Source organism: Populus nigra, chromosome 8 (genome assembly GCF_951802175.1).
Source record: "Populus nigra chromosome 8, ddPopNigr1.1, whole genome shotgun sequence".
In the NCBI taxonomy this organism is placed as follows: Eukaryota; Viridiplantae; Streptophyta; class Magnoliopsida; order Malpighiales; family Salicaceae; genus Populus; species Populus nigra.
Genome location: NC_084859.1, coordinates 16644907 through 16783402, shown reverse-complemented (window position 1 = coordinate 16783402; position 138496 = coordinate 16644907). Strand labels below are relative to the sequence as shown.

The 138496-nt window shown below is 33.0% G+C and overlaps 17 protein-coding genes and 1 long non-coding RNA gene across 32 annotated transcripts; 12 read left to right on the top strand and 6 right to left on the bottom strand.

The window, feature by feature from the left end:
- Positions 1–1518: 1518 nt before the first annotated feature.
- LOC133702316 (DNA polymerase eta) lies at positions 1519–9365 on the top strand. 7 transcript variants are annotated; one of them, XM_062126632.1, is made up of 16 exons: positions 1523–1768; positions 2072–2192; positions 2286–2397; positions 2486–2656; positions 3111–3275; positions 3404–3507; positions 3618–3737; positions 4154–4277; positions 4715–4828; positions 4921–5136; positions 6111–6209; positions 6286–6392; positions 7209–7294; positions 7368–7480; positions 8608–8686; positions 8763–9365. In XM_062126632.1, the coding sequence occupies exons 1-16, from the start codon at positions 1687–1689 to the stop codon at positions 9059–9061; spliced, it is 2112 nt and encodes a 703-aa protein (XP_061982616.1). In that variant the 5' UTR covers positions 1523–1686; the 3' UTR covers positions 9062–9365. The 7 variants fall into 7 exon arrangements, 4 of the variants coding, with proteins under 4 accessions (XP_061982618.1, XP_061982616.1, XP_061982619.1 ...); XM_062126633.1 differs by having other exon boundaries at positions 1528–1768; positions 6104–6209; positions 7209–7281; XM_062126634.1 differs by lacking the exons at positions 8608–8686; positions 8763–9365 and adding an exon at positions 8364–8553 and having other exon boundaries at positions 1519–1768.
- Positions 9366–14333: 4968 nt separating this feature from the next.
- Positions 14334–15424, top strand: LOC133702339 (uncharacterized). Its single transcript, XM_062126663.1, has 3 exons — positions 14334–14489; positions 14606–14874; positions 15230–15424. The coding sequence occupies exons 1-3, from the start codon at positions 14421–14423 to the stop codon at positions 15246–15248; spliced, it is 357 nt and encodes a 118-aa protein (XP_061982647.1). The 5' UTR covers positions 14334–14420; the 3' UTR covers positions 15249–15424.
- A 6321-nt stretch (positions 15425–21745) lies between these two features.
- Positions 21746–23068, top strand: LOC133700374 (uncharacterized). 4 transcript variants are annotated; one of them, XR_009843386.1, is made up of 3 exons: positions 21746–21831; positions 22277–22560; positions 22744–23068. XR_009843386.1 is itself a non-coding variant. In XM_062123878.1 (3 exons), exons 1-3 carry the CDS (start codon positions 22010–22012, stop codon positions 22805–22807), a joined length of 411 nt encoding a protein of 136 aa, XP_061979862.1. In that variant the 5' UTR covers positions 21864–22009; the 3' UTR covers positions 22808–23068. The 4 variants fall into 4 exon arrangements, 2 of the variants coding, with proteins under 2 accessions (XP_061979862.1, XP_061979863.1); XR_009843387.1 differs by having other exon boundaries at positions 21759–21831; positions 22274–22560; XM_062123878.1 differs by lacking the exon at positions 21746–21831 and adding an exon at positions 21864–22069 and having other exon boundaries at positions 22274–22560.
- Positions 23069–26324: 3256 nt separating this feature from the next.
- Positions 26325–27601, top strand: LOC133702378 (uncharacterized). The gene is made up of 3 exons (XM_062126715.1): positions 26325–26774; positions 26923–27206; positions 27407–27601. The coding sequence occupies exons 1-3, from the start codon at positions 26685–26687 to the stop codon at positions 27471–27473; spliced, it is 441 nt and encodes a 146-aa protein (XP_061982699.1). The 5' UTR covers positions 26325–26684; the 3' UTR covers positions 27474–27601.
- Positions 27602–31923: 4322 nt separating this feature from the next.
- On the top strand, positions 31924–34284 carry LOC133700966 (uncharacterized). Its single transcript, XM_062124710.1, has 2 exons — positions 31924–32267; positions 34045–34284. Exons 1-2 carry the CDS (start codon positions 32041–32043, stop codon positions 34148–34150), a joined length of 333 nt encoding a protein of 110 aa, XP_061980694.1. The 5' UTR covers positions 31924–32040; the 3' UTR covers positions 34151–34284.
- Positions 34285–35530: 1246 nt separating this feature from the next.
- LOC133700965 (uncharacterized) lies at positions 35531–41072 on the top strand. The gene is made up of 5 exons (XM_062124709.1): positions 35531–35822; positions 36752–36801; positions 36918–37133; positions 38949–39122; positions 40861–41072. Exons 1-4 carry the CDS (start codon positions 35780–35782, stop codon positions 39108–39110), a joined length of 471 nt encoding a protein of 156 aa, XP_061980693.1. The 5' UTR covers positions 35531–35779; the 3' UTR covers positions 39111–39122; positions 40861–41072.
- Positions 41073–48724: 7652 nt separating this feature from the next.
- On the top strand, positions 48725–49716 carry LOC133702416 (uncharacterized). Its single transcript, XM_062126768.1, has 3 exons — positions 48725–48879; positions 49045–49328; positions 49494–49716. Exons 1-3 carry the CDS (start codon positions 48769–48771, stop codon positions 49555–49557), a joined length of 459 nt encoding a protein of 152 aa, XP_061982752.1. The 5' UTR covers positions 48725–48768; the 3' UTR covers positions 49558–49716.
- Positions 49717–58057: 8341 nt separating this feature from the next.
- On the top strand, positions 58058–59023 carry LOC133700584 (uncharacterized). The gene is made up of 3 exons (XM_062124153.1): positions 58058–58190; positions 58353–58636; positions 58802–59023. The coding sequence occupies exons 1-3, from the start codon at positions 58137–58139 to the stop codon at positions 58863–58865; spliced, it is 402 nt and encodes a 133-aa protein (XP_061980137.1). The 5' UTR covers positions 58058–58136; the 3' UTR covers positions 58866–59023.
- Positions 59024–65901: 6878 nt separating this feature from the next.
- On the top strand, positions 65902–68937 carry LOC133700583 (uncharacterized). The gene is made up of 6 exons (XM_062124152.1): positions 65902–66259; positions 66742–66845; positions 67175–67426; positions 67703–67939; positions 68038–68255; positions 68389–68937. The coding sequence occupies exons 3-6, from the start codon at positions 67175–67177 to the stop codon at positions 68651–68653; spliced, it is 972 nt and encodes a 323-aa protein (XP_061980136.1). The 5' UTR covers positions 65902–66259; positions 66742–66845; the 3' UTR covers positions 68654–68937.
- A 736-nt stretch (positions 68938–69673) lies between these two features.
- On the bottom strand, positions 69674–71642 carry LOC133700585 (uncharacterized). The gene is made up of 3 exons (XR_009843440.1): positions 71420–71642; positions 71174–71317; positions 69674–70279 (listed from the first exon to the last, which is right to left on the bottom strand). It is a non-coding gene; the product is annotated as an uncharacterized LOC133700585 (long non-coding RNA).
- A 1139-nt stretch (positions 71643–72781) lies between these two features.
- Positions 72782–77312, bottom strand: LOC133702050 (endoglucanase 25-like). The gene is made up of 6 exons (XM_062126224.1): positions 76631–77312; positions 75854–76164; positions 74954–75415; positions 73895–74030; positions 73628–73800; positions 72782–73533 (listed from the first exon to the last, which is right to left on the bottom strand). Exons 1-6 carry the CDS (start codon positions 77004–77006, stop codon positions 73132–73134), a joined length of 1860 nt encoding a protein of 619 aa, XP_061982208.1. The 5' UTR covers positions 77007–77312; the 3' UTR covers positions 72782–73131.
- A 2737-nt stretch (positions 77313–80049) lies between these two features.
- Positions 80050–85252, bottom strand: LOC133701763 (uncharacterized). Its single transcript, XM_062125841.1, has 7 exons — positions 84950–85252; positions 84433–84646; positions 84161–84327; positions 83541–83665; positions 82450–82510; positions 81135–81183; positions 80050–80433 (listed from the first exon to the last, which is right to left on the bottom strand). Exons 1-7 carry the CDS (start codon positions 85133–85135, stop codon positions 80360–80362), a joined length of 876 nt encoding a protein of 291 aa, XP_061981825.1. The 5' UTR covers positions 85136–85252; the 3' UTR covers positions 80050–80359.
- A 1121-nt stretch (positions 85253–86373) lies between these two features.
- On the bottom strand, positions 86374–106302 carry LOC133701762 (uncharacterized protein At3g06530). Its single transcript, XM_062125840.1, has 39 exons — positions 105972–106302; positions 104501–104714; positions 104317–104412; positions 104085–104202; positions 103825–103998; positions 103540–103710; positions 103000–103055; positions 102745–102834; positions 102508–102656; positions 102195–102277; positions 101973–102098; positions 101796–101870; positions 100813–100981; positions 100460–100599; positions 100272–100364; positions 99613–99793; positions 98342–98433; positions 98117–98248; positions 97825–97984; positions 96455–96588; positions 96225–96306; positions 95977–96139; positions 95176–95251; positions 94832–95005; positions 94674–94739; positions 94469–94573; positions 93523–93612; positions 92681–92892; positions 92358–92559; positions 92071–92253; positions 91718–91813; positions 91547–91614; positions 91128–91467; positions 90463–90678; positions 89410–90051; positions 88919–89325; positions 88018–88276; positions 87506–87676; positions 86374–86893 (listed from the first exon to the last, which is right to left on the bottom strand). The coding sequence occupies exons 1-39, from the start codon at positions 106129–106131 to the stop codon at positions 86663–86665; spliced, it is 6396 nt and encodes a 2131-aa protein (XP_061981824.1). The 5' UTR covers positions 106132–106302; the 3' UTR covers positions 86374–86662.
- A 323-nt stretch (positions 106303–106625) lies between these two features.
- LOC133700670 (uncharacterized) lies at positions 106626–110823 on the top strand. 2 transcript variants are annotated; one of them, XM_062124266.1, is made up of 6 exons: positions 106626–106933; positions 108643–109131; positions 109467–109688; positions 109779–109851; positions 110019–110117; positions 110260–110823. In XM_062124266.1, the coding sequence occupies exons 1-6, from the start codon at positions 106817–106819 to the stop codon at positions 110625–110627; spliced, it is 1368 nt and encodes a 455-aa protein (XP_061980250.1). In that variant the 5' UTR covers positions 106626–106816; the 3' UTR covers positions 110628–110823. The 2 variants fall into 2 exon arrangements, with proteins under 2 accessions (XP_061980250.1, XP_061980249.1); XM_062124265.1 differs by having other exon boundaries at positions 110010–110117.
- Positions 110824–117600: 6777 nt separating this feature from the next.
- Positions 117601–121322, top strand: LOC133701851 (lipid droplet phospholipase 1). 3 transcript variants are annotated; one of them, XM_062125988.1, is made up of 11 exons: positions 117601–117980; positions 118381–118448; positions 118613–118683; positions 118782–119024; positions 119785–119948; positions 120066–120121; positions 120219–120271; positions 120358–120478; positions 120647–120744; positions 120860–120887; positions 120980–121099. In XM_062125988.1, exons 1-11 carry the CDS (start codon positions 117844–117846, stop codon positions 120982–120984), a joined length of 1044 nt encoding a protein of 347 aa, XP_061981972.1. In that variant the 5' UTR covers positions 117601–117843; the 3' UTR covers positions 120985–121099. The 3 variants fall into 3 exon arrangements, with proteins under 3 accessions (XP_061981972.1, XP_061981973.1, XP_061981971.1); XM_062125987.1 differs by lacking the exon at positions 120860–120887 and adding an exon at positions 121174–121322 and having other exon boundaries at positions 117602–117980; positions 120980–121105; XM_062125989.1 differs by lacking the exons at positions 120066–120121; positions 120860–120887 and adding an exon at positions 121174–121322 and having other exon boundaries at positions 119785–119860; positions 120980–121105.
- A 379-nt stretch (positions 121323–121701) lies between these two features.
- Positions 121702–129232, top strand: LOC133701850 (ATP-dependent 6-phosphofructokinase 4, chloroplastic-like). Of its 3 annotated transcripts, none has more exons than XR_009843628.1 (14): positions 121702–122135; positions 122221–122267; positions 122344–122383; positions 122466–122528; positions 122745–122882; positions 122986–123144; positions 123236–123289; positions 123431–123499; positions 123662–123791; positions 123896–123936; positions 124601–124825; positions 125241–125289; positions 126426–126802; positions 127694–127826. XR_009843628.1 is itself a non-coding variant. In XM_062125985.1 (14 exons), exons 1-14 carry the CDS (start codon positions 121908–121910, stop codon positions 129018–129020), a joined length of 1512 nt encoding a protein of 503 aa, XP_061981969.1. In that variant the 5' UTR covers positions 121707–121907; the 3' UTR covers positions 129021–129232. The 3 variants fall into 3 exon arrangements, 2 of the variants coding, with proteins under 2 accessions (XP_061981970.1, XP_061981969.1); XM_062125985.1 differs by lacking the exon at positions 126426–126802 and adding an exon at positions 128907–129232 and having other exon boundaries at positions 121707–122135; positions 127694–127848; XM_062125986.1 differs by lacking the exons at positions 125241–125289; positions 126426–126802; positions 127694–127826 and adding an exon at positions 124956–125079.
- Positions 129233–130577: 1345 nt separating this feature from the next.
- On the bottom strand, positions 130578–131696 carry LOC133701123 (ethylene-responsive transcription factor ERF106-like). The gene has a single exon (XM_062124939.1). It carries the CDS (start codon positions 131532–131534, stop codon positions 130806–130808), a length of 729 nt encoding a protein of 242 aa, XP_061980923.1. The 5' UTR covers positions 131535–131696; the 3' UTR covers positions 130578–130805.
- Positions 131697–134873: 3177 nt separating this feature from the next.
- LOC133702334 (ethylene-responsive transcription factor ERF105-like) lies at positions 134874–136268 on the bottom strand. Its single transcript, XM_062126657.1, has one exon. The coding sequence runs from the start codon at positions 135973–135975 to the stop codon at positions 135109–135111; it is 867 nt and encodes a 288-aa protein (XP_061982641.1). The 5' UTR covers positions 135976–136268; the 3' UTR covers positions 134874–135108.
- Between the last annotated feature and the right edge of the window lie 2228 nt (positions 136269–138496).

Here is a 138496-nt window from a genome sequence, read left to right as displayed (position 1 = left end):
AGTTGTTTTTTTTTTCTAAAATCAAGGACTAATTTGCACAAGTAAGGGAAGAGTTTATGTTTTTTTTTTCCAGTCACTCAACTATTTTTTTATTTAATCCTTTCACGTTATTTTTATTTGGAATTTGAATTTATAATTTATTCTGGTTGCCTAAATATGAGGATCCTGTAATACTGAAAAAAAATTACAATTCTCAGTTAATGCTCAGTTTGGCAAAAAATATTGTTGACGTAAAATAATTAAGGTTTAAAGGATCAAAATTAAAACTAAAACAAATATGGTGGTCTCAAGTCAACAATCAGGGCAATTTGATTGGCGTGTACATTACATGGGTCAACATGAAGAGGACCAGTGCTTGCGGTTCCGTCTAGTAGTAAAACATTAGCTTATTCTTTGGTGGAGCAATGATAGGGCTTTAGTGATATATTTTTTTCTCTTTCCTCTTTTCTCTCTTCTTTCCTCAAGATTCGTGCTAGCCTGATCAAAATTAAAAGGTGTCTTGTCATTTTTTTTTATGTCAAAGTTAATCATTGTTATTTTAATTATTATTTTTTGCTTTGGGTGCTTTTTAAAAATTGATTTTTTTTTAATTTCAACCTTTGACATTAGGTTGCTAAGGAATTAAGCTTTGTGATTTTTTTTATCGGGTGATTTCAATCTCATGACTTGAGTCCTGAGTTTAAAAGGTTAGCCCAGATTGATATTAATATTTCTTAGATCCTATTTTACATTGATTTTTTTTTCAATTTCATCATTTAACATTGAGTTTGTTGAAAATTGGACTTTGTCTTTTCTTCACTTTTCTTTGTATGTGATTTTCATGATCTTATGATCTAGATTGCAGGTTTGGTAAGTTAACACAAATTGATCTGAGTCTATTTTTTATGTCATTTTTGTAAGAATGAATATTTTTTTCAATTTCAACTTTTAATATTGTTTGGTTTGAGAATTAGACTTAATAATTTTACATATTTTTTCTTCTATTAGGTTATCATGTCTGCATAATCTAGGTCACGAAGTTCGATAGACTTATCCAGATGTGTTGGGTTTTATGGTCCTTTTTGTTAATTTTTATTTTTTAGCTTCGCCCTTTTATGTTTGTATTTGGCTATCTTATTTTTTTTATTTGTTTTTTATAGAATTATTTCAGTTTCATAACTTGATCTACGAGTTTGACATGTTAATTCATGTATCTTTTTTTTTATTATTTTTTTTATTTAATCATTTAACATCGAGTTGTTCAACCTTACAATTTTTGTTGGCAAGTTGTTTTTAATTTTACACGTGGTTTGATTTTTATTAGAAAATAACTCAAGTTAATTAATTCATAATTACTGAATTAATTCACATTAATTATTTTTATTAAAATAATAATATTTTTTAAATTTCTTGAAATTGATTTAATGAAACTTGAATAGAGTAATCAAATTACAAGTCCACCCAACCAAGTTAATTGAAATTGTATTTGTTTGAGCCAATGTCAGGTTTAAAGACTGAGGCGACCCCTCGCGAGTAGCGATATCGTCACAGACGGTGTAAGGCAGAGGGTCTCACGTAGCAACAGAGACAGGTACCAAAATCCAAATACATTATAAATCCCCTTTTATTATAAGTTGCGCCAAAAAGGAAAAAAAAAAAAAAAACTTTTCCTCTAGAGGGAAACCCAGAGAAAGAGGCAGCGAGAAAATGCCAGTGGCTAGACCAGAGTCATCCGATTCAAGGACAAGGATCATCGCTCACGTTGACTTGGATTGCTTCTACGTTCAAGGTTTTCTATTCGTTTATTTATTAAAATAGACTCTCTCTCTCTCTCTCACTCACTTTCTGCATTTGTATTCATTGAATTATGTGATGTTTGTGCCTACCTGTGATTTGCCATTGTTTTTTTTTTTTAATGTTTTGGAAACTGGGTCATGCTTAGAATTTCCGAAATGAACCCTTGCAATGCGCAATTGGATTTTGTTTTTACTTTGTATAGGGTATCATGTTGCTAAATGGAGATGGTTTTGTTTTTTTTTGGAAATGCATCCCCTTTTTGTTTAATTTTTTCTCTTTTTTTTTTTAAATTTAGTGGAGCAGCGTAAGCAGCCCGAGTTGAGGGGCTTACCTACAGCTGTGGTGCAGTACAATGAGTGGAAAGGTGGGGCTTTGATTGCAGTTAGTTACGAGGCTCGTAAACTTGGAGTCAATCGGTAATTATAATCTTCCAGTTTTACTGTTTTCGTTGATGACTAGTCATTTCGAGGATGGCTGCATAAGAATCTGATATAATGGATTGATTTTAGTCACATGAGAGGTGACGATGCAAAAGAAGTTTGCCCACAAATTCACCTGGTTCAAGTACCTGTAGCTAGAGGTAAAGCTGACCTGAACACTTACCGCAATGCAGGTTCTGAGGTAATGTGGGATTTTGCTTTCTTATTTGTGCGAAGATTGAAGTTAATAACATGCATTCATGATGTGGGATTTTTATTGAATCCTGCAGGTGGTGTCTATTCTGGCAAGAAAGGGTCGATGTGAGAGGGCTTCAATTGATGAAGTTTATCTTGACCTTACTGATTCAGCGGAGGCTATGCTGAGAGAAACTCCTCCAGAGAGCTTGGAATCAATAAATGAGGAATCTCGCAAATCACACATTTTGGGGCTTAAAAGTGAGGTATGCGTCAATCCTTTTGTATCTTTTGCCATTATGTTATGGTAGGTAATTTACATGTAAGTTTGAAAGTTGATTTATGAGGCAAGTACCAATTCTTACTGTTTGGGATAAAAATAAATTTTGGAAATTTGAAGATGGCATACTGGGTCTTCTGTTAGCTTTATCTTCTTCAAAAAGCTTAAAATTGCCGTTCTCCAATGCCTTTTTAACATCAATTCTGCACTCTAGCTTACAATGTTTTGTACTTCTGAATGACTGAATCTCTGTGTTTGTTTGAATGGGTTGCCACCCTCTATTTGATATATAAAAACCTCAATCTTTTAAGTCTGGAAAAGAATATTTAACTAAGAACTCTGTTTTGGCTTAGTATTCTTGTATTTTTAAGTCTCTCTCTCTCTGCCATCTTCTCATTTTCGATGATTAACTGTTATGCTGGATTTGAGATTGAGATCAGGATGCAAATGATGCCCAAGAAAATGTGAGCAAGTGGTTACGTAGGAGTGATGCCAATCACCAAGACAAGTTACTAGCTTGTGGGGCCCTCATCGTGGCAGAACTTAGGATGGAAGTCTTAAAGGAAACCCAATTTACATGTTCTGCTGGCATTGCTCATAACAAGGTTGAAAAATGCTGATTTTATATTGTTATTTTTGATTTCTTGTATATTGAATATGATCTTGCATTCATTCATTATATTTATGAATGAGTGGAATGTGATGTCTATGGTTTATATATAAATTTTTGTAGATGCTAGCCAAACTTGTAAGTGGCATGAATAAACCTGCGCAACAAACTGTTGTTCCCTCCTCATCTGTAAAAGGTTTGCTCGAATCATTGCCAATAAAGAAAATGTAAGGCTTTTTTGTTCCATTTATTTTCAAATTATGACAGGCTTCCTATTTGTGTTCTATTATTCTTCTTGAACTTCTTAAATTAAATATAATATTTTTGTTTGCTATAGGAAACAGCTTGGAGGGAAGCTGGGGACTTCATTACAGACTGACCTGGGTGTGAACACTGTTGGAGACCTCCTGCAGTTTTCAGAGGAAAAGCTACAGGAACGTTTTGGCATAAATACAGGGTAAATAAAGATTAAAATACAAGGAATACAGAAGCTTTAATTTCTTAGATTGAAGAACTATTCTTGTGAAAAGCTTTCTATGGTATTTGCACACAAATTTGAAAATGGTTAAAATCCTGCAATGATTGTTGCTTCCAGAAGGCTTAAAATGTGTTTCTATTCCCAAATTTATACTGTATCATTTTTTAGCTTCAAACATGTAATTTTCAAATATTGTTGTACTCCCAGTGTTCTAAACCTGTTTGTTTTTTTGGGCCATACATGTCTTATATGGTTTGTTATTCTTAATGTTGGATGAATCTTGTGGAAATATCCTTAAGCTTTATATATAACAGCTTGTTCCCATTAACATTTTTTTCAAACAATTGCAAGACACTGCTGCTAATTCTTTTTTTTTTTGTTCACATGAACACCAGTACATGGTTGTGGAGCATTGCGAGAGGAATCAATGGGGAAGAAGTTCAGGGCCGCCTTCTCCCTAAGAGCCATGGTGCTGGGAAGTCATTTCCTGGTCCTCGTGCTTTGAAGACAATTGCTTCCGTATGAGTTTATTCTTAACCAAATGAAACAATTTTGTGCATGATGCTGCATTTTGTTGATCATCTCTGTGAGCTCATTGGCCCAGTGTCTCACATATATTTCATGAAGATTTCTCTGTTCTACGAAGAGAAGACAGGATAACAGGAAAAGTTGTTTCCCACTCATGTTTCTCTAATGAGACATACTTTTTCAACAAAGTGCACAAAATTTCTGGTGCTATGAAATCATAATTGTGTCAAACAATAACACTTATTTAGAAAGGAAGCTTATTCTCTTCATTTGATTTTTTTAAATACTGATTCTTTGGGATCTGCATAATCTAATTCTAATTGATAGTTGTTTGTTTTTATTCCAGTCAAGTATTTTTCAACGCACTAAGCTTAACAAAGAAGGTAATCCAATTAAATATCTATCATTTCCTTGCTTGAATATCTCAGGTTCAACACTGGCTGAATCAACTTTGTGATGAGCTTAATGAACGTATTTGCTGTGATTTGGACCAAAACAAGCGAATTGCACACACTTTTACTGTTTATGCTAGCGCATACAAGGTGCTTATTTCCTTTCTGATCTGTTTGCCAACTATCTTGTCTATTATGTGCAAACATTACCATGTTTTTGTCCTTAATGTGATTACATGCAGTCTTGCGACTCGGAATCATATAAAAAGTTCCCTTCAAAATCTTGTCCATTGAGATATGGGACTGCTAAGATTCAAGAGGATGCATTTAATCTATTTCAAGCTGGATTACGTGAATATATAGGTTCACACGGAGTCAAAACACTAGGTCATCATCACAACGGATGGGGAATAACTTCTCTTTCTGTTTCAGCAAGTAAAATTGTTGCTATACCATCTGTAAGTTTGATGTTTATTTGTCTCTAAGCTTGATCTCATGTGTTTTCTGTGCATCTAAAAGTGATTTTTGGTTTTTCTTTTTAAAAATCCATTCAAGGAATTTATCTTCTTCAAATCAAATCATGCAAAGAGGCTTCCTATGCTAGGAAAAGAATCTTTTCTGGAGTTTTCATATAATGGTTCCATGTTCTGTTTCTCCCTTCATTTTTATCTGTGCAATGCAATATGTATCCTTTGTGCATCTACTATAATTTGCTGCTAGATGATCATTAATCAGAGAGTGAGTTAGAGACGTTGTTTAAGAAAAAAAGAGAATATTTGAAGCATCTGTTTAGATAAGAAAATTGAGATCTTTGAAATTCTGTAGGATCCAGTCAGTTTTCTTTATTTGGATGACTTTGCAAACAGTTTAATTTAATCAAGCAACATTATGGTTGAGACTCATAGAACTATCTAGTGGAAAAGGCATGATAAAAATAAAGTCTGTGCTGTAATGGACATGGTGGTGGTGGAAGGAATGGCTGTAGCAGGGGTGATTCAGTATCAATTAATGGGGCTGGCTGGTTGCGCAATGGGTAGTAAAACCGATGTGTAAAGTTATCGTTGGTGCTGCATTGATAGTGGTAACTGTCGTTGTCGTTGGTGGTGTAATGTTTCAATATGGTGGTAGAAAATACTGAAGACGTTAATGACTGTATAAATATAATAAATTCAGCATTACTGGAGGAAAGTGCTTCATAATTATATGCTTGGCAACTTTTAAATGAACTTTTAAGTCTCATCCTTACAAGGAATTTAAGGAAGAGAGTTGGTTACACTTCTCTTAAATTCATTAGTTAATCTAATAGAGAAATTTTTGTTGGGAATTCCCAACCTCATCCTTGCTTCTCTGTTGTTCCTTCAACTATGTCATCCAAAAGCAACCTTAAGTAAATGGATTAACTCATTAATACTCTTCATCTTTTAGGGAACAGGTTCGATCACAAAATACTTTCATGGACAGTATACATCACCCTCTTCAAAGGAAACACAGGATAGCTTTGTCAAAGAAGCCATGCCATTATCACCATCAGGTGATTTCAGCTTGACACATTTCAGTTGTGCCTCTTTTATATTCTTTCATTTTCTAATATTTCCCAAACAACTCAGGCAGTGAAAGCTATTCGGAGCTGGAACCAACTGATCAGCTGCAACCTGAGAATAATGTACCGTGTTTGGGTCTACAAGAACAGAAAAGAATTCCATGGAAAGATCAGGTTTTAGTGAAATTTATTTCTTTATGTAAAGAAAATAACTTTTAGAATTGCAATTGTAGATTTCTTATACACAAGAATAATAATTTGATTTAGATATTTTTTTTAGCAAATACTCTATTGTAAACTTTTGGTCTTTCTTGATTGTGATGAAGTTTAAAGTGGAAATGATTAACCCAGGAACCAATTTTGTACCGTTCATTTCCATGAAAGCTTTTGAATCCAATTTTGGTGTCTTCTATTTAATATTGATGTGAACTTCTTACTTATTGTGGCTCTTTAAATAGAAATTTATTATTTCCCTTTTATTTTAATGCTTTAGACTTGGAATAAAAAGCATGTATTTACACATTTAATTTTGTAAATCTCTTTTCTTTGGCCTTAAATTTAACTATAGCTAGTGCAAAGTGAAGCCTTTCTGTTTTTTTGGTATATTTCCAATGTTACTTTTCAAAATGCAACCCTTTGTTGTCTGGAATTGAACATCATGAAATATGGTTCGAACACCAATTCTATCCTTGAGAGAAGCTCCAGAGCCATCTACTATTTGACCAATTTAATTGAGATTGAAATGAGATATCAAAGAATAGATAAGTTTTTGTATTGCTTATGTTGTTATTCTCTATGTTTATTTTTTGGCAGTATGATATTCTTCACATGGAATGCACTTACTATATGTGCTTGAGAGCTTATAATTGGGCTAAGATGTTAATTCCTTGCATGCTCATTTTGTAATTTGTTTCCCATGTATTATCCGAGTGTCTTCAATTACCATGATTCATACTGTGCTTCAATTATACATGATTCATCTCTTTGCAGGATTCATCTTGTTCTTCAACAGTGCAGACAAAGGATCGTAGTGGCAAGGGAGCCTCACCACCATTACCCTCAGGTGTTGTATTCAAGTGTTGCTCTTCCTAGTATACTAATGCTTTTGAATTTCCTTTTCCCGTTGTGATCAATCTGGTGTTTGTCTAGGAAGTGGATGTTGCTCACTTGTAAACCAAACCGGCTGTCAGGGAGCCTCCAGGGTTGATTCTACCATGCCTACTTTGGAACGACATAAAAGGAAAATAAAACCTTCTGATAAGGTACATGTTTTCACTTTTCCTATCTCCTCACTGATTATTACCTATGAAAACATACAAAAAATTCACTGAAGTGATTATTGCTTTTTCATTGTTCCTCAAAACCACCACTAGCTTTTGCTGGTTGGAACTTTTTGTTTGTGGACAAAATGATCATTATCAATTTATTACAACAACAAAGCTTCAATCCCCAACTAGTTGGCATTGATTATATGATCATTTGCACCATTCAGCTCAATCGTAAACCAAATCTGCCTCAATATTGAAAGGTTTCAGATTCTTTGATGCCACTTCCATCCATGTTATCTTAGGTGTTTCACTTCCCTGTTTCCCATTACTATCAATTTATTCCCACAAAAAATTGATTGGATGTTATGGAAGCATGCAGATGTCAAATTTGTTTGTCTTTAATAAACTATTTTTTTTTAAATGAACAAGCCTTTAATTTCAGCCCTTTGCTTGGTGCAGTGTTAAAAGTTATCAGCTTACAACTAGAAAGTTGTGGTCTGCTTTTCACCTTATGCCTAAATGCTGAAGGGTAGGGTAGATAATCCCCTTTTAGTTGGCCAGGATGTAAAGTCCAAATTGTAAAATAAGTTTCTGAAAGTGATGGACAGTTTCTTTTAGTGTTATCCTTTACTTCCGTGATTGGTTTTGTTTAAAAATTCTTTGTTTCTGAATTTAAAACAGAGTAAATAATTATAGTCAAAGTGGAATTAAGTCACAAAAAAGAAAGAAGGAAAGAAAAGATTAATTTTGATCTTATTAATAGGGTGCTAAATAACAATCTTGTGGAGAAAAGGAAGTTTGGTGCTGCTAATAATAATCTCATCTGACGCCATCTCATTCTGCTGTGAATTTTCGTTACATTTGATTTGTTTTTTAGAGTTGCTTGGATGACTTGGTGGGATACGAATATGTTATTATAGCCTTGCTGCTCAAGTGCATACTGTAAGAATTGGCAGTTGGATCTGGGCCATATGATTCACTCTATAGTTAAACTTGCACAAGACTAGCCTGTGCTTGCAAAATAGGTGCATATGCATTTTCTCTGGGGTTTTTTTTTGCCTGGCATATCTCCCAGTCAGGGTTTCCCCCCTTTAGCTTGCCTTTTTATTGTTTTGGAGCAGGGAACAATTTTGAAATTCTTGAAGAGCTACAATCTCTCGTGCTCCACACCGATGCAGGAGAATGTTGAAATGGTTAAAGGTACTAAAACGTGATCTTGGTGTCCTACTTTTACTTTCTATATTAAGGCACTCTTATCGATAGTTCCATTTTCTAGGCTCTCAATCTCCAAGTTGCAGCAGCTTGGAAGTGAATCAAGCTGAGCTGCCAAGACGGAGTCTTGCAGAATGTAGTACGAATGATGGCAGCAATAATTTGGATCAAAATGCACAAAGGGCATGGAATTACAAGATCGACGAGATTGATCACTCTATTGTTAATGAGTTGCCATCAGAAATCCAAGATGAAATTCGGGTCTGGCTCCAGGCTCGTCAGCAACATAGTATGGTTAAACGTCCTAGTATAATTAAACGAGGTTCTATTGCCCATTATTTCTCCCCAGACAGAAATACATAGCACAATCTCAGGCGACATCGTCCTGTATATAGGTGTTATGTATGATTTACGCATTATATTATAATTAAAAAAAAAAGCATCATTAACCCTGATTCAAAGCATGTGTAATCGCAATCACATTGATTTGAGATTAATTGCAAGATAGCCTTGAGTTAGAGCTGACGCTTAAGTTTCTGGACGTAAATTATCCCGATTTAGATCAAGTGGTTTTTGTATTTGCCCACTTGCTTGGAAGACTTGTGGATTATGTAGCTTGTATGTATTTATCTAGAAAAGAAATAAAATCTCTTTTAGTTGTTAAATATAGGTGGCGTTTGGTATGAAATTAAAAGGTGAGAATGAATTATTACATGAGTAATTATTGTAATAATAATCTTTGAGAGTAAACATTGGTTTTTAAATATATTTGTTGTGTTAATAAATTGGAAGGTAAATTGGTAGTGAAAATAGGAGAAAAATAGTTAAAATATTAGTGATGATTGTAGAAAACAATAAAAAGTTATTTTAGTGTATATTCGAGCTAAAAGTAATAGAGAGAATAAAAATAAATTAAAATAATTTAAGGGTTAAATTTTTGCCATTTTAAGGGTAAAGTTCAGACTCAGTATACTTCCTATAATTTATTTTATGCGTTTTTTCTATAGAGAACAAATTACACTTACTATAATTTACTGAAACTTCGCCTTTACTTTCTGTCAAAATAATAATAATAATAATAATTATTATTATTATTGCCCATTTCTAAGTGCACTTTTCTAATTGGACTTTAAAAAAATATTTTTTAATTTTAGAAAAACACTAAAACACCTACTAATGAGTCAATATTTTTTATGCCTTTTTTAAAAAGATATAATCTAGACTCAAGCGAACATGTTTCTAGCAAGTTGTTAAATCTAATATATTTGGGCTTGTCCATGTTCTGAACCCAAGTTAATGTGGGTCTAGCAAATTTCTAAATGTAGTATACTTGGATTCACTTATAAGCTAAGCCCAATATAGTATAGGTCTTGTAAGTTGTTAGACTCAGTATACTTGGATGCAACCATATACCGAGCTCAAGGTAACGTAAGTCTGGTAACTATACTTAGGATAAGTCAAGTGCTGAGCCCAACACAATGTTGGTATGACAAGTTGCTAGTCCCGGTATACTTGGATCCAACCATGTGTCGAGCCCAAGGCGACATGAATTTGACAATTTATCAAACCTCACATACTTGTTTTCAGTCATATGCTGAGCCCAAGATAGCACAGTTCTAGTAAATTACTAGACTCGTCTCTCCTAGACTTGGCTACACGTCAAACCTAATTGGTTTAAAGGTAGTTAAAGATCCATATTAGGATCTTAAGATTATGTATTAAGACTATTAAGATGACTATTCATGTTAGAAATAATTATATCCATATATCTATAGATGTGTAAAAGTCTTTTAAGAGTCTAATATATTTTCATCTCATTAATGATTTTGTAAGGGATATTTGTTCCTCTTTAATAATATGTAAGAAATCTTTATCTCTCATTAATTCTATTCGGACCATCTAACTCACTAGTCCATCCACTCTATCAAAATAACAAGTTCTAGGGATTATAAATACTCCCTGAACCATCCAAGTAAAGGATTCAGAATTTATATTCTTCAAACATTCATAGTTTAACTCTTGGAACATTTATCATATCAATACATGAACAAACATCCTTGCTCTTGAAATTTAAAGTTCTTTTCTTCATTTATTATATTTTATTATTTAAAAATTATTGAATTTATCATTGAATCCATAAACCCAACCAAAATAAACTATTTTACAGGTATCAGAACTTTTACCACCAATTATATACTTCCTAGGCTATATACTTCCTGGGCTACGTAGAAGGTTAAATATGAAATGAATATGAACATATAATTAACCATTATCTAAACACCGAATAAACTCATTCTTAAGCATATCAGATTTTAAAATAACATCAACTACAATTGTAAAACTAGTATTACTGCAAATCTGTTGAGCGATAGCCAAGTTTGTGAAATTGTTAACACGGTATTGTATGCACTACTATACAACGACCACTTCATGGATGATATGTGATGATAAGCTTTTGGTCTTTTGATAAAGACAATTAAATTACAAAATATAACAAATTAATTACAACTCAGAAGACAGCATATGGTAAAGCAAAAATACCCCTCATCCTCTGGTGTGACTGGCAAGTGGTATATGATCCTTATGTCGTGTATCATCCAAGTTTCAAAAACAGTCTGATGAATGCCTCAGAAGTCGAATGCCATATTTAATAACAGTGGACCCAACAATATCCAAGAACAGAAACAGAAACACTGCATGAAGAAGAAATTGGGGACAAGGCAGAAAAGCCATATCCTGCTTAAAAGCTTCCCATTTAATACTATGATCAAACTAAATAGACTATACCAAGAGCTGGAAGGAAATGAAACCAATTGCATTGAACTTAGAGATTGATTAATTATAACAACTACTATTAATCCATGAATAGTTTATGCAGCGATTGGCTCTGGAGCAACAGCCACCTTCGTCCGTTTCGAAATCTCTTCGAACAGACGAAAGGAGCATATAAAAGCAACTAGGAAAAAATATGTTGTTGCTAAGCCAATTATGACCATCAGCACCACATTAACGACCTCTGTTGCTCTCAAATGCTTAATCATGCAAATCAGGAAGGTTAAGCAGAAACCCCCGAAGGGCCCCGTGATGCAAGCTCCAATTGTATGTTCAAGCATTAACGAATCACTCTCCGATTCATTGCGGTTCATTTTGTGGTCCAAATCCTGTTCAAAAAACACATCAGAAGATATAAAGGTATACATTATTAAAGTTGAGAAAAATGGCACTTTGAAATTATTATTTTTCATGTATTTGCAAATTTCTGATTTTGGTATTGTTGGTATTTGTTTCAATGGCCCGAGATGAATTGACAGGTTGCATCTTTGACAGAGATAATATTGATTCATACGACATGTTTTGTAATAACTCTCCTGATTTTTGGCGTTTGGCATACATAATCTAGAGAACAACGCAGACTCATGCAAGTTAAATAAATCCTTCCTGATAAATTTTCTTCATTTCTTGCAGTATTCATTCCAAGAAGCTAACAATACGTCTCCATAGAAACTAAAAAAGAAGAACAAGGGATTACAAGTACTAACCTGAGGTGCTTGTGCTGGGAAAGTTCCTCACAATGGATTCTCTCTTGAACTTTTATCTTCAGATTCTACATGGATATTTACTTATTTTCAGACTGTAAGTAACAGATTTCTTTTTTAACATTTATATTTGCCTCAATCAGGAGCAAGAGCGCATAGTAGTTAGCGGAAAAGGAATTAAAAGCTCAAGTGAGTCCTCTCTACTATCTGTTTTAGCTGTCAAAAGTTACTATATGACAACTAAGAAGCGGTCAAGTTAGTTAGATCATGTATCAGATCGAAACACCATTTTAGCTTAAATTGTTAGTGTTTATCACCTTGTTTGGATTGTGTATAAAAGCACCGGCACCACCTTATGATCACAATTTTCTTTTACCACAAGTTTCATTCAAATATGTGGGGTTCACTGCAAATTCATGTCAATGGGTATTTGGCTCCTTGGAAGTGGCAATCAAGGGTTCAATTTTCTATTTTTGTTTGAAATTGAGTTTGTTCATGCAAGAGACCGTCCTAATTAGATCCTCATATTTATTGGAGTGCTCCTATCAATTACATGCGATGACAGATATTAAGCCAGATTTTTATTTATTTTTTTAACACTATCAACTAACCACTAATAATTATCTACTTGTAAAAAAAAAAAAAAACTACAAATTCATAAAAGAAAAATGTATGGCTAGCACACAAGTCGCAGCGACATTGGCACCTTTATTTTCAAATAAACATTCTGTTGCCTGTAACATAAAGCAAGGCGCATGCGCATGCGCAGGCCTGAATTTAATAGTATTTATTTTATTTTATTTTATTTTATCTTGACATGGTTCTTCAGTATTATAAATTTTTATTTGATTTTTATTTGATTTTTTTTAATCTGATATAAAAATAACAATTCTAATAATAAATTATTCATAAAAATTTAATTCAAATTATTTTTTATTCTTAAAACTTTTAATTTTAATATATTTATAAATTTTTTAAATTTCAATCACATCTAAATTATGAACATATTATATTGATTTTTTTATTAATTTGCTTTGACAATCATAAATTTTGTTTTAAGTGTGGCGCGCGCACTGATAAAAAAAATTTTAAAATAATTATATTTTTGTGTTTAATAACAATGTCAAAGAATTTTTTGAGATTATAATATTTTTTTTATATTTAATTTTTTTTATATTTCCCATAAGGTTTACCATAACATACTACGTACATACAAACTAATATAAACTTAAATAATGGGTACCGAGTTAAGCATCTCCGAGGAATTTTAAAGTTTTTGAGATGGAAATCATGTTTTACAAAATTTTAAAATTTTTATTTTACTTAAAATTAATTATTTTTAATATTTTTAGATTATTTTGATATATTAATATAAAAAAATAAAAAATATGTATTTATACATCTCAAAAAAATATTGTAAAAAATAATTTTTACCATAATATTAAATACTGCAGTTATATTTTATATATTGCAAAAGGAGCCGCAACACGCTCTGAGATTTGCTTGTGGGCCGGTTCTAAAAAAAGGGAAGAAGATTTCAATATATTCTTGAACAGTATGCAATTCTACAAATAAAATAAACACTAAAAGAGGGGTGAGCACAGTTAGAATTTTCGAATTAGTCTAATTATCTGAACTAATTTGGATAAAAAAATTTGAAACTTTTCAGAAAAGGAAAAAGGTAGACAATTCATTGAAATAATTTCAAAGAATTTCGGGAAAAAAAATTGGAAAGATTGATTAGATATATACAAGTCGATACAAAACTTTAAAATGTTTTCTTAAATAAAAAAAATAATTTATAGAAAGATTGATTAGATGCTAGACAAAACGCATTATGTTTTTTCACAGTACTTTCGTTATACCTAGGTGAAAAATTATGATCCGACCAGAAGGATATTCTTATCTAGAATCGGATGTTGCAAGTGCTAAATTAATTTGAAACGATCAAATCGCGTAATCTTGTCGTTCAAATATTGAAATGAATCGAGGGATACCCGGCGATGCCCAAAAGCTTAATATTGACAAATCGTGCGAAATTGATTATAACTTGCACTCACCATCAAACTTGTGCCCGAAGACTACTCTTCTTAATCAGCACTTCAAGTCTTTGTCCAATTGGAACTTGTCAGCAGCAAAAGATTATCACTTGTTCTCGGTATATAAAATGCTAGTCCTTACAAGAGATGATTATCATGGCATCAAGCAAGTACTGGCAGCGAAAATCAATTATGAGGCGTTCTGGAAGTTGTGAGGTATTAGTACTTTTATAATAATTATGTATTCGTTGTTGCAATCTTTGTTCTTGAGATTCCAATTAATATTGATTTTTTCCCCTCTTATGATTAATATATCTATTTGTAATTCCCAGCAAAGAAGGGTAGATAGAAAAATAAACAGACTGAAAGCAGAGATGGCAGGGATTAGGAAGCAGCAACAATGCATCAGACAAGGGCAAAGGGAAACAAGAGAAAGATTTGAAGAGATAGAATCAGAATGTGATCAGCTCAAAAAGGAGACTGAACTTGTATCTCAGGCAAGCGACAACATTCAACTTCGCCTCGATATCATGCTCAAAATCTTGAAAGCAAGACAAGAGAATGACTTCGCTACAGCTGCTGATCTTACTTGCTCTCTCAGGTTGGTTTTTCGAATCTTCTTCTCTTTTTTAATTTTTTTTATGTGCAATTAGTTTTTGCGTTGATCGGCTGAATGTTCTATGATTTATAGGTTTCAAGTCCTTCGCCCGTCTATGTTAGAATGGCATTGCTTGTGCTTTTTTAATTTGTTGTTGATATAGAAGAGTGATGGGTGTATGTTTGGACATTTCATGGTTATATTGGTAATCTTCAATTTGGAACCTTTGGTAGATTGAGCTAGAAACAGTGTGTGTTTTTCGTAGCTTTTGAGAATTGTGTGGTTGATCCGAACAGGAGATAATACATATACTCTTACTGTCATGGAAAATTTGTAACCTCTTAAATGTTGTTTGCAGGAAAAGTCTGCTTCCTTGAGGATGATAACTACGTAGACAAGTTGCTATTGTGGTCTTCAAAGATTGCCATATTATACTTTCCGAATAGATGCTTGTTTTCGGATATGAATTAATTATCCACCATGTTTATGGACATAAGTTGCTTGTTCGAGGACTTTGTCGTTTATACAATCAACTATGGTTCGATTTATTTAATTGATATGAGTTGATACTGTTAGATGAAGCTATATCATTTCTAGTTGATATTGATTACATCATAAAAAGAATTATATATGTAATTCATAACACGATTATTTTTACCTATTATATCTAAAACATCTGAAAACATTATAGTATTTCACTGTTCATATAAAAAATTGAAGCACTATCTTTTCTTTTCTTTTTTAATTTCTAAACTTTGTTTTCATCCAATGAGACCATTATATAACCTAATTTGACTTCTTCTTTTTTAAATTCCCCCCCCCCCTCCCCTTTTTTCCCCCTTCCTTCCTTTCCATTCCTCCTTTTTTTTATTGGAGTTTCTTCCTTTTCTTCTCCATTTTATCCTCAGATTATTTTTAACAGTTGCTTAATTGTTTTTAGACCAATCAATTTGGCTAAATCATGTTAAGGTAATTTCCTCACGGTTTAATTTTAAATTCAGGTTAAATAAGGAGTTGGATTGAGATTTTTTTCTTTTAATTTCATTATTTTTTTAATTTTATCCTCAATTTTTTTTCCTAATCTATTGGGTTATTTTTAAACCTGCCAAGTCGACTGAGTCGTGTCAAGAAAACTCTTACAAAGTTTAATTTTAAACCTGAGTTAGACAAAAAAATTAAGTCAAGATTCTTTTTTCCTGTTAATTTTATTATTTTTCTCTCAATTTCTTTTTCAATAATGTTTTCACCGGTCGATTTGGTTGTTTGTGAATCGATCAGATCAACTGGGTAAAGTCAAGACAACTTCTAAATGATTTAATTTTAAATTTTGATTAGAAAAAAAATTAAATCATGAGATTTTAATGTTGATATGTTGAGCTTAGTTTAATAACAATATTAAATATTTTCTATAATCTTGATATTCTTTTGTTACGTTCAAAAACCTTTTGATATGATATGCAATGTTGCGGAGGCATGTAAACTCTTATCCAAGGATTTTGACAATAATTCAAAAAAAAAAATAGCTAAACAAATTAAAATTAAGCAATGATAGCAAAAGCACTAGGATAACCAAATTTGAAAGTATCACCGGACCAAATGCCATCAAGTTAGTGTGTTTTAGGTAGTATAATATATAATGTTTTTTAAAAATATTTTTTAATTGAAAATATATTAAATTGAAGTTTTTCATAATTGTTATTATTATTTTTTATATTAATACATCAAAATCATAAAAAAAATATATATAAAAAATTAATTTTAATTTTTTTTACAATTTAAAAAGCAAAACTTACTATAATTTCAAACTAACATTTCAACCTTCAACATCATGTAATATCTTAAATAAAAAAATATAGTACAATAAAAAACAACCAGTAGCAAGCTAGGTTGGTAATTATAATATTATCACCACCTCCTTATCATACAATAATTTCTCACAAAACATTGCAACAACTTTGACATAAAGCAATAAAATTTATGTTGACAATAATCCCTAAACTTGCAGAATTTAATAAAAGTCATATTGTGTGAGATATATTAATGTCCAATATCGCTAACGCGGGACATTTAATTGATTGGCGCATGGACTAGATTGATAGATGGAATTTCAAGAAATCATTTTAAAAAGATAAATGGGTATAATATGAAGACAAAATTATATGTAGCAGTATACAAGATAAAATAATTGTTTTTGTATCATATTTGATTGTGGTGAATAAAATATAAAAAAAATTATTTTACATTTAATATATATTACTATCAAACTTATATATTTTAAAAATAATAATTAGATTTTTTTCACTCTAGTTTATATTAAATATTAAAATTAATGATATTATAATAACTTTGATTATAAAACTCGGATTGATCTAATGAGTCAACTTGGATTGGCATGATGAGTCGATTTAGGACCCAAACCGGTCTGAGTCTAGGAAAAGAAGAGAAAGAATTGATGTGACCTGAACCGATCAAAAACTCAGGTTGACCCAGACCGAGATAAAACATAAGTTAAAAACTCATTGATTTTTTTAAAAAAAATGATCAAAATGAGGTTGCTTTTGTTTTTTAAGAAAAAATTAAGTCAACTCAAGTTGACCGTCCTAACCTGTAACCCGAGCCTTGTCCTGAATTGAATTTCAAGTCAAATTTTAAAAATACAATAATAATTATTTTTTTATATATATATTGACTCATATCAACCAAAATTAATCATTTCAATCCATGACTTAAGAACAATCGAAGTTAACTCTTAATATCATGGTCATTGTTTCTTTGAAAGAAAAAAAAAGCTTATATTATCGTGGTGTATAGTAAAATATATCTATAGCGATAATGTTGTCTTCCTTTTGTTTTAGCTTTTTATATATATATTCCAGCTTTTTTTAGATACCTTGAAAACTAATCCAAGAGGCGAAAAAAAAAAGCCTGATCATGAAGAAAGAAAGTAGGTTGCCAAAGAGTTTGCCCAAAAAAAAACATGCAAGACCAAGAAAACGGCAAGCATCGCGATAGAGTTGTAAGCAAGACAGCCCATAAAACACCATAAGAATTAGCCAGCCACTGAAGGATGAAGCAGAACGAGATGCCAAGTTATTGACCAGCATAGGATAATTAGCTCACAAAGAGAATGAAAATGAGGCCAACCACGCGAGTCCTTAACTGCATTAATTTATCACAAGGGAATGCGGAACTAATCTAAACTTGCATCCTGACCAGCATAGGATAACTAATGATTGAATCTGGACGAAGGATGCGGAACTAATCTAAACTTGCATCCTGACCAGCATAGGATAATTACTAATGATTGAATCTGGACGAAGGAGCACGACGACACAGCCAAAAATATGGTTTGGAAAAACACTCCAGAATTTACAAACAAGACTTAAACCCAGGAATAAGTAGAGGACGAGTAGATGTACTTGTATTTATATTTTTTATCTTTTTTTATTACTTTATTAGATTTTAACAAAAAAAATAGCTGCTATCAAAGAAAATAGCTAGCTGATATATAATTCTCTAACCTACTCAAATCTTGCTTTACAAACTGATCTGCAACACTACTAGTTTCTCTAAATACAAGAGTATATTTAACACTCTTTAACCTTTTCTCCAGCTCTGCAATTTTATTGAGATTTCACTGCGCTCTCCAAGATCTATCCTAGTTGGAGTGTGTCGGCCAAATAGGAGCACTTGTGGAGTCTGTTTCTACTTTCTATAACCCCGTCGACCTGATCAGAGCGTACTCATGAGTAGAAGAGCTAATATCCAACGCCCGCCTTCATAACTCCATGTTGAGGCTTGTTCCAGCATAATTTTGATGTACCAACGTCAACAACTTTAAAAAGTTTTAAATTAATTTTTTTTATATTTTTAAATAGTTTTTATGGATTATATAAAAAAAATTAAATGTTTGAAAAATGTTTGAGTGGGTTGGATGCTAAGCTAGCAGTGCTGATCGCGCGACATGATTTAATTTTCGGACAGTGGGGAAAGCCTTTTTTGAAGGGAAAAGGCAAATTCGCGCGATTCGCAGGGCGATCGCGCGATGTCTGTAGGTTACTGGTCGTTTTTTCGCGATACAGACCACATGAGCCTTGTGGGAGACGTCACAGTCGGATAAATTAAGTACAAGATCGGCAATGCAATAAATTAAGAACCGGTGATTGTATCCGAAGCAAAATCACTCAGGTACTGAAAATTCGACATTGACGGCGACGCATAAATCTGTAAAATAAGAGGACGGTGGAGAGTAGTTCGTCAAAATTTGACATTGACAGCGACGCTACAATGGCTATTATGGAAAAAATGGCCTCTCCGTAAACATTAGAGTGCAATCTAACCATCAAATTAAAAAGAAAAATTATGATCTTTTATAAAAAATCTAATTATAAAAAATTAAAAAATTATGATCTTTATTATTTTGTTTTGATATGACCGGATCTCATTTTAGATATGTATTTATTTTATTGATTTATAAATGTATTTGTTAAATTTTTCATATAATTTATTTAAGTACTTTGAGGTGTGTATTCTCAAAAATTTTAATTTTTTATTTAAAATGAAACTATTTTATTTTTTTAATTGTTTTAATGTACTAAAATAAAAAATAATTTTTAAAAATAAAATAATTTTATTTTAATACATTTTTAAATTAAAAACATTTTAAACTGTCATCTTAACCACAGTCCTGTAGAGTCTTTTAAATGTTAAAAAGCAAGATGACAAAACTAGCATAACTCGAATGAAGCGGTGCGTTTCAGTGTTCCCACCGCCTTACTCGTGTTCAGAAAGCGTAAAAATTAAAATGCCTCGACTTATAATCTACCGTACAAAGGTGGGGAGCATTCACTCAACGAACATGGCGATTTTATTTTTTTTATATTTTTTTACATTTTTTGCTTCAGATGTTTGAAACCAGAGGCCCATTTGAGAGGAAGTTCTTTTCGACATTTCTCTGTCCTTTCTCAAATTGAAGCTCACCAATCTCAGGTATGATCCATGGTTAAGATAGATTTCCTTCTACTATTAGCAAATTTAATTAGCTCGCACCGCTCATCTTGATTCTTCATGTTTTTCTTAGTTGGCTTTTAGAGGATCACGGGGAAGAAATATAAGATTTAAGCTAAGCTGAGAGAGCGCTAAGAGCGGTCGATCTCACGGTCGCCGGCCTTGTTCTTGTGATTGATTAGCTTTGCCATATTCATCCACGTCTGACCCAAATAGCCTTCTACAACCTTCAAGTCTTCATTTATTTTGCAGAGTTTAAAGAAGATGAATGTAGAGAGAAATATATCCGGTACAACGATAAAATAAAAATAAAAATAGAGCCAATTTGCCCTGGGTTCATATATTGTCTTGAACCCATTTGAATATGTCCACACGAGAGATAAGTGATCAATGTTAAATGGAGACATAAATTTAGATTTAAAACGTGTTTTCTGCAAAAGCTGTCTAAATTGTAGGTTTCATGGGTTGTGCGTTGTTGAAGATGATAAAAAAAAAAAATCAATTTGTAAGAGACAATTAGCTAATACCGTGCCTTCATTAAATACATGTAATTTCTATCTCTATGATCGGTGATGAGTAGATTTGACTCTCAAGTGGAATGCACACGGTGTCGACATGTGTTTGTCGGTTCTCTATCATAACTTGCCTTTTGTTTGTGTTTTTTTTATTTATTAATTAAGATACGCGGTTAGATTATATATACTTCGATTAATTTTATCAATTAATAATTATATAAATCCTGGTATTTGAGGTCTTGCTTGTGGGGGTTACGTGGACACCTTGGATCCGATCTAGAGATGAGTGTTGTGTGAATCGGTGTTTTTACAGAGTTGAACTATCATCATTCCCGAGTCTGTAAAGAAGAAATTTGACCGCATGATTTGTCCTGGCTTGAAAAAAATGATAACAAAAAAAAATTATTAGTGGTTGTATGATGCAGTGATATTTTTTACTTTTTAAATTGTTTTTTTATATTAAACGATGATTTTAAGTGTTTTTTTTTAAATTTTGGTATATTAATGTTAAAAATATAAAAATATAAAAAAATATTATTTTAATATATTTTTAAATAAAAAATAATTTTAAAAAGTATCTATATGTAAAATTATAATCATGAGGGATAGTTTAATTGGTCAAGTATTGGATTTTCTCTCTAATATTTACAAGTCTGAGTTATTTCAGAGTCATTAAAGGATTGTATAGTCGTTAATTTCAGAGCATGTGGGATTAGTCGAGGTATATGTAAGCTAATTCAGACATTCATATTAATAAAAAAAAATATGAATGGCTCTTAATCCAACTTAAAAAAAATTATTTTATAAAAACATCTAAAATAACTTACAATTTTTTTTTTAGTTTAATGTGGATGTCCGGGCTAACTTGCGCACACCTCGACTAATCTCACGGATCCTGAAATTAATGACCATGTAAACTTTCAGTGGCTATCATATGAGCAATTACAGGGATCGAACCTGAGACCACAGAGAAAACAAACCTTTTAGTCCGAAATTCTTACCACTGAACCACCACCTAAATGTTATCTTACAATTTATTACTTCATAGAGAAGGTTTTTATTTTCTTAATAAGCGTAACAAAACTAAAACTAAAGACCTACTCGCAGTGTCTAGAAGACACTCCAATACTGTATGTTATTCGGGGTATCATGGAATAATTTCATAAATTTTTAATATTTTTTATTTAAAATATTTTTAAATAAAAAATACAATTAACAGATTTTAACAGGAAGTTCCTCGTCGAATCATGTAAAGCAATCGCGCGAAAGTTCCGAGTATCGAACCGCTTTCTCCACGATATCGTGCGATTTGATTTCATATTGTACTTAGGAAAATTTCCTCCTTATAAATTAAGGAGAACTAAAATGAGGAACAGCATGGATGCAAAACAAGTAGCGGAAAGGCCCTCTCTCGGAACGAACTCAAAGGAAGAGTCTGGTATGCATTATATATATATATATATATAAACCAGGCTGCCACCTCATATAATTGAACCGCTTTCTCCACGATATCGTGCGATTTCAATAAGACGTCTTTGACTTCATATCGTACTTAGGAAAATTTCCTCCTTATAAATTAAGGAGAACTAAAATGATTAACAGCATGGAGGAACAGCATGGATGCAAAACAAGTAGCGGAAAGGCCCTCTATCGGAACAACTCAAAGGAAGAGTCTGGTATGCATATATATATATATATATATATAAACCATGCTGCCACCTCATATATATACTTTGGTCATGATTCCTCTGATCGTTGTTAATTGTTTTCTAGGCTCCCTTCTCATCAGTTCCTTGTTCATATATAGATAATCAGTCGTCCATGCTTTTTCTTTTTTCTTTATTGAAATTCTAACGTATATAATTTGTTAACAATCCTAGCAGAAAAGGAAAAAAAGTGACGAACAAATAAGTAGAAGCATCAAAAGGATAAGGGCTGATATGGTTGAGATTAGCGAGGGGCAAAAGCGCATAAGGGAGGGGCAAAAGGAAGTGAGGGAACAATTTCAGGAGATAAATAAAGAGGCCGCCAAACTAAAAGAGGAAACTAATCTAATCACCAAGCAGAGTGCTGCAAATCAACTCCGGATTGATCTTATGTTTCAAATCCTCAGAGCAAGAGCTGAGAATGATTCTGCCAAGGATGCCTTTCTCACTCAAGCCTTGCGGTTTGTGATCCTCTCCACATCTTTGTACCTTCAGTTTAATTTGATTACCGGTCGTCACGACCAACTTGAATAATGTATATAGCAGTAGAAGACTTGGAACTGCAGATATATGCATGTTAATGGAATCTTAAGAGATCAATATGATTTACTAACGTTATCTTTTGTTTGAATGTTATGTTTCAGGGAGCTAATGACAAAGCAGGAGGGCAAAACCAGTGTTTGTGAACAGAAGCAAGGCCAAGATTAATGACTAACCGTGTTTCTCATTACTTGTACTTTTCTTTTTTCTTGTCGAGAAGCGAGAACAATCAAATTTACGTTGTTTCTTCCTGATATGCTCTTTTTTTTTTTAAATGAAATACACCCATGTAATAAAGAGTATTCGCCATAAATAATCGCTACAAGGCTTTCTATGGACCCTACCGATGATATCCTATATACTGAAGCTGTAATTTGATTTTAAAGCCAGATTTTAAAGGTATCATATATGTTTTGCATGTTTAAGTAATTGCCAGATTACCATGCATTGTCTTCTATGTTATAACTTATAATTCTTAAGAATCACAATAAGAATTCTTGAGAGAGAAAAGAAAAGACATTATCACAAGAAGAAGCATCATATTCTGCTAAAAATCTAAAAATTGCTTTTACATGTCAAACAAATCCTAAAATATGGATGGTAGGATTGGCATAAAGAAAAATCTTCGAAGCTATTGGAAAAAAGATATATATATGCTTAAAGCTTATCGAGAGAGAGAGAGAGAGAGAGATTTAAGATCACATTAAATTTTTATTGTTTTGGATATTAATTAATATCGTCGAGTATATATGACTTGTTCTTAGATCCAAGAACATAGGGATTAATTTACTTTCCTTTTGACGTGATCTGACCCAGCATGCATTAGAGCTATGCTATATATTTGATCTTACATTTCTTTTACTAACAGAGTATTTATTTAAAGACTACTGTCGTGAGAATTGGTTATACTTGAGATTAAGCTATAGATCAGTTCTCCAAGTGAAACTTTATTTTCTTTTCTTTTCCCGTAAACATGGGGATAGCTGTGCGGTGTTCTTTTCCATTATGCTGTGATCATTCTTTTTATTAGGTTATGTGATCTTAGCAAACTAGTAATTAAACTCAAGTTTATTATTTACGGTTGATATAAAATCACCTTGTTTTCAAATACATTAATTCCATATCAAAAAGTTTTGTCGGCTCAATAGTTCTAACATATAAGAGGTCAGATTAAGAGCAGTTTTTTTTTTTTTTTCTAAATGTGGTTAAATAAAGTTTTCGAAAGTAAAGAGAAAAAAAGGCTGGATCCATTCTAATGCATGATCAAGTCAATAAATAAGCTCTGCATGGAAGATCAAAGAGACTCAATAGTTTTAACACACAAGAGGTTATGAAAATAGCAGGGTTTTTTTTTTTCTTTCAAATATGTGGTCAGCGAAATTTTTCGAATGTAGAGAAAAAAAATCGTCTTAGATGGGAAGACGTGTTTGGGAGAGCATGAAGACGATTCAAGTTGATTTGTTCAATAGAGTTTTGGGAGGGGTGATGGCTAAAAGGGACGTGGAAAAGCTTGAATTCTCGTGCATGATCGAACGAGCACTTTATATATAGGAGAGAAGATAAAATTGATGAGTGTAATTTTATTATTATAAAATTAATGGTAAGGATTAGGCCTTCTATTGTCTCTTGTATATTATAAACTTAGAAAAAACTTTTATATTTAGTACAAATTCTCGTTTTAGAAAAGTTAAGATTTTCTTGTTCTTCGTAGATATTATGAAAAACCGCTTGAGAGGCAACTCTGATGGGGATTAAGGAAGATACGCATGTAGCAAGTGATAGATACGGAGAGCAGTGTTCGGTTAAAATATCAGTGGTCGTCGTCGTCATGGAAAATTGCAGCGATAACAATGAGAAAAATATTAAAGCTAATGTTGTCGAAGATAATGTACGTTAACGGTATAGAATATTTTCTCACTAATACCAATGATTTCACAATGAGGTAATGGATATAGGTTCTGTGTTTTACAGCACTCCATGTAGAAGCTGGTTCTCATTTAGCAGACGTACGTCGGGTTGTTTAAATAGATGATATTTCTCCCATCAATCTTCTTGGAATCAGGATAATTTGTACAAATTCCATCACCGATTTAACAATTTTGTCGATATAATTTTTTGTCGGTATTTATATTTATAATTCATTGGTAAATATTTTATTTATGGATTTATAAACAGAAACCGTCCATTGAATTCTCATTATAGAAGGTGGAACTGTGTTAAGATTAGAAGGAAGGAATAACTGTTTGTTACAGAAAAAAATATAGAAGAAAAAAAGAAAAAATAATGAAGAGAAAAGAAGGATCAATTGTCATATTATAAATTAAATATTAATAATATCTAAATATTTTTTACTTACAATAAAAAATATATGAATGATATAGTACATCTTAAAGGATCAGGATCGTGTGAGAACGTAGTCCTATCTATATTCTTAAAAAATTTAAATTATTTTTATTTAAAATTAATAATTTTTTATATTTTTGAATTATTTTAATGTATTGATATCAAAAATAATTTTTTAAAAATAAAAAAATATTATTTTAATATATTTTTAACTGGAAAATACTTTAAAAAACAACAACAACTATATTTTCAAACACACTATAAATAATAAATAACTAATTTCTTTTTTTGTGCGTTTTTTTTTTAATTATGAATATAACTAATCCTACGTTATAAGCTATGAATCACCGTAGATTTATAAAACAAAATATGGAAGACAACATCGTCGTGGTGCGAACAAAGAAATGCGTGGAAGAAATCGAAGAAGTGGGTCCTTAATTGTTTGTCGTGCACGGAATATAGGAAACAGCCATGACTTGTTGGCAATCTTTAAACAAAATTATTAATTAGTTCTAGTAATTTCATAAACTATATCTGGTAATCTTTATATATTTTTAAATCTGTTTTTAAGACAATCCTACGATCCTTCTCGATTTATTTTATTTTTGGATAGCATGAGAAAATAACTATATATTTTAAATGAAAATTTAAGAAATTGAAGATGGTCAACATTTTAATTAGGTGGATTATTTAAAGATTTTGATGATAAGACGATGAATTAATTAATTAGTTTTAATAAATCACAGGAGGAATTAAGTTATAATTATCGAAATGTCTGAGTCGAGCGAGAACGTTAAAAATCACGCGACCTAATCTTGAGTCGTGCGAGGAATCAGGCCTAGTCGAACGATTTCTGGCAGTATGATGTTGTCCGTGGGCGCAGTGTTTTTTTTCTTTAAGTGATCTCACGATTTATTTATTTGACTTGCTGCCATAGAGCGACATCGTGCGAAGTCAGGTAGTTTGGAAAGCATGAAGTTCCAGGAACCGCTCAAATCCGATTGTAAAAAAATTGACATCAATGTGTCTTTTATTATTATTATTATTATTATTATTATTATTATTAGTATATAATGAGAGGAGGTGTGGGACGGCAGTTTCGAGGAAAGTTGCTAGTCAAAAAAAGTCTAGTTGCTTCGAATGGATGCCGCCTCTCTCTCTGTCTCTCTCTTTTGTTGAAAATTTTTCCTTTTGAATATCAACTTCTCTATCTCGTCTGTCTCAGGTGTGATCGAAGTTTAAGAGGATGCATGGGTTACCTCCTAATATTTGCAAATCTAACTGACGGAGATATCACAATTAATGCTTCCGAGAAGAACGAATACAGATGACTTGCATTTTCCAAATCCTTAAATTATATGGATTCCCAATTAATTCAGACTTATCTGCATCACAAGTACAGATGTCAAAACAAAGTTCGGTTTCGCTCTTCACAAGGCCATCATCGTGCGAAAGCTTGAGATCGGGCAGCATCCTTCGCGTGGTATCGCACGATCAAAGATAAGACACAATACTACTGTCTTCTTCTTTTTTTAATGCCAACCATTATAGCGAGGGGCCCAGAGGAAAAGAGTGGGCAACTTGCTTACGATATCCACGGACCGACCTTCGTTTCCTTCGCAGGTTTATTTATATATTTTGCGATCTAAGTGAACACTTAGCTCGCGAAGTTATCCCCATCACTGTAGCAAAACTCTCATGCATGTGCAGGTTGATCATGAAGAGCTGCATTTATACAAAATTAGTTGGCGAGAGGACTTCTCTCGGAGCAACTCGAAGAAAACTTCCGCAGGTATAATTTAGAATTGCATGCCCTTCCTCATTTTATTGTTTTTGGACTTGTGTGTTTTATAATTAGATTGTACGTCTCAAATTGTGACTGTCATTTTCTTTTTCTTTTTTGTTTTAATTTCTAACAATCTAAAGATTACTTGAAACAGAAACGAGAAAATAATGACAGGAAATTAAGCAGGAGCGTCAAAAGGATAAGAGCTGACATGGTTGAGATCAGCGAGGGACAAAAACGCATAAGAGAGGGACAGAAGGAAATCAGGAAAAGATTTCAAGAAATAAGCGAAGAGGCTGCCAAACTGAGAGAGGAAACTAACGTAATCTCCAAGCAGAGCTCTGAAAATCAGCTCAGGATTGATCTAATGCTTCAAATAGTCAAAGCAAGAGCAGAGAATGATCATGCCAAAGACGCCTTGCTCACTCAAACCTTACGGTCAGTCATCCTCCAAATCTTTGTGCCTTGTGTTTAATTGTATTCCTGGTCTGCAAGATAAAGTTCTATTAGAAACCGAGAAATTAGAAGAGTTCCAGGCGCTGCAGTTATCTGCACGTTAATTTTCTTTTCTTAGTGGTTTTATGCATGTGATAGGGTTTACTGACGGTCTCTTAATTTGTTTCAATATTTTGTTTTAGGGATTTGATGGGAAAACGGAACTTGAGCAAAAGCAATCCTTCCGAGGAGAAACAAGAAGAACAATGAGTTGTATACAAACCATGTTAATAAAGTGCTATCCCCATGTTTCTTTTGAGTTGTAGTTGTGATCTATTCAAACCATGAGAACGATATTAATGCTACAGTTTAATGATATTTACGTTATTGTTTGTTTACTTTGTACTGAAATATTTTTTTCTAGTTTTATTATCGCAATTATCACAATGACTCTAGTCCTTATATTAATATATATTATCATGATTATAAAAAAAAAAAATTATTATTTTATGGTGTAAATTATATTCTCAAAAAATTTAATTTTTAAATATTTTAAATTATTTTAATGTGATAATTTAAAAAAAAATTAAAAAATATTATTTTAATAAATTTTAATATAAAAAATTATTTAAAAAATAACACAATCACATTCCCAAACAAACTATCTCATACAAAAATTTACAATAAAAAAGTACAAGGGCTTATTGGGACCTTTCTCCAACTTCATGTACGTACCCAAATGGAAGGCGTTAAAGAAATTAAATCATAATTAAAAAGTTAATAGTTAATAAAGTGTTAATATATAATATTGAATTATGCCAGAAGAAAGGATTAGCTAGCTCACATGCATTCCTACAATCAACTTTTTTATGGAGGAAAATGTGAAAATAAAAATAAAAATGAAGAGGTTAAAAATTAACATTTAGAAAAACAATACACGAGGTTTCGGTACTGATTGGAATTATTACAAGAAACAAATTGATTTATTTTTTGTTTATGATGAGAAGAAATTAAGAATTTCTTTTTTTATTTGATAATGAACAAATTACGAATTTGAACTTTACCAAAAAAAAAAAAACAATTAACAACGTCATAGCGAGTTTATCTTTTTCTTCTCTTCGGTTGTTTATTTATATACTAACGTAGTTCATGACGCACACACTTGGTCATTTTTCTTAAGAGAAAAGTAGAACAAAGAATCGTGGGCTGCATGGCTGTAAGTGATGGAATATTGACCGAAGCCTTGGGCTGCCGAAGCCGTTTCAACGCGAAAACAAAAGGCCTTCAAGAAAACCATCAGCTAAAAAACTAAACTATGTGAATGTTTTACTGTAGTTCAATTCATATTAAAATATTAAAATGTATTTTCAGTTATAAATTATTATTTTACTCTTCATTTTTTTTATAGGCGTTGTTTGAGGGGTAAAATAGCTATATAATTTTCATTCTTTACTTGTTTGGAGGCAAGAATGTTTTTTTTATCTTTTATAACAATACAATTATTATATTGTTTTTAAAAAGTCAATAATAACCTTTGATCCAGAAGTTTTATAATAAATTTTATTATTTTAATTAATAGTTGAATTATTCTATTACCCTTACCATTAGGATTTGTTAGCCTTACTTCAGGGGTTTGATTGTAGTTTCATAATAGTTTTTTATTATTATTCTTGTTGTTTAGTCCTAGGGACATTTTTGTTTTCCTACAAATTAGTGAACAGTGTGATTACTCTATTACCCTTGACATTTAGATTTTTTAGCCTTGGCTTCAAGGGTTTGGTTGTAATTTCATAATGATTTTTTTGTTATTATTGTTTAGTATTATGGGCATTTTTGTTTTTGTACAAATGAGAGAGAGAGAGAGAGAAAGAGAGAGAGAGAGAGAGAGAGTTGTTGACGCGTGCCTCACACGACCGCCGCCTTCATTTTGATCATGATTATGCCACATCATTTGATTCATCTCATCGTCCTTTTCCTTCTTGGGTAGCACATGCATGGTAGTTGGGTATGATTTGATTCCAATTCACTTTTATTTTTTTCTTTCTTTCTTTTCCTTCCTTTTCTTCTTCAGATTACGTGTTGGCCATGTAAAACATTATACTTGCCCTTCAACTTCCTTTTCTTTTGATTCATTCCTTTTTCTCTTAATTGAAATTGTTTTATTAACAATGATTATTTTTAATTGGATTTTATTTTTGATTTCATTTCTGGTGGTTTGATTTTTTTATTTTTTTTTTATCAAATTTGATCCTTATTTTTTTAATTGTTAATTTTTTTTGTTTTAATCATTTTCTTGATGGATTTCTTTTGAATTCCATCCTTAAGAATTTATTTTTATTTAATTTTTATGTCAAATTTGGTTCCAATTCTTTTAATTGCTATTTTTTAAATCATTTTCTTAATTGATTTTTTTTTCCAATTTCATCCCTAAATATTAAATTTCATTTATTTTTTATGTCAAATTTAGTCATGTATAATTCTTTTAATTATTATTTGTTTTGTTTTGCATTGTTTTTTTATTGATTTTTTTCCTTCTCAATTCCATCCTTTAATATTTGCTTGATTAAGAATCTTGCTTCTTGGTTCTTTCGGATTTACTTCTAATGGGGTTACTTGAGTCTCATGACTCGGGTCAGAGATCTAAAAGATTAGCCTAAGTTGATTTTGATATTTTATAATTATTTTTTTCAAATATTATTTTGCTATAATTTTTTTTGGTTTCCGATTTATAGGGTCATCCCAATTAAATGTTTTAGATCATGTGTTTGATTTGTTGACTTGGGTTGGCTATGAGGTTCACTCGAGACTTTTTTTTATGTTTTTTTATATATTTTTATCATATCTTTTGATGTTTCTTTTATCGGTCTACGGTTTTTTAAAAAAAAACCCTACAAATGAATGGCTATTTCCCTCAACATGGCCAAAATTATTCCACCTTTTCTTCGCATATGATTTGATTTCTTTCTCCGGAAAGGATCTAATAGAGGTGCAAATGACGGTAGATGTCTTGATTCCTTCTCCTTTTCCTTTGTGATGGCTTAGTTCGAAGAATTAGCAAGCAAAAGCACTTCATTTGTTGATCTATTGAATGAACTTAAGGGTTTTGATTGATTTATGTTACTCGCATTGAATAATATTGTATATGATATGACTCAAGTTTTTGCCTCTAGCTTTTTGAAAAACTAATATATAAAAATCCAATTATCCTATTTGAGCATATATTTTTAGGTTTGGTCTAAGCATAAATGCTACAGAGGTTCTTCTAGAAGAGTGAGTATAAAAAAATAATGCTTTAACTATATAAAAATAAATAAAACTAAGAATGCATGGTGGAGCAAGATTCATTGTAGCGTGTAAAGATTTTTTTTTGACATTCAAAATGCAAGTAAACGAATAACAAATTAAGGGGCAATTTTTATTTTCATGGAGTTTAACTGGTATTATCCAATTAAATAAGGATAAATTGGTTTTTTTATATATATATTTTATACGGTAAAATTATTAATTTACCCTTTAAATAAAAAAATATATTGGAGGCAAGAAGTGTTTTTTACTTTTTATTTTTTTTTCACAATATAATTACTTAATTACTCTTTACATTTTATTTACTTGAACTTGCTTTGAAGGGTGTTTTTATTATTTTATTATGAGTTTTTTTTGTAATTATCCAATACACTCAAGGATAATTAAGTATTTTAACATACATAAAAGATACTTAGAAATAAAAATTGGTTTGTGCGTGTAACAAATGAACTAGAAAATAGGAGTAGCCTGTGCCTTTCATGCGGGTTCCTCCGCTGACCAGACACCACCTTTCATGGTGGAGTTTCAACTTCTCTCTCTCGTCTGTCTCAGGTGTGATTGATGTTAAAGAGCGTGTTTGACAGTATGGTTGTGGGTGCTTTTCAAATAGTTTTTCGTATTGAAATGCTTGTCAATGATTTTTTTTATTTTTTAAAAATTATTTTTGATATCAGCATATCAAAACGATCTAAAAAGTATAAACTACACGTAATTTTAATAAAAAAAAAATTTATATTTTAATGAAATGTAATTACAAACACAATATAAAACGGTGAAAAAGAGGATGCATGGGTTCCCTCCTAATATTTGCAAATCTAACTGGCGGAGATATCACAATTAATGCTTCCGAGAAGAACGAATACAGATGACTTGCATTTTCCAAATCCTTAAATTATATGGATTCCCAATTAATTCAGACTTATCTGCATCACAAGTACAGATGTCAAAACAAAGTTCGGTTTCGCTCTTCACAAGGCCATCATCGTGCGAAAGCTTGAGATCGGGCAGCATCCTTCGCGTGGTATCGCACGATCAAAGATAAGACACAATACTATTGTCTTCTTCTTTTTTTAATGCCGACTTATAGCGAGGGGCCCAGAGGAAAAGAGTTGGCAACTTGCTTTCGACTATCCACGGACCGACCTACGTTTCCCTCACAGGTTTATTTATTTTGCGATCATTAAATACTTGGCTCCCGAAGTTATCACCATCACCGTAGCAAAACTCTCATGCATGTGCAGGTTGATCACGAAGAGCTGCATTTATAAAAAATTAGTTGGCGAGAGGACTTCTCTCGGAGCAACTCGAAGAAAACTTCCGCAGTTATAATTTAGAAGTGCATGCCCTTCTTCATTTTATTGTTTTTGGACTTGTGTGTTTTATAATTAGATTGTACGTCTCAAATTGTGACTGTCATTTTCATTTTCTTTTTCTTTTTTGTTTTAATTTCTAACAATCTAAAGATTACTTGAAACAGAAACGAGAAAATAATGACAGGAAATTAAGCAGGAGCGTCAAAAGGATAAGAGCTGACATGGTTGAGATCAGCGAGGGACAAAAACGCATAAGAGAGGGACAGAAGGAAATCAGGAAAAGATTTCAAGAAATAAGCGAAGAGGCTGCCAAACTGAGAGAGGAAACTAACGTAATCTCCAAGCAGAGCTCTGAAAATCAACTCAGGCTTGATCTAATGCTTCAAATAGTCAAAGCAAGAGCAGAGAATGATCATGCCAAAGACGCCTTGCTCACTCAAACTTTACGGTCAGTCATCCTCCAAATCTTTGTGCCTTGTGTTTAATTGTATTCCTGGTCTGCAAGATAAAGTTCTACCATGTAGGAGATGAGGAATATATCGTATTAGAAACAGAGAAATTAGAAGATAATTTTTCTGATTGAATTTTAATTTTAATTTAATCCTTGGCATTTGATTTTAATTTATTTTATGTCAAAATTGATCTATTTTATTATTATTATTTATTTTGTTTTTATTACTTTTTTTCCCTCAATTTTATCCCTTATTATTTTATGATTGTGGGGTTAGTCTTGAACTCATGATCAGGATCACAAGTTTTGAATATTAATATAGATTGACTTTAGTTTTTTTTAAGAGTCTTTATTAAATTTAATTTTTTCCAGTCTCATTATTTAATATTTGATTTATTATAAATTAGTTTTTGTTTTTTTTTATAGAGTTATCTTAATCTTATACCTATAATTAATCATAAGGTCAATGAGATAACATGTGTTAACTCAGATTTTTTTCACCTTTTTGTTTAGTTTTTTTTATATTATTTAAATTATATGAATTTATTAAACTCAATTAAATCAATAACCGGAATCTCATATTTATTTTTGTATATTTGAACATTTTTATGTTACCTTAACATTCATTTATACGATGAAAAAAAATTGAGTTATCCTAATGAGACACCTATCTTGCATTAAACAATACAAGACACGCGCCAAATATGTGGATTATATCAAGTAAAAATATCATTGGGATTAACAGCAGATTCATCACTAATTTATCAACCACTTCTCAATTCGATTCCCAGATCATATTTTACTCTTCTGTTAGATCCCCCATTAAATTTATGAATGTTTCACATTGAAATCACCTACCTCAAGCAATAAAACAATAATTTTTTAAGATAACTTGAAGTTTTTTTTAAAAAAAAATTACCATGATTTTAGACTAAAGTACTTTTATTGAGTATCTTTTAAAAGATTAGAAATCCAACTGATTAAAAATATAATTTAAGGATTCAAATGAAAAAAAAGAAGCAATAAGTAAGTTAGGAGTGGTATGAATCATAGTTTAGAGTTTATTTGACTTTGATAACTAACTAGTAAACTTCTACGTGCATTACCATTTAGAGTTTATTTGACTTTTGTTGTGTTGTAAAATTAAACTTATCGGATTATTTTTAATGAATTGTTATGATATACTATTAGTAAAATAATTAAACACTCATCTATAAGCATCACTTTCTGGCTTTTGAAATGAAAAACTAATATATTTTTAAATTGTTTTTTTAAATACTCTTTTATCATAAAAATCACATTTATTCTAATTTTTAAAATTTTAATCAAATATATCTTTAATGTTCTTCTTTAAAGCAAAGCAATTAGCAAAGTAGTAAACAAATTCAAGGAGTCAAACAAACTCTAATTATTCTACACACGCAATGAAAAGTGGGGGCCAAATTGTTTACAATATTCCAGAAAGAAATCCAGGCTCGTGTCTTTTGATATTTAGATATTGTAGTAGTATTTATATTTTAAAGTGTTTTTTATTTAAAAATATATTAAAATATTTTTATTTTTTAAAAATATATTTTTAATATTAATATATCAAAATAATTTGAATATATATATATATATATATATAAACTTCTAGATTTTTTCATAAAAAAACACGAAAATAAATGCACTAGAAAATAGGAGTAGCCTGTGCCTTTCATACGGGTACTTCCTCCGCTGACCAGACACCACCGTTCATGATGAAGTTTCAACTTCTCTTTCTCGTCTGTCTCAGGTGTGATCGAAGTTTAAGAGGATGCATGGGTTACCTCCTAATATTTGCAAATCTAACTGGCGGAGATATCATAATTAATGCTTCCGAGAAGAACAAATACCTATGACCATGGGTCAATGAGATAACCTGTGTTAACTCAAATTTTTTTATTTTTGTTTTTTTAATTAGATTTTTTATATTATTGAAATTATATGACTCTATTAAACTCAATTAAATCAATAGCCTGAATCTCTTTTTTTATATTTGAAAATTTTTTCGTCACCTTAACATTCATTTTATACCATGAAAAAAAATTAAGTTATTCTATACATAGCATGTGACACCTATCTTGCACTAAACTATACAACACACACACCAAATATGTGGATTATATCAAGTAAAAAAAATCACTGGGATTAAGAGCAGATTAATCACTAATTTAATTATAAACCACTTCTCAATTCGATTTACAGATTATATTTTACTCTTTTGTTAGATCCCCCATTAAATTTAGAAATGTTTCACGTTGAAATGACCTACCTCAGGCAATAAAACAATAATTTTTAAAGATAACTTAAAGTTTTTTTCTTAAAAAAATTATCATGATTTTAGACTAAAGTACTTTTATTGAGTATCTTTTAAAAGATTAGAAATCCAACTGATAAAAATTATAATTTAAAGATTCAAATGAAAAAGAAGAAGCAATAAATAACTTAGGATTGGTATAAATTATAATTATTAAACTTGGTCTAATTAATAGAATGATTTAGCTCTTGAAACGAGCTTGACACTAAAAATAAAATATCTTGAAGTTAATTTGATTTAACCAGATCCTTTAAGTTAAAATTCTAGATTTAAAATAAAAAATTAAAAACTTCTAGATTTTTTCATAAAAAAACACGAAAATAAATATCCTCAATAGAAGAAGAAAAAGAAGAAGTCGTCTGGGAGAGATTTTTTTGTCAACCAAAATCTATGGTGGGTCGTGGCTTTATCATAAATACCCTAAAGGGCAAAAGAGTGTTAGCCATGTTATGACGTCCATTCAAGTGTGCTATAATATAATCTTTAACGAAGTGGCGCTATCATTTTATCAGCGCCTGGTCTGATTAATTGACTAGAGTTGCAACGTGGACCAATAAAAGCAGATAGAGTCCAGCAATAGCTAGCTAAAAGCCAAGAGAAAGAGATTGGAAAAAATATACCAGACTCGAATATGGATGGCTTCACGATATTAAAATTCACCTAAATTCTTTTTTTTTAAAAAAAACTCAATTATTTATTCAATTCAGATCAAATCTCGACCTATAAATAGAAAATTATAAACTAAATAGAAAAAATAAAAACATTATAATTTTTTTTATTAAAAAAAACACATTTTCTCCTGAAAGTCCTGTATCATCACATATTTTTGAAAAGTGCAATTTCGACCTATAAATAGAATTATCTTTCTCCGTACAAATTATTAACTTAACAATGAGTAGTGGCTTACTTTGATTCTCAACAGTCAAAAGCCGAAACAAGACGTATAGTGGTCGTGTTCAACGGTAAAGCCAAAAAGGGAAACTTGACTACAGAAGTATCCATGGGGCTCCTTTCGCTCCCTAGCAATCGCGCAGGATAACGAAGGTTTCGCGCGATTTGCAGACATCAGTACCTTTATAAATATTTTCAGATTCTCGAAAATGATATTTCTTCCACAAGACTTGTTCTTTACTGCTACAAATCTCCTTGTTTCTTCATCAACTGATCGTCGATGGAGCGTAAAACTTTCTCTGCGAACTTGAAGGATGCTAATAGTAAGTCTATTGAAGATTAATATTGTTGCTTATTTTCTCCTTTTTTTTCCGGTTGGTACATGTTGTTTCTTGTTCAGTCCAGATCTGAGATATTTCAAGCTCAACTTCGGCCTGCAATTTCAAACTACGTCTGGTTTATTGAGATTATTCCCAACTTTATGCCCTAGTTCTTACCTGTCTCTTCGTAGCAAAGTGATATTTTTAGTGCAAAGAGGATCGAAGGGTTTGTCATAATTAGATTCTTCTTTTTCTTTCTCTCTCTCTCTCTCTCTTTTCCGGGAAAAGGTCCTAAATTTTTATTACAATTGAAGAGTTTGATGTGAAGATAAAACTTGGCGATTGATCAAATATGGAAATACGATTAACGTAGTAAAACATCATTCAATTCTTCTTTCTCTTTCCATAGAAATACAAGTTAGTAGTTGGCTGACAAAAAAAGGATGTTGGGTCTGTACAATTACAACATGGATTAAGCTGATCACTATTGTAAGATTGAAGAATTAACTTGGCCTCCTTCTTTATGGGCAAATAGAGGTTGAATCCCTTGAAGGGATTTGAACCCCTAGCCTTCTCCTTGATGGGAGGTTGATATAATTAGTCCACCTGAAAGCCTATTGGTTGAGAGGTGGATAATTGCATTATTATGCTTAATGTCTTACGCTATTTATTTGTTTATTTATTTTTATTAATATTCTAGTTAATTTTCAAGGCATTCAACCCGTCACTCTTTTATGCGTTGAGATTAGTTTTGTTTCTCTGTGGCTTTTTGATGGTAGCTATTGAAGTCCATGGCATTCAAGTTCCTCATATATTGTCTTGATGCTCTGTTCGTTCAAGTTCCTCTCATGCATCTATCTATTATTATTGTTACTGTTATTATTATTTGTCTTTGTTCTTCTTTTCTGTTTCTTACTCAAATCGTTTTCCAGATCAGAAAGTGAAAAAGAGAAAAAACAGAGAGTGTACGAAATATGCAAAGGTAAACAACAAATGTTCATATTAATCAAAGCTCTTGATTGAGGAGCAAAAGCACCTCATTTTTTCTCCTTTTTTTCCCCTCTCCTTGCTTTCATGATACTGTCTTTGATTTGACAGAAAACGAAGATGATTCAGCATTCCTTACGTGCTATTGGTGAGGAAATTGAGGAGAACGAGGAGGAAAATGGTTCCATTCTTCAGATGCTGCAACGAAAGCAGCTTGACATCAAACAGCAGAAAGCTGACTTCTGTGATTCGCAGAACAAAATAATCACTGCACATGAAAACTGTGTAGGTGCGTTGTTGCAAAAGCCATTAGTCCAATACCTCATGGTGAGTTTCTCTCCGTCTTCCTTTTAATTTCTCAACTTGTTTTGTTAAATAGAGAACAATGTGCTTTAGAATATGTGGAGTAAATGGAATTTTAGACAGATGAAGTTTAATTGTGGTGAAAATGTGCTTTAGCACTTGCTTTATCTTCATCGTAATCTAGTTATAATTAAGATGCTTCCTGGTTTTGAAGATATAATGGATTATTTTTGTACAGTGGAAGGATTTTCATTGGTGCATAGTGTTAGAAAATAACATAAATCATATTTTGGGACTTTATGTAATAGCTTAAGCCTTTAGATTGAAATGATTCTTTAACATGATATCAGAACCTTGTTTACCAAGTAGTCATGAGTTCGAATCTCACCACCCCCATTCTATTTGATAAAAATTAAACACAAGATAATGTGAGTTTGTGTAAGTTTTAAGCCCAAAAGGCTGTCATCTGAGGGGGTGTGTTAGAAAACAATATAAATCATATCTTAGAACCTCATCTAATAATTTAAGTTTTTAGATTGAGATGGTTTTTTGATACATAATAGAAAGTCGGTTGTTTTCCAAACATATTGAGATTGACAAGTTAATTATTATTAGGATTATAATCATTTATTTGAATTCAATAACCATGATTTATCATGTGAAAACACTCTCCCATTCCGTGCTTCTTTTAAGAAGCTAGAAAAAAAGCTTGCGTTGATAATGTAGAAGAGCCTTTTCACATTGGTGTTGTACTGTCATTGATTTGGAATATTAATTCTTTACAAATTCGATGAAAGTGGGATGATTACCTTATAAAAAAGGTGATTTGACTAATATCATGACCAAGTATTTAATCCTTTATATTAATCATAATAAATCACTTCCGATAATTCCTTGTATGATCATGTTGTAAGATTTGTAATTGATTTGTGATATTTAGTTAATTGAGGATTTATGAATGGTTTTTATTGGTTTTTTTTACTTCCATTGTTATAATTGTAACATTATGGCATTTTAAATTTATTTTTTAGGGCGTTACGCTAAATTGAAGCACATTGAGTTCTTGAGCTACGATAAAAATATATATAAAACAAATTGTCAAAGCATGCATGATGAATATGTTAGATATTAGTTGAAATTTTAGTCTAAGTAGGAATTTTTGATAAAAAATGATCAAAAAGAATTTGTGTCTATAATCCTTGTTGAACTAGTCTATTATAATTTTTATTAGATTATGATAGCTAAATGCTGTAATCGCTCTATGTATTCAGAATTTAAAAAGTGTTAAACCAATTAATAAAAGATTGGGAGATTAAATATTTGTGTGCATAATGTTTTTAATAATTGGTATTAGAGTTTTTCAGCAATTGATATCAAAGCTGGGAAGAAAATAAGAAAAGCCTAAAGGGTTTAGTGTTTTAAACCATCGGTATAAGAGCTTTTCAACAGGAAATTCCCATCATTTTTAAGTTATATGTTAATTTTCTCAAGTTAATTTTTTTTTAACAGTGAGGAAAACTGTACAAAAAGAGTCAAAGAATCTGCTTAAAAAAAGGCAGGAGATGGAGAACTGAGCCAAATCTAATGAGTTTTCTTATATAAAAAAAAAGAGTTGACCAATTATAAAGGGATAATTTCTTATTTAAAGGGTATTTTAATAACTATAAAGGAAAACAAAATAAAACAAAATCTCAAAAGATGAACTTACTGGTCAGTGAGAATTAGACAAAACTCATTGTTTATTACCATTTATGTTAGGATATATGTATATTATTGAATTTAGTTCCAACTTCTTTTAATTTCTTGTACTTATGGATAATGCTATGATCTCTCTTACAGGCGGGATCTAACCAGCTAGAAATTGCGCAATGTGTTATGTTTTCTCCAAATGCCAATTCGGATGATAGGATTCCATCCGAGGATGGCATTGTTGAATTGAAACATCGTTCTAAGATGTCGGATAAGCAGATTGAAGTTTTATGCAAAATCTTGACAGGATGACAAGCTTGAAAGGTACCATCCATTGTTTTTTCGCTTAAAACTATTATGGTGCGTGCATTTTATTCCAAAAGTTGAACTTGCGTGATGTCATTCATGCATGCGAGTATATTTAAATGTTTTTAGTGGTGATTTAAGTTCAAAATTGTTTAGCAGTAAATTGCAGAGTGAGAGAAATTGTAGTCTTCAATCTGTGAAGATCATAAAAAAACGAATTTAATGCTCAGAACCAATCTCCCAACTATATATTGTAGACCTTCCGAATCCGTAGAACCTCCTCTCATATTTTGTATCTTGGTGACTTTGGATCAACATTCCAGGTCCCATTCCGTGTCTCTCATTCTTGATCTTGACAAGCTAATTCATTTTTGTCCAACGAATCTTAGTCCACTATTGGTTTATCAAGTTGGATTCAAATCCTCCCAGGTCATGTTCTTTGAATATAAACGTTGATTTTCAGTTAGAATTTCTATTCATGCTAGGTAATTGGTTTTTAATATGTTTAGTTTTGTATCGTTGTATAAAATCCTAACTATTGAATTGTTGATTTTGAATTCTAAAATCTAGATTAATAAACATGTTATATCCTTTTTGTTCTCATTTTTTTTTATATTCTAGATCCTTAATTTTTGATATCGTATTAGAGCAAAATGGTTGTTTTTAACAATTGATCGTGTTGAAAGCAAACCAGATTTTGATTTTAAAAAACAGAGGAATTGGTCTATCGGTTGTGAACCGGTCAACTGGCTAGAATAAGTTGAATCGGTTGACTGGTTCAGTTGGCAGAATATTTTTTCTCTTCAGGTTAGGATTTTTTTATATTAGTTTAATTCCTTAATTGTCCAGGACTTTATGCCTATAAAAGGCTTGCAATTCTACATTATTGATAAGTACAAAGAGAGAGAAAGAATGACAATTCAACATTATAGATAAGTACAAAAAGAGAGAATGACTAAGAGGAGCTTAAAAAGATATACTTAATAAAAGTATATCTTCCTCTTAATTTTCTTCTTGTTCTTGAGTTTTTAACTTTGCAATATTGTTACCGATGTAAGAATTATGCTCCTACGTATTAGAGTTGTCCTACATTGGTCATTCCTTCAAGATGTATATTTTTTTTCTAGAAAACAATAGGCTTTCCTGCTGTTACTTGAAGCTATACGGTTTTTGTCGATGTTATAAATTTCTTCACTTATCATTCATTGCAATTAACCATACCAAAACAACTTAATCCTAAATTTTCAGGGAACATAATGATGGGTTTTATATGTTGAGTAACACAACTCGGAGTGATAGTTATCTGACATTAAATACCATGCATCAAGTCCAACTTTGTTAGAAATTTAATATAAAAATATTCTTGAAATCTTGTCTCCTAACTTAAATTTTTTAATATGATATTAATTAAAACTTTAAAAACTAAACTGTTACGAGTCAATCCCAACTGCTGTCTTTTTTCTACCTGTACTAAAAATCCCTACCTTGTATTAAAATCAATTTGTAAATTAATTTTATTATATCCTTTACTATTTTAAAAAGCCCTTAAACTTAAATAACCCAAATTAATAGATCATGAAGATCAAAACTAAACTTCTTTTATTGCAACAAATTTTAGTGAATGATATGCTACATTACTTAACGTGAGTCAAAGCGTAAATCTTTTTTCATGCTTCCATCTTTCCTTCGTTTTGCTTGTGAAATTAAAATCTGTTTAAGGGTTTCCTACTTAATAACGGTGCTTATGATCATGCAGGAGATTCGCAGAGGATCTGGAATCAAGATGTCGGTTGTGTGCTGCCCGGATAGATGCTATTTTTCATGTCTTTCCCCTGATTCCATCTGGATTCATACCATGTGATGAAACATAACATCCCAAATAATGAATTTTCCATTCTGTTTCTGAATCTTGTCGCTCTGTGGAGGACAGAATGCTTTTAAACTTTGAGTGCATTTACATTTGCGTAACTTATTATTATGTTTGTATTGGTTTTTATCCTTTTTTACTTGCAGGTCAATTGTTTTAGGAAAAATTATGCGTATGATGTGCATGAAAATGAAGAAGGAAACATGATAATCAACTCATATAAACATCAACACACTATAGAATGTTACTTTCAGTTATTGAAATGGAATAAATATTTGCAGGCTTCAGCTAATAGTATTTACGTATGACTGTATTAAGGTTGTCGGTGTTTGACAAGTGCACTTTATACACGACAGTGGTTACAAGACTCATTTTATTTGTATCGGTGTCCTCTTCCTTTCTAGATGATGCATGTATGATGGTTCAACGAGGTTTGATCAAAAATAGCAGATTTGATAAAAAATAGCTTCATTTTTTTCCTTTTTTTTCTTTTTGGGATTGTGTGTTGAACATACAAAAATTATACCGACCCTTCAATTTTATTTTTTTTGGATTCAGTTTCTCTTCTGTTATTTGTAATTTTTTTATTTACATTGATTATTTCTAAGTAGATTTTATTTTTTATTTCATTCCTAGTCATTTGATTTTCAAAATTTGTTTTCAAATTTGATTCTCATTCTTTTAATTGATATTTGTTTTGTTTTGAATCATTTTCTTGATTGATTTGTTTTTTTACAATTCCACCCCTAGGAATTTATTTTCATTTAATCTTTGTGTCAAATTTAGTTATGCTTCTTTTAATTGCTATTTTTTAATCATTTTCTTAATGGATTGGTTTTTTACAATTCCATCCCTGAATATTTAATTTCATTTGATTTTTATGTCGAATTTAGTTCTAATTTTTTTAATTGTTTTTTTTTTGTTTTACATTGTTTTTTTATTGATTTGTTTTCTCAATTTCATCCCTCGATGTTTGTTTGGTTAAGAATCTAGCTATTTTGTTTTTCCAGGTTTGCTTTTGATGAGGTCATACTAGTCTCATGATCTAGGTCATAAATCTAAAATATTAGCCTAAGTCAACTTTTGTTTTTTTTTTAATATTTTTTACTGGTATTTTTTAAGCATTTCTATTTATAGCATCATCTTAGTCTCATGTCTTAAATCATGTGTTTGATTTGTTGGTCTGGGTTGGTTGCTGGGCTCATTTGAGGTTTTTTTTATATTTTTTTTTTACTTTGACAAGTTTTTCAAATTTACATTTTAAGAAATGAGATTTTTTAGTATTTGGATAATGGGTTATCATAAGTTCATTTTAATTTTCTTTTTTCTATAATTCACGAAGCTGATGGTTGATGAAAGAAAATCTGACACCTGCAAGGGTGATGGATTTGACACATTTTCAGACCCACGTGCATTTGGGCTCAGAGTGTAGCTGGAACTTGAGGATGTTGAGTCTAACACATTGTTAAACCCACGTGTAATTAGGCTCAGCGCGTAACTGAACCCAATGATGTTTGGTTCTGGCACCTTAGTAAAATCACATGTACTTGAACTCAACACGCAACTGAACTTAAGGATGTTAGGTATGACGTCTTGTCAGACTCACATGTACTTGAGCTTAGTATATAGCTAAACCCAGGGGTGTTGGGTCTAGTACTTTGCGGACCTATATGCACTTGGACTCATCGCCTAGCTGAATTCAAAGATGTTAAGCTTGATATTTTGTCAGACACACATGTATTTGAGCTTAGCATGTAGCTGAACTTAAAAATATTGGGTATGATATTTTACTAGACCCATATACATTTAGACTTAGCACATAGCTGAACTCAAAAATATTAGATCTGACACCTCGTTAGGATCTTGTGTACTTAAGTTTAGCGTGTAACGAAATAAGTTTTTAAGGGGTGTAGCGTGATGGCAAATGACTTAAGATCTGCACAGCAGGTCTCGAGTTCGAGTCAGGGCGTGCACCTCTTGTAAGAGCCTAAGACAACAAGAGTTTTACTCGCTCACCTGGGCCCATAAAGTGCGCTTTCCGAGGGGTGAGATTTCCTCGAATCCAAAAAAAAAAGTGTAACGGAATAAAAAAATTATTAGGCTTTGAAATAAGCCAAGCCTAAATACATTATATTATAACCCTTTATTCAACCCTTTTAATCATAGCTTTTTAAGCAAAGATATCAAAAATAAATTGACCCGTCAATAATAATATATACATAAACTTTTTTCGAATAATTATGTATGAAACTAATCTTAGTTTGTTGGTTTTTTTTCCTTCCCTTTTGTTGATAGTGAATTAATGAATAATAGTAGAGCACCTGTTAAAGGAATACAAACAAATAGAGTCGACTATGCAGCGGTGACGATAATTATTTTATAATTAATGCTAATTATTAAAAGAAAATGATCACTAAGAGTAAACATCATTAGTACTATTTTACTTTTAATCTTGTATATTTTGCTTACTTTCTTAGTTAGTTTAATATCAAAATCCTCAAAAGTGGATTTAATATATGAAAGTATCTATTTCTAAAATGGTAATACGGAACATTAAATGATCCCATTAAGAGACATTTTTGGATCCATCATTTTAATTGGTATTTAATTAATTAGAAAAAAATATTCTATATGAGTAAAAAAATCAACAAATTATAGGTGGAAGTTTTTAATTTCATGTTTTGATTGATATAAGATAGGTACTTGGTCCCTATTCTCAACACATATACGTATGTAAGCAGATAATTTAGGTTTCGTGATTTTATAATGTGATGTGGTGTAGTTTATATTTGTTTCAATTATTGATTTAAAAATATCTGATTAATTAACATACAATACAATTGTGTATAAATCTTGCTAAAAGATTTTTAAAAAAATCTCTATTAAAAAAAACTATAATTTATAAAAAAATTTAAATTTATTTTTTCAAACCAAGAAAATCCAAAACAATGTTAAACACACAATTAAGGTCAAATACATTTGTTTATTTTCTTTTTATTTGAACTGATAGGATCTACAGCTAATAATAATTTATTCACATAAAAAATAAACGGTTTCCTTACGTCACCGTGGAAGACACATAACCTGTGGAACTGGTCCCATGAGGTGCCCTTTTATGACATCATCTCGTTCCAAAGTAATGGGAGCGTCTTAAAATTTAGAACCGCGACGGAAGTCTCCGTGGTTTTTTGTTTTACCTTTTCTTTTCCGGATCAACCGAGTATTGTTTTTATATCCGACAACAATAATAGAGAATTGCACATCCATCTCCTTGTAGGCCCAACTCGTGTGATTGTCATCCATAATTCCTCTTGAAAGTTCCTGGAGGCCATGTGGAAACATATGCTCAAGTAAGCAAATGATTTCTCTAAGCAATTGTGCATGTCTCCTGTCTCATTGACATCTATAATTTCTCTGGTGAGTTCTTGGAGTCAATGTGTGAAAACATGCCAGATAAACAATAATTTCTCTGAGAAATTGTACATGTCTCTACGACACGCCAAGGAAAAAAAAAACCCATGATAGTGCAAGCTGTGATTATGATATTGCCATTGACTATGTTATTTCTCGTGCTATTAATTGTTGGGGCTTAAATTAAAAAAAAATGAATGTAAAAAAATAATAACTTGAACCTAAAAATTTGCACACACACATATAATGAATCTCCTTTATCATTACATATTTACATGCATGTATGGACTTTGATTTAGTTGATAATTTAAAAGACAAAGAAATCTTTATTGGTGTATATACAGTTTATTTTGATTATAATTTTGTTTCTTGGAGTTCCATTAAACAAAACAAAATAAACAGTCATTGACAATTTTTTTTTTTAAAAAAAACATCACTCCTCATACTTCCTCGAAGTGAAGGCTAATATATCTTTAATCGTTTTTTTATAAAAAGGATCATACACTCTGGAAAGTTAAAGAAATGTTAAAAAAAATTGTATTTTTATACTTTTAGTTATTATGTTTTCAAATAAGATAGTAAAAAATAAAAAGTCACGGAACCAGCGTGTCTTTGTCCAACGTCTTATTGAAGTACCAAGGCGGGCAGGCTCAGCCTTCTTTACAAGTCGATTGGAGAAGGCAAATCGAGCGACATCGTGCTATGGTCGGACGATGTCTTTCGTTTCCGTGTGTTGTCTTCGAGCGATGTCGATCAGCAAGCGTCAAGATCTGACAAACACATCCATGAAAATGCACGCAGCATGAGCCCACCAATACTTTCAAATAATTAAAAAAGGAAGCAGATTTCAAGAATCGGAAACCCTGCTCGGTTAGCAGTGGAATAAACCATCGCTTCTGCGTCTTGGTGACCACAAAAGGAAATCGAATCTGTACCTTAAAGAAAGGATCCAAACTCGACGAGTGCTCCTGCCTCGTAAATGTTCAGAAATGAACCCCTTGGTTCCCTTGAAAATCTAGTCTTATTCAGAAATTACGAGTTAAAGTGGAGGGAAAGAAAGAAAGAAGAAGAAGACGATGAAAGTGCACAGGAAAGACCATAATAATAGGGTCAATTTTAATTTTAACTTGCCTCGGAAGTTTACAGGTTGTTGAACTTGAACGGCTTTCTTTCTATTTTTTTATGTAATCAATTCCTCTGCGTGTTATTTGGTTTGTTTTTGATCATGTGATACATTGATATTTTAATTTTAACTTGCCTCGGAAGGTTGCAAGTAGCTCAACGGCTTTCTTTCTATTTTTTTTTTATTCAATTAGTTTCTCCGAATGTTATTTGATTTGTGTGTGGTCATGTGATTATGATATTTTAAAAAATATTTTATATATTTTTTTTATGTTACTTTAAAATCATTAGAAAACACTAAAATAGATATAAGTTTGATATATTTTAAAAATATATTTTTAAAACTCATTTAAAAATAGTTGAAAACACAATACCAAATAAGCACTCAACTTTTTTTCACGTCACCGTCATGGATTTAAATAAAGTTTTTTCAAATCTTAAACTTTTAGAATTTTGTTGACTAAACTCCTCTAGAAATATTCTGATAAAAATAAAATTTTCACTTTCTATTAAAATGCATAAATAATGTCACATTAAATTTAAAAATAAAAGTGACAAATATAAAAATTTACCCCGTTGGTTATGGTTTAGATTAAAAACAAATAAAAATATTATAATGTTAAAAATAAATAAGACTAAACTGCTAATTATATAGTAAAATTAGAATTTTTTTTATTAGAACATTAACCAATTTTATGATTGATTACTTTAACTAATTTCAAATACAGAAATTGCATTTTCATCTCGTAGAAATATGGGAATAAGAATATGGACATAATAATAAGAGTTTGTATCCATGGAACTCACTAATTAAACATGGTTACTAGTTTTCTTTCAATTTACTTTGTAGCTTTGAGGTTCTAATATGTTGTGGTTTTTCTCATTTTTAATTTTCTTTTTCACTACATAAAAAAACATTTCTGTTTATTGAATTGAGTTATTATATATTGGAAAATTCAATAACAATTATTATATTATTATTATTCCAGTTTTGTTTTATTTATAACTATTTAGTTCTATTACTTGTTTAATTATTAAATATTTTTTCTTTATTTTAATCCAAATAATAAATTTAACCTGATTTAGATAACAGGATAAGATAATTTTTATACGTTTTAATCTTAAATCTGGTTTAAACAAAAAGTTTAATTAAAAAATTTTAAAACTAACCTTTTAAGTTAAATTTAATAATAATTTCAATTAATAACCTAAATATTTTTTTATATTAAAAAAAATCTGCCTGCAACTAGTTTACGTGTCTATTGTGTCAACCTTCCCTGATTGAATACATTGAATACCAAAGCATTGTCTTTGACATAAATAAAAGTACAACACAAAAAAAGAGGAGGAAAAACATAAATAAAACGACAAGCCGGTGGTGCAGATAACTTTCTCTATTTCTTTTCTTCCTTCTCCTTGTCAGCTGTCACTCATCAACTGCTACGTATTATCTTCAGAGGTTTATTTGGTGATCTGATTTGAACTTCCAGCCACCGGACAAGGCTCTTCACCCTTTTTTTACCAACCCTTCTTTATTTCCGTCATGTCTTAAACTTTCCAGCACACCAACTATAAACTCTTTTATTTCCTCCATATCTTTATTTCATTCATACCTTAAATCGAAGGACCCGGTGTTCCTAAAGCACTAAAGTGAACAAGATTGCTTTTGCAAGTCATTTTTATTTTATCAGGAGTCAAAATCATTGTGAAAGGCTGTAAAAAAATGTTGGCTAGAGTTATTTTATTGACTGATTTAATAAATTGTTATAATATAATAAATAATTTTTTATAGTTCATGATTTGAAAGTAGTAGAATTATAAGGCCTCTTGAATTAACTTTTCTTAATGTAAGGACATTTTAGGTTTCCGATATAGATAAACGAGAAGGCTGTCGCCTGTCCCTATACGCTAATGCCAACATCATTTCCCAACGACAACAACATTTTCATACATGCATTAGTTGCTCGGGAAATTACATCTCTTCTGTCACAATAGATTCGTGATGCTGTCTTCATTATGAAACCTTCTCCAGACTCCAGTGAGAACTCAAGAATTCATCGAGGAGAGAGAGAGAGAGAGAGAGAGAGAGAGGTCTTCCTCGCGCGTGATGGAAGGAAATCGCGAGAAAGTGAGCGATTTTAACATCGGAACGCTCGTTGAATGAATGATTGTTAGAAACGTTAAAACCAAGTTAGGGGTCTGGAGAATAGAAAAGGGACAGAGGAGTATTGGCAGCGATTAAGTGATTTCATTTCTTTAATTATTGCAGTTCATCTTGAACTGTTGTTAGTTTTCCTTTTCAGTTTAAAACTATTTATTTGCATCGCATGTTGCTAAGTATTAGATAATTGTTTTTTTTTGGCAAAAATAAATAAATATGCAAGTTTTACAAATACGTGTTTTGTTTTTTTTTTTAAATCTAAAAGTATATGCATACATTGAAATAACTGCATTGATAAATATAAAAAACAAAATACTAATGTATTTATTCAACTCGTTTTGTTGCAGGTCGAATAATTTTTTTCTAATGCAAAAAAATTAATATATAAGTGTTATTAGCGTGTTTTTTGATATCGGATAAAAAATAAAACCATAAATAAAAAAATCGATACTTATATATAATAAAATATAGTAAATAGTGTATACATGCGTCAATAAACAAATGCAAGATCTCAAACTAATTTTTAACATAACAAAAAAATAAAACAGTGTTGCAATTATTACAGTTTTATACCATTCCTTTAGTTTTTGTATAATAATTTTTCAAAAAAATGTGTAAAGAAAAAAATAAAAAAACAAACTATAAAAGAATAAAAATAAGAATAAAAAAATGCATGGTATAAATAGACCAAATATAGAGTGATAAATATTTTTAATGTAAAAAATAAAAAAATAATTTTTTTTTCAAAAACAATATGTAAAGAAAAAAAAAGAAAAACTAAAAAAAATTAAAAAATAAAGATAAGAAATAAATGGCTGCAAATAAACTAAATGTAAAATAATAAAAATAACAAGTACAAAAATATATATATATAAGAAAAACTAGTTTTCTAAAATAAAACAAAAAATCACAATTACATCATCTCGACATGAAACCACCATTTCCTTTTAGCATTTATATAATACAAATAAAAAGAGACTAAAAATTATGATTTTACCGCCACTACGATATAATAATATCATTTTCAATTTGAAATCCTCACGAACAAAAGAGAACAATTGTCGGTGTTCTAACGTCGGCGTCTTTTTGATACGTGTATATATATGCTGAATTGGTCGTTAAGCAAGCTACACAGCCGCGACGAGCCAAAAGCTGCACGTATGGATACAAAGATAGTTGCGCTGAGGAATGGCACAGGAGCAACTCAAAGAAAGGTCTGGAATAAATTACAATGTCATTCCTCACTTCTAAGTTTTCTGTGCTTGTTTGATAAATGGATACTGTATAGTAATTGGCTTATATTAATTAGCTTTCAGTACTGTTATAATCAATGCATGTCTAACATATGTATTGTTCCTCAACGATATTATTGTCGGCAGGAAAGAAAATCAAGGGACAGAAAACTATCCAGGAGCATCAAAAGGATAAGAGCTGACATGGTGGAGATTAGCAAGGGGCATAAACGTATTAAAGAGGGGCAAGAAGAAGTGAGGGGAAGATTTGAAGAAATAAGCAAAGAGGCTGCCAAGCTGAAGGAGGAAACTAATCTAATCTCCAAGCAGAGCGCTGCGAATCAAGTCAGGCTTGATCTTATGTTTCAGATTGTCAAAGCAAGATCAGAGAACGATACTGCCAGGGACGCCGTACTGACGCAAACTTTGCGGTTTGTGATTCTCCAAATCTTTGTACCCTCCTCCGTTTAGTTTTTAGAATCTGTTATCACGATATGATCACTTCTAAAACATGAGCGGTAGTATTATGCTTCTTCTTCTTTTTCCAGAATGATTTGATTTACTAACGTTTTCGTTTGTTAAATATTATGTTTCAGGGAACTAATGGCGAGCAAGAGCAAGCTCCCCGACGAGATAAAAGAACAAGATTTAGCAAGTTAACCCTGTTTCCTGGCTCCTATGCCGCTTGCTTTTATGTATTGCTTTTTTAGTACGTACGCAGTAGCATCCCAGCGTTATTTTCAAGCACTCTTTCTGTATTGTGATACTATATATAACGAAGTTAAATTTTTTCCCCCCATGACGAGGGGTTACCGACCATGCAAGGATTATTATTCCTCCGTTGATCCATATAATTGATGAAAAACGATTCAAGATTTGTTTTATTATTATTTGTTTCTTTACTTATTTTTATTTAGGGTTTTTTTTTTTAAATCTCCTTTATAGATTTTTTCCCTATTTAATCTTGATAATTTTATTTCTTCTATTTAGTTTAGAATTTTTATTTTTTCTTATTTAGTTTAGGCTTATTAATATAAATAGGGTTGTTTAACTTTTATTTGAAGATAAATATATCCCGTAATAAAATCTTAAATTAGTGGTTTTGTGTGATGATTTATTTGATAGAATTTTGTGTTGTTTATATTTACTATTTTTTATATATTTTTTTCTATTTACATCAATTGTTATCATATATAGTTTAATGATTCTTGATGGTTATGAAATAATCAAGGCTAGAAGAGAATGCAGCATGTGATGTGCTTGTGTATTGGGAGATAAGAAGATTCAACTTTGAAAAATAGACATGCATGTACAGATTGTAAATTTAACTCGTCAATTGGTAAAGATAAGCAACTTGAAGGATCATGATGAAAGTAATCACAAATTTATAGCCAACTTTAAGAATTCGTTTTAAGGGTGTGAGCAGATGAGGTAACCTTTTAATTGAGATGAATATGTTATTAAAATTGATATTTTTGATGATTTTAGTTTTTTGATTATTGGAATGAACCATGTATTATGTTTATTTTAAGGATAATCATGTATGATATTTATTTTAAGGATGATTATGATGTTAATCATGACATAATCAATGATAGTAATGGAAGCAATGATGTCATCGATGATTTCTTCATGGACAAGGTAGAGGTTGAGTGCAAAGAAAACATGAAATATGCTCAACCAAAAAAAAGTTATTGATTTAGATGATATTGGTTTTTTTTTTATTACAAGTTTACTGTTATTGAAAACATAGATTTATTCAAGAATTATATTGATACAACTTATGTTGACGAAACAAGTTTGGGATTTTCAATTCAATAATTTATAAGCTAATGAAAAATAAATAACTTGTCAATTGATATTTTTTATATAAAATTTAACATAAAGATACTAAAGCTGAAATTTAAAACTGCAATACACCTAAAAAAAGTGATTGGAGAGGTTTGTTTTGGGCTCAATTTATTTGTTGGAAAGTAATTTTTTTTTTGTAAAATGGATTCCTGAAAAGTGAATTATTTTTCGATGTTTGGTAGTGTTAAGAAAAATAAGTTGGAAAACACTTTTCAGTGTTTGGTTATATCATAGAAAATGAACTGGAAAATAACTTATTAATATTTTTTCAAGTTTATTAAAATAATGAGGAACAAATATTATAAATTAAAAAGTTGAATGAGAATGAAATTGAAAAAAAAATCTAATTTCATAAATTATCTCAAATAAAATAAATAACAATCAAAATAATGAAGATCAAATCTAAAAGATAAAAAAAATAAAAGATGATGAAATTAAAATAATAATAATAATTATAATTTCATAAATTATTTCTAATAAAATAAGTAACAATTAAAAGAATGAAAACCAAATTTGATAGATAAAAAATTTTAATTTAAAAAATAATAAGAGAAAAGAAAGTAATAATCATAAAAATGAGGATCAAAGTTAATATAACAATCAAATTCCATGGAGTGAAATTGAAAAAAAAAGATTCAAAATAAAATATATAGCAGTCAAAAGTTTGAGGATCAAATTTGTTATAATTAGCAAATAATATGATATTTCTAATTTTTTTCACAACTTCTGGAAAGTATTTTCCGCCCAAAATAAAAAAAAAAAAATTTCTGGAAACCAAGTCAAATTTTTCTTTGACTAAAAAATATTTTTTATTAACTAATTTTTCTAATAACAAACAAACACATAAAAATTCAAAAAAATCATTATCAAAAAATCATTTTTCGTCAAATAAACAATTCCTAAGTTTCAGTCCCAGGTCAGGTCATGAGAGAGGATTTAAACTGTGATCTTTCATATAAATATCTATGGAAACAAGAAAAAAACTGTATAAAAATAGATTTAAAAAAACTTTTACGCGATAACCTGCATTGATGCCGAATGCCATTTGAGTGTTTACTTGGCCAAGTCGATATTCTTAACAGATTGTGCTCATGGTAGACCATTATCATTTATAATTGACCCGGTAACACCATTGATGTTTTTGTTTCTCATGGTCCTATCTGTGACCTGCCTTAATGGTGGGCATGACCTCAAATTGTCTGCATGGGAGGGAGTTGGATGATACAACTTCCGCAAGATGTTTGAAGGCATCACCATTTTTTTCTTCACTTTCTAGACTGGGCACCATGGTCGTTGTTAAAACTGTCTACCAATGATATCTGCTGGCTGGCTGTTCACTTGAGATGCTAATTTTATCAGCATTGTGCAGAGACCATCCGACTTAGAAAAAGCCATTTGTAGCATGGTTTCCATACGCAACGGTAGAGCGCCTATGGTGCGAGCTTGAGGAATTGATTAATTTGGGTCACAAGGTTGATCAATATAGCATGGTTTCCATATTGCGTGGAGCTTTGCAGAACCACCTCAAGCAGGTAATCAATATTTCTTTCTTTCTCTTAAATAAATGATTTACTTATTAGTAGAAAGTCAAGGTAGCAGAAAGGTGTGAAATGGCTGCACCCAAACAAGGAACAAAGATGGAAAGTAAAACCTTATACGGATAGAGAAGTGCAGGTATATATCAGAGCACTGCCTCGTAAAAAAGAAACTTGTGAATCTTTTGATCATCAACCAACTAAAGAAAGAGAACCAAATTTAGCAGAAACTCCTTACTGTCTAGGATAAGATTTTGTAACCGCTGTTTCGTGTGAACTGCATTGGTTTTCAATCATTTATATTGTGTCCAGGTGAAGATTGACTCTGAAGATTCATTATCAGCTGCTACCTGTTAAGAAGCTTTTGGAACGGTTGAAGTAATGGTCAATAGAGCATAGGAAACGTAAGGATCTTTGAACAGATTATGAGCTGCATTCAACACTTGGATATAAGGTGCATAATAGTTCTACCATGGAAAGAAGTGACGGTAGGTTCTGGAAGTCCAATTTTTTGTACATATGCGCATAGGTGGTCTCTGATAGAATCAATAATCTGGGGGGGGATGGCATCCCATTTGTATCAGTAGTAAAATCATGGCATGTGCTGGCAAACCCTAAATTCTGAGCACAATATATTTATCGGTTTGGCTTGCCCACTGGCTGGATTGTGTTTGGGGAAGAGATGGATGCTTTTTATCTGCACATGCATACACACACCACTTGGCTGGCCAGTTCTATAAGCCGTTGAGAAAATAGAGTTAGATGAGATTTAGTTTGTCAGGGCCTAGACACTTCGTGGGGGTATTTTGGGATTTGTCTTTTCCATGATGTTGTAATTTGCAACTCTGGTTTTGCTTACATGTAAACTGGAACAGGTTCCTGGATTTTGTTTTTCCTGTCATTCATGGTTGTATATGTTTTTCTGCTTTTGTTCGTGGGGACTGTAAAAATCATGAGGTTCCAAAAAGAAATGAATAATTGTAAGTTTACCTTGTTGATCTCGATAACTTTGTTGGAAAAATTGATTTCGTGGGCTAGAACTTGTAAGTTTCTTCTCTGTATGGGTTGAGTTGTAAAAAAATTTGCTAAGGTGACACAAGCATTTCTAAAAATTTAAATCATTGATTTGATTGTGTTTATAAGTTTGATTAATTCAAATAATATGATAAAAAAATACATTGATAATAAATAAACTAAAAAAAATTGATTGTGTAAAAAGGTAGAAAAAAACCTCATTTGAGCTTACTTGGATTAGCATGTCAAATTTATGATTTAATTGTGATATTGAGGTAGCCTCGACGAAAACAAACTATATGAACTATGAAACTCAATTATCAAATAACATAATGTTGAAAGATCAAATTGAAATTTTTTTAATAAAAAGCAACAAAAAAAATCTGATCAATCAATCCAGGTTAACTTGTTAATCATGTGATCATGGACATATGATTGAGATAACTATATAGAAATAAGATTGAAAAAAAATGAAGATTAATTCTTAATAAATTAAAAATTTTTGAAATGAAATTAAAAAAAAAAAATTTTAAAAAAAAACTTAAAAAAGACCAAAGTCAATCCATGTTTATCTTTAAAACTCGGATCCATAATCACTAGCCCCAGACTTACCCCATGAAAGATAAACTTTAAAAATTAAGGAAGTAAAATTTTAAAATTCTAAGAGATGAAATTGAAAAAAAATATAATTAAAAAAAATAAAAAAATAAAAATTAAATTTAATATAAAAATAATTTGAAATTAAATATTAAAAAATGTAGCGGGCTTGCTTGTAAATTTGTTCATACCCTCCTCTCTACTTGCACTTCTATAATTTCAGGTGATTTGCTGACAGATGACGCATTATATTATCAAACAATTGGAGCTTTTCAGCATGTTGTTTTAACTAGATCAGATGGCTAGTATATCTTTAATTCGTTTTTATAAAAAAGGATCATACACTCAAAAAAGTTAAAGAAACGTATTTTTATACTTTTAATTATTATGATTTAAAATAAGATAGTAAAAATTAAAAAAGTGACGGAACCAGGGTGTCTTTGTCCAACGTCTTGTTGATGTTCCAAGGGGGGCCGGCACGGCTTTTTTAACGCGTCAAGTGGAGGAGGACAAATCGAGCGATACGTGCTATGGTCGGAAGATGTATAATTTTGTGTATATACAGTTTATTTTGATTATAATTTTGTTTCTTAGAGTTACATTAAACAAAACGAAAAAAACACAAACAAACAGTATTGATAATTATTTTTTTTAAAAAGTCATGGACCGCGGACATCAACATGTAACACATTAGCTAGTTTGATATTATGTTAATATTATTTTTTAAAATATTTTTTATTTAAAAACATATTAAAATAATATTTTTATTTATTTTTAACATTAATCCATCAAACTATCTGAAAATATATATAAAAAAATAAACAAACTTTAATTTATTTTTAAAAAAAAATCACTCCTCGTACTTCCTTGAAGTGAAGGCTAATATATCTTTAATCGGGTTTTATAAAAAGGATCATACACTCTAAAAAAATTAAAGAAATGTTTTATGATGTCCAACGTCTTATTGAAGTACCAAGGTGGCCTTCTTTACAAGTTAATTGGAGAAGACAAATCGAGCGAATTCGTGCTATGGTCGGACGACGTCTTTCGTTTCCGTGTTGTCTTTGAGCGATATCGATTAGCAAGCGTCCAGATCTGACAACCACCTCCATGAAAATGCTCGAAGCATGTGCCCACCAACTCTTTTAAATAATTAAAAAAGGAAGCAGATTTCAAGAATCGGAAACCCTGCCCGGTTAGCAGTTGAATAAACCATCGCTTCTCTGTCTTGGTGACCACAAAAGTAAACCAGGTAGAATCTATTCCTTAAAGAAAGGACCCAAACTCGACGACTCTGCTCCTGCCTCGTTAAAGAACCCCTAGGCTGGGGAATCCAGTCTTATTCAGAATTACAAGGAAAAGTATAGGGAAAAAAAGAAGAAGAAAGAAGACGAAGACGAAGAAAGAGCACCGGAAAGACCATAATAGATTGGGTCAATTTAAATTTTAATTTGCCTCCGGAAGTTTACAGGTAGCTCAACGGCTTTCTTTCTATTTTTTTTATTAAATCAGTATCTCCACGTAATGGTATTGTTTAGTTTTACGTTTTAAAAAGTATTTTTTATTTTATAATGTGTTAAAATATTTTTTATATTATTATTTTAAAATTATTAAAAAATATTAAAAAAATATAAATTTGATATTTTTTCAAGACAAATACAAAATTAATTAAAAAACAATTGAAAACATGATGTCAAAACAAACAGGCACAAAACACTTGTGTGCGTCACTGTTAGAGATTTGAATAATTTTTTTTTATTTTTAAACTTTTAAAATTTCATTTAATAAACTCCTCTCAAAATAATATGATAAAAAATTTTTTTTTTACTTTCTATTAAAATGCATAAATAGTGTCATGTTAAATTTAAAAATAAAAGTGGGAAATTTAAACCATGGCTAAATAAAAATTTACCCCGTTGGTTATGGTTTAGATTAAAAACAAATAAAAATATTATAATGTTAAAAATAAATAAGACTAAACTGCTAATTATGATAGATTACTTTAACCAATTTCAAATACAGAAGTGCATTTTTATCTCGTAGAAATATGGAAATAAGATTTTATATATAATACTCAATAGATTGCTAATCTTGGTAGCTTTGAGGTTCCAATATGTTGTGGTTTTCCTCATTTCTCATTTTTAATTTTCTTTTTTACTACATAAAAAACATTTGTATTCTATATTTGATTGAATTGAGTTAGTTTATATTGGAAAATTCAATAAAAATTATTATTATATTATTTAAGTATTGTTTTATTTATAATTATTTAGTTTCTATTACTTATTAACTATTAAATATTTTTTTCTTTATTTTAATCTAAACCATATATTTAATCGGGTTTAAATAACAAGGTCACGTCAAGACAACTTTAATATGTTTTAATCCTAAATCTGGTTTAGACAAAAATTTTGATTGAGAGATTCAAGGTTAACCTGTTAGATTAAGTTTAATAACAATACTAAATAATATTTCATGGTCTAAATATTTTTTTATTAAAAAAAATAATATGAGTCATAATATAGCATCACCCAAGAAACTAATTTATGTGTCTATTGAACCCTGAGAGGTGTAGCTTAACTGATCAACCTCTAGGTTTGCTTCCTAAAAATCACTAGTTTAAGTCTCACAAACCTCATGGTCACTGAAGATGCTTACATGATCGTTAATTTCAGGGCCCGTGGGATTAATTTAGGTGCACGCAAGCTAACTCGGACATCTACGTTTATATATATATATATATATATATATATATATATATATATATATATATTGTCTCAACCTTCTCTGCTTTTAATACATTGAATACCAAAATTGTCTTTGTATTTTAAAAACTAAAGCATTGTCTTTAACATAAATTTAAAGTACATTACCAAAAAAGGAGGAAAAACATATATAAAACGACAGCCGGCCGATATAACTCTCTCTATTTCTTTTCTTCCCTCTCCTCGTCGGCTATCACTTTATCAACTGCTACGTATTATTTTCAGAGTTTCTTTCTTGATCTGATTTGAACTTCCAGCCATCCGACATAAGTTTCTCTTCACTTTTTTTTTCTTTCCAACACGTCTTTATTCCCTTCATGTCTAAACTTCCCTACACATCAACTTAAAAGTGAAGTCTATTCATTTTAAGATTAAAACTTTGATGAAATTTAATATTTAATATAGATTTTTTAATATATAATATTAATATAATTTAAACAAATAATGAATGAATAAATAATTAGTTTCAAAAAACTTAATTTTTTTTCCAACTCAGCCCATTGTTTTGTTCACCCCTTGAATGTAAGAAACTATTCAATATTTTCATAACCTAAATAATTTTGTGGGGTGTCATCAAAGCTTATAGTGGAGGAATTTTATCCCTTTTTTATTCCTAAAATTATCTATAAAAAGGGTTAAAAAAAGTGTTTTATGGTTGATTTTTTCTGCACAAATTATGCTGATTTTGAAACTAAAAGTACCAATTTAGCTCCTCTACTTTTAAAGTTCTAATTTTATTTTTTGTTTACCTCCTAATCTAGAGCATAAGTTAAATCTTTATAGAGAGATTTCCAAGTTTATTTCTCCATTATAAAATTTTAGAAGGGAGAACTTGTAAGCAAAGTAGATTTCAAGTTTAAACCCACACACACGCTCAGCTCAACTCATGCTTGGGTTGGATCTGTGTTTGTTTGTAAAATAATATCTCAACTTCTTAAGTTTAGATTTATCTTCTCAAGTAATTAAAAGAAAAAAAAAATACCTAGGCGAAACTCTTATAATTGAATGGAACCTATTAATATTAAAATCAACTTTTTTTCATTCCAGCGATGTCAATTAAGATTTTCTCTTTTTTCCATCAGATTTCAACCCTCTCTCTCCCCTTTCTCAAACGAAGAATTGAAAAATAAAAAAATAAAGTTTTGGATCAAAATTGATTTTTAAAAAACCTAGAAAGACTGAAAGTTTATCATTTGAAAAGTAGAAGGATCAAAGTGAATGTTTTGCTCTAATTCCAAAATTGCCATCTATTTTCACCGCTTTTCTCACTTTGGTCCCTTTTCTTTAAATCTTACAATTTCTTAACAAATTTAAAACACCTATGAAAGTTTATCGTTAGTTTCTCGGGAAATTACAATTATACTATTTCTACGAAAAAGACCTATGTGGCGTCTTTTTGATACATATATATATGCATACATGCTGAATCGGGTCGTTAAGCAAGCTACACGGCCGCGACAAGCCAAAAGCTGCACGTATGGATACAAAGATAGTTGCGCTGAGGAATGGCACAGGAGCAACTCAAAGAAAGGTCTGGAATAAATTACAATGGCATTCCTCACTTCTAAGTTTTCTGTGCTTGTTTGATAAATGGATACTGTATAGTAATTGGCTTATATTAATTAGCTTTCAGTACTGTTATAATCAATGCATGTCTAACATATGTAATGTTCCTCAACTTTATTGTCGGCAGGAAAGAAAATCAAGGGACAAAAAACTATCCAGGAGCATCAAAAGGATAAGAGCTGACATGGTGGAGATTAGCAGAGAGCATAAACGTATTAAAGAGGGGCAAGAGGAAGTGAGGGAAAGATTTGAAGAAATAAGCAAAGAGGCTGCCAAGCTGAAGGAGGAAACTAATCTAATCTCCAAGCAGAGCGCTGCGAATCAAGTCAGGCTTGATCTTATGTTTCAGATTGTCAAAGCAAGATCAGAGAACGATACTGCCAGGGACGCCGTACTGACGCAAACTTTGCGGTTTGTGATTCTCCAAATCTTTGTACCCTCCTCCGTTTAGTTTTTAGAATCTGTTATCACGATATGATCACTTCTAAAACATGAGCGGTAGTATTATGCTTCTTCTTCTTTTTCCAGAATGATTTGATTTACTAACGTTTTCGTTTGTTAAATATTATGTTTCAGGGAACTAATGGCGAGCAAGAGCAAGCTCCCCGACGAGATAAAAGAACAAGATTTAGCAAGTTAACCCTGTTTCCTGGCTCCTATGCCGCTTGCTTTTATGTATTGCTTTTTTAGTACGGACGCAGTAGCATCCCAGCGTTATTTTCAAGCACTCTTTCTGTATTGTGATACTATATATAACGAAGTTAAATTTTTTCCCCCATGACGAGGGGTTACCGACCATGCAAGGATTATTATTCCTCCGTTGATCCATATAATTGATGAAAAACGATTCAAGATTTGTTTTATTATTATTTGTTTCTTTACTTATTTTTATTTAGGTTTTTTTTTTAAATCTCCTTTATAGATTTTTTTTCCCTATTTAATCTTGATAATTTTATTTCTTCTATTTAGTTTAGAATTTTTATTTTTTCTTATTTAGTTTAGGCTTATTAATATAAATAGGGTTGTTTAACTTTTATTTGAAAATAAATATATCCCGTAATAAAATCTTAAATTAGTGGTTTTGTGTGATGATCTTATTTGATAGAATTTTATGTTGTTTATATTTACTATTTTTTATATATTTTTTTCTATTTACATCAATTGGTATCATATATAGTTTAATGATTCTTGATGGTTATTGTTGTGCAATGAAACAATCAAGGTTAGAAGAGAATGCAGCATGTGATGTGCTTGTGTATTGGGAGATAAGAAGATTCAACTTTGAAAAATAGACATGCATGGACAGATTGTAAATTTAACTCGTCAATTGGTAAAGATAAGCAACTTGAAGGATCATGATGAAAGTAATCACAAATTTATAGCCAACTTTAAGAATTCGTTTCAAGGGTGTGAGCACATGAGGTAACCTTTTAATTGAGATGAATATGTTATTAAAATTGATATTTTTGATGATTTTAGTTTTTTGATTATTGGAATCAACCATGTATTATGTTTATTTTGAGGATAATCATGTATGATATTTATTTTAAGGATGATTATGATGTTAATCATGACATAATCAATGACAGTAATTGAAGCAATGATGTCATCGATGATTTCTTCATGGACAAGGTAGAGGTTGAGTGCAAAGAAAACATGAAATATGCTCAACCAAAAAAAAGTTATTGATTTAGATGATATTAGTTTTTTTTTATTACAAGTTTACTGTTATTGAAAACATAGATTTATTCAAGAATTATATTGATACAACTTATGTTGACGAAACAAGTTTGGGATTTTCAATTCAATACTTTATAAGCTAATGAAAAATAAATAACTTGTCAATTGATATTTCTTATATAAAATTTAACATAAAGATACTAAAGCTGAAATTTAAAACTGCAATACACCTAAAAAAAGTGATTGAAGAGGTTTGTTTTAGGCCTAATTTGTTTGTTGGAAAGTAGTTTTCTTTTGTAAAGTGGATTCCTAAAAAGTGAATTATTTTCCGATGTTTGATAGTGTTAAAAAAAATAAGTTGGAAAACATTCTTCAGTGTTTGGTTATATCATAGAAAATGAACTGGAAAATAACTTATTAATATTTTTTTTCAAGTTTATTAAAATAATGAGGAATAAATCTTATAATAAATTAAAAAGTTGGATGAGAATGAAATTGAAAAAAAAAATCTAGTTTCATAAATTATCTCAAATAAAATAAATAACAATTAAAATAATGGATATCAAATCTAACAGATAAAAAAAAATTAAAAGAAGATGAAATTAAAATAATAATTATAATTATAATTTCATAAATTATCTCAAATAAAATAAATAACAATCAAAATAATGGATATCAAATCTAACAGATAAAAAAATTTAATTTAAAAAATAATAAGAGAAAAGAAAATAATAATCATAAAAATAAGGATCAAAGTTAATATAACAATCAAATTCTAAGGAGTGAAATTGAAAAAAAAAAGCTTCAAAATAAAATATATAGCAATCAAAAGTTTGAGGACCAAATTTGTTATAATCAGAAAATAATATGATATTTTTAAATTTTTCACAACTTCTGGAAAGTGTTTTTCACCCAAAATAAAAGAAAAATATTTTTCTGAAAACCAAGTCAAATTTTTCTTTAACTAAAAAGTATTTTTTATTAATAAATTTTTTTAATGACAAACAAACACATAAAAAATTAAAAAATTATTTTTCGTCAAATAAACAATTCATAAGTCTCAGTCCCAGGTCATGAGAGAGGATTTAAACTGTGATCTTTCATATAAATATCTATGGAAACAAGAAAAAAACTGTATAAAAATAGATTTAAAAAAACTTTTACGCGATGCCCTGCATTGATGCCGAATGCCATTTGAGCGTTTACTTGGCCACATCGATATTCTTAACAGATTGTGCTCTGATCTATCACTCCGTAGGAGAATAAAATAAACATATCAAAGATGTACATCACTAAAAACAAACAAAAAACTAAAATATATAAGAAAAAAAAATCAATTTTACGTCCATTTCCAAAGTTAAAATATTTTAATTATTTAACGCAAAAGTCTTATACTTTAATTTTTTTTAAAAAAAATTCAGTTTAAATGTCACAAATAGTCTAGATTTTAAATTTAAATATTGTTGCACATATGACATCACTAATATTTTTTTAAAAGCATGAACAACAAAAGGATGGTTTTATTCCCCATAAATTGTTGATTTCACTGTGTTTTTTATGAAACAAATAAATTACAAATCTGTTGCTCGAGTATACTGAATCATTTACATCAGTGGTAAGCTGCAACCATTTCAAAAGCATTTACATAAGTTCTGAATTCTCTGTTTGTTCAAGGTTATCTCATTCTCAGCATCTCATAACATTTCCCCTGCACTCGAGATCAACTGGTAAATGTTGTAGAACGGGTATGGTCCCTGATTTGGTGTTTAGCAAGAATCTCGTGGCGTACATTATGAATGCACAAGCCTAAGGATTCTTTGGGTGAGCAAACGGTTTGTTCAGATTGGTTTTTGTTTTATTCGGCTCTGTTTTTTAAAAAACAAAGCAACAATTTGTGAAATACCAAATTGTGGGAACCACCATATCTCAGTTCGGTTTCTGCTTTTCAATTTTCTCTTCATATAAAATTTTATTATTTTTGAAAATTAAAAATGGAAGTGAAAAGAAAGAATTTCCCTTTTCCTTTTTTGTGGTTTTCAAACTGTACCAAAATGAAAATCGAATTATTGAACCAAACAGCAAGCCGAATCATGGAGGTTCAGTTTGGTTTTCCAGTTCGAACCAGTCAGTGCACAGCCTTAATATTAGGAACTGTAACTGTTATTAAAATGTCCCAAACCTTACTCTGCAGGCGCTCATAGGAAAAATTGGAAACTATAAGGTGTGGCTAGTAAGAGAGCCCCCCCCCCCCCCCCCCCCCCCACCCCCTGTTCCTGTATTTAATCCATGTCGGATATGCCAGGATACATCAACATTTCTGAAGGCAATGGTAGACCATTATCATTTATAATTGACCCGGTAACACCATTGATGTTTTTGTTTCTCATGGTCCTATCTGTGACCTGCCTTAATGGTGGGCATGACCTCAAATTGTCTGCATGGGAGGGAGTTGGATGATACAACTTCCGCAAGATGTTTGAAGGCATCACCATTTTTTTCTTCTCTTTCTAGACTGGGCACCATGGTCGTTGTTAAAACTGTCTACCAATTATATCTGCTGGCTGGCTGTTCACTTGAGATGCTAATTTTATCAGCATTGTGCAGAGACCATCCGACTTAGAAAAAGCCATTTGCAGCATGGTTTTCATACGCAACGGTAGAGCGCCTATGGTGCCAGCTTGAGGAATTGATTAATTTGGGTCACAAGGTTGATCAATAAAGCATGGTTTCCATATTGCGTGGAGCTTTGCAGAACCACCTCAAGCAGGTAATCAATATTTCTTTCTTTCTCTTAAATAAATGATTTACTTATTAGTAGAAAGTCAAGGTAGCAGAAAGGTGTGAAATGGCTGCACCCAAACAAGGAACAAAGATGGAAAATAAAACCTTATACGGATTGAGAAGTGCAGGTATATATCAGAGCACTGCCTCGTAAAAAAGAAACTTGTGAATCTTTTGATCATCAACCAACTAAAGAAAGAGAACCAAATTTAGCAGAAACTCCTTACTGTCTAGGATAAGATTTTGTAACCGCTGTTTCGTGTGAACTGCATTGGTTTTCAATCATTTATATTGTGTCCAGGTGAAGATTGACTCTGAAGATTCATTATCAGCTGCTACCTGTTAAGAAGCTTTTGGAACGGTTGAAGTAATGGTCAATAGAGCATAGGAAACGTAAGGATCTTTGAACAGATTATGAGCTGCATTCAACACTTGGATATAAGGTGCATAATAGTTCTACCATGGAAAGAAGTGACGGTAGGTTCTTGAAGTCCAATTTTTTGTACATATGCGCATAGGTGGTCTCTGATAGAATCAATAATCTGGGGGGGGATGGCATCCCATTTGTATCAGTAGTAAAATCATGGCATGTGCTGGCAAACCCTAAATTCTGAGCACAATATATTTATCGGTTTGGCTTGCCCACTGGCTGGATTGTGTTTGGGGAAGAGATGGATGCTTTTTATCTGCACATGCATACACACACCACTTGGCTGGCCAGTTCTATAAGCCGTTGAGAAAATAGAGTTAGATGAGATTTAGTTTGTCAGGGCCTAGACACTTCGTGGGGGTATTTTGGGATTTGTCTTTTCCATGATGTTGTAATTTGCAACTCTGGTTTTGCTTACATGTAAACTGGAACAGGTTCCTGGATTTTGTTTTTCCTGTCATTCATGGTTGTATATGTTTTTCTGCTTTTGTTCGTGGGGACTGTAAAAATCACGAGGTTCCAAAAAGAAATGAATAATTGTAAGTTTACCTTGTTGATCTCGATAACTTTGTTGGAAAAATTGATTTCGTGGGCTAGAACTTGTAAGTTTCTTCTCTGTATGGGTTGAGTTGATATATCTATATGGTCCTGAGTCCTGACTTAAATTTTTTTCAATGTAAAAAAATTTGCTAAGCTGACACAAGTATTTCTAAAAATTTAAATCATTGATTTGATTGTATTTATAAGTTTGATTAATTCAAATAATATGATAAAAAAATGCATCGATAATAAATAAACTAAAAAAAATTGATTGTGTAAAAAGGTAGAAAAAAACCTGATTTGAGCTTACTTGGATTAGCATGTCAAATTTGTGATTTAATTGTGATATTGAGGTAACCTCGGCGAAAACAAACTATATGAACTATGAAAATCAATTATCAAATAACATAATGTTGAAAGATCAAATTGAATTTTTTTTTAATAAAAAGCAACAAAAAAAGATCTGATCAGTCAATTTAGGTTAACTTGTTAATCATGTGATCATGAACGTATGATTGAGATAACTGCATAGAAATAAGATTGAAAAAAAAAAAAGATCAATTCTCAACAAATTAAAATTTTAAAGAATGAAATTGAGAAAAAAATAATTTTAAAAAAGAATTTAAAAAAGACCAAAGTCAACTCATGTTTATCTTTAAAACTCGTATCCATAATCATTAGCCCGAGACTTACCCCATGAAAGATAAACTCTAAAAATTAAGGAAGTAAAATTTCAAAATTTTAAGAGATGAAATTGAAAAAAAAATACAATTAAAAAAGATCCAAAAGAAAATAAATAAAAAGAATGAGGATTGAATTTGATATAAAAATAATTTGAAATCAAATGTTGAAAGATAAAATTAAAAAAGAAAATCAACTAGGAAAAGAATTAAAAAATAAACAACAATTAAAAGAATGATGACCAAATTTAATATGAAAATTAAATGAAACCAAATAATGATGGGTGAAAATAAAGAAAAAAATTAATAAAAAAAAATTAAACAATTAACAATAAAAAAATAAGAATTAAATTAAAAAAATAAAAATAAATTAAATAACACCTTTATATTTTGACATGAAAAAAAGAGATAGGAAAAAAAAAAAAAAAAAAGATAGCAAAATACTTCAAACACTGTCTTAAAAGAAGTGTTTAGAGGTAGAATGACACCATATGTATCTTTCAAAGAGCACGAGTATCACCAATAATTTTTTTAAATAATATTTATATTAATTAAAAGACATGTTCCGCTATTATTAAAAAAAAAAAATTCATTTGTGAAAAGATGAAATAGCTCTCTTATACAAGTTTAATAATAATTTTTTTTTTACCTTTAAAGGTAATATATAATCTTTATAAGGGGTGTAATCATAAATTTAGTATCGGGGCTGGCAATTGGAAGGTATATGATTTTTGGGAGTTTGGGAGAATCTAGCATTTGTGTCCTTTTGAACTTCCACATGCAGGTTTGGACATCAAGACTGTATAAATCTCCAAGAGCTCTCGCCATTGTAATAATTCGAATAATTTAGACTCATATGATGCCACCATTGAGTGAGAATGACGAGCGCATGGTCGCTCGCCATAACAGAGACCTCTTTCCAGTGTTAAGAACATGGGACGATGATAAGATTGTATCATTCTCAAGTCCACCAAATACATATATGTTTGAGCCAGATGCTCTTGCTGCCTGCCATTGCCTGTGAAACATACACAAGGCATGCACAAAATCAACAATTGTTCTGCTAGCTGACTCCCTGTTTTGCTTCTTTGACGAATATTTTCATCAAACTCAGAGTCATTATATATAGCAAAAGTAAAAAAACGAAAATAATCTAATATAAATGTGCTCAAACTTCACCTAGGAAGGAAAACGTGCATTGCAAAAAACGTTTTAAGCTTTGGGTGCCACAACCCGTGTCATAGGTTGGCCATGGTCTTTATACTGTAGTTTTAAAATGTAAGGGGGGGAAAAAAAGAGGAAGACGAATTGCTCTTAATCTCTTAAATTTTTTTGCTTTTTAGGTTATTACATTGTATAATTAAAAGATAAAAAAACTGAAATATTCTTGATCGTGATGACTGATGGACACTTGGGAAAAAAACATTCTACCCCACCACTAAGATTATTGATTTTTTTAAAAGAATAAAATGATAATTAAATTATTATGGTGAACAATAGTGTATATCCAAATACACAATGAATTCTCCATTCGCTTGAAGGTTTTCTTTTTTTGGTAATATATACACGCGCGCGCACTTAGTTGCCCAAAGAATCCGCTTAATTTTGTTGTTTAGGACAAACGGACGGCCAGTGGCTCTAACTAAGATTTGTTAGTTGTGGGCAATCATGGAAATTGCAAGCTCCAGTCCGTTTGTCCAATTGGAAAGGAAGATATCCTGAAACGTTAGAATGAGGGGATAAAAAGAGGATTAGGTGCGTGCTTTTTTGGCGTGAGTGGGAAGCATATTCTGTACGCACAAATAATTCTTGCAAAATTAGTGTGTTTCAACACAGACGTGGTGGTGGGCAGGGCAGGGCAGGGTCGAGCCGTCGAGGTGGTGGTCAATATAAGAAAGGGTGGCGTTGGTCCCTGTGGTGGTGGTGCGTGATCCATTTATGACTGTTTTCCATTGCTCAGGAGGAATTGATGCTCTCTCTCTCTCTCTCTCTCTCTCTCTCTCTCTCTCTCTCTACGCACGAAAACGAAAACGAAAAGAAATGGAAAGGGAAGGGAAAGAAAAGGTTAGGTTAGGTTCGGTTCGGTTGGGTGGATCAAGGAAGGAAGAGGAAGAAGCTTCTGTTTCTAAAACACGCAAGCAGGCATTTTTTAATATTTTGTTTTAAGCATGGCCCAGGCACTCCTCTATTGTTACTCGCAACTAGTGGCTTGGCTAAACAATCGTTTAACCATTAAGCCTTTGAATTTTCACTATACAACTCTTTCTTCTCTTCTCCTCCCCCCCTAAAAAAAATAAAAATAAACAAGTAACAAGAACAAATACCAACAACATAGAAAGATCAAGCTGAGATTTTGTTTTTTTTAAAAAAAATCCTCAGTTTTGTTCTTGTTCTTGTTTTGTCAGTTTTCTTTCTCTCTTCCAACGATAAAAACAATCAAAGTATACGAGGTTGTCCGCCACATTTCGGACCGGCGTCCAAAATTGCTCAGATTACCTTTCAACCCAAGGTAAAGTAGCTTATCATTTCCGTGTTTCATCTCTCGTTGAAAAAAAAAAGAAATTTTTTTTTTTTGTTTTTACTCTCTCTCTCTCTCTCTCTCTCTCTCTCTGTATCATTGTTAGCAAAAGAGGAAATCAATTTACTTTCTTCTCTTGATTAAAATAAGAAGAGAAGAAGATTCTTCCGATTCCATTTTCAGCGCAGCTTATTATCATCCCCTGAACAATTCCATGGATGAATTCTTAAATCTAGAAACAATCTAACTCGGCTTAATCCTTTCACCTCTCCTTGCCTTTGATGGGTTTTTGTTTTGTTTTTTCAAAATTATGAATGAAGATGGCAGAGACAGCGGTGGAGTCGCGAAAAGACAGTGGAAAGTTGGAGCACAATGTTAGGGAAGATAGCGAATATGTTAGGCTTGTTATATCTGACGAACCAAGAGTTGGTGACTTCGACATTTCACAAGTTCAATCGAGAGCGAGGATTAAAGCTTTCATACGGTGGATCAAAGCTTTAATTTGGTGCCTTGTTATTGCCACATTAGTTCTTGTTTTCTTGAAATGGGGTGTTTCATTTCTTTTTGACAAGGTACTTCCTCATTTCTCTCCTCTCCTCTTGTTTTTACCCCTTTGCCTTCCCTGCATTGGTGCTTTCTCTGCACTTTTAATCAACAACTATTGCATAAACCGCATCCTGTTACTTTTTGTTTTTGGGCTGATTTGTTCGAGATGGTTCTTCTTTGGTATCAAATTAGATTCATGAATACAGCGTTGTGGTTGATAAGCTTGATCGAGTTTGGCTAACTTAAGGATCAACTTGGTATTTTAGTTTGGTTATGCCAAAGGTTAATCAATTTTGTTGTAGGTTCTCTTGCCAATGATGGAATGGGAAGCAACTGCCTTTGGCCGTCCGGTCCTCTCCCTTGTGCTTACTGCTTCTCTTGCCTTGTTCCCAGTGTTCCTAATTCCTTCCGGTCCTTCCATGTGGTTGGCTGGGATGATCTTTGGATATGGTATTGGTTTCGTGATAATCATGGTTGGAACCACTATTGGGATGGTCCTGCCCTATTTGATCGGGCTAGTTTTCCGTGATCGCATCCATGTAAGGCAAATGATTTTTCACTGATATAACTTGGTGTTTATATTGGATCTTACTTCTGCATCTCCATCTGTGCGAATTATCTCCTGTTGAATGTGTAGCAATGGTTGAAGAGATGGCCCCAGAAAGCTTCTATGATTAGACTTGCTGGGGAGGGAAGCTGGTTCCATCAATTTAAAGTGGTTGCCATCTTTAGGGTTTCACCATTTCCCTACACAATTTTCAACTATGCAATAGTGGTAACAAGTATGAGATTTTGGCCCTACTTATGGGGTTCAGTTTCCGGAATGGTACCAGAAGCTTTTATCTACATATACAGGTCTGTTCCTTGGTTATACTATTTTTGGTCACTATTGGTTCTTATTCCAAATTTCCAATGAAATATACAAGGAAAATAGATATCTGGGAATATTTTTGGCCCATCTCAACCTCATGTTTGTGCTTCGGTGCAGTGGTAGGTTAATAAGGACATTTGCTGATGTGAAGTATGGGAACTATCACTTGACTACTGTGGAAATAATATACAACATCATCTCCTTCATCATTGCAATTGTTACTACTGTTGCCTTTACTATTTATGCGAAACGAGCTCTGAAGGAGCTTGAAAGGGCAGAGGCTACTGAAGAAGTTCCACCCTCCCACCAAGAAAGTCATGAGATGGGAAAGCTTCCACTTGAAAGACCTAAGCGTGCAGGTTTGTCATCTTTTTCATTATAGTCTGAATAAGTAGGAGGAAAATATATGTACCTGTTGAAATTGACATGTTAGATGGCATTTGTAGGCTAGGTGATCGTTGTAACTTCCTTGTTCATTTTTTTTTTTTTTTTGAGGGGGGTTTATGTTTGTAACTACAAAAATAGAATTCAGAAGGAAAATTAGGGGACGTAAAAGGTGAAACTTCCTAGCATATTTTTCCGTGCTTGTTTTCTTTCTTACCATTCAAGAAACAACTTTTTTGTTTATTATCTTCTGAATGATATTAATCTTATATTTTTAGTAAATACAGGGAAATAAACATCTCCTGGGTATGGAATAAGGCAATCATTAGCTTCTCTTCCTCAAATTGTTGAGAATATGAGCTTTAACCTTCTAGAGTCATTCTTCAATGATGCTTGAGCTTTTCACCATGCATTGATGCATACTTGCAAAACTATTAAGAAAGCTTGCCATTCGGTAGCGTGAGAGACTAGATTCAGTTTTCAACTAGCAAATTTATGTGACAATAAAAAGAATAACAACAATGATCATGAAAGCAACATAGACATTATGTACCGTATGTGATCCAGAGTATAGCAAAAAATAGGGTCTCTCAAGCTTTAAGATTACAATCCTTTACTATCGAGAAAATTTTGTTCGATATATTTTGAAATTCAATAATTGTTAAATTGTTTTGTTTAAATAAGTGCCAAATCGACCTAGCTATTAAAACTAAATTAAATTAAAATTCTAAAACTTAACTAGGAAAGGAATATGAAAATAACTAAGAAAATAAAGTAAAATCTAAAACATTAATGTGGACTTGTTCCTAGCATGCTAGTGGATCAATCCTATACGGAATGAGGCTTGTAGAAAGCTCTAAATTAGTCTAATCCAATAATCAAATCAAAAGTTATACTTTTTTGTTTTTTGTCATAAAGCATGTTTGATCTGTCTAGGTCTTTTTTTAGCTTGACTTTGGCCATCCGAGATGTATCCACTAAATGTCTCACATATGTTACAAGAAAGAAGAAATAAGGCTGCAAAATCACCTGCATCTGATTGAGGCATTGGTTTTCTTTTATTTACCATAAATGCATTCGGTTCGGTAGGTTGTGGGGGATTTTAGGTGCTATGAAAAGAGCAGCAATGAATGGCAAATTACCTGAAACAAAATGAAAATAATATTCACAGAAAAGGTGAAGTTATGAACATTGGTTTGGTTGAATGATGAATCTGCTCATATTAAGGCTTTAGGAGATGTAAGTGGGCGTCCTTTTTTTTCTTATTGCCGAACAACCAAATTTCAAGATGCAGGCGCTTGGGTTGCAGAAGAAAGCTTGCCCGGCACTGTGAGCCGATTCTGTGGCTATATGCTCCGTGATGGTCGTTTGGGTCCCTCGCAGTCCATCCTGAACTTCCCAACCAAATGCTAACTGCACTTCCTCAACAAACATGCCTTCTTGAACCTGGTGCCCATCTCCACTCACTCAGATACCATCAGCAAAAGGGAAGAAGATGAGTTTCTGAAACATTTCAATCATTAAAGAGCTCAACGTGAAACTTGGTGTGTACGTTCACCAACCTGGGATACTACAGCATACAAAGGCAAGGTGGGGGTAACTGCATAGAACTTGAAAAATCAAACTGCATCCACCAAATAAAGTAATGAGAAGGCTCGTTTTCTTGGAATATTAGGGAAGAAACAGAAAAAATAAAATCATAGAAAATTCTCAAATATGTAGTAATCTCCCTTTTGGAATTACTACATAATAAGCCTGGCACAGTGTAGCCCGCTCTTTCCATGATGTATGATCTAGACGCCACTTTACGACTCCTATTGCGACCTCAGACTTCATGAGAAATTTGTTTCAGAAAATAACATCCAAAAAACATTATTCTTTGGGACACATTTTAGATAATCTAAAAATAGTAACATGCTTGATTTACAAAAGAGCATATTTTAGTGTTGTACTGCAACACCCTCAATTATGTCTCACAAGCAGTGATACAGTTGTTTCAAAGTAATCCTCTGCAACCCTGCGCACTGTATCTATATTTTCTGGAAATATTTATAAGTGCAAACTTGTTGTACAGGAGAGATTGGGGAGAAAAGGATTGACTAACTTTCTTTTAATTTTTGTGAGGCTTCAAACAATTCACCTTGTCTCTTCAAGAACTGAATTTGCAAACAAAAGTCAACCACCCAAACCCTCAGGAACTTAGAGATTGTCATATGCACCAGAAAACCTCTTACATGGTGAAAAACACCACCTCACAGACTGTTTGACGTTGTGATTGAGGTGCTTTTAAAAGTTTTTTGTCTTAAAATAAAAAACACTCAAGAAAACATCAATTTGATGTGTTTTCATTACCAAGCACACGTCTAGAAGCTCTTTCTATTTGCTTAAAAATTCAGTTGATGCAGACAACATTTAAATAACATAAATATAAATATAAAAAGCTGAGAATGTTTATTGGAGAGGAAGAAAAGATACAGGTTCAGAAGCAATAACATTTTTTATGCGCAGTGTACGATACCTGCATCATTTCGCACATTCATTTCTGCAATCAGTGGCGGTGCATAACTTTAAATTTTTCTTCACTTCAGTTTCGGTTTTGGTCCAGTCCAAATATGAAGTTTTTAAAAGATAGCTTAAATATAGATAGCTGAGGATGTTCAATCTGGGAACCAAAAAAATTAAATACTGTAAGGAAGAAAAATTGAACCAAAATATTTACCTAGCTCAAGTGTAAAAGAAACATACGAATGTAACAAACCTTTACCAGTTTAATTATGAAGAACACGCTCAGCATAAATGGTGGCGAGAGCAATAACAAAGCAGACAGCAGCAACCACCCATGTCAGTGTGTACTGCGGTGATTTGGGTTCATCCTCCATACTCCGTGTTTCCTGAGAGTCTGGAAAAAGAACTTGAAAGTTGCCAGGAACATAAAAAGATTGTGAGAATGGGAAAGTTGAAGTACATTATGAGATTGGTCAAGAGTGTGTTTGATATTGCTGTAACTGTTGTGGTTGTGGTTTAAAAAAAATTGTTTTATAAAAAATATTTTTAATTGAAGTTGGTTTGAAAAAATAAGTGTTTGGTTAAAACTGTGGTTGAAATTGAGGTTGAATAAAAAATAGTTTAATGCGTTTGGTTAAGAATGCTTTTGAAATTAAAGTTATAAAATAATTTTAAAAAATATATATTAAAATTGATGATTTTTAATTTAAATTTTGTAGATTTAACTATTGTTGTTACTTCATGAAATAAATAATATTTTATATAAAATATTTTTTATTATGCCATTAAACCATCTACAATTCCATTACGTATAAAATTCATTCGACAAGAATTACAGTTTCTATAATTTTTTGAGCGTGCAATAAAATTAGATAAAATATTATCAGGAATAAAATTAATTTGATATTACAGTGCGATTGAATTTAATTCGCTTTATATTAGTTTTTCGAAAAAAAAAATATACATGAAAATGCAAAACTAGTTTTTTTTTTAAAAATATACAAAATAAAAAAAAATTCACTCGAACAGTGCAATTGAATTGCACTGTGCATGCGAATACAAAATTTAAAAAAATAATCAGGAGCTGCTTCGCTAATTTCATGTTCAAAACGTGAATTGATATGAGCCCACTGATCATTAAATAGTATTTTTGATATTACTAAATATCATGTTTATTGTGGCAAACAAACGGCCTCTGAGAACTCAACAGAACCACAGAAGCTCTGAAAGGTTTCTCTTGGAGTATACATCTCACGTTCGTCACGTGAACAAGGTTCCAATTTTGCTGTTAGCACACTTCAAAGTGGTGGCTATGGCCTCATCAGATTCCTTAACTCAATAGCAGATCAATGTCAATGAACTAATGATTACCTCGTTTTTAGTAGAAGCTACATACGGCTGATGCCGCACATCTACTGAAATAGTCTTCTTCGAGGCATAAATTTGGTTGCAAACAGGGGGGAAAAGAGACATTCTCAGGGCATTGGTCTTGGAAATCACCAAAATGACCTGTGCAACACTTGTTCCAACCAAAATATGCACAGATGTACAAAACTGAATCCACATACGCACGGATAACAATTAGATATGGGAATTGCAAATCCAGTAATGAGATGAGATCTGTTACAACATTAAATCGAATTTATTGTTAATCAGTCTTTGAACTGTTGAGTTCACAATTTGTTTTCCCAAAGAATACAACGTTACATATCATACACATATACTAAGTATATCACAAAATCAGACAGACATCTTGGGTACAAAATATCAATTTCTTAAAAGTTCCCAAGCACGTATACCCCAGTCATCTTCACAAACTTATGCATTGTAGTCTTTCCTATGATCATCCTCCTTCCTTAAGTAGCATCATCTTTACCTCCCAAGATGTTCCAAGTCCAAACTCTATTGCAGCAAAATCATCTTACCAAAAGCCACACAGATAAACTCTTAAAAACTGTCAACTGTGGCATCTCATGGTTTCCAAGGTGCTGGTGGTGGTGGAGGAGTTGGAAACATTGGGGGAACTGCAGAGAATATTGTGTTCTTGTCAATCCCAGTAGTTTTGTCACCAGACAAGGCCACAAGTGCTGCAACTAATCCTGCATTTCCAGCAATCGTTGGCTCTGTATAATTATAGTTGGTGCGAACATCATGGAAACCATCATGCCGGTCAGGGCCAGCAACCATGGCTCCAACAAGTGTATTTGGGTTTGGCTTCGAGGTGTCCCTCCATTTCCATCCTCCTTTACAGTTATACCTGATCTTGTTCTTAGGGATAGATGCACCTCTATGGTGGAGATGTTTTGGGTAATGATTACCAAAACCCACAATATAGCTCATTTTACGAGGATTTTTGCCCAGGATGTAATCAATCTATCACAATAACAAAGCAAAAATGAAGTTATAAACCACCAAAATTATGAAAATATCTACTATAGAGCATCTAATTAAATAGGGCTTGACATACTTGAGTCTTGGCGAAATCACGCAACACATCAGTAGAGTAGAAATTTGGTCCACAATACCATCCAGGTGTATCAGCAGCTTCAAGATAATCACTAAATAGGGTTGCTAGGAAGGCAGCGTTGACGACATACTGAAGGGGCTGAGGCCTTCCATGGTTTAACTCGATCAAGCCTCCTGTAGGACATCATCAACACAGTTAGACTGGGATCCCAAAATTAATCCATCCACCTTGAACACTATCTGGCTAGTCATACAAGAGATGGTTTACCTTTTGTTCTATTAAACTTCGTGAAAATTGGCAGATATGAGCACATGATTATACTGGTCTGGTTGTGAAATGTCCTCAGTATTTCTTCATATGGATAACCAGGGCTCAAGAACAATCTTAGGCGGCTCAAAAGTAGCTATCACACAACAAAATTTAATCATCGGGAAAGATACCATAAATTTCAAAGTTAACTAATAGCGAGCTAGCCACAATATGATTTGACAGTAAAAGTAGAAGCACAAAAATGTCAACAGGACCCTAATGGGAGATCATTGTTGACAATGCAACATTTGGGCAAAATGTCAATGGCAATTCATTAGGTTTCAAACAAATGAATCATGAAATAACCAAGAAAAGTAGAAAAGAGTACAAAGAAGAAAAGGCAAGAGATAAATTTACAAGTATAGATGCAATTTTAGAATTTTGAAAAAACAAAAAAAGAAACAAAACAATAAAAGCCACATACATACCCCGGGACAAATTTTGTTGAATATGGATAACTTAAATAAAATATCACTTTGTTAGTAGCAAAACAAGTAATTAGAGGAGCCCATAATTCTTACTCGAGTTATGAACACACCTAATAGTCTAAGCTTTTGAATTGAGATAGTTTAGCCTAACTAACCAAAAGATCCTGGGTTAGAATCTTCGGACCCCATTCTTTCCTCTATTAATAGCACATGGGAGTGTGAACCTTTGCAAGTTTCAAGTCCGAAGAGCTCTCACTTGAGAGGGTGTTTGAAAATAATATAAATTATATCTTGAGAACAAGCTTTTGAGTGAGGCCCCAAGAAAAGTTTTAAATTACTCTCTAACAAGTATCAAATAAAATCCATACATATGCATAGCTACCTTAAATTTCAGTAGCTTTCAAAATCTAGAACATGTCAACTCCTAAAGATGCTCGACATGTGTGTATATTATACTGAAACAATATAAGATATTTTAATAAATTCAAAGCAAGAATAGAGGCATGGCAAAATTAATAACATTCTGAAGGAAAGTTAATTGCATGGCTAGGTAAAGCATGATAGAATATAGATAAGAAGCTTCACTAACCTGAGCACCAGCAAGCTTGTTGTCCCAGCTAAGCACACCATAGTCTGGCCCTCCCCAAAATGCACCGGCATGCTTTGCTAAGCCAGGCATTGTAGCAAGTTGAAGATAGGAATTATTTCCAGTTGCATAATATAGCCAAGCTCCACCCCAAATAAATTCATCCCAGTAACTAGTTGAATTATAGAAAATGGCGGCTTCTGAACCACTTGCACTGTATCTACCTCGCTGGTCCCTTGCAAATTTAAAGAGAGTTTTGGCACCATGAACAAGCTTCTGAGAGTAGGCCTTGTTATCTTTGAAAACGATAGATGCAGAAGCTAAGGCAGCAGCCATTTCTGCAGCAAGATCAGAGCAGGAGCTGCATTCAGTTACAGGTCTGTCGTAATCAATGTCCTCAGGACGCATCCAGCAATAATGATCGTTTGGAGTGGTACTCCCACCAGAAGTATCCCCCGAGCCAACCTGTCAGGGAGTGGAAATCAAAATGTCAGACCATATACCCTACAGAAGATCCACAAACAAAGATAACAACAATAATTTGATGACTGGCACGCATTGTTTTATGCATCTTAAACTAATTAACTAACAAGATTATAATGCGATGATGGCCAATGCAGTAGCTATAAACAATCTCCACTTTAGACTTCAAGGATAAGCGGGAAATTTTCTATGCATAAGCAGAAGTTGATTTTTCAAGGGGAAACCATCAGACAAAAGAACTTGCTCAGTAAGTTAGAAAGATTGAGAAAAGCCCTACCCTCCATGAAGTGCACCGAGCAAGATAATGTTTTCTTTGCAAAATCAAGCATCATCGACATTAAAGTGAATGGGAGTTATGAAATAAATTCAGTCCAGATACATTATATCTATGTTTAGATAAAATGAGTGAAGTTAATTCACCTGTGCAACTATCCTGTCGATGGTATCAGCAGAACTATTAAATGTCTTCAGAAAGTAGTCAGCTCCCCACTTTATAAGTTCTTTGACATGGTTAAGCTCACCAGCAGCTTCATATTTCGCACTATATTCAATAACACTCCAGCTCAACATTGTCATGGAAAAAGAAGCAGGGAAGTGGAACTTTATTGCATCCCCAGCATCATAATATCCACCCACCAGATCTTTGTAAAAACTACCTTGTTTACCTTTCCCATCGCCCAAACACGAGCTTCCCCTCCATGACACGTTGTTATGCTTCGGAAGCTTTCCCGCTGCAATTTTCCATCAAGATACACAGACATAAACAAAATCAAGATTCTTTACTTCTTTGAATTTATGATCATTATCAATAACATCAGCAACAGTAACCGAAATTAATGATCTGAATCCGTGCAAGCTAACGATCTTCTTGAATAATTCATGATCTACGGGATCACATTCAAACTAACTAAAAAGAAAGAAAGATTGTCTACTTTCCTGACTATGGATGATCTGAATATAGTTATATTAAGTAAATTCATGATCTGGGTTTCTTAAGATTGATGATGCATGTTCCTTAAGCAGGTATGATCCTAGACTCACTGAAAAAGCCTCTCCTCCTTCTAGCTACAAAATGATGTCATCTTCCAGATTTAACAAATAAATGAATTCAAGAGGCATGCAGACATCAACTGACCGAAAACAGATCAGATCAGGATAAAAATAAAAAAGGAAAAATGAAAAGAAAAGGAAACATACATCTTTGAGCATTGAAGAACATGAGTGCCTTATGTAGAGCAAGAGTGTAGTTATCAGCTGGAGCATGAGAGTGATGATGGCGAGGCACAGTTTTAACAATAAGAGTAATAAGACCAACCAAGAGACCAGCAGCAACGATACTCCCAACAGTCCACACAAAGATCTTGCGACTAACAATGATACAGCCCAGATCCACATATTTCTTCTTCTTCTTTTGCTCAGCTGGACCCAGCAACCAACTCTGCTGAGTCTCATCCAATGGCCTTGACAGAGCTGCCCTGTCTAAGTCATTCAAGTTCCTGCTCCTGTCATCATCTGTTGCTGAATCTGCTGCATTTATCTCCAGGGGTCCTCCCCATGGATCTCTTCCGTACATATTCTTAAGATTTCACCCTTTCTTCTTGTATTAATTTAGTAAATTACCTTACTTTTGATCCTCCCTCAATTCAAGAAAACAAAAACAAAAAGGCAGAGAACTCGAAGCTCCACCGACACTGTATTGACAAAAAGAAAATGCGAGCTGTGTTACTCTCTCTCTTTCTCAAGCGTGAGGAGGAGTGATGGAGCGTGGGGATGCGGGAGGATATTATGAATGGAGGACAGAGGAGACTGATGACGGTGGAGAGTCAAGCAACAAGCAGTATCATATCATGTGAGAAACTGGGGTTGGGTTGGGGTTTTTATTTTTATTCCACGTTTTTTGCTAACATTTTTAAGTACGGAATTATATTTATTGAATTTATTAAATGTGGTTGTGAGGGTGACCAGTCCGCTACTAGACAAGGACAGCCTGTCTGCCCAACGCTGTGTTTCTAACAGCTAAATCCGCGGTGTATTTCTTTCTTTCTCACTCTAGACAGTGGGCCCAAAAAAAAGAAGAAGAAGAAGAAAGGTAGAGTTTGGTAATGGAATTTGCTTTCCAAGAACTTCAACCCCTCCACATGGTGTTTATTAATCCCGTTATTTTCTAAAATATTTTTTAATATATTAAAATAAAATTTTTTGAATTTTTAAAAACTTATTTTAAAATCAACACTTTAAAATAATCTAAAAAATAAACAAATAAAATTTAATTTTTTTCAATAATATTTTTTAAATATAAAAACAAACTGACTTCTTAATTAAGATTAGGGTTTCACCTACATTTTAAATTAATATTTTAATATAACTAATATTAAAAAATATATATATTATTTTAATATAATTTCAAACCAAAAACATTTTAAAAAATAATTTACTACCATTAATCTTCCATTGTCTATAGCACCTCCAGTACTGGGGAAGAGAGGAGACATCATAATTGCTTGTGAAGTGGGGTTGGTTTTGATCGTAATTTTTTATTGTTGGTGAATGAAAAGATGCCATCCAACTAACGATGGTAAGGAACCTCATCCCTTTCCCTTCCCAAAGCGGACAAATCATTTTTTTATTTTTAATTTTGAGCATTTGAGTTAATTTATATGTATTAAGTTTTCAGTGGTTTTAAAATTTATAATATTTTAATTAATAATTTTTAAAAAATAAATTTAAAATCCAACTAATTAAAATATACACTCGAAAGCAGAAAAACAAACAATATAGGGCATGGATCACTGTAATTATCGTTTATGCACATCAACAAGGTAATTCTGTCCCCTCAAGCTGTGTAAATTGTTGATAAACTACAAGAAGATGCATAATTAAGTACACATATACAAAACTGGTGGTGATTTTGAGCATGTTTTCATTCCTGGAGGAGCAATCTGCAAGAGAGAGAGAGAGAGAGTAGTTTTCATCCTCCTCCTCTATCGAACCACCAGTTACCCTCTCTCTCCTTTTCTCTTCGAGAAGTTTCAACCAGAACGTTTGCCGACACTTCAAGCTATGCTTCCCTCCCTTTTCACGCTTCTGCCCTCTCCTCCTTTCCTCTCTCTAGTTTGGTTGCTTCGCTTGCGTACGAAGTCTATGCATTACTCATTTGGACTAGCGTGTGTAAAATTAATGATATACTAGAATATTTTAAAATTTTATTTAATAATTTAAATTATTAAAATAAAATAATTTTTATATAATATTAAAATTTAAATAATCAAGCAATTATTAGTTTAAATCTCATTATTTTTATTTATTTAATAAAAACTAAACATAAAATAACTTAAATTTATACAAGTTTCTAGTTTAAATAATTTCATTTAAAAGGATATATTATAAAATAATATAAATTATATTTTAAAAATTTATTTAATAATTTAAATTATTGAATTAAAATAATTCTTATAGAATCCTTACATTCTCATCATCTCACTTTTACAGTAAAATTATTTTTGTATTTAAAAAAAATTAATGCATTTTTTTCTTCAAATTATATTTTAAAACAAAAAATAACTGTTACTCACATGATATCCTAAATCATTGTTATGCTGTCAAGAGAAGAGGCCCATGAATCATCGTGTTTCACAACCAATCCGGGGCCCACCGAGAGAAAATAACGTTAATTATTTTTGGCGAATTATTAATAGACTACGATATTGTTTTTGGAACAAAGACGTGTCTTTTAAAAAAGGCAAGCAGAGGAGGATGCTCGTGCTGCTGATTGTTCACTCATACTCGTCAATGAATGATTGTGTGTTTTTCTTTTATAAAATATGGGATTTTTGAAAATAGAATAAAATCTTGTCTGCTACCACTGCTGTTCTGTCCACACAACCACTGAATCATCATAGTCAATCTATTTCCATCGTCTAACATATTAACTCCATCGATGACATTAAAATTTTAGGAAAAAAAAGAATATAATATAATAAATCCTAGCCAATATACACTATCCAAGGAGAAAATAAAATAAAAACATAACACGTAGTAGAGCTTTAAGAGATATTTATTCAATTTCTATTCTAAAATATATAAAAAATATATCTTCTTAATCCCTAAATATTTTTTAATTTCTTTTTGTTTCAAAACAATAATGTATTTAATGTCTTTAAACCCTTTTCAATTTTTGTTCATTTGTAGTCATATTACAGCTTAATACAATTTAGTTTTCTTTAATTAAAGTGAAAACAACGCACTGTCCAACCTTTATTTTTAAAAAAAAAAAATTAATGTTGATGGCATCTCATTTATTAGTCCAATTTTTTATGATCTTGATCACTTGAAAATTAAGCTTTAAATTCTTTTTTTTTTTAATTTGGTTTTTTTAAAAAAAAAATTAGTTTTTTTACCCGAAACATATAAACTTATTTCTAACATTACATGATCTAAAAATTTATCCAAAAACCTAAAATCAGCATATTTTTCAAGTTTAGATTTACCATTGCATGAAGCAAATAACACCTAAGTTAAACTCTCCTTTTTTTAATGGATTTCGTTGACACCAAAATTAATAAATTTTTTTTTTGGTATATTTCTTTTCCTTTGCTATCCACGTTACACATCATTAGTAACCTCACAATTCTAGTTCTTTTTATTTCAAAGAAATCAAAATACAGAGACTTCACCATGAATATTTAGCTAAATGGTGGCTTCTACGCAGGATTAAGATCCCATCTTATATATGAAATCCATTCGTTCTAAAAATTTTCACGAGTAACAAAAATTAGTGATAAAGGTGATGAAATAATCAACTTCAACATGGCTTCATAGTTTATGCCATGTAATGTTTGAGATGCGCGAAAACATCCTTTGTTTCTTTCCACAAAAACTTCTTGTAACAGCAGAATCTCCAACAGGTCTTCCCTGACCTCTTCCATTTTATCTTCTAGCATGAGATGACAGGTTCTCCAAGGAGGTGAACATGAAATTCCCAGAAAACATTGCTTCTTTGTCTGCTCAATCAATTTAACAACTTAGTCAATAGGCATAGAAAGAAAAATATGTTACAAATACAAACACCCATTCCAGTAGTTTACCACGAATCTAATAGGATCACATTCAAAACGGGGAAGTACAAGCCCCCGACAAAAGATGTGACAAGAAATTGCATTTGCATTTATATTTATATTAGAATCAAAATAAATCAATATTCACAAACTACGATGCTGAAACAACATGTAAGTTGGAGGGCCTATGGTTCAATGGTCACAGCTAGTTACCTGGTGTATGGCAATAAAGATAAACACAGCTTTTGAACAAAGCGCCAATCCAATATATCCAAATGGATTGATGAGAGCTGTGTGTGTGTGTGTGTTGCATATAAATGAGCATGCTTATGATACCAAAATTATTTGGAGGTTCTCAAGAGTTCAAACTATGCCAAGCTGATGCTCAACTTAGCAAACCACTGAGTATATCAGCGGTTTCAAGATTCTTGCAAACAAAAGTAAACTTTTTTGGCAATCTAGAGTTAGCATGGAAATCCATCCCTCTTTCCTGAAAAATTTCCCATCTTCCAGGCATGTTTCTCACCAAATATTTAATTTGGCCAACACATGTTCTTCCATAGAGCAAAGCACATAAATTAACTTTATGATCAATAATATGCCCCAACAAAATGACATAAGTAATCAAATCATATCAGCGAAAGTACCAGTTAAGGAAAGACAACTAGCTTCATGGCGCACATACCTGGCCATTGCCTGCAGTTATCAACAAATTAATTAGTTTCTCTTTGCATTCATTGAAAAAAAAAACCCTTCAGATAAAGATTTTAAAACAAAATGTTGTACAAATAGAGCTTCTCGTACAAATGAACTCTTTCATAACCATCATTTTATACTGATGGACATGTGCCAAAATGCTGGGCAAAGTATGGTCCAGGATGGATGACAACTCATTCAATAAACTGAAAAAACTGGATTTTAACCCAGGCATTGCATAAAATTGTTGTTCAAATCAATATATGAATAATTTGAAGAGGGGAAAATATCTTGATAATTTTATTTGATGGAATAGGAAAAAAAATAGAATTTATTACACCTTAATGCATGGAGAATAAGAGTATAAAGACACTGATATTGTTAGTAAATTACTAAATATAATTTTTGTACTTTAAATTTAGTATTGATTTTACCAATGTTCAGTTCTTTCTGAATTTATCTGGTAAGTTCTAGCAATTCAAATCTGAAAGTATACTTTCTTTTCAATAAAAATTTTATAAAAATAAGACATAAATATATATATTTTTAAAAAGATTGACAGTACTCGATCCATTGCTTAGCATGCCATTATTTAGCTCTCACATTACATGATCATACCTAGTAAGCTAATTTTTATTAAAACATTTGTTAATAATAAAGAGTAAATTACACGTTTGAAGAATAATTATTTATTAAAAATAATTGATGATTCAATGCTTTGATTATTTTTTTAAACAAATCAATAGGATTTAATATTAGTACAGTAACAATCTGTTTAATACTAAACTTTTAAAAGGAGATAAATGTTAAATTACCTGTAAATTGTATTGCATAGAAAAAAATAAATATAAATATAAGCCTTCAATACATTAACTATTTTATGATGAGAAAAACTCATAATTATACTATTGATTGACGCCTTTAGATGGTTTTAGAATAATATTTATGATAAAGCTACCAAGATATTATGGCTTTGTTTATGCTACCCTAAGGTGTTTTGATGAAAAGAGAAAGAATAAGTTATCTCTTCTCATGCTCCCATGCTTTTGATGGTAGCCTTCTATTTCTTATTATTACTTTGAATTATATTTCACCATACTTCATTCCCATAGTGATAAACAACTTTGACACTCACAAATATGGAAAATCACTACTTATGGTGGTTTGGTGGCTTCTATTCTCAAGGAATACCTAAAAACCCAGGGCAAGAAAATCACACAATTCATCTAGTCTTATCACAATGAAAGAGCAGAGATGAGAATATGCCTGAATAGCCTGTGATGCAGTATCATCTGGCTCACTTGTACCATCATCTGAAAAGACATTCCTGCGAGACACAGCTCAAATGCATTAATTATCATCACCTTTCTTCATCTTGAGTCTTTTTTATGCTTTCATATATATATATATATATATATATATATATATATATATATATATATCTACATCTATTGCATATTACCTAATCCAAGCACATTCATTTTTCATAGTTTACATTCATATAAAAATTGGTCTCTTAGGAGGAAAATATTCAAACATAAAGCCACATAGTTTTCTGAACTTGAAAAGCAGGAATGGATGCTTTCTGCTCACATAAAGGATGAAAGAGGTCATCTTGTGTGTGGCATTACTAGATGTTTCTCTTCTTTATAAAAGAATGAAACCTTATCCATCTTGGAAAGTTGATAACAATTAGCCAAAGCACTACAAAAAATTAAAGACCCAAATATGAAAATATAATAATAAAGAGCTCCTCGTCCTTGGGTAATATCTTTTTCAAGCGACCAGTTCATTTTTGAATCACTACAAGTCATTATTTGTTGACAGGAAGAAGAAAACAAAACTTCCAAAATATAGGGATACTTTTCCACAAATTACCATCAAAATTAGTCCCAGTCTGACCTCAAACATAAGCAGTATCCTAACCAGATAGTAGTACTTTCAAAATAAAGAATACTTTTCCCCAAATTATCATCAATCACCACCAGTATCAAACTCGTGAGAAAAAACTAAGACCATGAAGCTGATTAACATAAGGTGCAAGTACCAAACACAAGGGACAAGGAGGTAGTCGGGACATTGTTTAGAACAGCTTGAGCTCAGCCCAAGTTACAGCACCCTGGCCAAAGATCAACCCAGTCTGGACTCAAACATAAGCAGTATCATAAACAAATGGAATGCATAATATTGAGGTGATTTGAGGATCTCTCGAATGGCTATTTACAAGATTTTCATTGGAAGACAAAAACATAAGGATTCTAGCACAGAACATACCCGAGGAGCATCAAGTCTCATTCTACAATACTATTGATAATTTTCAATGAAAAGCCTTCACCAAGTTCTGATGACAGTCTTACCTCCATATCACCTTTGGAAGCTCATCTGGTTTAGCCTCGGGAAGCATGGCAGCGTCATAAGCAACAATATTTCCATATAATATTTTCTCCAATTCTTTCATCCATTTGGTCAGAAGCAAGTTAACCTGCCATTACAAATGGGCATAAACAACGAGCAGAAAGGTTTTGATTACTCCATGAGTCATTCGCATTAACAGTCACCCATAACCCAAAAACCACAACCATAGGCAGAGCTTCCCATCCTATACGTTGAAGGAATATAGGCAATGAATGAAAAGCAGTAAATAACTTTGGGTTTTACTTAGGAACTGGAGTGGCATTCTAACAATGGGACACGTAGTGACATGGTCTCCACTTTCAAGAGCATGCACAATTCAGAACAATTTTGTGTGGTTTTCACTGGACAGGAGAAGATGACATCAAGGATCTAGTAGCATATGATGACTGATGGTTACTTTAACCATCAGATGACAGAAAGCAAAAGGCTTATTTACTCATGTTTTCGACATGAAATTTCTGAAAGTTTCATAAGATAGCCAGGTAAAAAGATAGTCTTTCCAGGCAACAGGATAACATTAACAATGCAATGATATGAAATGCCAATTAAATAGACACCGTACCCCTGCTTTAGATACTCTCAACTCCACATCATGATTGTAAATCTCGTATATGTATTGCCCGAATTCAACACCTTCTTTTCCCTCTTGTTTCAATCGACGTAAGCAAAGCCACATGTGGAGTACAAGCAATGAGAATGTCATTTTAAATGTCTTCTCCAAGTTGAATACTGCATGAAAAAAGAGGATAGTAAATTCTATATGCCACACAATTGAAATGTATAGCCCGAATTCTAAATGTCTTACAGTAAAAAAGAGCATGAGAATTTTCTCACCTTCATAAATGGCAGGTCTATCTACTTGTGACACAATTCGTCGGTACACCACATTAGCTCCTCGAATAGACTTACTTTGTTTACTATAAAACAGCAACAACTTGAGCACAAAACGCCTAATTCCCTCATACTCTGGCTCTTCGATTCTGAGTGGAGAGTCCGGAGCCAAAGCCAAAGAACAAGGCTTAGACCGAAACATTTTATCCAAATTCACCTGTTAAAGAAAAACAAACACATCAATCCCCATCAATACGCTAACTTGATATCATTCACAATAACTTCAATCCCGCAGCCCCATTTTCATTCTTGTATCATTTGAACTGGATAGAAATCAATCGTGAACAAAATCAAAACTTTTCTTGACATTAGCAAAGATGCAAACTTTGCCAAGTGAAACGCACACCCAGATCAAATACAATACACAAAAACCCATGATCACAAAATCATAAAAAGCTTAAGACGGTCAACAAATTAAAGGAAACCCAAAAATGGGTTAGCATTAGAATCTCATACATACCACTGAATTGCTGGGGAAAACCTTCTGTGACGAGAGAATTGGAGAAGCTGCCATTGCTGCCGCTGTGGCAGCCTTGGCATAGCTTTGGTGTGAAATAAATTTAAAGGCAGCATCTTTACTGTTGTTGTTCTTTCTGAGTTGATGAAAGAAATGAGAAGCAGCTGCTCTGCTGCATCTTGCTAACATTTTTTAGCTCCTTTCCTCTGTATGAACCAATTAACTTTCTTTTGTTTTTTCTCTTGATACTTTTCCTCGTATCTGTTTTTTATTTGTTCAGACTTCAGCGCTTAAACAGCCTAATTCATTCATAAACCCTTCAAGATAAGAGATCACAGGTGGACCCAATGCTACCATGGTTGTAAACGGCAGCATTTTGTATTTGGGCTGTAAATGGGTATTTTCCCCGTCACAAGCAAAGTTTACTAAACTAATCCGGTCCATGACGTAGTGAAAAACGCTGGCTAAACGCTATCATTTTAAGGTTTTTTTAAAAAAAAATTAAAATGATATTGCATGAAAGAATTTTTTTGTGTCAAACCGGTTTTTAACTCATTTGAGTTAAACTATGATCTTGACTGGGTCAATGGAATCCTAGTATCTATTCTTAAATAGCTTTGGAACTATACTATTGGTCGCTTTAAAATGAAGCATGCTAAATGTCAAGTTAATTTATTTATTTTTAATGTAAAATAAATATTAAAGTTAATTTATTTTTAAAAAAATATAGATACAATAGCATATTAGATTAACACATGTTATTTATTTATTTGAGTCCAAACATTTTTTTTTAAATCTATATTAAAAGAAAGTTTAGAACTGTGACAGCACAATACCAGAGTCTACTGGAATACTAATTAACTTCAGTGGAAAATAAAACTCTCTCTGGAAAAGAAAAGGAAAAAAAAAGAGAGAGAGAGAAGATGGAGATGGTTGCAGGCACTTAACTTTGTGAAAGAAAGTCAAAATGGTTTCAACATTGATGATTACTAGCAATAGATAAGTATTGCTTGCAGTCAGAGTTCTGTGTTCAGTAGTGGAGCACTGTTGATTACTCGCATGAATGAAGTGAGTAATTCTGGGCTTAGCCTTGAAGTTAGCATGGTATCCACCATTAACAAAATCTTGTTGCGCCACCTAGGCTCCACGAACTCGCATTCAGCACCCTGCTAAAAACGGAGCCGGATAAAAAATATAAAAAAAAACCAAGACGAGGTGTAACTATAAAGTACGGAGTGCAATCTTGGATATCTATCGTTTACCTGTATATCACGTTATAGAGATGGCGACATTCGAATAGAAGCAGAACAAAATTTTCAATACAATGGCAGTGAAGTATTTCTCACTACTGGTAAAACCTGAATAATGCAGGAAACCATCACTGGGCAACTCAAGGCCAAACTTTCCTCAGCCACGGTATTTCAATATTTTAAAAGACATGAAAAGAATTGCTTCCATATATAATAGCACTGTTGCTTGTATATTGATACAGACAAGTATCCATGGCTTGATAACAAATTTCTTGCACCCCAAGTACTCAACACCATGGCGCTGTAGACTTCCTAACCTCACAGAAACCAAGCAACAGATTAAGCTGGATGGTTGACCTAACTCTTCTATAAATTCAAAATTGTGATGTGCCCTTTCCCTCAAAACATAACATTACATACATTAGCTCAGCATAACTATATCGTTTTGGGCACTGAATAAGCAAAATCAGAGATATTGCTGAAGGCTTTCACCACTCATGGACTCCATTTCCTTTAGAACATCCTGGGCCAGAGATTTAACAGGTAACTCCAAGTCCTCGAGCAATTCACCAAGGAATGGGATGGTTTCAGGCAGGAAGACCAAATATTCATCTTTCAGGTTATCCATAAGATATTTAACAATTCTCAGTCCTAGAATTCGAGATCGTATCTTGTCACTCCGAGTTTGCAACAATACCTGCAAAGTGACAACAAATTTGGTTCTCATTGCTTTCTTAAAGAATTTAAATAGGCAACTCTGAATTGAATGGAAGACATAAGAAAGGAGTAAATATATATCTGACGAGGGAGCGAAGGAGGGGAGATTGGCTCAGATTCTCAGGTGGGTATCAGAACATGTGAGCAGTTCAGAGAACAAGGTTCAGGCAAGGTTGGAAGCAAGTAAAAGAAATGAAAATAAAACCATAGCCCGTTAATAGCTTTACCTCTTTGAGCAAACACTAAAATAAAACTATAACAATTGATCAGTTTTACTCGATTTATTCAGCAATCCAGAACAGGAAAAACTTGAAAAAAACTAATTGGAAACAAGATTAGACAGCTGTAAAAAAAAACTACCGGCAACTGCATTTTTCTTTCATTGGTAATGAATAAACTCCTCCTAGATCCCTCAAATTTAAGAATTTTGCTTGTATGCATATAGAGGCATATTTCCATTGGATCAGGTGATTAAGGCCACAACTCATCTTGCATTTAGCATTTCAACAGATAATCATCCAAATTGAGGCCCACCCCAGAGGATTGACACAAATGCATGCAAAGAAAGAAAAAAACCAGTTCTAGAGATCACCTCATGATTCAGGGGCTTCCAAAGAAGATCAGTTCCTGCAGTAACTGCCATTTGACCTATACAAACTATCAACAATTCATCAACTTCGTTAACTGATGGGATACTTGGATGCTCTTCCAGTAATGCTGGTGGTTCGACTATAAGCTGGGATACAATGGGTTTCAACAGAACCTACAGATTCATGCAGGTATAAATCAGTTAAAAAATGACAGTAAAGGAATGGATGCAAAAATAATTCAGACAGTCCTTAAAAGAAATTTTTGTTGATGCATAAATGAAGGGGGATAGTACCACATTACAGTCTCACATTCAAATTATTTTGGGTACTTGATTCAACAAGAGACAAGTCCGAGTTGACAAGATCATATAATTAAACTAGAAACATAAATAATAAATTTGCTTGAACCATAATATGTTATAAAACAGGTAAATCTATTTACGTACTTGAGAATAACAAAGTACAAGTGAAAAAGATGTACAAACAAAGGATAGAGATTTAATGATTTGCTAACCTGAAATTTTGACGAATCAAGAAACTTCCGGCTCCCAGTGTCGTACAAAAAGCATTTATGTAAAGCTGAAATGACCAAAGCCCTGAGATGCCAGCTTTTAAGTGTTAGGACACTGTTCTCTTTTATATCACTTCCAGCATCCTGAATCTTAGCTTTCTTTTTCTTTTGAATCAAACCAGCACCTTTAGGCTTTACAATATTGGTAAGATGCCGAACACAACCCTCTAGCAAGTACTCAAAGTAAGTAACGAACAGAGACCTGCACTTGAGATGACATTATTTAGGCACTCGCTTCAAACAATTCACTTCACATCTCTTTTACATAAAAGTAGTATTCTGATACAACAAATCCTCAATCCCAAACTAATTAATTGGGTGCTGAGACATCAAAACAAGTAGAAAATTTGCATATCTCATAATAGCATTTTTAATTAAAATGCACTTATAGAACATATTCAGAGCTTGATTCACATAAGTTATATTTCCTTAGCATGCAATAACCAAACAAAAGTATCCTAAAAGTTACCTAATGTTTAGATGGCCAAACATCTAAGACAAGGACCGATTCACTATAACACTAGCTGATAAAACAACAAACTTGTTGCAGACTCGTACCATCCAGGCAGGTGCATGTTTACGATTACAGTAAACATTAGGGAAAGATTTTAGCATGAAGTTGGATTAAAAAACGCATGAAAACATGTCAAGATGTCATATGAGTTGTTGACCTGGAATGATTATAATTTAGAGCACAAATATTGATTTACAAAGCAGAGATCCATGGCTCAAAGTTCAGCTACCAACAGACGAAAATAATACAAAACCAAGAGAAAGAATAAGAAATCCATGTCAAGACTGAGAGTGAAAAAAGCCTGAACAAAACATGTATATATTGACTCACCGATGATTCTCAGCAAGTTTGTTTACCAGACCATAGAAAGATATGGCCCTATCTATAACATTGTCCGTACTGTCATTTTCTTCTACATATGACTCAGCCCATTCAATACTTCTAATAAAGAGCGGCTTAAACATGGTCTCCGTAAGTTTCATTGTCAGAGCAATCATTGCATTGACAATGCTTTTCTCAACTAGATCGATATTTTGAATTGAAACAGGATGTTGACGACGAAGATCAAGAGCACGCAAGCAGAGGTCAAAAATGGTTTCATTATAACCACCAACAGATGATCTGTCCATTGTACCGACTAAGCTTCCAAGCATTTCAAAGAAAACTGCCAAGCTTGAATCCCCAGCCTCCACAGTATCGGGATACATCTTCAACAATGGTGGAAGAGCAAGTCGAACCTGCATGGAAAAAATCAGTATTGACGTTACTTGAGCAACAACAGATCATAATTCACATTAATATCTGAGTTTGTCAAATCTTACAGGGATCTTCTCAGCAAGCAGCTTCCGTACTGCATCAGCTTTCTGTCTCAGTTTCATTTTTGATCCTGATGTGTACTCAGGACCATGCACCACGAGTCGTATAATATCTTCAAGATATGGATTGAGGAAACCACCCAGCTTGTCTACAACAGCTTCTAAAGCAAGAAGAATAGAGAGCATAAGAGATTCTTCAGGAAGAGACAGTGCAGCAGAGAATTTGCTAGAAGTTTTTATGACATTCTCCATTATTTGAGGAAGCTGAACAAATGCTCTTGGCCCAAGAGCATCGACTAGAGCACCAGTTGTTCGAAGGCAGCTAGAAGAAATAGCCAAGTTGTTCGAACAAATGCCTTTTGTGATAGATGGAAGGCACATGCTGAAGACAGAATAATTAGAAGAAAATCTATGGGCCAAAACTTCCAGTGTAGAAACTGCTGAAAGTTTCAAGGAGGTATCTGAGTCATCCATTGTATCATCAATTAGCTGAGCAATTTCCAAACACATCTGCTGAAAAGAGTCGAGGCTACTCCCATCCACATGGAACCAATCAGTAATTGAACTTGCAATGGAATTTCTTCTTCCCTTGTGTTTCATTTTAATTGACTCACGCTTCTTCAACGTCTCAGAAAGAAGCCCAAGAGCCTGATTGCAAGCAAAGTACAGTGAAATATGTTACTAAAGAGTCCACCATTTAGCACACAGGTAACAAGTGAGGACTTGAATGTAACATTTATATAATGCACATGCATGCCTACCCATCCACACTCATAAAACAGGTTTGACATATTCAGCACAATTTTTAGGCAAATACCTACAGTAATCATTTTTTTCCTTGCATTTTACCGTGACACTAAAAAAAAAGGAACAAAGAAAGGAGGTGGAATTAACAGAAGATGTTTTCATTTCTATTTAAGCATTGGATATGTCCTTTCAGGGCCCTAGATGTCAGGTTACGAAACATAGAGATACAGTCCAAGGGGTGCGTGCAGGTGCACTAGAAACTCCTAAATACTGTTTGTGTGAAGATCACATTGCTATGCACATCAATAGTACCTTCTTTTTCACATTTCCATCTGAATTGCGAAGCAAACTAATGATGCCTCTGAAGTATGCGGAGGGGATCATAACAGCTGTAGTAGACCTCAAAACAGCATGCATACACTCTTTCATTTCCTTTCTGACTCTAACAGGCACATTTATTTGTTTTCTTCTCAAATCGCTTAGTTGTGAAAGGCAAACAACATGCTCCAAAAGTTCTTGAAGGGTTTCCTGCAGGTTAGCACCAAAAGAAATTAAATCATTTTTACTAGGTCAACAGGTGTAGAATTTCTCCAGTGTCTTTCTCCTCATTCAAATACATACCAGATGATATAAAAACACAGCACAATGATAGTTACACCAGAAGAAGAAATCTAGATGACTATGCTTATCATATGAGACTGAAAAGTTGGGATGTAACGACTATGTTCAACCTTCATACACATTACCAAGAATATCTCAAGTCAATAAACAGAAGGTGAAAGCTTCTGAGGTCCCTACATATGATATTACAGCAACTACTGAGACATGTTGCGTTTAGCATGTCCTGCAGTTCCAGAGTCAAAGGCAGGCAAAATTACCAGATGATGGCAAAATGAGAGACACGGACCATTCAAAAATTTCCTCCAAACATTACTAAATTTATGCATTAAGTTTGTTTCAAGTGAAGAATCAGCAACCTGAATTTTATCTGAATCCTCGCTTGAATCAAGTTTGAATGAGAATTCTGGATCTTCCAACTTGTGTAAAATAAATTCTGTTGCAAATAGCAATTCCATAAACATTTCTTGGCATGAATTGCCAGCTCCTATTAGTTGAAGCAGAGGAATAAGGGAGGGAAGCCAAATCCTGCATGAATATTGCTCACATATCCGAATTGCAAATGCATACTCCCACTCTCTCTCTGCAGAAGATGTAAGATCAATTGTTTCATCAAGGAGGGAGAGTCCTTTCCTAGAAACTAAGGACCGGAAAAGAAGGGCAAGCAACGAAGCCAAGCTATTATGTTCACCCAAAGTCCTGCAGAGAAGCATTTGAATTTAACAAAAAGAAAAGAGCTGTTAGGGATCATAAAATTTGAGTGGTAAATAGGTAATACCTCAACAAGTACATGACGATTGACAGCCTCCTATGCTCAGCAATTTTGGGCAATACATTCACAAAAACCTGAAGACACAATGCAGCCCAACTCAGATAATCGGTTTCACAGCAACTAAATCCAATGCACAAGAGGAGGAGAGTGCAGAGGAAAGCTAGACTTATAGATTACCTGGAGCAATATGTCTGTGTTGCGTGTCTCAGCCAGCCAGCAGGGGACAACTGCAGATATAAGATCCTCAAACACATGTTGTGAATGGCTGTCAATCTGTACATGTTCATGGAAAAAAACAACGATTAGCATGCAGCTCCATGCTCAACAATCTCAATAATATTTGGTTACTATTTTATTCTAAAATTTATTTATCCATAATAGGCAATCGAACAATAAAATTAGGTTGAAGCCACAACTTTCTCAAAAAAACATGTTAGTTTGAAATTGTTCTACATTTGCATAAATTTCAAAAGCCTTGCATTCAAACAAAATTGCCAAGTTGTACAAGACCTGTGCATATATGAACAAACCTGTGAAACAGTTGATTCTCCAGCAACGGTAAATATATCCAATATATACCCCATTATATTCTCTGGAACAACCTTTACAATGGATGATAACAGTGAAAATACATGGTTGCGGACGGCTCCATGCTTAGCAGACCGGGCACACATGATCAACAGTTTGATATTGATTTTATTTGTTATGTCATCCTGGAAAAAAGAAGGGTTACACCAATTTCAAAGGAACAAGCATGAAATCAAACAAGCAGAAACAGACACATCATATCTTTCCAACTGCAAGGAATTCAACATACCTTTAATGGGATAACATTTTTTAGTGAACCGATAATATCTTCAAGAACAAGTAGAAGTGTTTGCTGAGTGTAACAAATTGTGCTAGACCCAGTCTGGGAAACTCCATATGAAGCTTTGATCCAGTTTTCATCTTGGGCAGGCATCCAATCATCCGAAAAGATTTTCTCAAGAAGTTTGAATAAGGGCCCTATCAGATGCTCCCTGCATTCAATTGTATAAAATTTCCGAGAAAATACACAATTCATTATATTGAATAGTAGAGCCATCAATTATTGACCATAAACTAATTATGAAGAACTAAGGTACAATTATTTAAACAGACCTGCTAGCAATATCTTTCTTGAGAATCAATATGTCAAGGAGGGAGCTTAGCAAGCATAATGCAGTTTCTACTTTACAAACCACATCACCATCTAAGGTGGATGTTTGATGTACTATAGATTTCCTTTTCTTCTTCCCGGATGCAGAACCACCTATACGACTTTCTTGTTCGAATATGAAATTGATTGTATGGACTACCGTAGAGCAGGTAATCTGCATTATCCACAAATGTAGCAGTCAAATATCACAAAAACAGTTTGTTTTGCATACAATCACATATTCCAAACATCTCCAGGGAAAAAAACCCCAAAATAGCATTAAATAAGCTAAAGAAAGCCAAGCAAACATGCTAGTTGGCAAAATATGAGCAATCAAGTTCAAGTGGCCCCAATGTAATTACTCCCAGCTCCCTTGAGAATTTATGTCAACCATCAAGGTTTGTATGAAATTTAGATTTTACAAAAGATATACCAAATTCAATCCAACAAATGTGAAACACACTCTTATCTTGTTCCAACTTAGCATGTATTAATAAATATGCGATCCTTAAAGCTCATGTAATATATCACATATATATCATATGTTAAAGAACAACCCACAAGGTCATGGTTTTGTAAAACAACAAGGTCTATCACCACCAACTTCATACAACATCATACATTTCAGTTGTTATTGGCTTCATAATCAAACTCTCTAGCTACTACAAGGCTGATCAGCATACAGATGTTGTGTGCTCACAGAAGTAGCAAGAACCAACATTAAATGCAAGGCCTTGTTAGTTTAAGCACAGTCCACTAAAAGAGAGGAGAAGAACTTAAGTGTGCAAATAAGAAGAGAACAAACATTTAAGTGCATCAAGGCCTCTCTTGTTGCATTTTGTATATCACCATTAGCATTGCGAAACAAAATCACAAGCTCACGAAATAGAAGCTCCTGCTCAACACACAAAAAAAAAGTAAATAAAAGAAAGCATAAGGTTCTACTCTACATAAAAATCACTAGGCAAACCAACTGATTACCACATTGGCCTTTCATAGATACACAAGAGAAACAAAGAACCTTCTCTACATTGAAAAATTAGAAATATTTTGTGCACTTCATTGTGAAAGTTTCCTGGTTGCATAGCACATTTTAGAAAGATATATGCAACTGCTACAGGATATGTTTAACAATACAAATTTTTTTATTATTTTGGACAGGTGCCTTTTCAAATTCTCTAGAGTGTCTTCAACTTCAAAAGACCTGGTCCATCCTCCACACTCTACTTATTGCAATATTTTTGTTTAAATAATGGAAGAGTTTTCAACAGATAAACATATTTTCTCCATTTTTTCCACTGAGCAGTGAATTCCAAAAAAGAGATGGTCAATATCAATCTAAACTGGATTCTCAAGATAAATGCACATTCCCCTTGAAATGTTCAATTTGACCAACATTACCTTGAATCAACACCAGTTTTAAAATAGATAACCCAGTGACAGCATGTACACATATATTTTTCTGTTGTTCCACAACCCTACTTAAAATACTTATCACAACAATGTAGCATGACAACCAGTAATTAGTTGTTCTAGCTTCAATTTGGTGCTCTGCCAGAGCAGCCATTAAAAGCGTCTCCCTAGCAGACATCGAAGAGATAGAGCTGGGTTTGGAGTTTTAGCTTTGTGCCCGTCTGTAGTTTCTCTTTCTGTTTTTAAGCAGGATATCTCACCCTCCTACTTTTTAGTATTTATTCCATCACTTCTAATAGAATTTCTTTTTCTTATAAAGAAAGAAAAGAAAAAGGAACCTGTTTTTCAGTTTTCAATCCACTGTATAATGGGGCACTTAGCTTCTGCAAAACAGTAATGCAAGGTTCTATAATGGCCAATTCTTCAGAAGAGAGCCCATCCAGCTGGAAGAACAAACAATAACACAAGCATTAACAACAACGAGAAGACAGAACCATTTATATCAAATTACATCTGTCCAAACAGCTATAAACAGCTTCTTACTTGCAGGGCCTTTAATAGATAATCTTCACATGCATGCCCTTCCAGTGATGGAGGCATGGCACAAACCTAATACAGGAAGACAATGGGATTGGCATTGGGCAAAAGAGATGATTATACCACAGGAAAAAAAAAATCAAGAAACATGTCTATGCATTTACCTCCAGTAGAAGGCACAAGATCTTGACTTCAGTTTTGGACAATTTCTGGGATGACCGGTCCACCTCGAAATAATATTGACGGCGTCTTTTCAGAAGCTGAGACAGCAATGACTCAGCTTCTTTAACATGCAGTAACGTACTGCCCATTCCTTTAAGCAAAGATATAATCATCATCTGCCAAACGCACACCCAGTCAAAAAAATATTCCAACTAAGAAATCCTACTATTCAAAAGAGGACAATTATGACACCTGTACTGAGGAGTTTTAATAGAAAAACTGGAAATGATAGAACAATCAAAGACCAGTTCAAGAACAAAAAACAGAAGACAATAACAGGGCAAACCTTTGCAAACGAGGAAAGTTGAAGTCCAGACCCCAAGACAAAGGCAAGAATCTTTTCTTTTGTAGATTGATCAAATCTGAAATGGTATGTTAGGTAAAAAGTTGAGAGTAACGAAATCCTATTAAATAAAAATCAGCATGATGATCATGATGAGAACTTTACATCGTAAAGAATCTTATAAATTGAGCACAAACCAAAAGAGAATGATAAGAAAAATTGCTTGAGCTTCATAGCCAAGATGAAGCATTGTACTGGTTAAGAGATTAAGATATGTAAACTCTATGTCAGTCTTGAGCCTGTTTAACATGCAAAAAACAGCGGCCACCTATGCAATAGCATTTGGCGCACAATATTTAAATATCAAAGATACAGCATAAAAAACAGACTGACAAATGATTCCAGGTGCTCAAGGTATTGTTCAAAATAATTTTATAGCATAAAAAGGTTCAGAACCCCAACTTCTGACTTCATCCACAAATCACTTAAAGAGATGGCAGAAGTGGAATGTTTTATTAGTCAATGGTAAACACATCAGGTCATTAAGAGAAAGGAGGAAGACTACTAGGGGGAAATGATAAGTTTTGAAGATTCAGAGGAGGCCAGGTCAACTCATGCCAAAACAGCCAGACAAGGCTGCTTCTATGTCAGCCAAGCATCCACAGGCTCACCTTAGCCTGCCCTTACAATTTACCAGCTTCTCAACATAAATCTATTGCAGTTATTCTGTGCAAAGGATCAAATTTATACACAAAATTCAGGCATACCACCACGAGGGGAAGAAATAATACACTGGATAATTACCTTTGTTCAACATTTTGTGGTACCAGAAGGCTATTCCTGGATGAGCCAAGCAAACAGCACAAAAACGAGGGTAGAAAATTACTGTCTGATAATATAAGCCTTTTTTGTTGCACAATCAGGCCCAATAACTCATCAAGAAAATGACTCCAATTTGCAGTGTTCCCTGTTATTTATTCTGTTTAGAATATATCTGTACAACTGAGAAAGACAAGGACAGCCTATATGAAATTTAATATCACCAGAAATACCATTTTTCTTGCTTAAATAGTCAGCGCGATGTGACAGAGCAGATAACCCTTCAATGCAGCCCATGGAAGCAATCCTGAGATCCTGAAATAAAGGCATTGGTCTTATGGAATCAGACTATGAATGTATATACCGCTAAACCAGCAAAAGATTCAAATGGTATTCAGCATGTTCAAAACAATAATTAGAATGCATGAGAAGCATCAAAGAACCAAAAGGTTTGAGAAAAAACCTGGCTATCAGAGGCAAGAGGAACAAGAAGTGAGGGGAAATTGAATAGAAGCTGAAGCAGCAATCGATCGTCGGGTTCCGAGCAAAGGAATGCAAGACAATGAAGGCTCTCAACTTGGACGGTAATGGAAATGTCTGCAAGATGAAATATCCAGGATAAGAACATGCCATTGCCGCTAGAGATTCAACTCATTCAACAATTAGACTGTCATAGAACCTCAAGAATTTACACCAACCAGAAAAATCAATCCATCAGGGAAACTATATGACAAACAGAACGGAGAAGCAAGGCATAAAACAGTGCCAAAATGGTTCATGGGATGGTAACAGTCTTGATGGTGGGACCATAACAGAGTAATGGCACCACATCCTTGATCAGTGAACCGTATATGTATAATATCATTATCACGCAAATGAGTTACCATATAGAAGAAGAATGTACCACCAGATTCAATAACCAGGAATCGAGAAATATCCATAACATATGGACAACTTTCTCAATGGAAAGCGATACAATTGGCATCCTGAAACTAAAATCACATTATCACCATTCTTTTTTATTACAGTTACAGATCGAATTGCAAAAGGAACCTGACTAATCATCAATGAGTTAATAGCATGTGCAAAAACAAATTAAGTTCACTTCAACACCACCTAACTTCTCTGTTTTCTTCTGACAAATTATATTACATTCAAGGATTTTCTACTACCTATTTCTCTAATTAAACAGTTACAATGACATAATTTGAATTGTTATACAGCATTGAAGTGAACATATTCGAACCTCCATCTCAGCCTCTGCAAACTATATCCAGTAGGATTTCTGTAGCTTCTTCTCTAAACCCTACCTTCCATCTCTCCTTTTCCTGCATCTCTCCCTTCCATTAAAATTATAAATCTTACACAATCCATACAGGAGTTCATCTTATTTCCTTCTCTCAACCCTCAATATTTCAGTTCATGCTTTCACCCCATTATTCTTTCTATTAACAAGGAAGCATTAACAAATGGCAATAAAGAAATTAGCTTAAAGGATTCAGCACAGAGTTATGCACAATATACTTCCATACTTCAAACAAACTTGGTGGGACTAATTAAACCTCACTGAAGTCTCATCATCAATGGTCAGCGTACAACAAAATCAAGAACAGCAAATCTCCAAAAAGACCTCAATCCCACAGACAACTATTGAATTTGTGAATATCATTGGAAAGAAAACAAAAGTGAACAAGTGAATAAAATGAAAGAGAGAATGATAGCTGGGAAGAAAGACTTGAACCAAGCTTTAACTCCATAAATGAGCTATGAATGACTTCTAGATTAAGTAAGAAAGATATATCGAGTAATGCAGTAGGTAAGCCAAAACATTACCTTCATTAGTGTAAAAACCAGACAGAAAATCAATAGGAGAGATCTTGCATTTTGTAACAAGGTAATGAAGATGCTCCTTAAAAAAATGCTTGGACTGAGAGTTCGAGAAAAAGACAAATAAATCTGTAAGTCTGCTGCTAATCAACTGCTGATTGTCCTCCTGAGAATGTAAAAAATAACATTTTCAATGATTGTCTTGTATCCAGGAAAAAGTTTTAAGGATTCAAGAACTAGCCACAAAAAAATGCCGGAAGGGGGAAGGCACCACCAACCAAAAAATATATGGGCCTACCATTGAAGTAAAAGCCTCCAGTAACCTCCAAAAGGTGCAGATTAGGATATTAATATTTAATGCCTTGACATCGGTGTCAAACAGCTGATCTAGGAACCTTCCACAATCCCATTGAAGCATTTCATTATTGAACTGTCAGCAGGCACATACCAAAAAATGAGGGAATAGCACAACCAGAATCAAAATCAAACTTAGGATACACGGTAAGAAACCAACTCAACCAACCTCATTCCCAGAAACAACTGCAGACTGCAGCTCCCACTCGGTCTTCAGAAATGAAAAGAAAGCTTCAAAAAGTGCTGAGAATTGCTCACTTTCTATCATGCAAGGAAAAAAAAAACAATTCTTGTCACAGCATTTCTGGAAAGCAAAAGCACAAATGATATAGACACAAAAAATTGAAAGTGATAACAGTCTCATTAAACAAGATATAAAAATGATAGTCGATAACCAACAACATGATGTAAACCAAGGATCCAGCAATAGAACTACTATAGGTTGTAGCATTGAACTAGTAACTGAAGACTTTCAGGGCAGACAATGTCCAACTTGGTGCCTGGCATAAAAGGGTTCAAAAAGAGACCTTCCTGTCAGACCTGAAGCAGATCCAAGGCCATGATATGGTGTTATTGAATCTAAGACCTGCGCAGTCCAGCGCAGTGTTCAAAAAACATGCCAATATTAGTTGATAAATAGCAGTAGCTGGCATCTTCCACATTTCTGAGGCATTTGTCTAGGAATTTACCTCAATTTGGGAACACTTGGCCCACTAGACATGAAGACTGCTTCCTAAGAGAACCTTTACATGCTTCTTGTGAAGAGCTTAGAATGTGAATTGTGCCGGGTTCAAAACATATAATATCATAACTATGTGAAACAAGCACCTACACAGTGAACACTAAGGAGAAACCTCAACATGTTGATACAACTTTCCTAGGAACATTTGTACAGAGCTTTGGCAAGCACTTCTATAAGACAGTCACTTACATCATTATAATCTGCCTTCAATCCTCCTAACTGTTTCATTCCACATCAACAAATACGTCATACAGAAATCTTACTACCAAAACAGCAAGCCACTCCATAGAACATTCTTAGGGAGTAGTTGTACAATCTACTTAATTCTGATGCCATCATTTCTCTACTGCTGTTCAAATTCCAGGTTTGATATATATATATATTTGCAAATTTCTATGCAAGACAAAGTGATAGGTCAAAAGTGAAAACAACAACAACTAAGCCTCAAACCCAAACTAGCTGAGGTCAGCTATATGGATCCTTTTCTCCATTCAGCCCGATCATAAACCAAATGTGAATCAATATAGCTCAAACTCAAAATTAGGTCCAGTTTAGGGAGGTGTGGAAGTTGATAGAAATGCACTTCAACAACTAGCAGTTCATACAATTCAAGGAATGTTATGAGCCAAGGGAGAGACAATGTTCTTACAAAAAAGTACAAGAACAGAAAATGTTCTTATAACAGAGCAGAAACTTACTATTCTTTGGCCTAAGAAATGATTGCATCAGAACCAAGAGCAGAAGCGTCTTCGAGACAGTACAGTCACTGGAGCTGTCGACAAGCCAGGTCATGTACTCACCTGGGTTCATTGAAAATGTTTCTGCCATGCCATTAACAATCTTCATGTTGATCGAAGATATAGCTTCCTGTCGTAATTTCTGCATTTTTTTTCTCCAAATTGTAACATGCAAGTATTAGATGATACAGTCATAAATCAAACTTCAAATAATGAGGTTACAGAAATGACAGCAGGAACTGAAAAGAAAAAAGAACTTCCACCTCATTTACCACAATTTTCTCAACCACAGAAACCTACTAGACACCATGAAGGGACCTAAAGGTCAACATCCGACTAACACAGTGAGATACCAATTGATTGACCCAATAGTATTAATTTGTTTCAACAAATAACATCAAGAGTCCGTGCTAAAGAGATTAAAAACTTGGCAACTGGATAGTTCTTGGATACCATTCTTTTCCTTGGCAACATTAAATTATATATCCACTACAATGACCAAAAAATTGGCAGGTATGCAAAATTAAACACCATCAATAATGAATAAAAAAAATTGGCTATATTATCAAATTGAATCATGTCAGAAGAAACCAATAAAAAAAGAACTCGAAAAAACTTACCACCACTTCAGAGGAAACAGCAGTGAGATCGCTATAAAATGGCCACTTCACTTCTTTCACTAATTCCAAGACCTCCAAATTTAGCCTCTGTGTCTGCTTGTATAACTTGGAGAAGTCAACAAATAACAAGGAAGACAAGAAGGAACCATATTGCTCGATTTAACATAAGAATAAGAGAAAAGAAAAACCTTTTGAAAAATTAGGAGAAGAGGAAACATCATGGCAGCAAGTTTCTTTGAATAATCAATCTGATCATGAAATGTTGAGACAGCAGTCTTCAAAAATGCAATTGCAACGTCATTAGCTAAAGCAGCTTTATCTGATGCACCTGCCAATGTCAGAAATGAAATAAGATTAGAAATTGTGCTAGAGCAGCTATTTGTACGAGTAAAACTAAGTTGTTCACAACCACTAAGTTTCAAACTAGTAGTCGAGTTTCAATTAGTGGAGCAAAAACTAATATTATACATGATGCAGAATGAGGAGGCCAAATAATTAATCAAATGTACAAGAAAAGGCATTATGAACTAGTCACACATACCTGACCTTAGGGTGCTAACACATTTTTTAAGCACGCCATCTAATGCTTTGAGAAGATCAGAAGGACTGATGATTTCAGACAATCCTTTAAGAGATAAAGCTGCTTGAACAACTGATAGGTCATCATCACGAAGTTGGCACAATACAGCATCTTGAATGGTCACAAGCCTCTGAATCAAATGCAAGTCAAAAGAAAAATCAAATCCTTTTTTTATAAATCAACCTGGAGGATGTAACATTTTGACGGATAGCATGGTTCTAGAAGGATATCACATGCTATCACATTCACCAAATCCAACCAATACAGCACATAAGAATTATTCCCCTTAATCAGCATGTCCAAAAATGCCACTCAGAAGTTTTAAATTGATTTATTCAACAAACAGCTCTCCAAATATTGAAAAAATTGGGAAGTTGATAATGGGAAACTGCTAGCTAGCAATGGAATAAACCTTCTGTGTTCAAGAGGTGCCTCTCCAGAAGTACATGTAAAGAGTTTTAAGGAATCCGGAATTAGGTTTTAGAGGGAGAAAAGAATACCCTAAATGTATAACACCATATTGCACAAAACATTATAGAAAAAGAAACAAAATGTTGAACATCACAGCTGAGCTTAAAAAGATGATCAAAACAGGCTGGCAGAAAGAACTTTGTATCAAATTTAAAAAGAAAATTGCATTTCTAGCATAAAAGTATCAACAATTCACATGAGCAGAGTATATAATTCCAGCAAAGAGTAGAATAATGCACCAAAGTAACCAATTAAGGAAAGAAGCAGATCCAATGAGGCATTGGTCCAGTACCTAGGAATTCAAGGATTAAAACTCTAGGAGTTGGAATGTCCAGGTTCAAGTATCTTTATCCCCAAAAAATAAAATAAAAATAGCTACTTATGTCAGGGATACTATGGAGAGTGCATGTATCCGCCACCTTTAACAGTGGAAACAACAAGGAAGAAATAAAATGAAATGCACCAAATATTACCTTTGAATCAACAGCCATGTTTTTCAGATCAACATGTTTGTTTAAACCAGACAATGTAGCACGCCGGACCTCAGCCTGTAGGAAATTACAAAAACATAAGTAGGGTTAGCAATATGCAAAATGGAAACAACTGCCAAACATATCCTATTCCACAAATGCAATCCTAGTAGATAATACCTTTGGATGGTGCAAAGCAAGCCAAATTTTAGAATCAGAGATGGAAGCTGACATATCCAAGTTCCCATCCAACATTTTGCAAATCTCAAAAACTGCATCATCATTTTTGGATTGCACTTTGGTGTCCTATCAGGAAAAAATGGACCAACAAAACATTGAGAGAGAGAGAGAAACACAGATAGAGCAAGAGAGAGTGGGGGAGATAGGAAGCCAGTCACAGACCTCCAAAAACTTCTGAACAGCTTGATGAAGTTCAAATGGGTAAATTTTATTAATAACCATCAGAATGTCCTTTGCCCAGCTTCCTGGGAAAAATAGAACAAAAGAGTCGTGATAAGTGGCACTGTCAAAAAAATAATCATGACCTTAAATGGGATGGGTTCAAACAGGCAGCTCCAAACACAATAGAATGGTAAGAAATTGAATGGTTGCTGAACAGCCGAAAAAAGAATTAAAGTTCAAAAAATTCTTCACTGGTGTGTCTGCATAAATAGGTACCCAAAAAAACATTCCAGCACATGCGCAAGTAACATACCAGATTGAGATGATGATGGGTTGCTATTTTTCTGAGACATTTTCATGCAAGACAAGAGGACCTTTGAAACAACACGATCAACAAAATTCTTTATGGGAACTATCTCCAATATGGATACCAAAACATGGTGATATGTATCATCAGACGAACTGTGAAAGAACAACAACAGGTTCAAAAGCAATAAGTAAATGAAGAAATACATCTGCAAAACTTTTAAAAAATCAGCACAGTTCACACCTGTTGTCAACCAGAGCTTCCAGAAGCACAGCAAGAAATCTATCGATATTAAACTCCTTAGAAAGTCCCATAAGAACCCCAGCTATTTCCCTTCAAAAAAGTACCCAAACAAAAAAAAAATAGAAGAGACAAGACGTGACAAGTTAATGAAAAAATTGACAGCCAGAATATCTAAAGTTACCAAAATACTGATACAAGAACATAGACTTAATGAAGTTTTGCAATGCTCACACATTCAAGGCAACAAAAATGTACCTGGTTTCCTTCAAAATCTCCAGTACCTTCTTTGGGAACACATCGACTGATTGCAGCTGACAAATTTTTTTTTTTTGCAAAATGATATGAGTAGATAAGAATGAAGGCAAATGATGCAACAATACAACACAAGAAAAATGTTTGACATTGGAGAGCCCATTTACATAAAGGAGCCTCCACCTAACTAAGTAAGCAATTAGAATGATTCACAATATCCATCGAAATCATAAAACAATGTCAACTAGTTATATTAACCAAAGTCATTAGGCTGTACCTCTCTAGCCCAGTTTCAGAAACAAAGATGCACAAGCAAAGTAACTTGTTGGTAATGTACACCAATGAATGAAAACACAAGGAGAAATGGCAAAGAGAACTAAACCAAATCCATCTTTTTAAAAGCACTAACAGCAGCAAAAGCAAAGGAAAAACTATGAAACGAACACTACACAAATTGATAAAACATCAACATATGCAGAAATCAGCCATTGCATTGACATAAGCACGTTACTGACACAACAACATTAGATCACAAAATAGTACCTGAACGAGATTTATTAGAGCCATAACTGACAAACGAAACCATTGCAGATCAGTTGACTTGCTTGCATCTTTCTGAACTATTTCAGCAATTGATCGCATCAAACTTTTGACAAGTTTTGGAGACAAGGAAACCTTATTTGCTAATAGACAAACAATCATCAAAGCAGCAGCCTACAAAGAGGTACAAACATTATACACCATAAAATTAAGAGCAAGAGAGCAAGTCAAAAGAAAGAGATAACACATTGTCTTCCCTGACTCAAAAACAGCACTTTCAAACCTCACCTTATGATCTGAACCTCCTTTGCTGCCAGGCTGAAGTCCAGAAATAACAAATGGAAGGATTCTCTGCACAATATCTGTATTGACTGTTGTTATAGAACCTAATACCTCTATGACCACTGCTGTGCAAAAGCTGACAACAGGTCTTGATGGCTGGAACTTCTTTGCAGGAGATGCCTGCAGCAAACCATTCTATAATTAAAACATGCACAATAAGATAGTAACCCAAAACCTGAGAGATGCAAAATAATCAAAACCCTCACATAGTTGCACAACGCCTCCAAAACTCCCATATCTCGAACACACTGCTGCACCATGACATTTCTAGGTGGCGGTGCACCTGATGCTTTTACACCATCTAGAAACTTCCATTTACCATTCCTACACCATATCCGGGATTAAAAAAAAAAAAGTTAAAGAAGAAGTCAAAATTCAAAAAAACATCACCAAGCTATTAGTATCCTTTCAATGACTTAAAAGAATCCATCTCCCCACCTTGTATCAATCAACTGAACTATTCGAACAAATGCATGAGTATCATGGTAAGGCAATGAGCATAAAATCAAATCCTCGAAATTGTATACATGTATCCTGCAAATTCCAACCATTTTCCACATTACAAAACACAAACAGCTAAATTCAACAATAACCTTAAATTAAAACCTCAAACGATACTTACTTGTATCTTCGTATCAAGTACTCAAGTGTCCTAAGTGATGCAGGCAATTGAAGATGTCCAGATAGTAACCTCAAATATGAACTGATGGTCGAGTTAATATGCTTATTTTCCTCCGCAGTCATCAATTCTCTATCCAACTCTTTACTTTTATGACTAAACAAATCATTTTTATAGTTCTTAAACCTTTCATCCGCGCTTACAAGTACTTCCAAACCTGTGAAATTTAACAAACAAAACAAAACACATTTGATCAAACAAAGCAAAACATAAACTAAAATAACAATCTTCTCTCAAATGCACCATCCAAAAGCCAAAAAAAAAAGGGCACACTCTATGCCAGATTAATTTTGCAAAATTAAAAAAAAAACAATTCATGACTAAGCTCTAAACAAAATGCAGCCAAAAAACTCTTTTTCTCGTATTTAGCAACCAGAAGCCAAAAAGAAATCACACTATATACCAATTTTTCTCAAGAATAAACTAAAAAACTCTGCAACCAACAACCACAAATTCATTTTGCAATTGAAAAGAAAGCCAACTCAATAGCCAAAACCTGATCAAAATGCAGCCTAAATAAACCATCTTTTCTCTCAATAAAAAACAAAACAAAAATCACACCTTATACCCAATTATCTAGACAAGCCAACAGAAAATCACGAGGCAAAAACAACCACAGCTTCTTTTAATAAAATCAATCTATTGAACAAAACTTACCTACAAACCTGTGAAATTTAAGGGGCAAAACTTAAATATTTTACATGAAAATGTTTTCTTAATTTTCCCATGTATGTTTCATGTATTTTACAGGAAAAAAAAGTAGCCAAAAACAACCGCAGCTTCTTGTAATAAAATGAATCTATTTAACAATACTTGCAAGTACCTACAAACCTCTGAAATTTTTACAGGCATTTGTATGGAAAATATTTTAAATGAAAACATTTTCCTGATTTTCCTATGTTTGTTTTTGTCAACATAAGATTTTACCGCGAATCTTTAAACTTAATTCATTTGTTGTAAAATAATTTCATCTCATGAAGTTCCTTAAAATATTTTATATACATTAATCCACTCACTACATCATCCGATTACAGCCACCACCTCATCACAACCACCTCCACTGCCACCAGCCCACCACAAGAAAAACACACTTCATAACACAATTTCGCGCAAAACAAACATAAAACTATTTCGTAATGAAAAAGAAGTTGAATATCTAAATCCTAATTAAAAATCAGCCAAAGAAACTCTCTTTTCTCTCATATTCCGTAACCTAAAGCTAAAAAGAAACACACTTTATACGAATTTGCTCGAGAAACAAGCAGAAAACATATCAACAAAACAACCACAGCTTGTTTTAAAAACTAAACCCTGATCAAAATGTAGCCAGAAAACATAAAATTGAGCAAAAACAAAGCAGAAATTGGCATTTGGAGTGTCAAATTGAAGTAATTAAAGTAAGGAAGTAACAAACCTGAAAGTGCAATGTCAAGTATAGTATCGATATCAAGATCAGCAGCTTCTTTAGGATCGAATAAAATGGAGGGTCGGGTGATGGGACGTTTTTTGGACTCCAAACCAGTTTGAATCACTGACCGGATTGCTTGTAATTGAGAAGCTACACTTGTCGTCATGCCTGCTTACAAGGAGAGAGTCTTGTTAAGGAGGCGTTCGGCTAAAACCCTAGAAGAAGGTTATTGGTCTTAGGGTTTTAAGCAGTAGCGGACTGGCGGGTTTTGTTAACAGACTGGGTGAGGGATTTAGGGTTTTAGTGTTTGAAGATGGTGGGCAGGCTGTTGGAAATAGCTCTTTCTTGTTACGAACTTTTGATGGTCACACGGCGTCGTTTGTTATTAAAGGCGGCAAACTGGGACCATGGTCCGTCTGACCTGAAGCATGGGTAATAAGAAAGCCCAGCCCAACATATTTCTGGACTGCTCCTCCATTAGCGATGGTAAATCGGCCTAACCCAGGGGATTCCCATTTTGAAATTTTTTAAAATACATTAAATTTATCATGGGCCATAAAATAGTTACTACTTTTTGAGAAAAGCTGGGCCTATCAGATGCATGAAAAGCCCGAAACCATATGCCCGTCTTTTTAAAAAACTCAAAAAAGAGAAAAGCACTTTACTTTACTGCCGGGTCTCCAACAGTCAAAACAAAAAAGATGTCGTCTTCCTCCCATCCCATCTACTCGAAAATTTAAACTCCAAGGATCCATACAGGCGCTAGCATTGCTCGATCGATCAAAAAAATGATAAGAAGTTGGCCGATTTCAGAACTTAGATCGATAGTTAGAGCTTAAAAAAGAGTGAAAATGGAGTTTACTGAAGCTTATAAGCAGACGGGTCCTTGTTGTTTCTCTCCTAATTCCCGTTACATCGCTGTAGCTGTTGATTACCGTCTTGTGATTCGCGACACACTTTCTTTTAAGGTATTTGCATGACCCTTTTGATTTTTCTGTTTGGTTTTAAGAAATTCGTGGTGAATTCTCGTTGGTGGGTTGTGTTTGGATGCTGAGAAAATTGCAACAAGAAAAGGTTTTGTTGGGTCATCTTCTTTTCTTGTTAGTGTCAGTCCTGCGACCTTTTTTTTCATTTTTCTTTTTCGGTTTAAGAAATTCGTGATGTACATTGTGCAATGAGATGTGTTTTGATGCTGAGAAAATGCTAGAAAATTAGTGCGTGATCTTTTCCTTTTTCTTGTTAATGTGTTTCAGTGGTGTAAGATTGAGCGAGAGCGGGGATGTGGTTTGGTAATATAATGTGTTGTCCTGGTTAGTGAGACTTCATTGTTCGGTTACTGTGAGAAAATGGAAGTTCGTTTCCGAGTTTTTTTTTTTTTTTTGTGAGTTTTGTGTAATGGGCTGTGCTTGGATCCTTAGAGATGTGTTTCAAGAACAATAGCTTTGAATTTTTTTTTCCTTTTCGTTTTCTTGTTAAGATTTTTCTTTAAAAAAAAATTGTATCCATTAGAAAGCAACTAAGGAGGTTCATCCTTGCTACAAAGCCCAGAAATACAAGGAAATGATAGCCCTCTTTCATTTTTTTTTCTTTTTTTATGCTAACAAGTGAGACTTGCACAAGAATACATTAGAGGGACGAGAGCTAACGGTATTAAAAATTCTGGCATTCCTCTCTTTCCATATAAAGTAGATAACCCCACACCAAGCTAGTCTGAGCAAGACCGAAGGAAAGCATTTCTTTTGCAATATCTTTTTAGCATAATCAAGCTCCTCAGCCCAATCACCTCCCTATCTTTGGATTGTGCACAATTGCAGAATGGAACACCACACCTCTTTAGTGTATGAGCATGCAAAAAACAAATGGTTTGTCTTCATTCACCTGACTGCAGAGAACACGAAAAGGATAGTCTTTCCCATCTTAACTTGCCTGGCTTTGGTAGATAGTCTATCCAAAATGGCTAACCAAGCAATAAAACTCTGCCTTGGAATATGCAGAGCACTCCGCAAAAGATAATACCTGTCAGTTCTACTGTTTTTCAACCTGGATGAGTCCCGTAAGCTTCTGTAAGTAAATTTTTCCCTGGGAGTTAGCTTCTGATATACCTCTTTATCATTGGCAGCAGAAGGAGCAATAGTGCCACAAATAGCACTCTGAATCTTTACCATATAGTCAGACCTTGGGTTAGGTGTACAGCAGCAACTTTAACATTAGGGAATACCTGTTTCATAAATGATTCTTGAGCCACCAAAGAAATGCCCCTTCCCCATTGCCAATCACATGCCCAGAATGATTCCAAACAACAGGCCTGGTTTTCAGAATTCTTATCCAACTCCAAGAGCTGTCAGCGGGAACACCAATGCTCCAAATACTTTTTCCTTTCAGCAAATGAAACATAACACCAAACAACCCATAGAGAACCAGATTTTAGTAACAAACACCAAATATTTCTAGCAATACATGCGGTTTTCCGCTCCTTAAACTTTAGGGCAGGAGATTTGATGTTATAATGCGTATGGCTTGTTTGGTTACTTAGAAAATTTGTCAGAGAATTCTTTTGCAACCATGTTAATTATTTTGGTCTTTGTTTGCTCAAGTATTAACTACAGAAGTTTATTAATTGAAGCTATTAAAGATGGGATTTTTGGTGAGATCTTGAATTGTGTTTTATGATTTGCAGGTTGTGCAGTTGTTTTCATGCTTGGATAAAATAAGCCATGTAGAATGGGCAAATGATTCTGAGTACATCCTTTGTGGTCTGTATAAAAGACCGATGATACAAGCATGGTCATTGACTCAACCTGAATGGACATGCAAAATAGATGAAGGTCCTGCTGGTATTGCTTATGCTAGATGGAGTCCCGACAGCCGTCACATACTTACCACTTCAGATTTTCAGTTGAGGCTAACAGTTTGGTCGCTTTTGAACACAGCATGTGTTCATGTCCAGGGACCAAAGCATGGCTCTAAAGGGGTTTCTTTTACTAAAGATGGGAAATTTGCTGCGATTTGTACGAGGCGTGATTGCAAGGATTATGTAAATCTACTGTCGTGTCATACATGGGAGATAATGGGTGCATTTGCTGTTGATACGTTGGACTTAGCTGATATAGAGTGGTCACCGGATGATAGTGCTATTGTAATATGGGATTCACCACTTGAATACAAGGTAATAGAGTTCGTTTTTTGCTTCATTTACCATGTATCAAGAGTGCTTGACTTTATAAGCATGAAAGGAAGTAAATGTGGGGTGAATTGCACCCTTCCAATTTCTTGGTGACGGTTAGGATTTCATGATTGTACACTGCTAAGCATTGAAAATGTCTGTTGTTATCCATTTTAGGTCTCATGGTTTATGCCTATTCGAAATTACACACGAGCTCCACTTTGTAATATATCTCATGGTTTGCCAGTGCCCAAGACTCCATGTTAACTTTGGCATTTTCTAACATCGTATCCTTATCTATAAGACCTAGAGCTTATGGCTGTTGCAATTCAATACAGGTTCTAATTTATTCCCCAGATGGGAGGTGCCTATCCAAGTACCAAGCATATGAAAGTGGGCTAGGTGTAAAAAGTGTTTCATGGTCTCCTTGTGGCCAGTATCTAGCCGTGGGTAGTTATGATCAGATGTTGCGGGTTCTGAATCACCTAACTTGGAAAACATTTGCTGAATTCATGCATCTATCAACCGTTCGTGGTCCCTGTTGTGCTGCTGTTTTCAAGGTGACAGGATTTCTTTGTTTATTCATATCATTAGGCGCACCGATGATTTAATTGGCTACAACTTACAAGTCCTCTTTCTTAAATTTACAGGAGGTGGATGAGCCATTGCACCTCAATATGTCTGAGTTATGTTTGAGCAATGAATTTCTCCAAGGAAATTCTGGTAAGCGCAAGTATGGAGTATCTCACAGTGAGGTGTATATTGTACGACAAATAGAATGCTTGATCTGTAAAATGAATTTGAAAATGTCTTCATGCAACTACGTTATTTCTTTTGAACTACTTTTCGTAGTCAAATTAATAATCCCCCCCTCCTAAAAGATGTTTCAGAAGGACACTTCAGAGTCATGTACGAGGTTACTGAAGTACCTATTAGTTTGCCTTTCCAGAAGCCTCCTGCAGACAAACCGAATCCTAAACAAGGCATTGGTAAAGCTCATCTTTCTCATATAGCATATCGATGCAATTAATAGTGCTTGTTTTAAGAGTTCCTTGCAGTGCATTGACATTTGTTTTCCTTTTTGTTAGTATCAAACCAGAATGCACTAACAACACAAGACCTTAATTACAGGTCTTATGTCATGGAGTAAAGACAGCCGATATATTTATACACGTAATGATAGCATGCCCACTGCTCTGTGGATATGGGATATACACCATCTAGAGCTTGCTGCCATCTTGGTGCAGAAGGATCCCATACGTGCAGCAGCATGGGACCCAACATGCTCACGTCTTGTTCTCTGCACTGGTAGCTCTCACTTGTATATGTGGACCCCTTCAGGTGCTTACTGCGTGAGCAATCCACTGCCACAGTTTAACATAAATGATTTGAAATGGAATTCAGATGGAAGCTGTCTTCTCCTCAAAGACAAGGACTCGTTCTGCTGTGCGGCTGTGTCCTTAATGCCAGAATCTAGTGAATACAGTTCAGATGATTGAGACTTATCTCCATCTTTTAGTCTAGATGGCTTGCGAACTTAGCCAAAAAAAATGTACTATAAAAACAGGGCATCAATGTTTAACTATGTATTCTGATTCCCTTTATGTCTGTAACAAGGTATGTTCGTAGGGCTCCCATTTGTGGTTGAGAAATTTTAACAAAAATTGGTTCGCTAATTTAATTTTTTTTAGTGAACTTGGTTTTTTTTTTAAATAATCAGCTACTTATTGGAATGTGCCAGCTTCTATTATTTTTTATGCTTGTAGAAGGCAAATTATCAGGTTGTGCCAGGGTTCTTATCTTGCCTCTGTTTTTGTCTTGTTAGGAAACTTGAAATTTTAGTGTTGGGGGTTCTGATTATCCTTCTTGAAGGATATTTTTAGTGCATTTCCCTGGTCGGAATTGGTTAGGGGATGTTTTTAATTTCACCCTTGCCTAGCTAGAACTGGTGGAGCAAATTATAACTTAGTCGCTGTAATTTGAAAAAACTAATTAATTAATCTTTGTGGTTTCAGAAATTATTTGTTTAATCTCTATATTTTTCTCAAATATATTTATAGTTTAGTCCTCTTTCGTAGTTCTTTTAAATTTATTTTATTTTTTGAAAAATGGAGTAAAGAAAAGAGAAGTAAATTAGTGGAGGAAAATAGAATGAGAAATGAGGAATTTTTAAAATAAAAAATATTAAGTTAAGAGATGGTTTAAATGACTGTTTATGCACTAAACTATAATTAACTTAAAGTTAGTCGTCGTTACTTGTTACTTGTTACTTGTTTTGGGAGCGTGAGGGAGTAAAAAATTGATGGGGCGAACTTCAAGAACCGAAGCCAATTCAATTGAGCTAGCCCCAAACCCGAACCTCACCGTTCAATGTTAAATTTTGGAGGTTGTATGTAGGACGTGATATGGTTATTTTTTAAAATAATTTTTATTTAAAAATATATTAAAATAATATTTTATTATTTTTAAAAAAAATATTTTTGATATCAACTCATTAAAAAAATTTAAAAAATTTAAAGATTTTAATTTTAAATAAAAAGAAGAAATTTTTTCAAAATTTGCTTAACCATTTTCAAAGTGATTTTTGTTTATAAATATATTAAAATAATATTTTTTATTTTTTAAAAATTAATTTTAATATCAGTATATCAAACAATAAAAAAATATTAAAAAATTTAATAGAAAAATCAAAATTTAATCCATTTTTATTTAAAAAATAATGTCAAACAAGAATTAGTCAATTGATGAGGGTAGGTTCTTTATAATTACAAATGAATCATATAAAAAAAATTTAATGCTTTTAGTAGTTAGTTTTTTTTTATGACGAGACAAAATAATTATTATAATATTCTGATAAACAATATTTTTTTTTTAGTATGGAGCTAGGTAAATTAGGTTTTTTTAATAAATTCATACACATAAAATGATAGGCTTCATAATTTTTATTTTTTTTAATTAATATAAGTATTTAGATTAGCTTGCGTGTATCTCGACTAATTTTACATGCTCTAAAGTTAACGATCATATAAGTCTTTGGTAATTATTATATTAGCAATTATATAGTTTGAATATGAAATTATAAAAAAAAAATTTAATTTTAAATTCTTATAACTGAAACATTCAATATATCAGGCTATGTAATTATTTCATAGTGAGTTGGATTTGAATTCATGAAATAAGATCTCAAAATAATAGTCCTATTTTGATTGTTTCACATGGATCTTAGGCATAGGCCACGTGTTTGTAGAACTTAAAAGTATATAGAGATCCCATGAAGATCTCATCACCTTGGCCCATATTCTCACCGCCATCTAAACTCGCGAGATTTGATCCGACGAGAATTAGTATCGCAGAAGTTCTAGTCAATTACTTGTTGCTTGAAAACCGAATGGGGAACCTTGAACTTTGAAAGTCAAGTTAATCATGCTGTAATGCCCAATCACTGGTAACTGTAATAATTCTACCTTACACCACATTAAAAAAAATAAAAATAAAAGGCATGCCGTGTTCATTATCCACGCATTCATAAAATATCATGGGCCACGATAGTGTTTTTTTAGACCTTTGTGTTTTTTTATTTCACGATTTTTTATTTTTTGTATCGAGCGTTGTTTCACATTTAAATTTCAAAAATTATTTTGATTGGCTTGTTGTCATGAGGTGTTACTACTAACAATATCATACTCCCACATTAGATTTATACTTGCTTTCAAAAGAAAAAAAAAGAAATTTTCAATTCAGGTGTTTTTTTTCCCAGATAAAAAATTGGATTCATATAGATTTTTTTAGAACTCAATTTTGTGTTTTTTTTAACGATTTTTAAGGTGTTTTGAGCAAGAAGACTAGTTTTTAAAGTTATTATAGTGTTTTTAAATGAAAATAAATTAAAAATCCATTTTTTTAGCAAAAAATCACCAATTTTAATTTTTTTACCACCTCTCTGGTATTCATATTATAGGCTTTCAAATAACACGTCATCTAATTATTATTTTTTAAAAGAAATAGGCGACAACCAACCTACAAGAAAATATAAAAAGTTCGGTGTGCATGTCTAGCATTGCAGACCCACACTTCTGGCCTCTTTATTTAATAGGCCGGGTGTAAACCCACTTGAGCCTAGTCAACTATCTATTTTTTTATATAATTTTTTTTTCCAACATAAACTTAATTAATTACATATATATTATATTTATTGAATTTTTAAATTAAATAAAAATATATCTAGATATTATTTTACACGGTAGCATTCAGTTTTTTCCTTATTTTAAAATAAGTTTATATAAATTTTTTTAAAAATATCAGCAAGCTTTTTTATTTTTTTTTGTTATACAATTAAATAAAAAATATTTTAAAAAACAAAATTATTGAAACCATTTGGATCCATAACCCAGGTCGCAAGTTTAATAGATTTGTTAGAGTTGACACAGACTAATTTGATGTGTCCTCATCTTAGTATTTAAAAAAGAAAATGTCATTTTAATTTTTAAAAATCAAATCATATTTTTACTAGTCATTTAAATTGCTTTTGACCATACCAAGTTGATCTAGATATATTAGATCAACTTCTATATAGTTTAATTTGATACTCGAGTTAATTAAAAGTATCTAGATCAACTTCTATATAGTTTAATTTGATACTCGAGTTAATTAAAAGCTGGATCAAGATTTTTCAGGGTTAATTCGTTGAGCTCATTTTAATGATATTGGCAAAGAGTTCCCCGTGGTTTTTAATACGATCACATCAAAATTATCAATATATTTTTCAATGAGAATTTTCTTTTGTAATAATAGTGGAGTGTTGTCTAGAAAACAAATATTCCAAGTAACAAATAATTAAAACTTGTGATGTAGAAAAAATATATTACTTTTTTTTTACCAGAAAAACACAATTAATATTTTTCTTGATGTAAAAAAACTCATTAACAATACTTTTGCATTCTTTTTTACACTATTAAGAAAACTTTTGCCTTTGCCCACCATAGAGTGCAAATTAGGCTAGTGTAATGTTATATTAAAAAATAGTTTGTAAATTTAAAAGAAAAAAAATTACTTCTAGCATCTTATAACTTGGTCAAAATTATACTTACTTGTAAAGTTTTGAAAAATTATAATTTGCATCTTATATTAATATAAATTTTTAAATTAGATGAAAAGATCAAATTACCCTCATATATAATACATCAGAAACACAAACAAAAAAACAAATAAAATATTTCATCTCCTCCAAACATAATTTCCCTCTCTTCAAATATCATTGTCTCTCTCTTTTCATAATAATCTAAACTCAAATCAAAAGCAAAATCTAGTGTTTTTAATCGATTCTTGTTTTTTCATGTTATTGGAATCTCTTTTCTATTTGAAAAGCAATTTGTAATGTTTTTATAAAAGCCCTGAAAAAGCTCCTAATTGAAGCTCGGAAAGAACCTTAATTTTTTAAATCATCTCTCTGATTCTTTATAAACCCATTTTTTATCTAGTACTTCATGATAAATTCATAAAATTTATTAATATTCGATCTAAATCAAAGTACAATCATCAATATGATCACAATAATGATGATGCAAGAGTTAAGAATACCATGGTCGTGGAGAAGAAAGTGAAGCAGAAGAAGCATAGGAACCATCAATTTTCCTTCCTCAGCTATCCTAGATTTTCACTAGTCTGCTCATTTCACGGTCTATAAGGAAAAAGTATTCTAAAACATCTAGAGTATCGGAGAATGTTGTATTATTTATCAATAAAACAAGATCATATGTAAATTAGAAACATACTTCTTTTAAGAGTAAATGCAATGTAAGCTAGTAATCTTTATTTTGGGTTTTTTTATGTGATTTAATAGTTTTTTTATTATTATTAGCGTGGGTATTCAACTTAATTTGCATGCATCTCGATTAATTCTACAGGTCCTCAAGTTAACGACCATATAAGTCTCCAGTGACTTTGAGATTTGTGAGATTTAGATTAATGATTTATAAAAAATAAATTTAAAATCTGATTAGTTAAATTATATTTTTTATAGTTAATAAATGACTCTATTGATACAACTAGTGTTGGTGTGGTAGAGATGAAAGTGCTACCAGAGAGAGATCTGATAAACACAGTTGAAGGAGGTGAGGTTGTGGGTTTATGGTTGGAGATGGTGGCTGGCGAGAGATAAAAAAAGAAAAGTGGCAGCTAGGTTTACTGTTTAAAGAGAGAAGATGAGTGGAAGAAGTTTTGCTGGGTTTGTTTTTATTTAAAGATAAATTTATAATATTTAATATAAGAGTTTTTTAATAAAAAAATAATAATAAATTTATAAATAATCAAATAATTTTTGTTGATTTTTTATTAACACACTAAATATATAATATAAATTGTTACGAGTACATCAAAGTTTAGATACAAACTTTCATGATACAAATTGTGATTTTCTAAATTTTTTAATTAAATTAAAGAAAAACTTTCGGATAGGGCAATTACATAGTCCAACGAAGTCGGTCCTTTTTCAGGATTTCAACAGGGTCTTTGGGAATTTTGTAACTAATTTTAAAATGGACAGGTGTGGGTCAGAAGGAGCGAGTAGCTTCAATTTTGTGTTCAACTTTGACTTTTATAGTTTCAAAACTTTGCAATATAAATCCTGTAATTTTCAAAACGTTTCAATTGAACCACTCATTGTTGAATAGTAAAACTACAATTAATAGTCGGATCCCTGTTAGATATTCTGCTTGAAATTATTTTGAACTTCTTAAAGATATAAATAAACACTTTCCTTTAGAAAATTTGAAACAGGTGTCTAAAATAATCTATTTGAGTGTGTCTTTATATTGTCTCGATTTATGAATAAACTAATAGGAAAATACTTTTGATTATTAAAAAATATAATTTTTTTTTTCAAGAGTAGGAAAATACATTGATGATATAACAGAAGACTAATTTATAAAGGTTATATTTGAATATTAATAAAAGGTGAGGGACTGAAATATAGTTTATCCAGTTTTTCTCACAGCATCTACGAAATGGTTGCTTGTAATTAAGGAGGTTTTTATCAGCCATGAATGGAGAAGATACCAAACTAGACGCGCCCAAGTCAAACGCGCTGACGTTGTTTTTCATCTGGATTGGGTGTCTTCGTGCTCTCTACGGTATGGCCGAATTGCCAGTTGTTATTGTTTTTTTTTAAAAAAAATCGTGTACTTTATTTTTTTTGTTTTATAATTTAACGGTATGTGTTGGATTACATGCTCGTGAATAGTATTTTTTATTTATAAATATATTAAAATAATATTTTTTTTAATTCCAGCTTTAAATATTATGTTTACTGAGAATGTAGCTTTATTTTTATAGTTTTTAGTGGGGTTATCACGGTCACATTATTTAGATCGTGAGTTTTGCGAGTTAATTAGGTTATTTGAGTTTTTTTTGTTTTTTTTAACTTTTTTTTAAATTTTATTATTTAATACTGAGTTGATTAAATATTTAAATTCATAATTTTTTTTTATTGAAGTGTCCTAATCTCATAATTTATATATAGTAAGTTAACTCGGGTTAACTCATGATATTTTTTTTCGTTTTTATAATTGATTTTTAAATAAAATTTAAAAAAATAAAAAATATTATTTTAATATATTTTTAAATAAAAAATATTTTAAAAAACAATTATTACTACAACACTAAATAAACTATTATGAAAATATGCATACTACCATGAATGAACGAAGCCTTTATCATGAAGCTTGGTTCGAGGTCGCAAAGATTTTAAGGAAATAAAGATGTGATTATCACAAACATTTAAAAATAAAAGAAATGTTTTCGGCACAATTTGTTTTTCTTTTAAAATTACGTTTCATGCATTTTAAAATTATATTTGACCTTAAAAAAATTAAATTAATATTTTTTTAGTATTTTAAAATAATTTTGATATACTTACTAAAAATAAAATAAATTAAAAAAATATTTTAATATATTTTTAAATAAAAAATATTTTTAAAAAAAACATCTTATGTCACAACACCAAACACATATCTAATTAATTTTTTTTTAAAAAAGTTAAAAATAATGATTATTATTTTATATTATTATTGCTAATTTTTTTTCTTAATTTGAATTAAATATTTTTTAAATCAATTTAAGCATCAATTAAAATCTATAATTCATCAGTACAAATTAAATTTACAAAAATAAAATAAAGAGTATCTATTTAGTATCGTGATAGTAATTATTTTTTAAAATATTTTTTATTTAAAAATATATTAAAATAATTTTTTTTTATTTTTTAAAATTTATTTTTAATATAAGTGCATTAAAACAATTTAAAAATAAAAAATAATTTTAAATAATAATAAAAAAGCAAACTGTTAATTTTTTTTTAAAATACTTTTAAAAATTAAAAACAAATTCCTGTTAACCTCCCGCCATTAGATGACAAATCCAGTTTTTTTTTATTATTATTAAAAGCCTAACGAAAACAAAAGGTCATTTTTTTTTTCTTTCATCATCTCACGTGGATAAATCTCACGGATAATCGCACCTACTCTGAAAAATACCCTTCATTTTTCTTTCCTTTTCTTTTTAACTTTTTTTTCATAGGTATTCACCCCTCCCAGTTTTCCCAAGAAAATCAACAAAATATCCACACGCAACTCTTTTTAATCGATATTTAAATGCATTTTTTTTAACTGAAAAACCATAAAGAAAGAGGAGAGATTAAAGTAAGAATTGGACTAATAAATCATGGAGAACAGAGCTGTAGAGAACGGAGTTTGTTCAACAGAATCAGTGAATGTAAGCTGTGATGTTTGGAGTTGTAAAAATTCTGATTCTTCTTCTGCTGATCATCTTGTCATTATGGTCCACGGTATCCTTGGAAGGTATGAATTTTTCTTTATTTTTTTAATTTTTTTTTATCATTAATTACTAGTTATCATGATTTCTTTGCGTTATTTATTGAATTTTTTGATCTGGAGTTGGTTTATTTTTGTTGAATACGAGATAAAAAATGTAAACTTTCTCTGAAAGTTGTCCTTTTTTATTTTGATGAATTTTCACCCTCAATTCCTGAATTTGGAATTCAATTACTTCTGTTGATTGCCCCCAGTCTAGTGATTTTTTTTTTAAAATCTGGGTTTGGTTTATTTTTGTTGATTATGAGATCAAAATGTCAACTTCCTCTTGAAGTTTGTCTTTTGCTGAGCTAACTGAATTTTTAGGCTTAATTATTGAATTAGTTCTGTTGTTTGCTAATTGTGGGCGTTTTGCTTGAATGATCAGTAACACTGATTGGAAGTTTGGAGCAGAGCAGTTTGTTAGAACTTTACCTGATAAAGTATTTGTTCATTGTAAGTATCATTAGTTATGTTTTCGATATTGATATGAAGCGAAACCCTTCCTTTTTAGTTTGGTATTTAGATGTTTGTTGAGTGGAGTTTAGATCAATTCTTTTGCTATTTGTTTTATTTCTACAAAGAATGGAATGCTTAGGTTGGTTTTACTTGCATTGTAGGTAGTGAAAAAAATATGTTTAGGCTGACACTTGATGGTGTTGATGTGATGGGCGACCGTTTGGCCGAGGAGGTACAGTAGTTCTTAGATTCGTGGGTTTACCTGTAATTATTTACTAAATTTGGTTGCATTTTCTATGCTGGATTATCGATGGAATATTTGAATTTTAGGTACTTGAAGTGATTCAAAGAAAGCCAAATTTGCAGAAGATTTCATTTGTTGCACATTCTGTGGGAGGATTAGTGGCAAGATATGCAATTGGGAGATTGTATAGACCACCCAAGAAAGAAAACGTAGAAGATTCAACTGATGGTACAAGCATAGACGACTTAAAGGCTACAATTGGTGGCTTGGAGCCTATGAACTTTATCACTGTTGCTACACCACACCTTGGTTCCAGGGGAAATAAGCAGGTATTCTATTTTGACTGTGTCTTTTCATTTAAATTTTCGAATTTCATCATCATCCACTCAAAACATTGAAAAAGCAAAAGATCAGGTTGTTAAAATGTTTTTGTAAGGAAAAATTTTGTGTGTATTGAGTAGGATTGTTTTGGATAAGGTGCTGAAATGGTATTTTATGCTTCTCTCATACTTACAAGAGTGTTTGCTTGAAGGTGATGAATTTCTCTTGTTTGCTGTATGAATTGACCATAGCACTGGTTTAGATGTTATAAAAGCATGTTTGTATGCAAACAGATAAAAGAGAGCAACCAAGGGTTATCTCTATCCTTATACTATGAGCAGTAGGGAACATAGAATGGGTCTGTTTTATTGCAAGCAAACTAGAATCTCATACTTGTATATGATAGTTTTACTGGATAAGCAACTTTTTAGGGTGAAATCTGGCCAAGACAATGATGATGAAAGAGAAAATCATGTCATACTGTTGTTCATGGCATGGTTCAATAGGGTACTTTGTTCAGGAAAAAACAAGCTGGACTCCTGACTTCTCTATTTTGATTATAGTCATTAGTTGACTGCTAGTGGAATTCATTTGAACTCATTTTTCCATTATAACTTCCTTGTTACTAAATCTGAGCATACAAACAGTATTACTTGTTTCCTGCTACTATGCCAATTGCACATGTTAATGATTCCTTAATCTTAGCTCTCATTGAATTCACATTAAGCATCCTTAGTGTATTTTGTTCAAAAAATGTTTTCATTGCAGGTTCCATTTCTTTTTGGTGTAACTGCCTTTGAGCAAGCAGCCAACCTCTTGATTCATTGGATATTTAAGAGAACAGGTCGGCACCTTTTTTTGAATGATGATGATGAGGGCAAACCTCCATTGCTTAAACGCATGATAGAAGATTATGGTGATTGTTTTTTCATGTATGCCACATACACAGTAGTTCTTTGTGCAGATTCCTTTCTTTTATAGTTTCTTGAGATGCCATCTTTATGATATCCAAATATGTAATTAATAAGAGCACCTAACTAATTTTGTAGGTCAGCATTGCGTATATTCAAACGTCGGGTAGCATATTCAAATGTTTGCTATGATCGTATCCTTTTTATTTCTTCAAAGCAGCTAACCATCAATATATAATCTGAAAACTTGACAGTCTTTATTTCTCTGTTCCCTTGATGAAAACTGTTTAGATATTGTGGGCTGGAGAACATCGTCCATTAGGCGTAGTATTGAATTGCCGAAGGTACCTCTGCTCCCACTGTGTAATTTTCCTCTATATTATTGCCTGTTGGTTAGAATGTACTTACTAAAATGTCATTTTCCTTTTAGTGGGAGGATTATATTAACAAGGAATATCCACATATTGTATACGAAGAATGCTGCAAGGCCTGCGACACTGAGCAGTCTGAGCTTGTTTCAACAGATGATGATAGTTTCGACAAGTTAGAAGGTATATTTTGAATGAAGCAATGCAGCAGCTATGCTAGCTCTATTCGTTTTAATTGCCTTTGCTTTTACCAATTTTGCCAATGAATGTATTTTTCGAAATTTCCATTGTCCTTAATTATGGTTAGTTCTTCAATTTTACAAGTTTGTTAACTGGACCTTATTTGTGCAGAGGAACTAGTGACAGGTCTATCCCGTGTGTCATGGGAAAAAGTAGACGCTAGCTTCCACACCTGCAGACAGAGGTTTGCTGCTCATAGTGTCATTCAGGTCTCTCCCTTCCCCCCCTATGTGTGCGTGCATGCATGCATGTATCTTACATTCATCCTCACAGATGTGCTGTGTTTTTTGGGCATGTGATTTGAAAATGCTAATTATCTCTTAGGAAGAATGGCGGTGTCATCAGTGCTCAGGTGCAAGGAAACACCTTGGAAAATGAAAATAAATGTAATATACAAGTCTCTGTTATCTAAAGGAACCATATGCCACTCTGTATATTTCACAGGTTAAGGATCAGAGCATGCATATAGAAGGCGCGGATGTCGTACAACATCTGATCGATCATTTTCTTCTGTGAAGCCAGTGGCTACTTAGACATAACACATTACAGCTGGATGCGAGGTCCAATATGGTAAGTTATTATGAGCATGCTATTGAAATTCAATTTTTCTGGACCATTGATCTGTACATTTGTTGCAGGTTGAAGAATGTCAACTATCATGGTGATGGTGAATTCAGCAAAAACTATGAGCAATTTAATATAAATTTTGTTTATTCATTCATGTATTGTATGTATTGCACACGTTCTTTATAATTATGAATAAATGAATGCTATAAATATAGGCCTATTCATTTGTTAGTGCTTAGGGTTGGGCAAATTAACTGAATGATCCAAAATATTCATAAATCCTGATTTGAAATTAACTGAATTGTTTCCCAATTTTTTTTTGATAATTTCGGATAGAAAACTAGAAAAAATTCAGTTTGGTTTTGGTTTTAAATTCTTGAAACTGAACTAAATTGAATTGAATTGAATCAAATAAAAACAACTCATAAAAAACACAAAGTCTATTATAAACTAAAGCTAATTAAATCAAAGTTTTTTTAAAATTGTTTCAAATAAAAGCTTTCTATTTAAAAAATTTCGTTGTTTTTTAAATAAAAATTGAAAAAAGAAAGAATCTGTTTTTTGATATGGTCGGTTTGTAATTAAAACCAAATTATCAAAGTTCACAGATCAGAGTTGTACACGACTCCAGAATCCTCGATTGAACCGTCAGCAAATCAAAGCCACCGAGAAGTCAGAGAAATGTTTAAAATATCAACGTGGCACGTAATTAAAGATCCAGCTAAGTTGTCCGCACCTAATCATTCCTCCATTACCGAATCAAACGATCTCTCTCCCACACAGTTTCAGGTTCTCCGTTTCGACGATGGATCTCTCACTCGCTGCTTCTCCCTCTTCGTTTGACTTACTATTATTGAACCACAAATTCTCATTATTTCAATTTAACCCCGACTTCTCTCTCAAATCCAAAAAACCCCCTACAAAATCATTATTTTGGCGCCAAAATCACCCATTCAGAGTCAGAGCTCTTAACGATGATGGTTTCGTCCTCGAAGACGTGCCTCACTTGACTGATTTCCTCCCTCATCTACCAGTAATCAATCATTCTGTTTTTCCTTCATTAAAATTTCCCTTTTTATTTTCCATTTTAGGATTTTTTGTTTTTGTTTTTTTTGCAGTCGTATCCAAATCCTTTGCATCACAGCCAAGCCTACGCGATTGTCAAGTACATGGATTTATTATTTTTTTCTTTTAATTAATATAAAATTTCTGCTGTTATTTTTAAATTTTGAATTGGGCAGGCAGACTTTTGTTGGACCAGAAGATGCAGTCGCACAAAATGTAGGCTCACTTAACGTATCATTTTTCTTCTGTAAACGACATGTCATTCAAGCATTCTCACTATTTTTTTTCTTTTGGGTAGATTGTTGTTCATAAAGATAGTCCTAGAGGTGTACATTTCCGGCGAGCCGGGCCCAGAGAGAAGGTATGTTACTTTTTTAAATTTTAATAATTATTTATTCATTTTGGATTAATTTTTTGAGGAATTATTCAGTACACGGGTGGGTAGGTGCACGTGCTTCCACAGGTTGGGGTCGCTCGATAACTACATTAGGCACAACATGAATGTGATTGAGGGAGCACTGCATCGGGTGTGAAATGGTAGAAGCTGATTGTTTTTGATTGGTGCGATGCCATGCAGGTGTATTTTATGCCTGATGAAGTGCGTGCTTGCATAGTGACATGTGGGGGTTTATGTCCCGGGATCAATACAGTGATTCGCGAGATTGTATGCGGATTGAATTATATGTATGGAGTTGATGATGTACTTGGCATTATGGTGAGTTTTATTCAGAGTTACGTAGAGGGTTTTGTTTAATTGTTGAATGGTTTGCTTTGTTTTGTTTAAGAAAGAGTTTTTGAATGAATGATTGAATTTTCAGGGAGGTTATAGGGGCTTCTATTCAAAAAACACCATAAATTTGACGCCCAAAGTTGTGAATGATATACATAAGCGTGGTGGCACATTTCTTTGCACTTCACGAGGAGGTCATGACACAAACAAGATAGTTGATAATATTCAGGACAGGAGAATAAATCAGGTCTACATGCTTTTTTCTTTGGTAAAAATTTCTGAATATGGTATGCGACCTGAATGGAATAAGGTAGACTGGTTTTTTGGTGGATATTTAGGTATATATTATTGGAGGTGATGGCACTCAGAGAGGAGCAGCTTTAATTTACAAGGTGGTTAATTCTCCAACAAGAACTTTTTCCTTCCTTCTATTGTAGCAGCCAGTCAGCTTGCATTATGGTATAATTCAAGTTTGTCACACTGTCATGCTTTTTTCTTCACGTTAATTTGTATTTTTGGTTCATTTTTGGAAGGAAGTTGAGAAACGTGGTCTTCAAGTGGCCGTTGCTGGGATCCCCAAGACGATTGATAATGATATAGTGGTGAGTTGTGTCATCCATTCTGCAATTTTATGCCTCAAAGCAAGGTTTGACTTTCAAGGCTTCTTGCTTTTTTTTTAAAAAAAATGTTTGTAGTTAGGAATTGACGTGGTGGAGGTGAACTGTATTGAAACCTGGAAAATGAAGTAAATTGTGTTGTTCTAGGTGATAGACAAATCTTTTGGATTTGATACCGCTGTTGAAGAAGCTCAGAGAGCAATTAATGCTGCACATGTGGAGGTTGAAAGTGTGGAAAATGGAGTTGGGATTGTTAAACTGATGGGCAGATACAGTGGTAAACTTGTTGAACATGGATTAATAGATGGCACATTGATGGCCATAAGATTATCATTATATTTATTCTTACCTTCCTGCTTCCTTGCCTTTTGAATCCTGCAGGTTTCATTGCGATGTTTGCAACTTTGGCAAGTCGAGATGTGGTAAGACTTTTGTTGGGTAACAGTGATTCCTGAACTCACAAATATTTGGACCCATTATTAGAGTGATATAAATCTAAGGCAGCTGCTGAGAGAATTGGAAACTATTAGTAACTTGGCGGGGACATAAGATTGAGCAAGTTACTTATTGGCTAGTAACTTTAGCCATGATCGTCCTGTTTTATTGAGTCATAACAGTAATGTGGTTTTACCTCCAAGTTTGGCAGTTTCAGGAAGTTTGGCTTATTTTGTGTGTGTATGAAGCCACAAATTGTTGTTTTAGTCTCTATTCCTTAACAGCAGAATTTTGTGTTAGGAAAAATTTGGAAGTGCAAAATACCATCTTTGACACTGGATGTATCAGAAAATGGTAGATTTATGCTTGCTTTTCCCCCCCACCCTTTATAGTAATGAAGTTGCAGGCTCTTTTTTTCTAGAAAACATATTGCTTCACACGCGCGTGCATTTATGTATTTGTATGTGTAAGTAATTATATAAACTATATTCCTGCTTTTTTCACTTTCAGCATACCATTCTTTTTCCTTCTCCAAACGAAGTGTTGGAGAAGACATTGCTTCAGAATGTGCTTAGATGGTGTCGTTTAGTGCTTGCAATCACTTATAATATTACAACTGAGTGATATGCTAACCATGTTGGGATATAACAGGATTGTTGCTTGATTCCAGAATCGCCATTCTATCTGGAAGGTCCTGGTGGTCTTTTTGAATTTATTGAACAGAGGATCAAAGAAAATGGGCATATGGTTATTGTGATAGCAGAAGGAGCCGGGCAGGAATATGTTGCTCAGGCCATGCAGGCAGCTGATGAGAGAGATGCATCAGGGAACAGACTACTTCTTGATGTTGGTCTATGGTTAACTCAAAAGGTTAAGGTGGGTTCTAAAAGTCGCTACCTCTCTTAACTCATGTTTTTCATTTCAAGAACAGTGTATTTAATACCTTTTCTTTTCCATGAGCTTGTTTATCCATGATTTTGGTTGATAGGAGGTTATGGTATTGTAGATTGCCACTGCCCTGTCAGGCTAAGCAATTGGTTATCTCAATCTAATTCTCACGGGGCCTCAAAATGATCTCCATGGACCTATAATGCCACATAGCAACCTTGTTAGGTGCTAAATCGGCAATTTGACAATTGCCTAATAGCTAATTTTAATACAGTTATGTTGTTGTATATATCATTTTGTTGAGATAGACCATTTCTTTCATTTTTGTCACCGCATCTATTTACTTTTGTACTATTAGTCTTAGTGCTAATTCCATTTATACTTTTAATATCTTGTGTTGCAGGATCATTTTACAAAGGTGAAGAAGATGGAGATAAATATGAAATATATAGGTACCTTCCAAATGATTGCATTAGCATTTTATCTTTGGTTTAGCAACTGTTGCATCTGATGATTCTAACTTCTGCTAAACACTATCCTATTTCAAGGGTGACTTTTTTAAGAAAACTAATTTTGGATATTGTTTTTAGGAAAAAAATAAATTAAACAATGCTCTTTGGCATATGCTTATTTGTAGGTAATGAGAGGCCATGGTAAATATCTTTTCCTAAAAACACGTGCTGATTTGAGGCTAGACCAGAAAGTTTCATATGGTTAAATTCTGTAATATTGATTGAGTTTTGACACAATGTATAGCGAAGATAAAACTAGGGTTCTCAAGCCCTAAGGTTATAGATCTAAGCTATAGAGAAATTTAGATAAAACTCCTAAATATTTTATAAAAATTTGAATAATAGTCTTCATCTTCATAAAATAAACTTGACATCTCTATTTATATTAGTCATAAATTCCTTTAAAGGAAATGATTCCTAATTAAAACTTACATAATTAATAGAATCCATCTAACATTAGGATTTCTAAATAGTAAAATACTAATTAAATTAAAAGTTCTAAGCTTAGTAGGAAACAAATAATTAAAATACAAAATTAATTAGAAAAATAATTAAAACAAGAAAATAGTAATTTTAGGCTTCATATCATATGCTTTCGGGTTTCTTTGAGGATTTCTGTTCAGGCTTGACCTTGTCAATCTGGTTCACAAACCTTTGAGATAATTGTTCTACGGTAGTCTCCTCCACTTGAAAAATACTCATCCTCAAGTTATTTGTCAGAAATTGAACTCTTCCAATCTAAAGAAAAAAATACTTCGAGTACAATACCGTAACTAATTTATTCACGAAGCAGCATGTCTTTGACTTATGAACTTCAAAATTTAATTTATGGTATGGGTATAATAAGGAAAATCCATATCTGATATACTTTTTATTCCTATGAAGTCTATTTGTAGTTTTTCCAACAATTTTGTACTTCAAACTTGGAGTTTATGTCCTCAAATACTTCAACCGTTGTATTTAAATGAACATCAAAATAATCATCCATAATATATCCTGAAGACTTGCTGAGCCTTCCATGTCCTTGTTTGCAAGATCTTCATCATCATATAAATCTTCTTCATCATCTCCATCAGGTTCACATAGAACATCCTTGTCATTGAGAGGTTGTTGCTCATTCTAACCTTCAATCACGATAATCGATTTCTGTCTCTGGGGTTGTGGTTGTTTGTCTTGATCTGATAAGGTTCTACGACCTCCATCAAGTTCATCTTCACTAACAACCATCACATAGACAAGTGGTTGTCTAGGTGGAGTTTCAGGAATAGGTCTAAGGTAAGGTGGGTCTCGAGGTAAGTCTCCAAACATGTTCCTCTACTCTTTGTGATTCTTTTTTATGCCTTCCATCAACCAAAATAGATCTTCTTCATTAGATGAATACCCGTAGTCATAGTGACCACAAGGATTTGTACGAGCTAGTTCGATGACAAGTTGGCCGTGGGCTTCATCTCCGGTGTGTGCCTCTCTTCTTTTTTGATTCATGTTTGCGCACAACCCTAGTGTCTCAAGCCTGGTTTTAAGGTCATCAAATTTGGTGTTGATGTTGCCAAACCCAGTTTGCACTTGCTCCTTAAAGCTGCTATCGTTACTAAATGACAATCTAGTTGATTTCAAACAGCTTGCATCCTTTAATCATCGTCACGAAGATGGTTGCCTTCAACTGCTCCATGATTCTCTTCACGATTCGCTATCAATTTGGGCATTGACCCATTTTGATACAACCTGACGCAGTGTATAGCGAAGATAAAACTAGAGTTCTCAAGCTCTAAAATTACAAACCTATGTTGTACAGATATTTAGAGAAAATTCTCTGGAATTTTAAAAAAATCTGAACAATAGTCTTCATTTTCATAAAATAAATTAGACATTCCTATTAATATTAGTCTTAAAATCCTTTATAGGAAATTATTTCTGATTAAAACTAAAATCCTTTATAGGAAATGATTTCTAATCAAAATATATCTAATTAATAGAATCCATCTAGCATTAAGATTCCTAAATAGTAAAATACTAATTAAATTAGAAGTTCTAAGCTAAGTAGAAAAAAAATAATTAAAATCTAAAATTAACTAGGAAAATAATTAAAACAAGAAAATATTAACTTCAAGCTTCATATCATATGCTTTTATTCTTTTTTGGACTTCTTTTCAGGCTTGGCTTTGTCAAGTTTAAGAACCTTGTCAAACAAGAAAATAGTAACTCCTGGAATAATTGTTCAACATCAAGTTTGGTATTTTAGGATCAAGAATTAAGAAAGTATGTTTGAGAACCTTGTGGAAAATCTCCTCCTGTGCTGATGAAAGAGGAGGTCTATGTATCTAAATTTTTATATTTTCGTATGCAGATCCTACATACATGATTAGAGCTATCCCAAGTAATGCATCAGACAACATTTATTGCAGTCTTCTTGCACAAAGTGCTGTTCATGGGGCCATGGCTGGGTACACAGGATTCACAGTTGGTCCAGTAAACAGCAGACATGCTTATATTCCCATTGCTGTAAGTACTTCCTCTTCTCAATCTTTGTTCATGACTAACATGACTTTCTATGAATACAGTTTCACTTGCTGGTTTACCTTGGTTTTAAAATATGAGACTTGGCTCCTATATTTATAATTTTACAAATTTAAATGTCTCAAGTGTGAATCAATACATCAAGATTCAATAAAAAGCCCTTATATATTATGCATTTAACCAGGAAAAGCTAGATTCTTATAGATTTGGCTGGATTAATAAAACTAACTGACCTGATAAGTAAGGAGAAGGGGATTGAGAATTATGATGGCTAAATTCCTGTCATCATAAGATGGCCAATACAGGTTTTACTGGGATTGATTGTTTAATTATATGTCCCAAATGCTTGAATCTCAATGAAGGAGTAGCAACTTGAAAAATCATATAAGATGGGTAAGAATAAATTCAGCTACTGCCTTGCAGCATGAATGCAAAACTAATTTAGGGTGCTCCTGCTGCTTGATGACAAATGAAAACTAGTATCTTTCCTTGATCGTCGTCACTCTTACTTCAGTTTGCACAAAAGCATAATTTAGTTTCTTTGCACCATAGTGCAGATTCTGTTCTGGTTCCCATGTTGCCTCCCGCTGATACAGATGATGCAGAATATGACTAGCTGTTTCTGGCCTTTTTTATTACTGTTTGATGTTGAGCTAACCTTACAGGGGCTCTGTAAATTTCCTGTTCCATTGTGTCTTCTGAATTCTCACTTCTATTTTCAATTATGTGACGATTCTATTTTGGCTGCAATATGCCAGAATGAATGATTTTAAGCGGTTGTTGAGCTCCAATGAATACAACAATTATTTTCAGTTAGTAGCAGGATAGGTCTTGGAGCCTGTGGAAACGTGTATAAATTCTTTGGTACTAGTACCTTCAATATTTCTATACTTTTGGTGACATTGTCTTCCCTAGTCCTTCCCTTGCACACACCCAATTTCAGTGTGGAGGGATACACAAAGTGACGTGCTGTTAAAATTGGTTTAGCTAATGCTATACAATTTTGTGATGCATGATAGATTCAACTTTTTGTGATATTGCAGCGTGTGACAGAGGCACAAAATACAGTGAAGGTAACAGATAGGATGTGGGCCAGACTTCTTGCTTCAACAAATCAGCCTAGTTTCTTGAATTCCAACGAGATGCTGCCAAAGTAAATTTACCAATGCCTTAGAACAAGTAGAAATATTTTTTGGTGGCTGTCATTTGATGATTCTTAAGTTGTAGACAGCAGTTTAGATTGTATCTTTTGATAGAGTCTGCTATTTTAAGACACTATCTGTTTCTCAATGACTCAGCCATCATATTTACTAAATTCAAATGATGTCATCGAATATTTACAGTTAATGAATATTCTTTTATGCTTGCACCGTTTGTGTCGAGATTGTTTAGCAGATTGACTCTCGATGTGGAATGAATTGATGATGATAAAACTTGCATTAGACTGGTTCGACAGTTTCGATGATAACATGCATGCCTGCCGGTACTTGACAAGTGATTGATGGTGCACCTTTGATGATTTTTTTTTCGTATTAAATTAACTTGTTCCTCTCGTAAAGAGAAACCTTCGAGAGTCGGTGGTCCTTGCTCTAATGCTCTATCAGCCAAACTCCAAATTCAAAGACAGACAGCATTAACGAATCCAAGAAGAATGATATCATCTGGCTGAGAGAGGATGACGACAATAGGAAATGTAGTATCTTTGGTTCTTTCATATATAAAGTTGCAAGTTGCTTGCTATGCCTATCTTAGACAACTGGTTTTGTACCAGTTGCTCATGGTGGCACATTGTATATGGTCACACGCGAATTTAGTGAAGAAAACTCGGGCTGGTAGACCCAACAGGCCCCCTATTTGCAACTTGCTCATGGAATCCTTCCTGTGAACGCATTCATAAACATGACAGGAATTACCAACCACAACCTTGTTGCCAAAGTTAAGTTCCAAAACTTTGGCACCTCATAGGACACATGTATATGCTTGAACCTGTATATAAAAAGGTGGGACCCTCGTTTTTACTGCAAATTGACTTGAGGTTCAGTTACTTTACTAGCTAATTGTCAAGACTGAGATATTTTTTTCGTTGGTTTGTTAGTTTGGAGGGGGATTTCCACTTGCCATTTATATAAAACTCTTTTTGGAGAAGAGGTATGATTACTAATTGTATTGTGCCTGTGCAGCAGAAGATTAAAGGCGAGCGAACTTGATCGATTCCTACAATCATCTTCCCTGTGGTAGCTGCAGGTTTCAGTTCTTTAGTACACCCGACCTAGTTTATATTAATACCAAACGGCAACCACATAAAAACTATATTAATATCAAACATTTACTTAAATTCTGTCAGCAAGTTGCGCGAAAACCTTTTAGGTGGTCTGGAGGAGTGCTCAGCGCAACTTTTTTGTCCACGTCTATGGTAATTTGTTACTTGCTCCGACTTGAGATGAGGGAAAATATCTGACTCTGTCACGTACAGGTATATTCCTCACTTTAAGACACCACTGTTTGGGTAGATATCTTTCTCAATAGAAAAGTAAAAGACAACATCGCTTGAGAAAATATCCAAGTCAATTTATGAGATTAACATCAGGAATTTAGGCATAGAAGTCTTTCAGGTGATGGGGCGTTACTTAAAGATGATGGAATTATTAGTATTGACAATGTTGCGATTATTTTCACAGACCGAGTCACGGAACGAAAATCAAAATGGAAAGAGATAGAACAAGGCAAGAGATTCCAGGAGTGTGTGGCACACCCATGCTTCAGATTTTTTGACAAAATTCTGTTCACTCATTCATGGTACTGCCAACATTTACATTTTAACACTCCGACATCACCCTAATCACACGATTATTTACACAAACAATACATTCAACCTGAGGGGATTCGATAGGTGGACGAGTTTTGATTCCAAGCCAACTATGGATTAGATTTTGTTTCTCTGATCATAAGCATGGCTGACGTGGTGAGCTTCTGCTCATTTTAAGAAAGCCTTGCCAACGTGTTTCTTGGGTTAACGGTGCCAGTTGCTCCTCATCTGAGACACCCTCCTCTACTTCTCCACTCCAATTTTCCGTTGACACATCAACAGATTCCGGCAGCATCTCTTCTCGCTTCGATCTTCCTCGCTTCCTGCCTGTGGCTGGCGGCGGGATGGATAGTCCAGCCTCCGAAGGAAAATTCAGGATTGCTTTCCTGCCCCTCATTTTGAATGCAGCACAGTCATAAGCTTTTGCAGCATCAATATCAGTGTCAAAAGTACCCAACCAAACCCGACTTCCCTTCCGGTTAGGGTCACGGATCTCTGCTGCAAACTTGCCCCATGGCCTTCTTCGGACCCCCCTGTAATGCCTTACTGTCTCTCCTTTATCTGTCATCTTTACAGGTTCAGGTGGTGGGTACTGATTACTTGAACCTGAAAACACGGGCTCAGGAGGTGTCAAGTCTATGATTTCAGGTTTTATTTCAAAGCTATAGGTTTCTTGGGTACTATGGTAACTTTGGTCGGATATTGGGGAGTTGGGTTCTGACCCAGAAAGGGAGCTCTCTAGTTTGACAGAGATACTGGCTATACTGGACTCAAGATTACTGATAAACTCGTCTGTGGAGATGAAGTCTCCAAGAAGATGTTGTCTTATGAGTTCTAATGTTGAGGATTCTTCCGGGGTTGCCATTTTTTAGAGACAGAAAAAATGAACCAAAAAAGTTGTTATATGGAATATGGGTGGCAATCAATTAGTTTTTATATATAGGGAGTGGATCCTAGTTGCTACTTTTGCATCGGAAAATCAACATCAAATGGGACTCCCTGAATTTATTAGATGCAGCAGGTTCACTGCATCGTGGTGCATTAGCACACGGTTTTTACCCAAGTTTTGGAGCTGGATTCGGGTCATCTTATCCAAATCCTCATTAATGGGGACAAGTTGAGGGTAGGAGGGGGGACTGAGGCTTGTTTCAAATTGGGCCGGGAGGAAAATATCATCCAGTTTTGGTCTTGTGCGAGTACTTGGTGTCTAGTATGCACAACTTGTGCTTGGTGTCTATTATGCATGTTGTCTGTTGACATCTTGACTTGTTGAGGAGGGGGGCAGATTTAGCAACTAGGCTAGTTATGGTGGGTTCCACTCTGAACTAAGCTCATCAAAGATCCCACATCATTTCTCTCTGTCAGCCTTCCTAAATTTGAAGTAAATTGACCAGATGCAAGGCTGTGAAAAGGCTGATGGTATCTGTCACGGGGTCAATTTTTCGCTCTCACAACAGACCTCGCGCGGCAGTCTAGTCCCGCTAGACTCAGCCTTTCCCTCGCCTATTCACTTGTGTTTTGCCTACGACTAGTTTGTCCCATAAATCCAAGAGATCCCCACACTCTTTCAACATCACAAGCAAGCGGAATAACACTTAATGAATATGAGCAGAATATAAAACACAGCAGATTACAGGAACAAGTCCCAACCTTTTCATTAACTCAATTAAAGGATTATACAAAGTCCTTCTTGTGTGCTATGCCCAATCCGTTCTGCATACTACACATTTTACAGCCTATCTATTTACAAGATATGGAAGTTACAATGTAGAAACTACTCCTAACTTCCTGCACAGCTGGAACACCCATTATCCCATGTTCAGCCAACTTCTTCCCCACATAAAAAACTGCCGATAACTGCTCTCAAAACTGCCACAACTGCATTGGCATGTTCTCCCACAAGCCAACTGCCCACTGCCAGCACACATGCTGCCAGCGTAACTGCCTCGCATGCCTTGGACCGTCCGCTGTCCAAGTTATCGTCAGCCCCTGCTGCCGATTTTGTCGACGCTGTCAAATGCACCAGCACTGCAGAATTCCCCACTGTCTCATCATGTCATCCCAGCACTGTTTCGTCAAGCCTTGGACAATCCTCGCCCAAGCCCCAACTCTCGTCAGCATACTGCCTTGCTAGCTGTTGTGCGCTGCCGCACACACACTCTGCCGATTTTCGCTACTGTCACGCGAGCTGCCACCCCGTAGCTACTGTCCAGCAATGCTTTTCATCAGCCTATGCCTTGACGGATTTTAACCCTGTGACGGTATCCATTTGATTCATCAGCTATCTGGGCCAACATAAGCATTCATGAACCTGCATAAATTAGGTCCGTTTACTAGTCTTCTGTTCTTGATCAGTCTAGTTGATGAGTAATGGAGATGTAAATAGCGAGGTACAGTTGAAGTAACTTCCCAAAATTTTACCTTCTTGAGGTCCAATTTACTCTGTTCATCTACCTTCGAGACCCTCACAAGAATAGGATAAAACAAGGAAAAGAGACTCTCCATCTGTGGTCATTTTAAGACCCCAAATGTTAGGAGATGATGATGCGCAAGGGGAGGCAAAATGTCCTTTGAAGCAATGTTCATGTACTACGATTGAGCTAAACAAGTTCTAGTTTAGAAACGTACAGAAAAGGAAGTGCTCTGCTTTTAGCAATTTCTCAACTCACTTTTGTCGTACTTTTCTCTGGTAACATATTCATAAAGGTAGCTTTTAGTCAACTTTTTTTTTTCTTTTTTCTTTCTAGTTTAATAGCGTTTTGATATTCCAAATAGAGGAGGAGGAAGGGCCTATAAAGAAGAGGCACACATGAATTAATAGAAACTTGAGTTACTTACATACTTAAGGGAAGTCAAGTAAATTTGTCGGTGAGCTAAATTTATGAAGCTACAAAAAAGCTGCTATGCTGCATTCATTGTGGAGAATCTGGTTTAATGAACGCAGAACTTGGTTCCTCACTTTCCCAGTCAGATAAATTTTTCTTTTTCAGTTATTACTTGCTTGTGCCAAGTATCATAAATGGCATGTTTCCCTTCTCAAAATACATAAACTCCCAAAGCAAGTAGCCATAACCAAGATGTTTAGGCAGCATTCACCTGAGCTTCCATATCTGCTCCAGAAATTCTCCTTGTCAGTCAAACCAATAAGAAAAATCTCCAGCATAAGAGTGTACAGAAAATTGCCGATCAATGTCAATAAATTCATGGAGAGGTTAGCGGTTTCTAGCTTGAGATATTCTGATAGATAAGCCAAAAAAGTTTTAACTTTAGGGAAATATGTTAGAATTGGTTTTATAAAATACGTAAATGGGTCTATTACAGCCAAATTAAAAAACAAGATCTACTCATATTTAGAGTTAAGATCATTAGATTTGTAACCAATATAAGCATTTTAATATGAAACATTAACATATTTTTGAAAATAAATTAAAAATAAATGAAAAATTATTTTAAAAAAACATTTAAATAGCAAAAGTTAAAGATTCACACTAAAAATAGCTTCTGTAGGTTTATGAATTTAGATTTAAGTTTGATTAATAAAAAATATTTTACTATTAAATTATTGTTTGGTCAATAATTTTTTCAGATTTTAAAATATCTTATTACGTTACATGAACTAATATGTTAATTATATAATAAGAATGAATATAATTACTACTAATTCACAAATTATAAACATTCATTAATTATAAGTATTTAATGTTTTGGTTCTCGGGTTTTATAAATAAGTGTTTTGTGTAGGTGTAAAGGAGTCTAGATTTTTCTTCAATTTTTTCCTCCATTTATTGTTGATTTTTCTTAGATTTTTTTTTATACCCATTCTCTTTTTTCAAAAAAAAAAGCTTAGGTTCAATTTTTATAGAAAAATATTAAATATAATTTATTTAAATTTATTGAACATTGTTTAAAAGTGTATCTAAATAAGAAAAAAAAATTGTTAAAATTGGTAAAAGAGGGATTAATCCATCACAACAATAAAAAATTTAGATTGAATATTTTTTACAAGTATGCTTAACTAATTTTGATAAAGTTTAATTTTAATAATTGTCAAGTTTAGATTCAATCTAAAAATTTTATTCCATTGAATAAATAAGTGTTTTGAGGATTGCTTTTCCATCTTTTACAAGTTTAGCTTTTTGTAATTTTTTTTATATTATAAACTAAATAAATAGACTTATCATTTTGTGACTTTTAGACAACAAAATACAAAATCCATTCCATTGAATAAATGCAATCAAAGAAGAAATGCAATCTTACAAAACTTATCATCTTCAACAAACGCAATCATAGTTGCGTATATGAACCCTACTAATTATATGTAGCTATGTATAGAAACTTCCTAATCTCTACTTAATCCGCGACACTTTTGGCCATCAGATTTTTACTAATTGAGTAAACAGCAAATCAACCATCCAAACGACATGTTGACCGTGAATCATTCAAACAACCATCAGCCTTGAATACCCAAAAGAAGGATGGGGAGATAACGGTGACAATGGTGGCACATTAAATATCCCCATGACTTCACCATCCCAGAACCCCTTCCAACTTGACGGCGTTAATGGTTCCGTAGCCGCTGCTTTGACCTCAGTTTCCGGCGAAGAACTTTCCCTCTTCGCCACCTTATTAGTGATCACAGAACTAGTACTTTCCATACTACTCTCTATTTCTTCAATCTTTCTTTTCTTGCTTGAAGTTTCCAAGAATTGTTCAGGTTGCTGAGAATTAGACTTTCCAGCCTCAAGAGGGAAATTCAAGATTGCTTTACTTCCACGTAGCCTGAAAGCAGCACTGTCATAAGCTTTTGCAGCTTCAATGGCTGTATCAAATGTTCCAAGCCATACACGAGCTCCTTTTTTGTTAGGGTCACGGATCTCAGCTGCATATTTGCCCCATGGCCTACGCCTAACGCCCCTGTAATGCCTTTCTTGTTCACTTGAAGCATCTGCCTTGTTCCCCACTGGCTGTACTACTTGTGGGGTCATGTTCAAGGTTGCTGGTGGAGGAATTGCGATGTTCTTGATCATGGATGGTTTTCTCTGGCTTAGAGTGCTTGGAGACTTTGGTGAGGCTTGAGGCTTGGATTCGATGCTAGATTGACTCTGCAGCTTGGGTTGTGGCTGCTCTGATTGATCAAAGGGATCGAATTCTGTTGATTCAGTCTTGATGCAGTCAGTAGTAATACAGGAGCTGGAAGTACTGCAAAGGTCATCAAGATTGGTGATTAAGCTGTCCATGGAAGCAAAGTCAGTCAAGAGGTGCTCCCTAATGAGTTCCAAAGCTGAAGCTTCATCAAAAGATGCCATAATTGATAGAGGGGTTGATTTCTCTACTAATTTTCTTTTGTTTTCTGGGGTACTTATTGGAGGGGGGTCGAAATTTAAGATCAGAAATAAAGAGTTGAAGCTGCAAAACTGGAAATTGAATTCAAAGAATGGGAGAGAAGTGAAGGTTTGATTTCCTTGAGAGTGGAAATGATGGAGTGAGAAGCGTATATATATATAAAGGGTAGAATTTTAAGAAGCAAGAAAGACACGGCGGGGAGGGAGGTTTCGTTTGAGGTTCCTGGCTAGTGAGAGGAAGCATCATATGGCAAAATCCAAAGTGGTATTTTAGAGTAGGAGGTCTAGCTAAGTTGATCGGTCTTGTCTTGTAGTGGGCGTTGTAGTATTTTTTTATTACTCGTGGGGGTCTGTGGTTTTTGTAAACTCTGTTTCCTGGCTCCTTCCATCCACAAGCCGTGAAGCGACAACATTTCTATGGGCTTCTTACTGTGAGGTTCACTGTAACTCTGCTTATCTCTTTAACTCTGTTTTATTTAATATGTGAAAAAAGAAAAAGAAAAGAAGAATGTAATTTTCCATTCTAACAAATAAATCCATGCTTTTCTATAAATAAAGAGTTTAATTGTTCACGAATAGGATGAGGAAAGCCGAATATGCAATTAACTACTTGTGGGTTAAGTTAATTTTAAAAAAAAATGTAAAAGAAAATCAGCTAATTTATTTTCTAGCATAAAATATATTAAATCATGTGAGGGTTTACTCGATATAACTCGATTAACTTTACTGGTTCAAAAATAACCTATACAACTTATAAAAACAATAATTGACTAAACAAAATTTCAAGATGATATATTTTCTTAATATTAAAATAACAATATATTAGATTGATCTGGGACAACTCAGGTCAATGTGTCAAATTTATAACCCGGGTTATGAGACTATAATAACTCTATAGAAAACAAATCAAAATAAATTATGAAGCTTAATTCTCAATCAATTCAATATTGAAGGATAAAATTGAAAAAAAAATCAATTAAAAAAACCCTAAAAACATAACACGAGTTAACACGTTAAACTTGTAACCTGGGTCATAAGACATAGATAACCCCGAGAAAACAAATCAAAACAATTTATAAATTCCAATCCCAAACCAATTCAATATTGAATGATGAAATTTAAAAACAAATCAATTAAAAAAAAAACATAAAGCCAAATTTGTAACTTTGGTTTTGAGATTGAGATAACCTTATAAAGAAAAATATCAAAACAAATTATAAAACTTGATTTTCAAATGTCATTGTCGAATTTAATGTTGAATGATGAAATTTTTAACAATCTTAATTAACAAAATGACATAAAAATAAGTCAAGTCAACCCGAGTTAACTTTTAAACATTATTATCGGGTCATGAGATCAAGATAACCCAATGAAAAACAAACCGAAACAAATTATCAAGACTAATTCTCAATCAAACACAATATTAATTGAAAAAAAAAAAAACACAAATCACTATTTCAGTGAATAGTTCTTCACGAGGAAGGGTATAGTAAAATCCCTTTTTTTTAGTTTACAATTAATAAATGATGAAATAAAAACAAACTTTAATAAAAAAAATCAAAGAAAAAAACAAAATAAATACTACTTTGCCAAAAGAAACACAACTCTTTTATTTAAAATTAATGTTCTCGAAGCGTCGTTTTGAATTCTTGGATTGTATAACCTAATGACAACAACTAATTAAGATTAAAAAAAAGAAACTTGTGTTTACCGGTTTAGTGTCTCGTCAGGATTGAATCATAAAAATCTTCCATGTCGACATGGCTAATTGGATTAATTCAAATCCCACGAGGGGAATTGCAATTTCAAGATAAGAACATTAAAATATTTGATGGGGGCAGTAGTAGGCATGGATGCTTTTGTCTTTCTCTCGTCCATTGATCATAGACGTCTTCGTAAGCTGTAAGAATCTCTCTCTCTCTCTCTCTCTCTCTTTTTTTATTGCCTTTTAATCTTCGACTTATTGACTCTTTCTTTGACGACAATGTTTCAAGACTGCTTTAACCTTGCGTTTGAAGAAAATAAATTAACTTTTATTTACACGTGGAACGAGAAGATATATACTTGATATTAATTTGATCAAATCACTGGAGAGCACGGAAAATCTTTCTAACTTATCGGCAGAGCGAAGATGAGAATGCTACAATGGAGGATCTCACACTTTCTCCTTCATTGAACAGGCAACCAGGTTTCCTCACAAAGGGTTATAATTTGCTTTGCTATATTTCTCCTTTGATAAAGGGAGCAATTAATGGGGGGATTTCTACATATTTCTTTTCTTTTTTTAATGATCGGAACTAAATTAATTAATATTATTTCAAGAAACTTAAATAATCTATAGAGTCGGTGTGCTAAAATTATTGATAATAATTCATGGAGTTATCTACAACCCAAATGCATATGTAAACCAGACTGAGGGAAACGTAAGCTGATCAAAACTGTGGCTCTTGAGACCAAATTCAAATAACCACGTGGTTTGAATATT

Excerpts from the sequence above, each read along its gene's own strand:
- LOC133700965 (XM_062124709.1), top strand. The coding sequence starts at position 35,780 with ATGGAGCGTAAAACTTTCTCTGCGAACTTGAAGGATGCTAATA. Across the intron at positions 36,802-36,917 it reads AGTGTACGAAATATGCAAAG|AAAACGAAGATGATTCAGCA; the intron begins GTAAACAACAAA and ends TTGATTTGACAG. Across the intron at positions 37,134-38,948 it reads CATTAGTCCAATACCTCATG|GCGGGATCTAACCAGCTAGA; the intron begins GTGAGTTTCTCT and ends TCTCTCTTACAG.
- LOC133702416 (XM_062126768.1), top strand. The coding sequence starts at position 48,769 with ATGCTGAATTGGTCGTTAAGCAAGCTACACAGCCGCGACGAGCCAAAA. Across the intron at positions 48,880-49,044 it reads CAGGAGCAACTCAAAGAAAG|GAAAGAAAATCAAGGGACAG; the intron begins GTCTGGAATAAA and ends TATTGTCGGCAG. Across the intron at positions 49,329-49,493 it reads GTACTGACGCAAACTTTGCG|GGAACTAATGGCGAGCAAGA; the intron begins GTTTGTGATTCT and ends ATTATGTTTCAG.
- LOC133700374 (XM_062123878.1), top strand. The coding sequence starts at position 22,010 with ATGGATGCAAAACAAGTAGCGGAAAGGCCCTCTATCGGAACAACTCAA. Across the intron at positions 22,070-22,273 it reads CAACTCAAAGGAAGAGTCTG|CAGAAAAGGAAAAAAAGTGA; the intron begins GTATGCATATAT and ends TAACAATCCTAG. Across the intron at positions 22,561-22,743 it reads TTTCTCACTCAAGCCTTGCG|GGAGCTAATGACAAAGCAGG; the intron begins GTTTGTGATCCT and ends GTTATGTTTCAG.
- LOC133702334 (XM_062126657.1), bottom strand. The coding sequence starts at position 135,975 with ATGGCATCTTTTGATGAAGCTTCAGCTTTGGAACTCATTAGGGAGCAC.
- LOC133700584 (XM_062124153.1), top strand. The coding sequence starts at position 58,137 with ATGGATACAAAGATAGTTGCGCTGAGGAATGGCACAGGAGCAACTCAA. Across the intron at positions 58,191-58,352 it reads CAGGAGCAACTCAAAGAAAG|GAAAGAAAATCAAGGGACAA; the intron begins GTCTGGAATAAA and ends TATTGTCGGCAG. Across the intron at positions 58,637-58,801 it reads GTACTGACGCAAACTTTGCG|GGAACTAATGGCGAGCAAGA; the intron begins GTTTGTGATTCT and ends ATTATGTTTCAG.
- LOC133700966 (XM_062124710.1), top strand. The coding sequence starts at position 32,041 with ATGGTTGAGATCAGCGAGGGACAAAAACGCATAAGAGAGGGACAGAAG. Across the intron at positions 32,268-34,044 it reads TTGCTCACTCAAACTTTACG|GTGTGATCGAAGTTTAAGAG; the intron begins GTCAGTCATCCT and ends CGTCTGTCTCAG.
- LOC133702339 (XM_062126663.1), top strand. The coding sequence starts at position 14,421 with ATGATTATCATGGCATCAAGCAAGTACTGGCAGCGAAAATCAATTATG. Across the intron at positions 14,490-14,605 it reads GGCGTTCTGGAAGTTGTGAG|CAAAGAAGGGTAGATAGAAA; the intron begins GTATTAGTACTT and ends TGTAATTCCCAG.
- LOC133701123 (XM_062124939.1), bottom strand. The coding sequence starts at position 131,534 with ATGGCAACCCCGGAAGAATCCTCAACATTAGAACTCATAAGACAACAT.
- LOC133702316 (XM_062126632.1), top strand. The coding sequence starts at position 1,687 with ATGCCAGTGGCTAGACCAGAGTCATCCGATTCAAGGACAAGGATCATC. Across the intron at positions 2,657-3,110 it reads TTTTGGGGCTTAAAAGTGAG|GATGCAAATGATGCCCAAGA; the intron begins GTATGCGTCAAT and ends GATTGAGATCAG. Across the intron at positions 3,276-3,403 it reads CTGGCATTGCTCATAACAAG|ATGCTAGCCAAACTTGTAAG; the intron begins GTTGAAAAATGC and ends AAATTTTTGTAG.
- LOC133701763 (XM_062125841.1), bottom strand. The coding sequence starts at position 85,135 with ATGTTAGCAAGATGCAGCAGAGCAGCTGCTTCTCATTTCTTTCATCAA. Across the intron at positions 83,666-84,160 it reads TGAGAGTATCTAAAGCAGGG|GTTAACTTGCTTCTGACCAA; the intron begins GTACGGTGTCTA and ends TTGTAATGGCAG. Across the intron at positions 80,434-81,134 it reads TAGTTGTCTTTCCTTAACTG|ACAAAGAAGCAATGTTTTCT; the intron begins GTACTTTCGCTG and ends TTGATTGAGCAG.
- LOC133702050 (XM_062126224.1), bottom strand. The coding sequence starts at position 77,006 with ATGTACGGAAGAGATCCATGGGGAGGACCCCTGGAGATAAATGCAGCA. Across the intron at positions 76,165-76,630 it reads GTTCTTCAATGCTCAAAGAT|CGGGAAAGCTTCCGAAGCAT; the intron begins GTATGTTTCCTT and ends GGAAAATTGCAG. Across the intron at positions 73,534-73,627 it reads GTGATTTCGCCAAGACTCAA|ATTGATTACATCCTGGGCAA; the intron begins GTATGTCAAGCC and ends TTATTGTGATAG.
- LOC133702378 (XM_062126715.1), top strand. The coding sequence starts at position 26,685 with ATGTGCAGGTTGATCATGAAGAGCTGCATTTATACAAAATTAGTTGGC. Across the intron at positions 26,775-26,922 it reads CTCGAAGAAAACTTCCGCAG|AAACGAGAAAATAATGACAG; the intron begins GTATAATTTAGA and ends TACTTGAAACAG. Across the intron at positions 27,207-27,406 it reads TTGCTCACTCAAACCTTACG|GGATTTGATGGGAAAACGGA; the intron begins GTCAGTCATCCT and ends ATTTTGTTTTAG.
- LOC133701762 (XM_062125840.1), bottom strand. The coding sequence starts at position 106,131 with ATGACGACAAGTGTAGCTTCTCAATTACAAGCAATCCGGTCAGTGATT. Across the intron at positions 98,249-98,341 it reads CAGTTGTTTCTGGGAATGAG|TTCAATAATGAAATGCTTCA; the intron begins GTTGGTTGAGTT and ends GCCTGCTGACAG. Across the intron at positions 92,893-93,522 it reads AGGCCTTGATGCACTTAAAT|ATTACCTGCTCTACGGTAGT; the intron begins GTTTGTTCTCTT and ends TGGATAATGCAG.
- LOC133700670 (XM_062124265.1), top strand. The coding sequence starts at position 106,817 with ATGGAGTTTACTGAAGCTTATAAGCAGACGGGTCCTTGTTGTTTCTCT. Across the intron at positions 106,934-108,642 it reads GCGACACACTTTCTTTTAAG|GTTGTGCAGTTGTTTTCATG; the intron begins GTATTTGCATGA and ends TATGATTTGCAG. Across the intron at positions 109,132-109,466 it reads ATTCACCACTTGAATACAAG|GTTCTAATTTATTCCCCAGA; the intron begins GTAATAGAGTTC and ends AATTCAATACAG.
- LOC133701851 (XM_062125987.1), top strand. The coding sequence starts at position 117,844 with ATGGAGAACAGAGCTGTAGAGAACGGAGTTTGTTCAACAGAATCAGTG. Across the intron at positions 120,122-120,218 it reads TTCAAATGTTTGCTATGATC|ATATTGTGGGCTGGAGAACA; the intron begins GTATCCTTTTTA and ends AAAACTGTTTAG. Across the intron at positions 120,272-120,357 it reads GTAGTATTGAATTGCCGAAG|TGGGAGGATTATATTAACAA; the intron begins GTACCTCTGCTC and ends TTTTCCTTTTAG.
- LOC133701850 (XM_062125985.1), top strand. The coding sequence starts at position 121,908 with ATGGATCTCTCACTCGCTGCTTCTCCCTCTTCGTTTGACTTACTATTA. Across the intron at positions 123,500-123,661 it reads CGATTGATAATGATATAGTG|GTGATAGACAAATCTTTTGG; the intron begins GTGAGTTGTGTC and ends GTGTTGTTCTAG. Across the intron at positions 127,849-128,906 it reads ATGCTTATATTCCCATTGCT|CGTGTGACAGAGGCACAAAA; the intron begins GTAAGTACTTCC and ends GTGATATTGCAG.
- LOC133700583 (XM_062124152.1), top strand. The coding sequence starts at position 67,175 with ATGGCAGAGACAGCGGTGGAGTCGCGAAAAGACAGTGGAAAGTTGGAG. Across the intron at positions 67,427-67,702 it reads TTTCATTTCTTTTTGACAAG|GTTCTCTTGCCAATGATGGA; the intron begins GTACTTCCTCAT and ends ATTTTGTTGTAG. Across the intron at positions 67,940-68,037 it reads TTTTCCGTGATCGCATCCAT|CAATGGTTGAAGAGATGGCC; the intron begins GTAAGGCAAATG and ends TTGAATGTGTAG.